This window comes from Calypte anna, chromosome 9 (genome assembly GCF_003957555.1).
Source record: "Calypte anna isolate BGI_N300 chromosome 9, bCalAnn1_v1.p, whole genome shotgun sequence".
Lineage (NCBI taxonomy): Eukaryota > Metazoa > Chordata > Aves > Apodiformes > Trochilidae > Calypte > Calypte anna.
This window is the reverse complement of record NC_044255.1, coordinates 16,964,125-17,107,375: the sequence shown is the minus strand read 5'-3', so window position 1 is coordinate 17,107,375 and position 143,251 is coordinate 16,964,125. Positions and strand designations below refer to the sequence as shown.

The 143,251-nt window shown below is 40.1% G+C and overlaps 5 protein-coding genes across 8 annotated transcripts; 1 reads left to right on the top strand and 4 right to left on the bottom strand.

The window, feature by feature from the left end:
* Positions 1 to 8,963: 8,963 nt before the first annotated feature.
* Positions 8,964 to 23,576, bottom strand: KNG1 (kininogen 1). The gene is made up of 11 exons (XM_030456149.1): positions 23,230 to 23,576; positions 20,273 to 20,383; positions 19,441 to 19,525; positions 17,196 to 17,368; positions 16,244 to 16,351; positions 14,602 to 14,683; positions 13,213 to 13,379; positions 11,654 to 11,761; positions 10,635 to 10,724; positions 10,028 to 10,181; positions 8,964 to 9,669 (listed from the first exon to the last, which is right to left on the bottom strand). Exons 1-11 carry the CDS (start codon positions 23,422 to 23,424, stop codon positions 9,485 to 9,487), a joined length of 1,458 nt encoding a protein of 485 aa, XP_030312009.1. The 5' UTR covers positions 23,425 to 23,576; the 3' UTR covers positions 8,964 to 9,484.
* Positions 23,577 to 24,398: 822 nt separating this feature from the next.
* On the bottom strand, positions 24,399 to 34,563 carry HRG (histidine rich glycoprotein). Its single transcript, XM_008493436.2, has 7 exons — positions 34,290 to 34,563; positions 31,178 to 31,285; positions 30,270 to 30,357; positions 29,575 to 29,741; positions 27,779 to 27,895; positions 26,360 to 26,446; positions 24,399 to 25,801 (listed from the first exon to the last, which is right to left on the bottom strand). The coding sequence occupies exons 1-7, from the start codon at positions 34,485 to 34,487 to the stop codon at positions 24,863 to 24,865; spliced, it is 1,704 nt and encodes a 567-aa protein (XP_008491658.2). The 5' UTR covers positions 34,488 to 34,563; the 3' UTR covers positions 24,399 to 24,862.
* A 5,122-nt stretch (positions 34,564 to 39,685) lies between these two features.
* FETUB (fetuin B) lies at positions 39,686 to 48,247 on the bottom strand. Its single transcript, XM_008493435.2, has 7 exons — positions 47,960 to 48,247; positions 46,443 to 46,553; positions 44,959 to 45,046; positions 44,308 to 44,474; positions 43,356 to 43,469; positions 42,352 to 42,441; positions 39,686 to 41,685 (listed from the first exon to the last, which is right to left on the bottom strand). Exons 1-7 carry the CDS (start codon positions 48,158 to 48,160, stop codon positions 41,266 to 41,268), a joined length of 1,191 nt encoding a protein of 396 aa, XP_008491657.2. The 5' UTR covers positions 48,161 to 48,247; the 3' UTR covers positions 39,686 to 41,265.
* A 4,094-nt stretch (positions 48,248 to 52,341) lies between these two features.
* Positions 52,342 to 59,153, bottom strand: AHSG (alpha 2-HS glycoprotein). Its single transcript, XM_008493377.2, has 7 exons — positions 58,873 to 59,153; positions 57,305 to 57,415; positions 56,023 to 56,107; positions 54,982 to 55,145; positions 54,579 to 54,692; positions 53,791 to 53,871; positions 52,342 to 52,958 (listed from the first exon to the last, which is right to left on the bottom strand). The coding sequence occupies exons 1-7, from the start codon at positions 59,074 to 59,076 to the stop codon at positions 52,689 to 52,691; spliced, it is 1,029 nt and encodes a 342-aa protein (XP_008491599.2). The 5' UTR covers positions 59,077 to 59,153; the 3' UTR covers positions 52,342 to 52,688.
* Positions 59,154 to 70,855: 11,702 nt separating this feature from the next.
* SENP5 (SUMO specific peptidase 5) lies at positions 70,856 to 140,260 on the top strand. 4 transcript variants are annotated; one of them, XM_030456619.1, is made up of 12 exons: positions 70,856 to 70,940; positions 84,364 to 84,410; positions 111,717 to 111,845; positions 122,730 to 124,293; positions 127,541 to 127,646; positions 127,791 to 127,938; positions 128,570 to 128,617; positions 130,503 to 130,580; positions 133,215 to 133,352; positions 135,019 to 135,102; positions 136,277 to 136,327; positions 136,413 to 140,260. In XM_030456619.1, the coding sequence occupies exons 4-12, from the start codon at positions 123,339 to 123,341 to the stop codon at positions 136,521 to 136,523; spliced, it is 1,719 nt and encodes a 572-aa protein (XP_030312479.1). In that variant the 5' UTR covers positions 70,856 to 70,940; positions 84,364 to 84,410; positions 111,717 to 111,845; positions 122,730 to 123,338; the 3' UTR covers positions 136,524 to 140,260. The 4 variants fall into 4 exon arrangements, with proteins under 4 accessions (XP_030312479.1, XP_030312480.1, XP_030312478.1 ...); XM_030456620.1 differs by lacking the exon at positions 111,717 to 111,845; XM_030456618.1 differs by lacking the exons at positions 70,856 to 70,940; positions 84,364 to 84,410 and adding an exon at positions 96,596 to 96,692.
* Positions 140,261 to 143,251: the final 2,991 nt, after the last annotated feature.

Genomic DNA, 143,251 nt, shown 5'->3' with positions numbered 1-143,251 from the left:
TATATCTCTTCAAAGTAGTTTTATCTTGTGCTAGGTACTTTAATTAAAAACTTCTGGTAGTAATTTTTTCTGAGTTTTAAGGACTTGTTCATTTGCTATCATGTTCAACATTTATGTGTAGCTCATTCTTGTGATTAGTTTAAAAGTAGCAAAGTCAGGAAAATAAGAATTTCTAAGAAGACTGATATTATAGGCTTCAGTAACCACACAGATACTGGTATTTTTTCTCTTCTTGGCTTTTTTGTCCTCTGTAGCTTGTGTTACCATTTTTATATATATTCTGAGAAACACTCCCATGGGTTGTGAGAATGTAAGATGTTGTATGACATGATTCCTTTTATTTGAGCAGGAATTCAACAAACAAATGGCTGATTTAATTTGTTTATTAATAATGAGTAAGGTCTCAGTTAAACAATGGTAAGATAATTAGAGTTTCAAGACTTTATATGGGTGTGATTTTTTGTGCATCTTAAGCTCAGTTTTCTTTTATTCACATTTTTTCTCCAAGAAGGCTGAGTATCACAAAGATGATATGTATTACACAAAAGGATTCTTTGATTTCCTTTACTGTTATTCATTTGCATTACTAACATTCAGCTATTCTGGGAATACAACTTTGCACCCCTGGGAGCACATTCTTTTTCTAAAATCACATTGGAATTGTCTTTGTAAATTCTCATCACATCAGAATTGTCTCTGGTAATTCACTGGGCAAACAAACTGTATCTTTCTGCAGAAGGAAAGAAAGAAAACTGAGAACCATAGAGGACTGCTGCCTCAGAGCTGTTGCCATAGAGCTGCCAACGAGGAAAAAAAAAACTGCAGCATGGATTTCTTCTGCTGTTGAAGGTAAGATGAGGGCACAGCAAAGACTGTAGGAGGGGGAGGGGAGGCAGAGGGAGAAGAGGAAGATAGTCTGCGTCCTTGCTGTCTAAAAAAGGAAATTCAGTTTCAGTGTTCAAGAGCAGAACTGTTGATGCAGATGAACAAAGCTATCTCAGTTGTTTAGGGTAGCAAGAGTGATGAGCAAGCAAGCTCACTCCCATGCTTTCAGGAGGAAATACTGCAAAGAAAGAAGGCAGAAGAGTGGCTATTGTTTAGAAAATACTCACTGCTGCTTCAAGATAGCTGTTTTTTGATAGGACTTCAGCGCTAGTATTTTTCCCCTGGGTAAAGACAGCAGTGGGAAAAGTTAGTAGGTAGATAAGCAAGATGAAAAAGTGGTGCTAAAAAGCTCAACATTATCTTGAGCTGATTAATTCTGTCTGTATGTATTAAAATGTATCAAATATTACATTCAACTGTGCAGTGCTGTTATACCTTTCACAGTGCAGGTGAAATTATGGTTTTTTTGTGGTAAGATTGTGGCACTAAATTAATCTCATCAACCTTTTATCAGCAATCTTTCATGCTCTTTTGAATGAAAATATAATAACTGAAAGGTAAATATTAGATATTCAAGGATACTGACTATAGAACTGTTATCAGACATGCTTTCTGTGCAATCTCTTTATCAGGGTGAGCTTTGTAGTCGAAGATGCTTCATGGTCATTGAAGAATTATCTGCAAAGCACTCGTCTAAAAGTTATCACTGCTGTTTCTATATCTGCCTAGCAGGTTACATATTGCAGCTTTTTATTGTCCTTTATCTGCTCCTTGTCTTGGTCTTCTGGCTCTTTCTAGGAGGACTGAACCCAGATGCCCTGCATAGCAAACCCAGTGCACCTGCCATGTTTGCATAGTGTGGCCTTGCAGAGAATGAAACAACTTTCAGAGGCAGTGATAACACCATCTTAACTATGTTGATATTGCTTAACCATCTGATTGCTGTATTATTGAGTGTGCTTGAACAGCCTTTCATCACAATTTCTGGTTTTGTGCTCTATCACCATATATCAAGTGGAATTTGACTGTTTCTTATGTGGTCTCGAAGAAGTCTCTGAAGACTGGATCAGCTTGAATTTCTCCTATAGCAGCCTGTTACCTTGATAGAGAATTAGCAACTGGGCTGTAAAAAAATATACTAGGGATTCACAAGTATTTTAGCATTACAGTCTTCTTTGAGATTATAGTGCCTAACTCACACATGCCATTTCCCAAACATGAATGGGATCAGGGAAGGTATGGTGATTCCATACTGTGATCAGTTGCCATTTCAAAGCTGTCATGAGGAATTAGATGTGTAAGTGTACTTGTCTAGTCAGACTCACTTTGGGATTCAGGATAACTTGGTCAGACTTAGTAGCTGCCGACAGTTTTTCTGCAGTCTTAAGAACCATTGTTCTTATTTACTTATGTACTTATTTACTAATGCAGTCAGTGGTCAATGACATAATTTGAAGAATTTAACAGGTCCCTTGAGCCTGTACATAAAGATCAAGTCTTAATCCATGACTGAGGCAACCCCTGGAAATAGAATTGGTTATGTTAGTTCAATGTTAGCAAGGGTTTTAGTCATCTCCTTCTCTGAATATTTTTTAATATCTTGCTAGAGTGAATAATTGTGTTATGACTGAGTTCTACAGAATGATAGGTGTTGTATTTCAGATGAGTTCACTCAGCTGGTGGATCAAACCAGTTTGGTTTCTTCAGAGTAGTGATTATTTAAACAAGTATGATTGTATATAATAAACACCTCTGTGTAGAGTAACTTGTTCAAGAAGAAATGGGTGGTCCCTATGAAGACAAAAACTTAGTTGCCTTATGTATTTAGTGAAAGATTAGTTTTGCAGTCTTAGGTCAATTTAATGTAGTTCTTCATTGATTACAAACAGGTCGCCAGGAGCACAGTGTTGCTAATTGACAGGTTATTCTTGTAGGTTTGCAATAGTGTGTGTGTGTCCGTGGGTTCTCGTTGATGCTGGCTCATCTGTATTTACTGTGAAAAAGAACTACAATAATGTTAATACAGAAATGCCTTGGCTGATTAACTGTGTCCAGTGTGTGGAGTGCAGATGCATTATAAACTTTCTATCAGTGCTATTTCTAAGCTAACTGTCAGCTACAGTCAACAGATCTATCAACTTCAGTGAAAGTTTCAGATTTGTCTTGGTTGTCTTATGGTAGAAAGATAACTTAATCTGAAGCTTAACTAAGCAGAGGAGTTGTTTGTAAATTTACTAACCTGACCATAAGTTTGTACAGAACTCTGAAGAAAGAGGCCATCTAGTACTTTATACTTGTCTTTCCTGCTTCCATCTGGTTTATATTGTGGAAGTGGTCAAGAGAATAAGTCTGGCAAAACATGCCTAGAACACTCCAGTCTCTGAGCCTGTAAAAAAAAGCTATGAAGCTATGAAGGTGCTAGGGCTGCTGTGGTTAATGCTAGGGCCTGCACCAATTCCCAAAGCATCACAAAATGTAAGAGCTATTTTGAGGGTTATGCTGCTATGATTACCTTTTTCTGTTTGCAAGAACGTGTTGCACTGCTCAATGTCCATCTCGTCCTTTTCCAAGTAGTATCAATTTTCTTCACCATAGGTTTTGGCTGGGTGCTCGAGAAATGCTGAGTACCTGCAGTACTATTTAAAGTTAATGGGAGCACAGTTTTCTCAGCACAATTTAAAACCAGGCCTCTGGGCTCAAATAAAATATTTTAGTAGTCACAAGACTGTCTGAATTCTATTCACCTTCTGGAACTGATATTTTATTTATTTTACAAAGCATATCACCAATACTTGAATAATTCTTGGGAAGTTGAGGTGTGTCTTGTTATATCCCTTTATTTTTATTAATTTTGTTAGCATTACTACTCTTAGTTACTATACAGCTAGTAGAACAGGTGGCACATATGAATGAAGGGAATTCAGCTATAATAAATTTACTTCTCTGATGTTTTATGGCATTAATCTTTTTCTCTGTTGGATTGAATGGCAAGGATTTAACTTCTGCTGATGTGCTTAAGGGATAGAATAAGAAATAAAACAATGTTCCTTTATAGTTTAAGTTTCTTTAAAAACGTCTGGTGAATTTTTCAAGGCAACTTGAACTATAGTGTTTTAAGCATATTAGTCAAAGTCTTTCTTTAAACATTATGTAGCCCTCCATGTTCTGTTGATGAGCATTATGTTCCTCCCTTGAAATCAGTAATCCTCCATTCTTGTCTACTCCAACTGTTGGAGTTCTTGAAAGTAATCTAAGTTTGTTTAAAATACATCCACATGTATAAAAGGTGTATCCTCATTCATTCCCTCCCTTAATTAGTTTTGTTTGTTCACTCCCTTGGTTTTCACTCACATAATCAATTTTTTTTCAAGCCAAGAGGTCTTGTTAGGGCTCTTGTCATAAGTACATCCAGTGGAAGATGGCAAGTCATCTGCAGAATTAGTAGAGTGATTTCTCATAAAAAGATACTTGGGGTTCAGGATCTTCAGTTTTAAAACAAATTTACTTCTTTGGCATGACTCTTGATTCTGTGGGGAGTTCTGATTCTCCGTGACTCACTTAGCACTAAAGTAAAAAGGTAAGTAGCTTGCTGTGTGAAAACAGTAGTTTAAAGCCTGATCTTCAGCTCATAGAGTAGCACTATCAGTATTCATGGCATTGTTATCAGGTTTATAATCCCTGTTATCCCATACTGATAGGAGCTACTCCTTTGGAGTTTATGTTCAGGTTTTCACCAACAGCAGATTGAAATCAGTTCAGGAATGGCAGTAGTACTAGTATTCCCAGTAGCAGAATGCCTTACCCAATTAGGAAAACTTTCATGCTTTCCTCCTTAAAGTGGCCTTCCTCTTATTTTAGAATACAGTACAAACATTGTGTCATTAATTACACTTTAACAAATGAACTTCATTTAAAGCTTAATTAAAACTGTGGAGGCTAAATTATGCTAATGTAGCCTTGTAAACACAGAATTAGGATTTGCCTGTAAGTAACTGGATGCAGAGCTGAAAACATCAATCCCCACTGTTTTTTAAAGAATATTTGAGGAATTTGTACACCAGATTTGGTACAGCTCTGTGTATATGACAATGGCCATGAAGTGTTGTAATTTCTAATTCTGTAGCCACTTAGATCCATTTTATCCTCAGAGCTGATATTCCTAAATTGGGAGTATTTATCTTGCTGGCTGGGAGACCTGAGAAAAGAAGGAAAGAAATAGGTTCTTAAAACTTAACAAATAGTAGTGTGCATCATTTTTCCTCATTTTCTGTTGTCATGTGCCTGCACATCTCCCATGGCTAGTTACACTGTGTGATCATAGCATTAGAGGATGACTGGAATTGCTGACTGTGATTAAAAGATCATGTCTGAAGTAGAGAAAAAATCCAACAGGTTACCCATAGCAAAGCTGAGGAATTTTTCTTATTTCATAAAATACATTATTTGGCTTCAGTGTCACAGATGGAAGGAATGAGAAAGTACATTAAATCCAGGCAGCTGCAGAATGACTTTCAAGTGGCTCTGGATCTCAGCAGTATTGTGATCAGACATTTTCATACCTCAGACTCTTAGTTCTGATTATCAGTAAGGATGCAATTTTTCTGGTGCAGGTACTAGCTATTATTTTTTATGTCTATTAAATTACACTTAGAGCATTATATATACCTTGCTCACAAGGAACTGGCATTTTTTAATGCCCTATTGATAGAGCTTAATACTTAAAACAGATTGCACTAAAGTGGTGTTTTTATATACGATGTTACTAACCCAGAAGATACACCGAATGTTAGGTCTGCTAAACCGTTCCTGGCTATCTATCACAAAACCCAGATTTGATTCATCATAAAAACCCTGTGGCAAGAAGTCTGCCATCTGCAGGCCAACGAGAAAAGTACTTTTTAGCACTGCTGTACACTGGATGATCACTCCAGCATGATGGCAGCAGTGGGAGAAAGTTAGTTTTGCAGAGCTCTTCAGGAGCAGATCTGAAACAGACCTGGTCAGTAGTCTTCTAAGAGCATGTTTTTTCCATCAGAAAGTGCTGGGTTTTTTTAGTTAAAACTTTCTGTCAGAACATGCCAATGTTATAAAATATCAGAACATTCTGTTTCAAAATTTTTAGACTAAAACATTTTTATTTTTATTCCAGAATATTTTTTAAACTACTTTTTTATACATTATAAAAACAGGAAGTCAAAATTGAATGTTTCAGTTTTGTATTGACCATTAATGAAACCTCATGACACTGTAGCACTTGATAAACTCAAGGAGGTCGAGTCTTGTCTTTTATTACCCTACTCTGACTACTCAGTTTATTTGTCACTACTTGTGGCTGTGTTTGTGTTCTCTGTAGGGAGAACATGTTGAGGATGTGACTTTATCTTTTCATTCAGGTGAGGGAGGTGGGAGATAGAAAGACATTTTTGGTTTTCTTATCTTTCCATCTTTATGACTTCTATTGTATTTTTGGAATAATTACTTAACTTGCTAATGTAATATAAAGAAAAATCTTGAGCTTATACTTCTTTTAATAATAGAGCATACACAAAGAATTCCCAGTTATGGCCAAAACAACGCAAGTCAATATACAGAAAAAAGAAGGAAACAGCTACGGATAACTCTCTAGGCTTTCATTTGCCTAGCTTTGTAAATTTAGTGCTTGTTATGTACTGAAAAGAAAAGATAGACTTTACATTTTATCCTGCAAGGAGAAGAATGAATGAAAAAAAAAAATGTAGAATTTGATTAGTGATATATCCAGGAATTATTATTCATATATCTTTCCTTAAAATGGGGTTCCAGTTAAGTTATATGACTTCCTGAAGATTGGTAACTTTGTTTTCAGAAAGAAATGAAGTACAGTGGTACTGATAATATATCACCAGTCATGACAGATAATTATCTGTCTGTCTGTCTATGTATCTATCTATCATATACCTATCTGGCATCCAATTACACTGTGTTAAAAAAGATGCTTAGGTGTACACGACCAAGCTGAATTTATGCTCACGATAAAGTAAAAGAGTCCAGTTCTGTGATGTGTGGAATACTGTCCTGCCATAGTTGTAGAGATGTTCCTGCACAGGTCTTTTGCTTTTTGTTTTTGTTCTTACTCCCCCTCTCTAGTTCCCATCCTTTTTTGCTCCTTGACTGTGCTACCTCCACCGCATGACTTCTCCATCCCATTCTTTCTGTTTCTGTTTTTGTCAGTTATTGTTTTCTTTCATCCTTTTCACCTCATCCACATCATTCCATCTTGCCTGTGTCCTTTCCGCTCCTGTGTCTCCTGACCTTTCCCTGTAGATACCTGTTACTTTTTACAGGACTGAGTAGTGGATCAAACTGGTGAACTGATCTAGCATTGAACTAGTCAATTATTGCTGGGTGTTTTTTCAGCTCAGTCAGTTATTGCATCCATGCAGAGGCAAAACATTTTCATTTGTCTGAAATATTTGGTGCTTTTTAGCTAATATATATCACACAAAAACCTCAACTTTTGATAGATACCTAGAATAGCAAATTCACTCCAGTCTCTAAATTATGCATAGCCTAATGATGAAAGAAGATAGATAAATTTTAGGTAGCTTTAAGTCTTTGCAATTTTGTCATATCTATAGAATTTGTGCACCTCTGCCACACAAAAATCTTTCAGTTGTAGTGCCTGGATGGGCAAGGGATCAGACCCAGCCAGCACGGGTTTAGGAAGGGCAGGTCCTGCCTGACCAACCTGATCTCCTTTTATGATCAGGTGACCCGTTTGGTGGATGAGGGGAAGGCGGTGGATGTGGTCTACCTGAATTTCAGCAAAGCCTTTGACACCGTCCCCCATAGCATTCTCCTGAAAAAGCTGTCAGCCCACAGCTTGGACAGGAGCACCCTGTGCTGGGTTAGGAACTGGCTGGAGGGCCGGGCCCAAAGAGTGGTGGTGAACGGGGCTGCATCCAGTTGGCGGCCGGTCGCTAGTGGTGTCCCCCAGGGATCAGTATTGGGCCCAGTTCTGTTCAATATCTTTATCGACGACCTAGACGAAGGGATTGAGTCCATCATCAGCAAATTCGCAGATGACACCAAGCTGGGAGGAAGTGTGGACCAACTCGAAGGCAGGAGGGCTCTGCAGAGGGACCTGGACAGACTAGAGAGCTGGGCCGATTCCAACGGGATGAGGTTCAACACGGCCAAGTGCTGGGTCCTGCACTTTGGCCACAACAACCCCATGCAGCGCTACAGGCTGGGCACAGAGTGGCTGGAGAGCAGCCAGGCAGAAAGGGACCTGGGAGTCTGCATCAACAAGAAACTGAACATGAGCCAGCAGTGTGCCCAGGTGGCCAAGAAGGCCAATGGCATCCTGGCCTGTATCAAAAACAGCGTCACCAGCAGGTCCAGGGAGGTGATTCTTCCCCTGTACTCAGCGCTGGTTAGGCCACACCTTGAGTACTGTGTCCAGTTCTGGGCCCCTCAGTTTAAGAAGGATGTAGAGGTCCTGGAACAGGTCCAAAGGAGGGCAACCAGGCTGGTGAAGGGACTGGAGCACAGGCCCTATGAGGAGAGGCTGAGAGAGCTGGGGCTGTTCAGCCTGAAGAAGAGGAGGCTCAGGGGAGACCTCATTGCTGTCTACAACTACCTGAAAGGAGGCTGTAGCGAGGTGGGAACTGGACTCTTTTCACAGACGACCTTCAACAAGACAAGAGGACACAGTCTTAAGTTGTGCCAGGGGAGGTTTAGGTTAGATATTAGAAAGAATTTCTTCACGGAGAGGGTGATTAGGCTATGGAATGGACTGCCCAGTGAGGTGGTAGATTCTCCGTCCCTGGAGACATTTAAAAAAAGACTGGATGTGGCACTCAGTGCCATGGTCTAGCAACTGCTCCGGTGGGTCAAGGGTTGGACTAGATGATCTCTGAGGTCCCTTCCAACCCAGCTAATTCTATGATTCTATGATTCTCTACTCTGTAGTAACCATAATACTAATAGGGAATTATAAAGATGCTTTATTTAGGATTCTCTCAGTTCCACCTGTTATCTCATTCAACATAACAGAACAGCAGTGGTAATATAAATTTGTTTTTAAAAAATTGTCAGGTAAACCAGGTTCATTTATTTTATTTTCTTCTTTAAAGATTCGTTCCAGTAAATTAGAGAAATATTATTTCACATACTAAGAAAGGCAACCTTGCTATAGATTCTAGGCTTGCCTTTGTCTTACTCATATTTTGTTGAGATTCTTCATGTAATCTGTGAAATTTTTTGCCATTGTTTTTAATTTCATACAGTGAAATTTAATGCAGTGATTCACTTTGTGCTTATAGCAGCTTGAGAGCATCTGCTTCTAGCAGATGAGCTTCAATTTTAACTTTAACAGCAGAAGACAATTTGCCATTGCCTAATTTACATCTTTGCAAATATATGCAAAAGAGAGTATTGCTGTATGATCTCAGTTCCACAGCTGCACTGCTGTTACGCTAGAACTTTTTAGCTACTTAGAACATTTTAGCTAACAGAATAGGAACTTCTGCCTCTTCATATATTATGAATTTCAATAGGCAGTATTTTTTTTATTTTCCTATGTTTAACTTCTGAAAAGGATCCTACAAAATTTGAATTATAGTAAAGCATCTAGGAGATCAAAGTCTTTCTCTTCATTTTGGGGAGGAGCTGAGTTTTCCGTTGCAGAAGGTAAGAGATCCTCATTTGTGAATTCTCTGGAAAAGCTATGAGAAGCTGGAACATCCATAATTTGTTTCCATGGTTTTCCAGGACATCTCGGAGCAGGAGACTCTGGGTGATCTGGCAATTCATTAAATAAAGAAATACCAGGAAGTTTTAGTGGTTCTGCAGGTATAGTGGTTTCCTTTCTTGCAACCCCTGGATTAACTAGCTCTGGTGCTGTTTCAGCACTGGATGGGGGAGTTTTGTTTTGATTAAAAATTCTTTCATTGGATCCCTCAGAAGATCTGAGGTTTGGATGTTGAAATTTACCGTTTTTACTGTGTTTTTTATGTCCCCACCCATGGCCAGTTCCATGCCCACAATCAATTTTGTGCCTATGTCTTTTGTGAAATTCATGATTTATTTTTTTATCCATGTCTCTGTCCATGCCCATGCCTCTGCCTATGTTTATGCCCATGTTTATGCTCAGGTTCACCTTCTGGTTCCTGTCCACCATCTTTTCTTGTTTCTTCACCAGGTGTTTGACTTTCTTCTTCATTTTGGTCAGAGCATGAAATTTCATTTGTCTCCTCTTGAACAAGAGCCATTCGGAAAGGTGTGAATCCAGGAGGCCTTCTTAGCAATAAACTCTAAAAGACAATGCAATAATAGCCGTATTTGTTACATGAATAAGAAAAGTATCTTCAGATCTGGGAAATTCAAAAGTTGGGTCAGTACAGCAAATGCATCATTTAGCAAAAGAGTTACCAGATTTTTAATGTAAACTAAATAGTTATCTTTGCTATCTGTGATAAGAATGGAAACATAAACATTCTCCCAAATAACTCCAGAGTATTTTAGCGTTTATATGTTAAAAGAATGATTTACATATCACTGAAATTCTGACAGTTTAGCATGGGAATATTATAGAGAAGAAAAAGTTTACTGGTTTTAATTTATGAGCAATACAGTTGATTTCTAGGACTATGTGATCTTGTATTTTTGGTACAAAGGATGGGCTTATTTGGAATGGAGAAAGAATTTAATGACTGCCTTTGTTCTATGCTCTACTCATCCTGGCAGGTAATGAAGAAGCGTCGTACCGCTGAGCGCTCTATAGAGCAGTTAATCTCGGGAAAGATTTTATTCTCCCATGAGATCACATGAATTCTTGCTTCACATGGCAATGGTACCTGTTGACAAAACAAAAAAATCAATTCATGAATGTAACAAAACATCAGACACAAATAAGGAGAGTTATGTGTGAAAAAAAATCATGATTTTTTTTAACAGTACTTTTAAATACAGATATACTTGGAGCTTTACTTAAAAATCTCCATCGCAGTGGTGGAGACTTCTGTATTGGGACACACCACTGCTTAGCCTTTTGAGATTATAGTATGCTTATGTGAACACTAACTCAGCTTTGGATTGGAGACTGCATCTTGAAACATTGGGTTTTTCATCTTCAGCAATTTTGGAGCACTATTTAATCTTCATCGTATTCCTGACAAATACTGTTTGTTGATGGTATTTCTCCTATTAAAAATTGGGAATCTGAGATAGAGAAAAAGGCAATTTCTTTTCTATTCAGTGCCTGCTGCACTAAAGAGATTTTACAATCTCACAGGTAAGCACTGTTCTTATGGCAGAAAAAGAGAGGAGAAATGAAGCCTCTCCTGCCCAAGCAACTTCCTTGCCAGTGGTTTCTGGTTCTATCAGCATTACTTCCCAGTGTCTGGAACACATTTTCCTGGTATCAGCAGGATGCACTCCAGAAGCATTGTTTCTTTGCATACTGGTAACACTCCAGTCTCAGGTTTTCCTTAGCTACAAGAAAACAGTAAGGAGCATTGCAGCTATTTCATTTTGCAGCAGCTTCCTTTCTCTGATTATTATCAGAAGAAAGTTCCTTTTTCTTTACAGTGAGCACTGATCCTAGGGTTGGGTGACTCAGTTTAGTTGTCACTGGCTTGGGTTATGAACAGTGAAAGGTGTTCTTGTTGAAGTTCACTGAAAGATGTAACAGAGCTTAGCATGTGATTTTACTGTGCTTACAATTTCTGGTGCAAATGAATCTGTCTGTAGGAACACTGCAGATGACATCATCATCATTACTTACACTGTCTGCTGTGGCTTCACAGTCTTCATTTAGTTGTTCAAATTCTTCCTTTGAGCAGTTTGTCTTCTGGATTGAAAAAGTTAGATGGTACTTTTTTCCTGCAACGGCCTGAAAAATTAGCAAGAACACTTTCTGTGGTAAAGGCATTTTATTGAAAAGGTTTCAAAGGAAAGTTGTTTTTCCACAAGCTTGTACTACTTACATTCTACAAGTCCTGACCGCTGGGACAGTATGTTAAGAACAATATTAAAATACTTGGCACCAAATCTATCTGCTTCTAATCAACTTACTTATTTATTCCAGTTCCCAGTCTCAAAAATTCCAGCATTGAAATTGGAGGAAACAGAGAGGTCAGAGTAATATCAGGCCTAAAGATTTTGGCTTTGTTTTATTGGGTGCCTGCAGTAATTTCATTAATAACAAATGAAATCATTAAAGACATTGCTGAAGAGAGCCAAATATGATGTAAGAAAACTGGAATGTGAGTAAAATGAAGCGTGTGAAGAACAGGCTTAGTTGAAAATGAATGTATTTGCCAAATGCATTAAGGAGAGAAAATGTGCAAGTTCAAGAATGTGCCTGGTACATGTTCTCTTAGTATTTTTCACAGAGCCCAAGATAATATATCCTTTTTTCAACGTAACAGGCAAACCATGAAATTCTGTCTTTTTAAAGTCTGTTTGTAAAATACAGACATGTTAATGTATCAACCACAGTATGAAAAGTGAGAAAGAAGAAAAAAGTGTAAAGGAAGAAAGAAGGATTAAAAGAAGAAAAACCATAGATATTATTAATAAGGTAACATGAGTTATTCAGAAAAACTCTAATGTGCTTTTAGTGCCTTCTCCAGTGGCACCTGTCATACCCAGGAGCAGCTGTTGGCAAAGAATCTTCTGAACTATTCCTCTGTCTTATTTTGAGTTCTGTCCTAACCCTCTTTTTTGCTATGATGGGACAGTAAACAAGCCAAACACAAATGGTGACCAGTATTATAATCTTGAGTCCTTTTTCATTATTGTACTTATCTGTATCTGAACTTGGTGTTTTCTTCTGAATCTAGGTGCAATATTATTAGCTGCAGAATAAGTATATAAATTAATAGATTTCAAAGTGAAACTGGGAAGCTGTGTTTCTTGGAGCTTACAGCTACTGTAGGGTGGACAGTGCTTAAAATAAATTAGAAAGTATAGGTGGGGTGAATCAAGTGGCTGCTTCCTACTTTTCTACTTTAAAAGTCTAAGGTATGTTACAAAGGCTGGTAAAAAGTGGGATAGATATACAGAAATCAGATACCCTAAGTGAGCCTTTTACCTGTGGTTTTAAAACCATGTTATTTTAAGAAAAATAAAATCAAGAGGGGGTAGATTTTAAAATAACCCCTGGATGCAAGCCAAGATGGATAAAATTTTGCAAGAAAAATTGCATGAATATTTCAGTTATCACATGGATCAGTACTTAGAGAAAAACATTACTCAAATCTAAATACAAACTGTAGTTAACATTTAGATTATGACCACGATAGTGCCATGTTTTCCTTAATTTCTATGGTATATCCCAACCTGAACTGTAGCTTTTGTTATTTCTCCACCTTTATAATAGAAATCATCGTTGCTCTCCCAGTTATATTTCTCCATAGAAACCTTCAGTAGTTCCTTCAGTTCTGGACTGTCTTTTGGGATATTCTTTGGACAGCCAACGAGTCTCACAGGAACGACTGTCTCTTCAACTGAAAGAAAGCAACAGAATTCAGATCTAAGAGCAAAAGATTCAACTTAGATATAGTCTGGGGAAAGTAGTCAGTTATAAGCCTTTGCCTTCTGAAACACCTCCTGAATTTGGGTCTGTCAAACAAAACAAAAATATCTTTGAGTTTTATATGATCCTTGCTTGCCTAATGGAGCACTGTATCAGCACCTATTGTCACACAATAGGGCACCTACACCACAGTTGTCTAATAGGAACATGAATTGTGTGTATCAATTTCAGGTATGCAGCAAATAAAGGGGGGGAATATCTACATTTAGGGAAGGACCTGAATCAGGTGAAATGAGAGGTGCATGTTATTAGCAATAAATGCATGTATTGAAAAGTATAATTATAATTTCTTGAAGAAAACCAAGTCTGAATGGGTGGGAATGCTGCATTTCTTGCATGGAATAGATTGAACTCACTTTAGAACTCACTGTTCTAAAGCTCTGGAGCTGTGGTAATCTGTGTCCAAATAGATGGCTGAAGAAAAAATTAACAATAAGAAAACCATTTGGGAGTTTGACTATAATGAATTTATAAATTCTCAGTAATTGATTTACTAGGGAAAATAAAAGCCTCTAACATAATAGTTTTAATTGTAGCTATGCAATATGAAAAAAGAGGATCAACAGGCATACTACCAGTTTTGGACAAAATCTCCACAGTCCTGAGCTCCTTTGCCTTTCAAAAGAATACATTTAAGCTCTTTGGAAAGTTAGATGTTACTCATTTAAACAACATGATAATAACTCTTCTGTCATTGTAGTGGAAAAGGAATTAATTTTTTTTGGACAGTTATACTCTGAGTTTGTATCTGTTAATCTCAAATGAGAGTTGGCAACCAACTCCATATCATAGAAATAGGGCAGTGTACAAGTGATAAAATGCAACTTTCATCTGCATATAAAATACTTGTAGGAAGTGAAAAAGCTCGTGGTAGTATTTCATTAGGAGGCAGTGCATTTTTGGTTCCAGAAGAATTACTTTCTCTTGTTATTTTCTATTTTAATCTCACATTTTTATTTTGTCTTATTGTAGAATTGTAAAAAAAACCAACAACAAAACAAACAAACAAACAAACAAAAATCAGGAACACAACAACAACAAACCAACAACCAACAAACCAACCAGCCAAATAAACAAAAAACCCCACACTGAGAACTGCACAACTTTAAAAACTGATAGTGCCTAGGACATACCTGGAAACTTGCATTCGTGTGCCATATCTATGAGCTCTCCCTGAAGATTTTCATATGCTTTGGCATCACATTTACCTACACGCTGGAGTAAAAAACCCAGTTATTTACAAACTATGAACAAGTTAACTTCCTAATATTAACATTCCTGCTAACACAAGAAGCCAAGCATACTACTAATAATTCTTTCCTTCCTGAAATAAGCGAGGAGCAAGAAGCCTAACAGTTTGCAGAGCTAGTAAATGATCAGGGCTCACAACTATTTGTTATATGCTCATTCCACAAGAAAATAGGGATATTTACAAGCCAGAATCCTTTTTTAGGGAGAACTCACTGAAATTTCTGTCTTAAACTGGAATGACCAAAAAGAAGATGACGCAATTAACTAATCAAACATTTTTGAATTTCGTGTATTTACTCAGGTGTTTTAAAGGAACTGTGGTAGATGGCTTGCTTAAAATTGGCTTGATATCTTAGGCTGGAAGAATGCAGATGTTGATTCTGTTCTGCTTTGAAAAGCCATAAAACATGTCTGTGGCATTCAAGAGACTAGAAATGGTAATAAGGAAAGATCTAGGGGGAATGAATACATAAAGGATCAGAGTTTTTGTTGTAAACAGAAATAATATTTTGTGGATTTATCAAAGTTCTTCAAAAACATCAACAAAAACAGGTAGAGAGACCTGGTGATAAACTATGTATAGATTTTCAAAAAGGTTTCTGTGAAGCCCCTTATCAAAGACTAAAGGAAACTATTGGTGTGATCAAAGCAAAATGTGAATGAGCTTAAAATTTGAGCATGGGTAATGGAGAAATTTGCTTCAGCTAATTTTATTCTCACTCTCCTACTATTTACCACAGTGTTCCAGTCTTTTTTTGCTTCTGAATACTTCTGAAACACTTTTGAAGCATCCAACAAATAATTTTCAAAGAGGAGAAGCTCTTGAATGTCGCACTCAACAGTGCGCTTCCACAACAACTGAGCCAGATGAGTCAGGACTTGTGTGCTTCCTCCCTCCCCATTTACTGCCACTGTTCATTAGGACTCCAGGTTCCTGCCCTCTACCTTGGGTTTGCAGAAGCATTTGTCTGACCCCAGGTGAGGTAGTTCAGGGAGGTTGTTTGGGAGACCAAGCCTCTAGTTTTGGAACAGTTCATTCTGTTCCACATCAGAGAAGCAAAGGAAGTACCTGTTTTTGCAGCACTGTTCTGCTAGACTGTGTATGTTTGTTAATAAATTTCTTTTGAAGCTCTCTTTTCTGGACTGTGGCAGAGGCCAATAGTTCAGCTACTGACTTTTCTTAGAAAATGTCTTAAGCTGGAAAAATGGTGCTAATTTTAATTATTGTTTTTTGGGTTGTCCATGACTAATTCCTTGAATATCTAGTTAAGAATTTCTCAATGGATTTATTATTTGGATGAGACTGTTTAAATTCTATAGAGCAATGTAAAAACATATTGATCATTGTCTTAGTCACTGATTCAGAAGACAATGTTTTAATTGCATAAATATCCAGTCATCTATGATGCTGGATTTCAGCTTCACTCATGAAGTAAAGCAAGACTGTCAATATTTTCTTGATTCTGATATCATTATTTTTTATCGTGATATTTGTTTGATAAATAGATTTTAAAGATTACTTACAGCTGTAGAAGTGGTTTTGCACTCTGGAGCTAAATCTTGAAATTGGTCTTTGGAGCAATTAGTCTCCTTGATTTCATATTTAATTTTGTAATTCCATCCAGCTACTACCTGGAACAGTTATTTAGGAGATACATTACATAAACCAACAGAAACTTAGAAGTTAAACTCTTAACTGTGATTAGCAAAAAAAGCAAATGTTTTAGGCTAAGTAAATACACAAACATTAAAAGAAAGTGGTCCATATTTATGTTGGGCTATATACTAGATAAAAATCAAGTAAGAAACTTTACTTTCTAGCAACATCATGCCAATTCATGGGAGAACCTTTCACAGGGAAATAACTGTTGCATGGAATACAAGATGACATGGAATTTCTGTGACCTGAGCAGATATTTCTTGCAAAGGAGAAATCTACCCATCCTGTAACATACAGCAGTTGCTGACATATGGATCCTATTGCATTGGAAAAACAAAGATGCCTACTGCTGTTTGAGAGACTATAGAGTATATGACATCTGTGCAGACTGGCAGTTTTGGCACAGAACCTAGAAGAGATCTGCTCCTGCTGGAACTTGAGGGAGAGGCCAAGTGGAATAGCCAAGAGCATCTGAGATGACTCAAGATGCTTGTGTCAGCACCAAATGAAAATAAACTGGTGCTAGACACTGGTTAGATGCAACTGCACATGAAGGAAAAACATGTTTACTAACTGCAAGGTTGACTGCTTTGAAAATCTAGTAGTTAACCACTTATGATTTCTTAAAAACAAAGTGAACTGTTTACAGAGTCTATGCATACTATGCACTTTTATGCTTTTATTATGCAACATGAGTCACCTTAAAAATCAGAAACATGTTCGTAAAACAACAAAGGATACCTGGTTTGAGGTTTTTTTAGTGTTAGAGAAAAGGCTAAACTTTGGATAAAATTTAGAGAAAAAAATCTCACAAACCTGTCTCTGAGCTTCTTTTACTTCCACAAGCTTAAAAAGGACAGATTCATCACTGTGCTTGTTAAATTTCTGAATGGCTTGTTTCAGAATTTCTGAGACTTGTGAATCATCACTTGATATAGGTTGGAAGCATCCGAGACATAGAGCCTTAGTAAACATCACCTTTGGTGCAGCTGGAAGATAAACAAACAAGAAAGTACAGGGCTTCATGTAAAACAGTCTTGGGTTTTGATTTTTTCCTCTTTGATAATGAACAAAAAGTTTCAACGAGGAAGGACTTTTCCTGCTTTAAATGGAGTGATCAGTAAAATCCACATTTCAGTTTCAGGGCCTGCAAAGACATTTATTGTCTTTAGAAACATGCTTTGGTTTGTGGTGGTAGAGGCCATCCATGATGTGAGGATCCAGGAATGATTTCAGCAGTGAACCTCATTCAGAGGAGTGAGCAAGTTTCAGGAGTCAGTGAATCTCTGGAAAACCTTGCATGTGGCTTTGACACCATTAAGGAAGGGTCACCCCTCATTCAGTCAGGGAAGAACCAGTAGAGGCTATAACTAAGGAGATGCTCTTCAGATTCTTCGAAGCTCTCCCACTGTGTGCAGCTGTCCTCACCATGTTTCAGGAAGGGGGACTTTGGCAGGAGTGTTTTGGCTCACCTGTGTGAACTGCTCTGACTCTGAGCTCCTTAGGGATTGATTGTAGCTGAGCTATTCCACTGCTGTGTTGTTTGAACTCCCCCTGCTCGTCATTGAGGCTGCCAGTTACCACTTGGTGTTACCTTCAGACTTAACCAACTGGATTTGCTGTGCATAGACAAGCTTGACAGGGATGCTCAAACTTCTGTTTCCTACTACTAATCCTATTAACTCTCTTTCTAGTAATCATGGATTGGATTTTCATAAATTAATTTTATACTTGAGTACATAAATTAATTTCATGATTCAGTGGGCTTGAGAATGCAAGTGGGACAATATGTGGTCTCTGTGGAATTGAAGTAAAACTTGTGTGCCTGATCCTCAGCTGGCATAAACTGGCTGTAAGGGAGTTATGCCAACCTGCACTGGCCAGGGAACCAGTCCAGGGTCAGTATGATCAACATGTTCCACCCAGAAGCCGGAACAATATGGTATATAACATGGTGGGAAAATCCCTCATCTGTTAGGGTCTATTGTTTCACTCCTTCTGTTTGAATCCTTTGTATCTGTTTTGGTTCCTCTGTACATTTGGAATATCTTAGGGTAAGCAATACTATTTAGTCTTAACTGTCCGAGGGGTACTTGAACAAAGTTTGACCCTCTGTGTTTCCAGCAGTACACACTTGCCTCAGTAATGACAAATAGATACAACTAAATGTGGTCTCAGCACTTTCATAACTGCTGAACAAAACGTGTGTTCTTTTTTCAAAGTTGCTATAAATTGGTAAGAGAGGAGTTTCTTAGGCTCGGTACATGATTCATTTAACTGGGTATGTTTTTTAGCTTTCTAAGCAAAGATTCAAATGTGTATTTCCCATGCATTCTCTGTGGGATTCACATGCCTTTTGCCGGCAACTAGATGTCACCATTGTCCTACAAATGCATCCAGCCCAAGCCTTGTTGATTCAGCAGCAGAACGTAGGAGTTTGCATGTACTGCAGTTCCTAGGACACTGGCTGTCAGTATAACCATGTAAGCTTTAAGCAAGATAACTAGGAACAAAACCAAAGATAAGCTGCCAAAAATCTCAGAAATCATGGTAAATATTTCTGTAGTTAATATCCACTTAGCTCCCTGTTCCTGGTTCGATTAATATTTTAAAACAAGCTTGGCTATGTAGTACATGAACTATAGGCATAGGCACATCGACATCTTGGCTGTAAAGCTTCAAAACAATGTGATCTCTTTCTAATAAATAAAATCACTATGCAAACATAATAGTAATATATGAATGTCTTATAGGCAAGAAATATAGCACTACTTATTAAGATCTAAAAAGATATTACAAAGTCTTTTAGATGATTGCATCACTGCTAGATTTTTCTGTAAATGAAATTTAAAAAAAAAAATTCTTTGGTTGGGTGTAAATATTGCTTTTGGTGACCCTTAACGGAAATAATTCAGTAATTTTTACTTTGGAGAAAAATTAAGGTACTTTGTCTTTTAAAAATCTTGTTACCTTTAAAATTACCTCATAGTCTCAGTTTTATATTTTTCCCATTCTTATTTGTCAGCATACTTGCTGAATGCTGCCCCAAACAGTTACACACCTGGAAATATCTTGCAGTCTTGTGAAACATTACTTGTTTTTTCAATATTATTCATGTGAACTCGAGCTGTGCATTCTCCTGTTTTCTGCAAAAACATATAACAACATTTGTCTTAATCTTTCTGAAGAAAAATACAATGCTATATATTCTTCTATCTGTTGAACAAAGTTGACAGCTGCATATTGAGTTTGGGGAACAAGTACATTTGGAGCAATGTCTAATTTGTTGTTTTGGAACAAAGGAAAAGGAACAATTCTTTTAATTGTGAGGAGAGTAGGGGATGAACTCCACAGATAATTTGAAAGATTGCTTTGTATGATGATTGATGCATATTAATTAATTAAAGATTTACAGTCAGAATAATGGAAATTAACATGTCCTCGTAAATGAAGTCTGTATAAATTGAGTGTTTGCCTAATTTCCTCTCTGCTAGTACAAGTTATGCAGCAATGGCCACGGTATTTCACGTTTATTCAAGCGACTTTATTACCATCATCCCTTTGTTTGAATTATGTAGTGTGTGAAATAACAGTGACTTCCATTGGAAATGCTCAGTGTTCCTGCAAGCTGTGTGTGCCCCAACTGTACCTCCTCTAGGCATTTTCTAGTAGCATGTCTGGCTCAGAAGAGCTGAAATGTTCCCTTCTGCACAGTTTCAGGATTATACTGGTAAACTCACCATGATGCTGGTTAATTTTAGAGCTGTAAACTTTTCTCAGAACTCTTCTCAAAAGAGCAGGACAGCTTAAAAAGTTAAATTCTTTACTGCAGTCAAGGTCATAATGTTGATGTTTCTGTACACAGAGCTTTTAAAGAGGCCAGAGATACTTACAGTCTCTGCACCTGCTTTGTAATCACAATCTTGCCAGAGTTTGTCTTCGTCAGTGGCACAAGTGGTTTCTCGTATTCGGTATTTCACGTAGAATTGTGAGTCAGGACCTGCCTGAATATAAAAGGTGCATGTCATCATTTGCATAGTGACAAATGAAGTGAAAAGATAAGAGCTTCAAAAGGTAAATACTGGCCATTGATTGCCTTCTATGTTACAGTATGGTTTCAAATTAGCTTCTGGTTTCCAAACAAAGTCTCTCAACTCTTGGTAGTTGAATAATTAACTTATCTAACTACTGAGCCCTTACCTACAAATCCAATAAAATGTGCTCAACTACCTTAGTTTAACTTGTAGTACCAAGGGTTTTAAAACTAGAAATAAGTGGTTAGGTTTTATACTTATAATCAAATGTACTCCTAATAAGCAAATTCAGGTTGCTGCTTGGATAGTTAGCATAATTACCAGCTTGGACTGTGCTCCTGTGTGACTCTCTCACTCTCACCCTTGGCCTCCTCCCAGATCTGTCTGCTTTCCTTCTGTACAACTCTACGGGCAGCCCAGAAACAGCAGCCAGCAACCCTCAGGCAGGCTGGCAGTGCCCAACCTGCCTTTACTCATGGTAACAGGGTACTTAAGCTGTCCTGCCTACTCAGCAGAAGGGCTGAGGAGGGCATATGCTCCAGAGAGAGTCTTTGGCAGTGCCTGCAGCTTTCCTACAGGCATTAAAGGCTGAGCTGCTCATGAGGGTAACCTCAGGAACCCCGTAAAGTTAAACACAGACAAAGTATTTAGCAAAATCTGGCCTGGCCAGTAGATGTGTTGCTGATGTTGGGGGCATTTTCTTCTTGACATAAACTGAGCAGTGAGCCTGTGCCTACAGGTAACATTAACAAACTGCACAGTTTATGTTTCATCGTTACAGGAGATATAAAGCCAAAAGTTACTGATCTTTTACAGCCCCTAAAATGCTCTGCCAATGTGCCTTTTCGAACACAGGCAGTTGCTGTACTTCAACACTGGTTACCCTCAAATGATACTGCTGAGAGAATTAAATGATATTTCTTGCCTTACAGTTACCGAGTGAAGCTGGGCTGACCTGGATGGAATATACTGGCTTTACACTGTGTAGACACAGAATTATATTCTGTGTTCTCTCAGTTTCTGCTGAGTATTGCTATAGCTACTAAGAGGTGTAGAGGTATCTGACTTAATGCTTGCAGGTTGTAAAACAGGATGAGAGAGTCCCTAAAAATGTAATGGACTTAATCCTCAACTGGTAAAAATTGATGTTTACAGACCTGCACGTGATGATACTATCTGAGATGTGGACATAAAAAGACCAAATTCTGTTTTCTCTAACAGTGTTCTAAATCTGCAATAAATCATCTCTGTGAGTAAACAAAATAGGTGAGAAAAATAATTGTTTCTGTATGTTGTTGTTGGTTTATTTCATCATTATTATGAATAACTGTGCCTATAACTGGGGCAGGTTCAGTATTTCACCCGTCAGCTTTTATCTTTTCTTACTTTATCAATAATAAATGTACATTAATATGTAATAACCAGCTATTTAATTAATGCATTCAACATTGTGAGACTAGCAGTGGGTAAAATCTATACTCTTTTTAGAAAAAGAAAATCGAATATGAGGAAATCTCTACTGCAGATTCCTTTCCTCTGTTTTTTTAATTATCATAGTCAGATCAGTGATGCAAATTAAGAATTGATTTCCACTTCAGATCTTTTAAGAAAATGAAAGATGGATCTCTAAAGAAGGAAAGATGAATAATGATTACAATAAATATGCATTCTTAAAAACAGAACACTGTTTAAAATAAAATACTGAAACTAATATCTGTCCTATCTGTCTGGGAACAGCAGCAAAAGGAAGGTGGTGTTACAGTCCTGATAGAATGCAGCATTTGGCTGTTGTGAAGGATTTGTGTAGTTCAGTGAAGACAGTGGAATTATTGGTTTGTTTAATATTAATTGTATAAAGTTTTTGCCAGGTTTTAGTCTTTGTCAGTACATGCTAAAATCTTCACAGTTTAAAAACAGGAAAACCAGAGGGTAGTGCCATGGGATGTGGGTATTTTAAGGCATTTAGGAATTCATTACTCCTTTTTGGGGTCAGTTTTTATCTGGGTAAAAGTGTCTTGTGATTTTGAAGTGCCAAATATTCTCTCTGACAATGGCTTTCTTGTGTTTTACATCTGAAAATCCAATCCAGTAGGAAAAAATGCTAATGATGTTTTCAAGTAAAGTAATGCTTGTCATTATTATGGTAATATCATCTTTGTATGCTTCTTGGAGGTAAATACTCTTTTGTTAGATTAAGGCTATACAGAAGGATTCCAGGCAAAGGATCATGTTTCATCCTTTTTTTCTTCTGTAATTTTAGCTGTCACCCTATTTGACTAAAATACCAGCTAGTGCTTTTCGATAGATATGTGACTTGGGATTAGCATAAATCAAATAACATTCACAAACAATTTATTCAGAGTATTGCCAAATTTTATCAGGTCATTCTTTTTTATATGTGATACCAGTTCTTCACAAGTCAAGATAATGTTCAGGTTTTTTAGAATGTGTGGTTTTGCCATTGATCTGAAAACCTTACTGATGACGTAAAAGGGTAGAATTCTTAACAGAGAGAAGAGACAAAAGAGTGGACTACTAAAACAAATTGTATTAGTGATAGAAAATTTCTGTTCTTTAGAGCTTGCATTAATAAGCAATTCACTAGCACACATATTTCAGTTGATAGGGAATATAATATACATCCCTGCTTGTCATGGTAATGAGTATCTTGCTGTGCAAGTCATTCCTTTGATTTTTTAAAAAGTTTTTGAAGACACTTTGCTGTCATGCTTGCTCTCTTATGAATGAGATGGAGATAATCTGATTCAGACTGCATAAAGAATTCCAAAATATCTTTTTTTCCAAAGTCTACTTACAGTTCTCTTGGCTTCCATCACCATGTATAGAGCAAATTGATTACCAGTTGCTCCGTCTCCATTGTATTTCTTCAGTGCTGTGTCGACAGCTTTAAAGACATCAGGGTCATCACAGTCCGAAAACTCAAATGGAATAGGGTTGGCTCTGATAGAGAAAAAACTACAACAGAGTGCTAGTACAATGAAAGGTTTCATAATTAGCTAAAAAAGGGTCCCTAAATTAGAAGGCTCTTTAAAAACCAAGTGGAAATGCCTGGCAGGGTTTTAGTTACATCTCTCTTTTTTCAGGAGCAATAACTGAGTAAACAGAATAAGTGGGTTGCTGGGGTTGGTTGGTTCTCATCATACACTGTTTATACTGCAAATAAACTTCTGAGTTTATCTAAATAAAGTTTGTGTGGTCACCAGAATGACACTGAGGTTATCCACCTGCCATCAAGATAACAGGCTAAATGTCTGTAGCTGGGGACATGTTTATACTAACCAGCATGGCCCTTAAGCAAATGAGAAAGCATAACGTTTGCTGCTTTCTGACTTCTTTTCTTAGCATCTAGGCTGCTGCTGAGAATGAATTTTAGAAGGCTTAAATAAAACACTCATGAAGGTCACGGTGACAATGAAGTTCTGGTTCTGGACAACAATCTTGTTGATTTTATAGATCTGTTTAGTGTTCAGACTGCAATAGTTCTGAGAAATCAGAAAAATGTCTTTGGACCGATGTGTATCACTGAATGTCACATAACTCTTCAGTAACACTTGATAAACCTTGTCCTTCATGCTACTATTGGAAGTTTCCATCTTTGCTGTCATGTGGAGACTGCCTCTGTACCATGGATTAGTCAGTCTTCATAATGCTTTGTTATCATTACAGATAGGGAAAGTGACATCCAAGAGTAAGGGATTAAGTAATGTTGCCTGTATCTGGCAGAGCCAGAATTAGAGCTGGCTGGGAACATCTGGTGCTTCCAGCAACTGTAGCAATGGAAGTAGGGATGCAAGCCACCCTGCAGTGTTATACTGCAAGTCATTAACTATTCTCAGACCTTTTCTAGATAAGGGTGGTAACCAAACCACTATTGGCTAATTTGTGCTAGAATATGTCTCTTGAGCCTTTACTGTGCAGCTAAAGATCCATAGTAACAAAAAAAGACAAAACTTTGGCAACCATCCCAAGAAAAATTATTATTTTTATTTTGTTAGATTCTCTATATAACATGAATGTAGTGCCATGGATCATTTTTTATGGAAGGCAATCAAATTTCCTCAAGGTCAGATTTCCTCAGAGAAGTACATGAGAATTATGAATTATGAGAAAATGAAAGAGTTTAGATGGTAGTTTTCACTATTAAGGCTTTTTTTCCTTTTGTTAGAATTAAAGGAGCATTGTTTGGTGAGAAGATTCATACTCATTCACAACACTTGAGTGACTCAGAATTTTGACCTTTTCAGTTACACTGGAGTCTGAGACAGCTAGGTTAGGTGCAGGTTAGAATACTTGGCTTAATCATTATTTTCAGTGCTTTTCCTCCCTAGAAATTGTATACTTTTTCCCCTTCTCCATGTTCTGTTTTCATATATTGTTCAACTGTCACTGTCACTGCAGCCCTCAAACCAGAAACATCTTTCTTTGAGGTCATGTAGGAGAATTTTGTGCCATGGAGCTATGTGGAAATAAAGGCAAAATTTTTGGAAGAACAAGTTTGGGTTTTCCTGGGCATGACTTTGATTGTGTAGGGGAATCTGAAAAATCCACAGCTTCTAGCATCTCCTTTAGACTTGAGCCAGTGAAGGGAATACCTTCATCATTGCTGGAGAAATGAGAGTTGCTTTGGGATATCTCAGGAAAGTTTGCAGTGGGAGGTGTGAGAGAATCCTGCTGATTTAGAACTGGGATGTGATAGATAGCTCCTGTTATTTGGAATGGAAAGTACTTTCCTGACATGCTTGTCTTGTTGCAGTGATGTCTGTAATGGTGATGATAGAGATGAGGAGGGTGTCCCGGGGCAGGAGGGTGGTGTGGTCTGTGACGGAGAGGATGATGGTGGTGATTTGGTCTATGTTGATGGGGACGACAATGGTGATGATGTGGTCCATGATGGGGACCAAGAGGAGGATTATGTGATTCATCAGGGGGCATAGGAGGAGAAGGGATATTATAGAATTTCTCTTGGAAAGGAGGAGTAGGATGTGGTGCATCATGAGGAGGAGGAGCAGAAGGGGGATGTTGTGGTTGTTCTTGGGGAGAAGGATGTGGTCCGTCATGGGGAGGAGGTGGAGGACAATGATGTGGAGGGTGAAAGTGGTGATGTGGTCCACCATGGGAGGAAGGAGAAGGAGCAGTTCCTTCATGGCTGTCTTGATGTTCTTCATTAAAACTATGGTTATGCCCAGGGTTTTCTGGTCTGAATTGAGAAGTGTTTCGATGTCCATGCCGCTGATGATGTCTGTGATGAAGTTTGTGACGATGCCCATGATGATGTCTGTGACCAAAATGATGATGGGGATGGGGATGGGGATGTCTGTGTTGTTTTCCCAGCGCAGAATATTTGCATCTGTGCCCATGGTCGTGATGCTGTTTATAAAACACCAGAGAAGGAAATACAAAGCGAGATGTTAATAGGACAGAGAGAAGCAACAAGAAAGAGAGGTGGGAATTAGTACCTGTGCATACACAGTTCTGGTGATGTGTAAGGAAAAAAAATCATCTGGAAATACTACACCATATCAAAATTAAATGTTATAACCAACTGAGCAAAGTTTGCAGTGGATCAAAACAAGATTCACACTGGAGTAGCTGCTTTAATATAACCTGGAATGCCAAATATGATAAAGTTTCTCTCCCCTACTTTTTCTAAAATTCCTTTGAAGTCCTTTGCCAGTCTCTGCTCACTTCAACTAAGGATTGTAACAGGACTGAGAGAAGACACTGTTGGAGGTAGTAGTAGAAACAGCTCAATTCTAATTCATCCTATGATTGACCTAGTGGTCAAAAACCACTGTGTCCTGACAGACTGCATCACAGCCAGGCATAAAGGGATGTAAACATCTGTCACAATTACCTGTCAGTCTGGACTAAGTGATGTTTCTGAAGCCTGAACAAGGCTATAGCCAGAGACATTTCAGTACATACCCAGGGTTGGTAGACTTCACAGCTTACATCTCTTCCGTCTGGTTTATCTGGATCATTTAGAACTCTTGCCTTGCAGAATCCTACATGCTAAGCAAAAGAAAATAAAAGCAAACAATACACATCTGAGTTCCCGTGGCTGGAGTTAATAGAAACTACTGAAAGTTCAACATTTTAAAGGTTTAGGCCAGTTCCTTTAATACCTAAGTATGTTTACATAACTTAGCTAGATCCTGAGCTTTCTGACCAGATAGTTGCCAGTAATTAATAATTATTAAAATATATGTCAATTTTGAGTGTTCTTGCCTGTGATGACCACTTTACCATATATAACTAGAGAACTACTACTCTCCATTTTACTTCCCTGATGTCTATAAGAAATTGGGCACCTACTGATGTCCTCAAAATGAGTAGCCTGTGGATGGCTGATTTTATTCCTTTTTTCTCCCTCTTTGCTTGTGAAACGTGTTCAGAATGTGCTATTTTGAAATTCTGCTTGAAGTCCACAAAAGCAGATCCTGTGTAGATATGCTGTTTCAGACAAAGCTCAAGGTAGAGCTTTCTTCCACACTTCTTTTTTGAAAAGTAATTTGTTGTAATCTTTTAGCATTACTTCCCTTAGCATCCTATTTGCTGTGACTTTCAACTGCTGTCCAGTCATTTTGTGTGGAATTTCTCATGGGAAAGAGCAAGAATTCAAAACCTCTAGCTTGTGCTTCTAGTGAACTTTTGGCAGTGCCAGTTAATTCACAGCCTATTCCAGTCTTGTGGAGTATAAAGAACCAGAGAAGAAAATGGTTGTGGATAGAACAAAAGTTCTACATGTTTCATTTTTATTTCACTCACAGAATCATATAATTATTCCTTCCACTTTATTTCTGCAGAACAATTTATTCTAAAATTTTGATCTTGCCTTGATAGTTACTTCTTTGGTGTAGATTATTATTGTTATGGGAAGGTGGGGTGTAGAATGCTTTGACAATGATCTACAAACAAGACTGAATTGTTCTACTCTCCATCCCTTTGCTACAAAGAGGAAAAAAGTAACCCTGAACTCACAGGGATTTCATAATAAATTTTTTTTTCATGATTAATGACTCATGTTAGTGTAATTGTTTTTATGAAAATGGCATAAATTAAATATTAGGGAATGACCACAATTTGAATCTGAAAGCCAGATTTAAACTGAATAGCTTATTTCTTGCTCTGTAGTATGCCAGACCCCTTTTTACATTTAGATTTGATAGTTAAGATTGGCTCCTTATGGAATAAAAAGTACCAGCTATAAAAGTAAGTTCTAGGCTTGAACATGCTGGATTTAAAATTTTGAGTTTAGGTACACACTTACCTAATTGTGGGATTGTGGGAAGTGTTCCCTGGTGCCACACATTGTGTCACTTATCATTCTAAGACTTTACTTACAGCATGAGAGTCATCCAGAAAATCACATTCCAGTGCCTGATCTGCATGTTGTGCGGATTTGGAACAGTTGGTTTCTTTTATAGAAAAACCCAAAATGTAACCTTCATGGGAGCCAGTCTGAAAAGTCAAACAAGAAGTGGTAACTAAATTTAAAGTCCTGTAATTTAAAAAGCAACCACACTTGATATTGTCAAAATCCTGTCTACCTCATGCTTTCATTACCTGTGCTGTTCAAATGGTCGCACATACATGTATATTCAGTAAGGAAAAGAGGATAAATAATTTATACCTTACTTGCCTCACACCCTTACAAATTCCAGGAATGGTTGATTTACTTCTTTGTCTAGTATGTGTATGTTATAAACCTGTTTGTTTAACAGCCTGTGTTTTTAACAGGTAGCATTCTTAGAATCCTCTCCCTAAACTGAACTGTCTTCTGTAAAAATACAGGGATTTATGAGATGGCAGTCACCCCTTTCCAGTAATGGAAGGGTATTGTACTACAGTGCTGATGTTAATTTGGAATGAAATTCCTCCACTTAATGTGAGATTATTGCTTTCTCTGTTGTCAATGGCGTTATTCATAGTGAAGGCACTGTTCCATGGGAACATGGGAGAAGGCCTTTGTGATCCTATTAAAATCCACAGAGGTGTTTCATTTTAATTTCCAGCTGTGGTTTATTTCAAGTCTGTGTTGAAGGTGTCCACAGCATGTCTGTGCACACAAGTTTCATTAATTTAACTAAACTGGTTAACAAGTAGGTGCACAAACTTTATGATATATTCTAATTTAATTTATAGTTTCTAACTGTTATGCGGTCTGTTGAAACCTGATGGTACAATCTAAATTGTCACTAGCTAAAGACAGCAAAGTGTGAAGACAAGGTATTTAGGGTGAAACACATTAATCCAGGCAAACCAAAAGCAGCCACTTGCTAAATGGGACTAGGGATACATCCTACATGGGACTACAGTGTAGAACATTGTTAGGTTTCTAAGCAATATAAAAAGCCACAGGGAGTTGGGGTTGGCCATGCTATAATTTAGGCAATTTCCAGGCTCAATGTGTGTTACAGTAGGAGCCATCAGACCTCATTACAGAGATGTCCTGAACTGACACATGTTGGCAGAATGATCCTGTGCTGTGTAAGTGAAAGTTTACAGTATCTATGAGCAAGAAATTGTGGTGATATGAGAGCTACACTTCAAATCACCCACAGGATAAGTCTTCATGTTGGCATCACTCAAAGGTGGAGAAATTATTTACCAGACCCAGTAGTCCTTCAAGAGCTGCAACACAGATGCAAATTTACTTCTTGTCCTTCAGAGCTCTCAGAGTTCTGTTTTGCTCCACAACAAAGTCAAAATTAAGCTGAGTATGTTCCACTTTCTGTTATACCTATATGCTATGTACTCTAAGAGTAAAAAATTATCTGACTTCAGCTGACAGAATGTATGACTGTGATAATACACATAACTATACATCTTGAACTCTGGTCAGTAGTTAATAAGCTTGTATAAAAACATGTACATAAAGTAGGCTCTGACATTTTGGATGCCATCACATTGCCTTAGTTTTTAGCAGACGAGAAACTATTTTGCTTTCACATGCCAAAATTGAAGCTGGTAACATCTTTGCTGAAGAAGGACCTTCAATTTTAAGCAGATTGTTTATGCTGATACATCACAAGCAATAGTTCTGGTTCCAGAAAGATTAGAGTTCTGGTGGCATGGTTTTCAAGCTACTCGCAAAATTTTGGTTTTTTTGAGTAATTCTAGGACAAAGTACCACTTACCATCTTTAAAATCTTTTCAACTTTGTCCACATCGAAGTAGTTTGTGTGGTTACTCTCACTGTTGAATTTCTTCAGGGCCTTTGTAGCAATATTTTTATGTTGCTCAGTAACTTCTAATGCTTCAACTTTCACTAGACAATCTTTGCACTCTAATAAATCAGGAGGAACTGTGAAAACAAAATTTACTAATGTTGAAATGGATATTAGTACTCAAGGGAGTGTGCATGTGCCTTTAATGTGAACTCATTAGCAGAAACTGAATATGCAACCATTTCCTTGGAAGTGAAATACCTATCCCTCAGGCCACAAATAAGGGTTTGTTCTGTAACATCAAAAAAAAACCAACCAAAAACAAAACCCAAAAACCAAACAACAAACTGAGAAAATTAATTCTTATGAATCTTACCACCCCAAATGGGGATTCTTTCCAAGTTTACTTTTTTTCTGATATTCATTATCATATTTTGGTGGACTGGAATAGTGATACCATCTGACATTAATAAAGTCTTCTTTAGAAGAGTCGGGTAACCTTAATTCTATTACTCATTCTTAAGATTCCATTTGAACTATCTAAAACATGAATTGCAAGCAGATGAATATGTTACAGTTACCATACACTAGTAGTGCATAGGCTTGTAATTTGGTACTAGGGCTGGTTTGAGGTATGCATTGGCTTACAAAAGTGGTTATTTTACCTGGACTTAATGTACAGTTAAATCCATATAGCTGAGGTTTCTTGAGAAGCTGACTTCTATATGTGATAATCTTACATTGCCCAAAGTCCTGATAGGAAAAGAGAATACATAGTTATGTTGTTATTTTCACTGGATTATTGGATGTAGGTGTTCTCAGAAATATGAATCCTTTTAATGTACGGTTCTTCTAAGCATAGCAGATGGGGTCATTAATTGAATGTTTGATCTGGTACCACTCAAAATTGGCATTCAGATAAAACAAGAGCTCCCTCTACAAGAGCCTACATTTTAATTCTCAGTTTGAACAACTGAGTAAAGAACAGAAAACTACACCAGCCATCTCAGTTTTAGTATTTATTTACAGCAAGATAATACTATCTAGGATGGGAAATTAGGATGCCAGAGATACTCAAGGTTACATAAATCTTTATCAAAAAGTGGATGGACCTTTTCTTCACTTCCTTTTCCCCATCTTAATAAAAAGAGTAAATGCCTTCTCTCCTCATGGCCTTCCTGCTTTGTCCTGTGTGGTAGTATCACCACTCTCCTATTTGAATAAAGTTTGGGACTCATAGTTCTCATCACAGACTGCATCACTGGACTGCAGCAATAAAGGACAAGTATTGCTACATAACATATGTATACTGACACTGCCAACATTTCATGCATACCACAAACACTATGATGGAAAGATGACAAAGTATACTACTGTCATTTCAGGCTAATATACTAGGAAAATCCTTTTAAAAATAATTTCTAGTGTCCTTTACTTTTCAGTAAATTATTCTTAAAACATCAGTACTGATGCCAGCAGTGAGATGCAGAGTATAGCTTTGAGACAATTGGCTAAATAAAGCTGCACTTATTTAAGGGGTCAATCCTTTTCCAAACCTTTATCCATTACTTGCCATGAAATAGGTGTCACCATATTCACAAGACTCCCAATGTCTTCTGGATAATACAGAGCATTCAGTTTCTAGTACATCCAAAGTTAAGTAGAGGACTGTTGAATTTCCCTGGAAGAGAAATGTGGGTAAAAAGCAATTTGTACACAAAAAGTTTGGTCCAAAAGAAACTTTTTTTGAAGTAGATGTGTTTAATCTTTAATGTAGCTTCCTCAGTTCCCTATTAAGGTTTTTCTGAGCTGACAAGTGGAGAAAGAGTTTAGGCTGGAAAGAGGTTTTAGAGGTCATCTTGTCCAGCCACTTTCTCAAGGCAAAGCTAACTTCAAAGTTAGACCCATCTGACTTCTATATATCACCAAGACAGATGTTCCATAACCTCTCTTAGCAGTTCCAGCACTTAAGCACTTTCTCCATGATTAATTTTTTGGCCTTACATCTGGTCAGTATTTTGCTTCCTGTAACTTAGAACTGTTGCCTCTTATCCTTTTGTGGAGAGCCTGTGAAAAGAGTCTGTTGTTAACCTGGCATCCATCAAGTAGCAAAAATGCCAATGTTAAAAAGTTACTGCTCTCTCTTTCTGATTTTCACATAGAACACATTGGTCTGTTAGGAGCTCAGTTGTCTAAGCAGCCAATTATGTAGCTATATCCATTTCAAATTACCCCAGTGACCAGATGCTCTTTCAGAACTTTGTTTCCTGCTCAGTTTATTCAGGGAGTGATGCAAAGAATCTGTAATAATCACTACAAAGTCAGGAGCCTTAGCCCTGAAATTTATCTAGCCTGTTCTGTCTCCTTCGCAAATAGGATGGAGAATCAGAATTTTAATTTGGCTGCCAGTGTAATGGGACATGGTGTTAAGAATTATCTGTGCCCACAGAAACAGTTTCATATTTTTCTGCAGGAAAATTAATCTCAGTTCATATTTGGAATGCATTATTTAAATTTCATGCAACCTGTGTATGGACATTTAGAATGAACAGAATGAACGTATTTTATTTTGTCATTTAAATAACATGATGCAAAGCCCTTCATTTTATGAAATTTCAGCCATTCACATTCCTTTTTCAGAGTTTTTCTTTATGCACAAGACCTTGAGAAAGAATTACTGCAGTCTGGTGTAATATTTTTATCAGTGAGAGTCCAGCATGTCATTTTAAGCACTGTTTTTGCAGTATGTGGATGTCTTAGCATTGTCTCTATTTTTAAAATAGAACCTAAAACCTAGGTGATTTACACAAAGACACGTGGTATTCAATCACAGAATAAAGAAAATAATATAGTTGTTCTGGACACCCTTTCTGCCCACTAACCACATAATTCTTCTCTGCTTTGGAGTAGTTAGTATTTCTATTTTATTGCATAATTCCCAATAATTTCAAGCTCCTAGTCTACATATTAGTAAAATGCAGACAGAGAAGAGAACAGAGGCAGTAAGACAGACTATTTTTTTCCAATCTGTATTTATGGAATAGAACTGAATGGAAAGGTAAGATAGGTAAGAGTCTTTTGTAAATTGTGCTATTCACTAGGAGCCCTCTAAATTGATAATGACTAAATACACTGTGAACTACTAAAGGAACCAGTTCTCCCTTGGCAAAGAACTCTTTTCTCCAGCAGGATTCTTTTAGTTTGAATAAAGCCTAAAGCAGAGCTTGGGTGAAATTAAGTGTCTACATCTAAATATTTAGTAGAAAAATTTCTCTGTTCACCCAATGGATAGCTCTTGGGGAGAAAAAAAAAAAGTTATGGTGCCTTTTAGGCTGTTTTAATAGCATCTTGGACACCGAAGCTCTGCACTGTACAAGCCCAGAACTGTTCTAGTGGGAATACTTGAGTATCTTATGCTTCTAACTCCCCTGTAAGCCCAGTTGAGGCTGGCTGCTAGGAATTGCTCTACTTAAACTTCTAAGGGGGTTGATGTGATAGACCTGCTTCAGATTACTGCAAGGAGACAATAAAAATCATGTCCTGGTCTTTTTTTTTTATGTATTAGTTTTTCAGTGTTATCTTGGCAGTAGAGCCAGCATAACTTCTTGCACAATAGTGTACATAACCAGTATGCAGGAGACCACATCTGGTGGCTTTGGGTCTGAAAAGGTACAGAGACCTTACAGGGAGGATTTCTTAGCAGGAAGTTAGAGACAAGAGCCTTTTCTATTCTTGTAGACTCTGACAGCTGAAGCTGTGGCTCTTTCCACATCCTGGTCTTGAAAAAGCAAAATGATCCTACAGTTTTTTTGGAAGTATATCTTAAGACCTATGGGAATCTGGGCTTTGGGTCATTTTTTCATGCTTAAACAGGCAACCTTAAACAGCTCCATCAAAAACTAGTCTCTTTTTTCAGTTGCCGTGCTGAGATGTGTAATAAGCTTCTTAAGGAGTGCATTTGTGGCTGGATTCTAGTTTCACAGCCAAGAAGCTAAAAGGTAGTCAGTTGCATTGGTAAATCTCCATATTCTTGGTGTCCTTTATCTTCTAGTTAAAGCAGTTTTGTATTCTTTTGCTTTTTGTGCTATTGATTTGCTTTGGCATTTAGACAATCTTTGAGAAAGTCTTATGCAGACTCTTTGGGAAACAGAAATAGAAATAGGAAGGAAATAGGAAATGACTGATATGGATTATCTACCCAGCCTTTCCCTTGTTTTGCAGAGTGGTGTTTTCATCTTCTCTGGCTTCCTCTGCCTTTTTGTTATCCAGCACTCTTCAAAATTAAGATAACAAAATACTGATCTTGCAGGATACATTGATCTAATTAATGTTAGACATTTCCAGATTAAAGAAACGTTCTGAATATAAATTTTGAACATAACATCTGAGCCCTGACAACAGACAGTACAAATTAATTTCCGGTGTTGTATAAAGCTGTTCAGAGCATCTCTTATGCTAACATCCTGTCAGCCAAGAGAACAGAGCACACTCAGCATCATTCGGAACCAAGCTTATGTACAATAAATCATGCACAAATGAATACTGAGATAGTGTAAATTAGAGCTGATTCATTGTATTACATCTATGTTGCTGTGTTTAAAGCAACAAACATAAGCTTTTAATGATCTGCCTAGTTATTTTAAAATCTTAGTCTTTTGTGAAGTAGCCTTTAAATTGATACTTACTATATGTAGTTCGTGTGCATCAGCAACACGGAATAAACCAAAAACATAGCCATCTCTGCGATGTCTGTTGACCAAATCCAGGGCCACGCCTGCATCTGTTTCAATGGTATTACAGTCTGCAGCTGTAGGAATTGTTTTACTTTGGGCATTAGAACACTGCAGTAGTGTTAGAAAAAAAGCTGAAGCTAAAAGCAGCATTTTGTTTGCAGTGTTAGGGCACTTCTGCCCATGCTCTGATAAAGCCAGCAGTCTGCTTTTAAATCAGACTAGCCCACCAAGGTTATAAATTAATACTAAAAGGGCATGGTTTTGTATAAATTTAAGTATTGTGTCACAGGGCCATTACCTTGACCCTGGATTAATATTTGCAAGCAGCAAGTAAATGATTATATGGTGACTGAGTAGATTTTGAGGAAAGTAGGCCTTCTCATACTCTCTGGACTACCCATCAAAGGGACTATGTTTGTAATTCTTCCAGAGGCATTGTGCAATAGTGTTTTACTATGAAAAATACTGATCTTCTAACAACATTAGGAAGGTCCAGTGTTTGCATGCAGATATTATGCAATCTCAGTTTTCTGTTTACTGTAAAGAGAGTTGACTGAAAATATGCTGAAATATTTGTGGTCAAATGATGGCTGTATGCACATCCCTGTTTTTACAGAACCTTACATATCAGAGAACTAGTGAAAGGGAAACAAGGAGCTCACCTAGGTTTGGAAAACTGATGTAGGTCAAGGAGTACGTCCTGGTGGTCCACAGCTTCTGTGTGAGTTTTTGCTACTCTTCCATCTTGAGAAAATTTAAAATAGACTTCTGTCAGCTTTACATCATATGCATATTAATGACAATATCACCCAGGTATGGCATGAGGTGACAATGCCTTTGCATTCCCAGTCTGAGCAGTTTTGTGTGCTCTTTGCCTGTAGTAGCCTTCATAGAGTTCTTTAGAGAACTGCTGGTAAATTTTTTGTATTTACTAAAATAATTCAGTACATACTAAGATTCATACTTTTCTCAGGATATGCCAATGTCCTGTGTTAAGTAGAAAGGAGAAGATGTTGTCTCATCATATTCAAACCCTTTTCTTCAGTATAGTTTCAGGCATTCTTTAAAGGCCTTAATTGTGCAAGGGCATGACTGAAGTTTGAATACAAAATACAAGCTCTGAATAAGAAAATACAAAAATTTAATGTCAGTCTGAAATTACAAAGTCAGATTCAGATGAGAAATTTTCCTGACCCTGGCTGGCGTGAAGGGTTTGAACAGCTTCTCATAGAAAAATGTGCTAGCTATATAATTGACTTGGGCTTATATGTTTGACTTCACAGTTTTTTTTTGACTTTTATGAGAAACATTGAGAAATATAATGGGTAATCATCCTTGACCCTTGCCTCATTTCATTAATCCTTATTGAAAAAAAATCCATCTTTCAGCATGTCTATTGTCTAAGAAATGACATTTTAAAATGCAGAGAGCTGAAGAAGTGGCTTTCTTTTATAGTTAGCTCAGAGCACACTTAACAGGTTTCCTAACCATAATTGTCTTTTCCCACAGTGAGAGGTGGATACCCAGGTGGATAAATCACTGTTCTGATGCAGTAGGGCATTTCTTTTGTTTATGTTTCTATAATGTTTCCATAATGTTTCATTATAATAATTCAGAATTTCTTTTGGAAGATTAAAAAAAAGTCATGAAATAAATGTTGTGTCAATAATAAATGACACTTGAAATACATCTCCTGTGTAGAAAGCAATATTCACATCGTTGAGGTGTTACAAATTGCACCCCCTTTCATTGCTTAAAATACTGTTTAATTTTCAGATGGGCAGTCATATTGAAGAAAAGAATAAGATTAGGCAATTCATAACATAATTCCCTTAGTCATCTATTGTTTGCAGATTATTTGTTCTTTTTTTTCTCCTTTCATTTTGTGCTGTTCATTGTGACACCCATCCATTTCTTGACAGCAGCTTATGTATTTTTTTTATGTAGGAAATAGAAACACTCTGAGTAAACAGTAGAAAATGTACAATTTCTTCAAAAATTGACTGCAGGAGTAAAAGTAAAATTCTGTTTCCACAGTAGAGGGTTCTGTACTCTGTTTCTTCGGAAAAGAAAGATTGCATTCTGTTACTAAATTCAGCATGGGCAAGTACTCAAGGCACAGTCAGGGTAGCTAATTAAATATTGGTTGTACTTGAGTCAGTATAATGGCTTCTTATAACTTCCCATACAATACTTATTTAATATATATATATTTATTGTTTTTAAGTTATTTGTGTTGTTTTAATGGAACCATTCCTATAAAAAGATTGCTTGCAGGAATAGGAATATTTATCCTGACATGATATTTTTCTTGAATAGCTTATCAAAAGCTTGTTTATGACTTCTACCAAGACTTGACTTGCAACAGTAGGAGTTGATCCACATTCAGACTTTAACATCCTAAACCTTTTCCCAGGAACCTGTGAGAACACACCAAAAAGTGGCTCATATTCCCTACCAGAAAAACAGGGTATTACATGCTTAATAAATAGAACTTTATTCTAGGGGGGAAGAAACAGAAAACTTACAAATAAAGGAGATAATATTCAATAATCACTACAGCTTTCCTAGAATATAGCCTTAGCAGTTTGCAGATATCTCTGCTTTCTTGGGAGGACAAGAGCTTTGTTAGCTGACTGTTCTCTGCCATCTGCAGTGGTGCTTCACCCAGAGGCTGGGTTATCAAATCGCACAGTTCAGTCAATTATGCAGACAGCAAGACCTTCCTCTTGCAGCCTGTGCTGCTCTGCAGCTGCTGTTGTTTCTGCTCCTAAGCAAGAGTACAGATAACAAAGACACATGGGGCCCCAGTTGCCTGTAGGAGAATTCTTGGCTAGCTTCTCTTAACTTTTTTTAGTATGTGATGCCTCATAGCTTCAGAGCAGCGTGGCCTGATTTTATGTTTTGATGCAAAAAAAAAAAAAAAAAAAAAAAAGGTTTTGCAGCTTTTGTGGTAGCTTTGCATTTAACAGAAATGCCCCCAAATTTGGAGGAAAAATATGTAAGTGCATGATGTCTTCATTTATGTCTCATTTTTATCTGCTGCATGTAAGCAGGGTGCCCCTGCACAAAAACACAATGAAAACAGCAGCTGCAGCTTTATTTTCCCTCCCTGCCTCCACTGATTTTTCTTTCCCAGTCACCACTTTTCTATCAAACTTTTAGAAGCTTCATCACCTTGTCTATCAAACTGACCTCAAACAGACATGAAGTTCAAAAGCTATTTGGAGGAGACCAACTGTCAAGTGAGCAGGTTGACAATGTAGTTACAAAATTCTCATTGCTTAGAAGGCTTCAAGAACCAATAGAAAAGGTGTCAGTGTCTGGGCCTTGTCTGTGTTCCTTGTCTGGGCCTCAGTTTTGATGGCTGCAAATTGTTTTCTAGGAAAAAACCACCCTAGTTTAAAGTTCATGACCTTAAGGATATGTTGCAAGACATGTATGATGAGGAGCTTGAGAAACTGGGGAAAAAGGTGAGGTTAAGAATTTGATGTCAGTAAAAGGGTCAGAGGAAGTTCCAAGGGATTCAGCTTTCTCAGGGTTTGTGGCATTATTCTGTTTTTAAAGTCTAAGCTTTAACTCATGCTTATAAGTTGTTGTAAGTTAACATAGGGGAAGTATTGGCAACTTTTGTGATTGTATAGGGTTTATTCTTATAGCTAGTAGGAGGTCTTTAAAATGTATCTTTGAAATCAAAATAATATATGTATATTGTGAATACAGAGGCTTAACAAGTATAATCTCAGTGATGCAGAGAAAATGTTTAACCATGAAGTGTATACAATGGGAAAGTTCTGAAGTTAGACAAATGGAATTTATATTTAACTCATTTGATGAAAAACCTAATTTTCAAACCCACCTTTAGAATTTTGATGTCTGGGACTTGCTTTTTAAAATATGTTTGATTGGCCAAGGATGAGTGTAGGGTAAGGGTAGCTGAAAAACCTAGACAAGTGCATAGGCAGTGTACACATAAACAAGGTAGCATATATCCTGTGCCCTTTGAATATAACTGTTCTGGTTTTTTGTCTTTTTTTTTTTTTTTTTTTTTTTTCATTCATGATACCCCTCCTATATTCAGAGTTAAAGCTGATAATATCTTGCCTGAGCTGATAATATCTAAAGTGCTGAGGTCACTGACCAGTCACTCTCTATGCCTGAATATGAATTTTGTCCATCTGAAACTGGAATGTTTGCTCAAGTCAACATCAGACCAGAGATCACTTGGGGTGTGACTGAAGGTACATAGAGTGTGTTACTGCCAGATGTTCTGCTCAGTTTAGCTAGGAGCTGAGAGACCAGGCCAGAATTTACAATTTACTATTATAAGGAGCTTAGTTCAGAAATAGAAGTAACAGAAACAGGGTGTTGCAGGCTGTGGCTAGCTGTTAGTGAAGCTGATTTCTTCCCCAGTACTCTTTTTGGGATAGAATCCAGTTATATTGGTATAAAACTCAGGAGTGTCAACAAACTGATGGAGCCATAGTGAGATTAGAACATGCAATTTATAAAATAGGCCATGTTATAGGATACCAGAAGTGAAAAATATGGCAATTAATGGAAAAAAGGGGAAAAATGTATTTTGAAAATCACTGCAGTGATTTGCTGTTGCCCCGGAGCTCTTGTCCTCAGGCACACTGAAGCCAAGGATGGGTGCTCTGTGTGAGGGCAGGGAGTGACTCCTGCTGTCCACGGCTTTGGCATGTGGCAAATCAGCAGTGTCTGTGCAGGCAGGGAGAACACACTGCTCATGCTAAAGAAACCTGACCTGGGAAGCCTGACCTGAAGCTTCCCTAGGAAAAAACAGGAGGCTGCAGTTTGATGACCTGATAAAAGAGGAATGCTGATGTAGCCTAGAGGCCACACTGTGATAACAGTTGGATAGGATTTGAATTTTATCATTTTTTTTTTAAATGTACCCAATTTTGAATGGTTTTCTACACTGAAATGGATGAAACCCAAAATACGTTGAAATTTCTCATGATATGAACTTGAAATGGAATTATTTTTTACTGAGTTGATGTGTTTCACACATCACTTTTTTTTTTTGCTTATTTTGATGCACTTGAATTACATGTTTCTATAAAATTTATGTTTTTAAGAGTTCTGCAAACTGAAGAAGCAAACGTACTTGTTGTGAACATAACTCTACACAGTACTTCAATATTATTTTGTGTCCAGTCAAAATAAAATATCACTTCTATTTATATTTTATTTATAATAATAAAATAATACATTTTAATCAATTGCATATTGCCATCGTACTTCAACAAACCCATAATTTTTTATTGAAAGGCTCTTTGAATTAAGAAATTACCCAGCATCCCTAGGGATGATTCAGCAGCATAAAAGGTTCAGAAACAATAATATTTTATTGATTTTGTTCTGAGCAAATGATTTTACAGATTTAGTGGCAACTAGGGAAAGGTTCTGTGGTCTCATACAAGCCCATAATTATTGCAAGTATCAGTGTACTCCTGCCACAACTGTCATTTCTTTCCCATGTTTGCTATTTTTCTTCTTGTTGTCTTCTCATTTATTTATATTTGTTGTTGTCAGAACAGTTGCTGTCTCTAGCATTATTGAAATTGATTTTTCTTCACTATAGGCTGTAGAACATCCCTGTGGCTTTTATTATATGGGAGTTAATATGACTTATCTCAAGAAAGAATTAGGCTGATTTTTTAAATCATCATTTACTCACAGCAGGCTGAGTAAAGCATAAGAATCTGAATAGCCTGGGCTTGATTCTTCACCAGCCAAAATTAGGTGCAGAGGTTTCACACCTCTGAGTAGCCTTTTCAAATTTATTTGAATGAGGGTGTAAAGCATTAAGGAAAATTTAATCTTTCTTGAGATTTTAAAAATTAGGCCAAACTCATCATATTCTATTTAAGAAGTTAACCTGTAAATAAAACCCCACTAGTTAATCATGCTAAACCAACCATGTTGAAGTCCTCTTCCCCATTTATACACTGCTACATCAGGTGTGACTTGGTAAAGGTCCTCAGAGCATCCTTAGCTGGGCACCAGCTGCCTGCCAAAGCTGCTCCATCCCTCCTCTCCTCTGCTGGACAGAGGAAGAAAAATACAATGAGAGGCTGGTGGGTCAATATAAGGAGAGATCACTCAGCAGTTACCATCACAGGCAAAACAGACTTGATTTATTACTAATTAGATCAGCGTTAGATGGTGAGAAATAAAAACTTCATCTTGAAACACCTTCCCCTCACTCTTCTGTTCTTCCTGGGCTCAAATTACTTTGTTCCCAATTTCTCCGCCTCTCCCCCACCAGCAGTGCAGAGGAGTGGGAAATGGGGGTTGTAATCTGTTCATCACAGGTTGCCTCTGCCCCTCCTTCCTGCTCAAGGAGAGGTTCCTCTCACTTTCCCTGCTCCAGTGTGGGGTCCCTCTCATTGGATACAGTCCTCCACAAACTTCTCCATTGGGAGTCCTTCCCATGGGCTGCGGTTCTTCACAAACTGCTCCAATGTGTGTCACTTTCATGGGGTGCAATTCTTCAGGAACAGATTGCTCCAAGATGTGCCCCCCATGGGATCACATGTCCTGACACAAGCCAGTTTCAGTTTCAGCTCCTCTCTCCATGGGTCCAGAGGTCCTTCCAGGACAAATCATCCCACACTCTGTCCTGACAGACTTTTGCTACTGATGTTATTTTTTTACCCTCCACAGTTACCTTTATTTCATGCTCTTACTGATAGAAGGAGTATGGGAATTAACAGCAAATTATTTTATTAAATATAGTCCTACTTAAATTTCTTTTTGAATCTACATAACTGGTGGTTTCTTAAAATTGAGAACTCCAAAGACAAATACTAATAAGCAATTTATTTACTTAAAGATGTTACACAAATTGAAAGGCCAGGCCATTATTCTGTTGCAGATCATTGAGGTGAGTGGGTGCTGGCTATATTTTGGTAGGCTTTTTAGGCAGTAGAGGCTGGAGGATGGAACTGCTCTCCTTTACTTCTCCCGGACATGAGTCTGATAAAGAAAATTCTTCAGGAAAAGGGAGAATAACTGGTCTACTAAATGGTTCAGTCAGGTCTGGTTTGTCTACTTGAGTCTTTTCTTCATCAAAACTGGGCACAGATTCTGCAGCCTCAGGTGGAACAGGCTTTCCAACTTTATGTTCATTTTGACCTTCTGGTTGGCTTTGGAAAGAGATGTCCTCAGTTGAAGGGGGTAGAATTGCAACCCAGCCCACTGCTTTTCCTAGGTGTGGGGAGAAATGACTGGTTTCTGAAGAGAAAGCTGCTTGATGATGCTGGCTGGATGCTTCCTGTTTCTGGTCAGCTTGTGCTGTCCCCTCTTCAGTGGCAGGATCCTAAAGAATGGTCAATAAGCGTTACCTATACTGAAGCTATTACTTATTCTTTCAGATATGGGGAAGGTCACCCTTCACACTAAGGATCTGCTGGAATTCCAGTCTGAAGAGCAGCTGCAGAACAGACACTCAAAGGACAGACAGATGGCACTCAGTGCCATGGTCTAGCAACTGCTCCGGTGGGTTAAGGGTTGGACTAGATGATCTCTGAGGTCTCTTCCAACCCGGCTAATTCTATGATTCTATGATTCTATGATACTACTTATGCCACTGGAGATGGGTGCATGAAACAACATCTAGTTGAGGATGTCCCTGCTTACCTCTAGAGATCCCTTCCAACCCAAATTATTCTATGATTCTACATTCTAACATGGGTAAGTACACAGTTTTTGCTCTTTGCATTCTCTTTGTTATTTACAATTTCTTTGTAGAGCAGTCTGAAGACATTCTGTATGGTTGGCTTCATAATTATCCTGTTGCCTTTTTATCCATCCAGCAACAGTCTCTTTTATTACAAGAGAGGTTTCTTATGTGGCCTTATCACTTTCTTAAAGCCCATATCTTTGTGAATAAGAAAACTTAAAAATGCCTGGGCTTTCAAGAGTTCAAGTCTTGGTTTCTAAAAGATTATTACTCTTGCATTAATAAGATTAGATTAAGAAATACCTGCGGACCGTAGATCTCACAGGATATTGTGACAAAGCGTTGATGTTCCAAGTGGCTGTTTCCTACAGAGCCTTTGCAGAAACCTATTTTCTGGAAGAAGAAAATGCAAGCATATTTTCACATTGTAGCACTGATACTTAGCTTCTGTCTTGTAAAATAAGCGATTATGAAAAGCTTCTACATGTATTTGTAGGGATAAGCAGCATGGGTAACCTTTTATTTTGGGATTGGCAAGCTTATAAAGGCAGGCAGCATTCTGAAGAAGGCTTTATATTTTGCAAAAGCAAAGGTTAGGTAACAAGACAGTAAAGGTAAGCTGCCCAGTTATGGCCCAGCTACAACAGCACACTTGAGTTCTGCTGCCTCAGAGTATCCACATGCGGGCAAGTTGCGTAGTAGGAAATAATGCCATTTTTCAGGCAAAAGCAATTGCAAAACACACTAGTGAAAGAAACTACGAAAAAATGTTTTTTCTAATAATTGTGTGTTTACTGGGCTGCAAGTAACATGGCTTGGATCTCAATTAAGATGGGAATAGAAATATTACCTTTTGGCAGCATGGCGGTTTAGTCTTTCAGTTTCTCTTATACTTTGTCTTCTAAATATTTTCCTTAGCTGACCTGATTGTAGTATGAATATACTATTTAATGTATTATTTGTGCTTTATTTTCTGTGTTTTTTTTATTTGGAAGAAATCCTTAAGGATGATTCAGTTTTGTCAGGTGATAACTACCCCACCTTTTTCTGGATGGTATTTTGTTTTGTTTTGTTTTCTTTGCTCATGGATTTCTTGGTAAGAATTCAGAACTTTTACTGAAATGTTTCCTGTATTCTAAAGCAGTCTGTACAGTTACAAGACAATTTAGAACTATAGCCCATAAAAGGATGCCTGTAGGCTTTGATTTTTGTCTGAAAAGAACCAAAGGGATAGGCTTAGTATTCACTAAGTAATCACAGTATCTGAAGAAAAAAAAGAAGGTGTATATACAAGGAAAAGTACTTACTGCTAGTTCAGGTGAAAGTGGCTTGCACTTGGAGATGTCAGCAATCTTGTCAGATTTGGAGCAGGATGTCTCCTGAATTAAAAATTCTACAAAATATGCAGGACCAATGACCCACTGTTAATGAGAGAACAGTGACAATTAGACCTTGTGCCTGTGTCAGGAAGAAGGAAGAATCCTACAGGCCTTGAAATAGATGTAAAACTGCTAAGTGTGGACAGAGCAGGTTATACTTGAGGCATTTAGTGCTAGTTGTATTACAGAAGAATGATTTTTTGCCAGTGGTGCTTTATTTCCTGGTGATTTTTTACCAAGATTGTGCATATATAAGAAGTAACTCATGAATTAGCTATAGTTGAAATTAGTTTGGGCCTATAGAGCTACATATTCGAAGACCCTCTTCATCACCTTGTGAATAATTTCTGTCTGCTTTAATGAACAGGATCACTTTTTCTATTTCTGAAAGGCAAATAACTTGAGAATGGAAAACGAGAGCAATTAAGTACTATATTGTAGTAATATCTAACAAAGAGCGAAAAACACCTTGTTATCTAAACATAATGAATTTTGGAGGGACCAGATATCACTGCGGTAAACAAAAAGGATTCATCCAGGACATCATTAACTCTCTGTTAGTCTAAATGAGTTTTAAACCATTTTTAAACACATACAGGTATGTGCTGGAAGTAATGACTGTACATTAAGTACTTTCTATCAGGGAGTCACTAATTCCAGGTGGTGGTAGAAGAAAGAGCTCACAGTTAAGTTTTTGTAAACTTTGGAATGCAGTCAATGAAGATTCTTATTTCCCAGGGGAATTCTGCATAGAAATATTCTCTGTACTACACAGAAAAAATTCTAAACAATCTGTAAGCCATAGCAAATCATAGAAAGTACAAAAAGGTGTATCCCTACTTCTTGAGTGCTAAAGCAAGTCAGATGAGCTATGGCTTACCTGCATTGAAGCTCTTGTGACATTGAGAACAGAGAAATAATGAGTTTGATCACTCTCTTCATTGAACTTGGCAAGGCTTTGAAGAGCAGCCTCCGTATATCTGGGATCATTTGGATTATCATCAAGTGGACAGTCAGGACATATTCTTGAAATATATCTGGGTGGAACTTTTTATTCAAACAAAACAATATCATTAGAGAAAGTGTAACCATAAGAGCATGCTGATAGCATAGGTCACAGTAAATGCATCTATGCCCCCAATCCTACTCATTTGTCCTCCAGTCCTCTGTAGTAACCAAATGAGGTTTTATTCACTCAATGATTTACAAATTTGAAGACCCATAAAAACGTTGCAGTAGAGGCAGAGACACTGCAGAAAAAAGCTCAACCTTCTAACAGTGGGCTCGCTGATTTTACTTGCCTTTCACAAACTTATAAAAATGCTTTTTGGATGAGTGGGTAATTGCTGCTCTGCTTTGATCTGCAGGACCACACTGATCTTTTGTTCACTGTCTTGAGAAAACTAAAGCAGCTGAAAGCTAATTAGGTGTGCTGGTGCCATAACTACAATTAAAATTTAAAGCAATGTTATATGGCAAGGAGTCTTTTTTCAGTCTTTTTTTAAAGTAAGTGTGTTAAGTAAAGACTTACCTGGTTGTAAAGTGCACTCATAACTATTGAGATGAGCAATGTTTCTTGCCTGATTAATGTAGATTATTGCTTTGCACTGACCATAAACCTAAAACAATATAAACATTTAGAAACAATTAATATTGTACCATTTGCACTGATTATCTAGTACCTGGACTGTGAGTGGTTAATTTTCTCCTTGCAGCCATTAAATTATTTTCAAGAAAAAAGTTGTGATAATACTGAAATGTCTATGAAACACATTTTCTTTAGAAATAAAAGTACGTCTTCTCCTGCTGTAATTCTGAGCTATTCAGACACAATGCTTGTCAGCAGGATGGTCCACAGAAGGCCACTCTTTTGACAGGTAGTAAGTGCCCAAGCATCACAGGGTTCTTTCCCTGGACAGATCCTGCAGCTGGAGCTGAGTCCATGTCTAGAACCCAGGCAGCTCAAACGTAGAGAGCTGCTCAGTGTCTGATCCAGTCACCTGTCTTCCACCTTCCCTCTTTTCCCTGTGTCCATCTTAAGGAAGGAGAGCAGCAGAAAAGACCCTAAATCAGTTTCATGGTGCAGAAAGGTCACCCTTGCACATAAAGTAACTACGACTTTATGGCAGGAAAAAATACTGTCATATTAATAACAGTTGTCCCTTCATGTTAAAAACTTGACTGTATATTCTCTGTATGCTTCTTAAATATTGCCATGTGTATGATCAAGGCCTCTAGAACATACATGTCTTGACTTCACAGCAGCCATATGGGCCATATGTGCTCTGCTCTCTTTTCCTGCTGAAAATGTAGGCAGACATTAGAAGAATTCTTTTTACTTTTTCCAGTTTTTCATTTTAAAATGAAAACTGATTAACATAAGAAGCGGCCCAGGACAATTTAATCATAACTTCTTTTTTTGTTGGTTTTTTTTTTTTTTAATTCCACATAAAGCTTCTTTCTTGTCATTCCTCATTTTAAAAGGTTTTTTTTCACTTTTTCAGAATCATTTTGGTCACCTGTAGCAGCAGTCTTAGATCACTTTCTGTCTTTGCAGTTTATCTTGCTAAGCTTTCTTTTTTCTTTTCAGTGCAATTTTTGCAAAGTTATCGGAACAAAAGTGGAATTAAAGTAAACAAAAAAATGCATGTTATATTGAAGTGAGTTTCTTTTATTCCCTTCTTGACAACCTGTCTATCAAATAAACTCTTACAAGGTTGCTATGAAAATTAGACCATTTACTCTAAATAGTGTCCTAGCATGACTATTTAATTATGCCTTCTTATTAGCTCTGGTCAAAAACTTACCTTTAATTTCCATTTTAAAAAATGAATCTTAGCAGTCTATAAACTGATTAGAAAGTACTGAGGGAAACTGTGAGCCTTAAAAAACAGGTTCTTGTTTCTCATATGCTCAGCTCTCTAGAAAAAATACATGTGTAGGGATTTTGCTGTCATCAGTAGTACCCAAATAACTCTTCATACCTGAGATTAAATGAGAAAATAAAATCCTTACAGTTGTATGTGCAGGTCTGGCCATACAGTTTTTCCACAACATTTTGCTGAGTACATGGCATTCAGAATCTATTACATCCAAGATGAGGTAGAAAACAGAACCACTGGTCTCCTGAAAACAAAAAACGTGAATCATACCCCAGTTTCAAATAGAAAAGTAAGAGAAAGTAGAAAAGTAATAGAAATAGAAAAGAAGAGAATAGAAAAGTATAGAATAGAATAGAAAAGTAATAGAAAGTAGAGATACGTAAAAGGAAGACATGAAGAATCACAAAACACCGGTGAAACACACAGATACCCTGAAAACTGAATATTCGATGCAACAAATTCTCTGTGGTGTCAAATCAGGTGATACTGAGTTCTGAATCAAGCCTCAAGAACAGGCTTTGTCTTGTGTCCAGAAAGTTTCAATTAAAGAGCAGTCCTTTAAAGTCAGTTTTATCCTTTTGGTCCTGGCACCAACCAGAATCCAAGAATGTAGACTAAACTTGTTGATGCTTTTCATCATCAGCTGCATTTTATTATTGGATATGAAAGGTAAGTAATTTTGCCTTAGATAAGAATGAAATGATGAATATCACAAATAATAAAAGCTGCTAACATGGAACATTCCCACTAGGCATTACAAACATGCTCCATAGTACAGCTCCATGTATCTAATGATCACATCATTTGGTACAGAAAGATGAGATGTTGCATGTCCTTGTGAGAGCAGCAGGAAGTTGTGTCTTATCCTTCTCACTGCAGATCTGTAAACATCTGGCAGTAAGCCTCATTTTCTTTAAGGATTCAGAACTCAGCCTTTCAGGTAGGATTATGGGAAATGAGCAAGCATGGCAGGCAGTGTTAGCAGCAAGCCTCCACAGTGCTTTGTGTGCTGTGGGCCCTCTGCTCTCCTTTGGGTTGTCCTTGGCTGGTGGCAGTAGATTTGGCTATTGTAACACGAAATAGTAACAAATCAAGCACACATAGAGAAATAAGATACTTGAGGGTATGAGAGTGATATTCCATAGGTATTTCCAGTGTAATTTTGGTAATTGAACTGGTTTCAGATTTCTTCTGGACAATGAGTAACCATTTAGAGGTCTGTGAAGAAATTCCCTGGTCCCAAGCTGGATGTGTTTACACCTGTAAGCGCTTACATCTTTTGTGCAGGGCTCACAATGACTTAATAGGCTTTGCACTCCAAGTGCTCAAGGCAGCGGGAGGAAGGTGTAAAAAGAAATTAAATCAGAGTAGTGGTGTCTCATAGCAAATTTGAACCGATGCCTGGAGCTATTCCAGGGGCAGGCAGCAGAAAATCGTGACTGAGATTTGCTCTCTAATTGCCCACTGTGGTGATGAAACTGTCTCTAGTCATCTGTGTGTAAAGTTGACATGGCCTCTGGAGTCCCGTGAATGTAACTTTACATTTGCTTTTTGAAATATTTCTTAGTTCAAATAGATACTACTAGAGAACAGTGATAGACACAGAGCTCTTCATGTGGGAAGCAGATACAGAACTAGCAGGTAACTTACCTGAGGATGTTCTCGGGCACTGAAAATTCGGTTGAGTTTGAATATGTAGCCCTCTTTTCGGTCAGCATTGATCTGGCGCAGAGCCAGATCTGCAGCGTCCTCTACTGCAGTGTCATCACAGGCAGGGGAAAGCAAAGGAGGAGGGGCAGCCCAGGAGCAAAGCGCCTGTATGCCAAAGAGCACTGAAACAAACAGAAACATTCTGCTTAGAAAACCAGTGCATCAGAGCAGAACAGTAAGTCAGTATGGAGGGGCTGATGTGCATGAAATAGCAGACTTCTGTGATAAAGCCATGTCTCTTTATAAACTTGTGTCCCCTTTTTATTACGTACTCAACGTGACCTTTAAACCTACAGTTGCAACAGTGAACACTAAATCAATAATTACAAGGTATTACGAAAGAGTTGTCACTCCCTCTGAGACCAGAGAGCATTTTCTCCTTCTGGCTTTACATCTCCAATTCAAACTTCATTGGGCAGATCATATAACTTTGACCTCATTGCAAGAGACAGGAATATACACAGAAAACTGCTTTCAGCAGCTGCAGCAAAATGCAGTTCACATCCAGACAAGAAGCCTGTGGATAAATGGCATACTCAAGCTGCTCAACACACTGAGATAAGATGGTAATAAGGCAATGAAAGAACTAATGGCTTCATCATGGTGTCTGCTTTTAAGCAGAAATTTCCATTGTGCTTATTTGGGGCTTAACATTCACTGTAATTGAATATGGTAGCATAGATGTGGTAAGTTTATTCTCATCCCAAAGACTGCACTCCTGTTGGTGTGATGGTGCAAAATGAGCTGCTGTAAGAGGTTGGAGGCAACAGACTCCAACCCAGACTCCAACAGAAGCAACAGGAGCAAACCTGGGGTATCAAAATGATCTTAGGCTACTGAAGGTTCCAAATGAGAATTTGTTCCCTCTCAGTCCACTGACTCCAGACCACTCTTCTTTTGTTGCTCTTTGTCTTCTCTAATCACGGCCCAGTTTAGGTTGTAGAAAACCACGGGAGAATCATAAAGAAAGTGGTCCAGAGATGTCACTATTTTAATTATTTTAGCACTACTCAGTGCTTGCCTTTCATTCCCTTTGAGCAACAATAGACAATGTGATCCTGAAGGTCAGCTGAGGGTGACCCTGTGGGGTGGGGATGTTCCCTGACTCAGCTGTGCTCCCCATAGTACCACATATTAAGCTATGCAGGTTTTGTACCTTTGACTTATCCCCACATTGCAGAATTTGGAGGTTGATTTGTGAGCTGAGAGACTGCACTGTGGTCACTATTGATTCTTAAGTGATTTGCTGAGTACAGATGAAGAAGGGTCATGGAAAACTGAAGAACTGAAGAACTGAAGAACTGAAGAAATGACAGCAGTGGGCTGGTGACTAACCTGTCAGGAACTCTGGGCTGGAGACAAGGGGGAATGGCTGTACAAATAGCTGTTATCTTGAATATCTGGAGAATTGACAATCACTATTAGTTGGGGAAGATCCCAGTGAATGTCACTGGCTTTCTACTAACAAACAATTTTGCAGCCATTCACCTTGAGGGATTCCAGAAGGTAACTGTTTCCCTAGTCCTCATTTTCTGTTATGGGAGTCACTCTGATCACAGCTTTCTACTGGATGACACCAAGTCCCTTTAAGTTTGAAGATTGTCCCTGTATTGAATGAGGAAGGAAAAATGCAAGTACAGGACATAATTGTCTCTATTTAATACTGACAAGAAGTTTCAGGGTTTAAAACATTTATATATTGTCAGGTTTTTTTTTATTGGTGGTATAAGTTATCTCAGCTTCTTAGCCAGCAGTGCTCTAAGCATGTTCCTCTGGGAGACAACAGAACCTGTCCCAAGGACTGTCTGTACAAAACTGGGTAGGATTACATATATAACCATGAAGGTCTGCAACAGCACTGGGGCTGAAATGCTTCTTAGAAGACTGGTTGGTAGCAGAGGTGGAAAACTCAGATAGCAGGACAGAAGGGGCACATGGCTGTTAGACTGAGCCCCCTCATGTGTTGGCAATTGCTTTGCAAACTCAGGGTAGGGGATAATGTACGGAGTGTATCCTGGAGGGAAGGGATACAAGGAATGAATGTTGAGAAACAGTTCTGTAGCCATAGTACAGGAACAGCAGAAACAGCAATGCAGACTCACTCACATTGTTCCTTGTGCCTGGGAATGCTTCCCCTGTGGCTAAAGGATAATAACTCATTTCTTTATCCTTACAGTGCATGGCATTTCTATGGAGATGGGTGCCAGTTAGTACTGGCTGTGTCGGTGCCTCTTATAATGGGGAATTGTTATATCCCTGACTCTGTTCTTTGTACTCTTCCTCCCACTGGAAGGGAAAAAATTTCTCTGTTGAAGTAGCTGACCTCAAAACATGGACACAGCTGGGAAATCTGAGCATCTCCAGCCAAAGTAGCACACGAAATGAATATGCTTTAGCAAAACATGGTTTGAAAAAGATGAAAAATGTCAGCCAGTGATGCAGACCTGACCAAACTATTCATGTTGCATTTCAGAGAAAGAAGCATTTGTGTTTTATGTATTGCCATTTCTTAACACTCATTGCCCAGAGCACCTATGACTAAGTATGGAATCCATTATTAAGGTCCAGGTGCATGAATATGGGGCCATACATTTGGGAGACAGGGAAAATGTAGCCTTAAAAGGGCAAAATGTGTCCTTAGGAGGGCAAGTGTTAAGGAGAAAGAAGATGAGGATCAGCTACTAACAGGAATGCACAGAGCAATTCTGCTTTTTTTTTCCCCCCCTTCCTGTTTTGAGAAACAATGGAGTAGTTACACCAGATGTAGTTTAACATCTGTAAAGTATGGAGACTGCAGATGTTCTAGTACATATCCTTGATTTGTGTGGTTGGAAAAGGCAACAAGATGATGCAGCATTTCTCAAATTCTGGGATCCCCATGGGCAGGGATACCTTTTATAGACATACTTTCTCTGCCATCAGAGAATTTTCTAAGCCTGGAAAACACTGTCTCTTTTGCAACATAGTGCTCACTTGATTATATACAAGTCAATTTGTATGGTTTAGTTAAAGTGATTCCTAGTTTTAAAGATACAAAAGCTAGGAAAACTAATTGCTCCAGGTGAGTTAAAAACTTAGACCCAAGTATCTGATACTATAGTCGTGCAGAGCACAGTAAAAGCCATTTCATTAAATCCTGTCCTGTGTCTCATGCAGGGATGGGAGGACCAGCTACCTCACCACTTCAAAAAATTTCTGTAGCTTAGTATTAGTATTAGTATTATTTTGAATTAACGGCTGCATGCAGAATATAGTGGAGTTGCTGCTTTACAGAGAAGCAGAAAAATCACTGAGCAATGGATTGGCAGCAGCTTCTGCAATTGCCTGCCACACACTTCCTTCAAGAACTCAGCATATTCTTGAAATATTCCCCTCCACGTGCCCAGCTGAAGCACTGGTCCAAGCACCTGCAGCTTTTCCTCTCCTCACTGATACAGCAGAACCCTTCTGTGTAGCAACCTGTTGAACCATCACCAAGAACAAATGTTAGTTGTGTTGCTTACTGAAAACTGGAAGGTTGTAAGTAGGAGAGCAGGACAGGTTATTTGAAACAGTTCAGAAATGAGATGTGTTCTGCAGCTTTTGCTTTCTGCATGGTAATTACCTTGTAGCAAGTGCTGTTCCTGGTTAAAGATTCATGACTGTCTTTGAGACTGCTCCCCAGGGCCTGCAGAATTCCAGCCTGGCTGGCAATAAAAATCCTTCTGGCCTCTGTCCCTTATTACTTCTCTACCTAGAGTAGATTTTGCCTCTAACATGTCAGAAATTCGAGGAAGATTTCACTGCTGGGACAATGGTAAATTATCATCACTGCTTGGGTGCTATTACATGAGGTACATGTCTGTAGTGTATTTTTATTCCCTTGAACAGATATTCTTCATATGCACACAGGCTGTACGGCACAGTTGTGATCATCTCACACCTGTGTGTCTGCTGGCAGCCAGGGAATACACATGTGTTTGTCTGGAAGGATTGATGCATTCAGCCTGAACAGCAATGAGTGTGTCCTGATTCTTTGTTCTTTTCATAGACATGGATGATCTTAATGCCATGTCCAAAAGTATTGAAGCTGTACATGCTCGGATGGGATGGTGGCAGGCAAAAATACATTTTTTTCCCTGCCACTGCTGTAATATGATTTGTGTGTGATGAGAAGAAAGGACTGACCTGCTTTTCTGCAGTGCTCAGCACCCACACATCCCAGTGAAACTGATGAGAAGAGCAGGAGCTTACTGATTTTGGAATCAAGCCCAGAATATGACTCATAATGCTGTGAAGGAGATACTCGTCAACTGAATGAAAATATATACAGATAGAAGGTACCAAAGCATTTCTGTTGAACATTTTATTGTGGAGTAACCTTTTGGATGGTGTTTCTATCACAAAGCTGCAACTGTTGTATAGCTCTTACAGCAGTTTCATTGAAACAATATTATCTGTATTTTAACTAGAGCATCCCTATATGCAAAGGAAACAACTACTATACGTTGTAATTACCTATATTTTGAAGCAGGCCTTCTCAAGATCCTGGATACAGCTCATCTCTCTGGAGGGTGAAACTCATTTGGGCTCAGAATCAAGTATTCTCACCTATTTACACTTGATGTTGTGGTCTCTGTGTTGCTGCTGCTGCACACTGTTAGCTGTATTGCCCTGTCTGTAACACAGCCTAAATCTTGAAATGGCGAATCTTCCCAGGGCATGGAGGAAGAAGAGGCACAAAGCCAACTGGGTGAATTCCTTTGTCATGCTGAGCAACTTCTGCAACTGCTCTCTTTGCTACAGATCTAGCTACAGTAGGAAATTCTGCAGAGCTGGATTCAGATGCAACAGGGTTATTGTGGGAAAGCTTGAGATTATGATTTGGGAAGCCTTGTACAACACTGGGATTAATTCCTGCTGTTGCATCTTGACCTGGGTGAGGGTAGGTAACTCCAGGCTGTAAAAGAAAAACAGTTTGAGTTTGTGTTCAGTGCCTTGGGGCTTATAGTATACACGTCATTGCTATTTTACTAGGTACCATGCTCCTAACTAGATATAGGCTTTCAGCCCAGGTACAAAATGTTCCTGACTATCACAGAAATTTGATTTGCATTTGAAGAAATACACAGGAGCCCAGGAACATGTTTTTAACATGCAGTGGATCATTAGCACCAAACTCTGTGCTATGTGAAATTTCAGGGCCACCTGTGCAGATGGCAAAACATTCAAGACCAGCTGCCTTATTCTTTGCTCATGTATCTCCTAGACTGCTAATTACTATTTTGTTACCAAGAGCTCTGGTCATAGGAAGTATTCAATCACCACCTAGAACTGGAAAGCACTCAGATCCAGTGTTTCCAGTATGTTTTCCTCCTCTTGCTGTAGCTGTGCAGGTCAGGCTCCTTGAATTCAGTCACATCTAAGTACCACTAGCAGAAAAACCCACCTGATTTCATCTACCACAGTGGCTTGGTTATGTTTTACAACTATCTGCCCCATACTCTTAGCTGAGCAGAGTTTGGTTCCTTTTTCCCTGCTAGATGACCAGTTGTTTAGAAGAGCAAGCTGTATCAAGCATGCACGGTAGAGATGACAGAATTCCTGTCTCAGAAATCCATAGGATAAGCAGGAGTTACCTTATCTGATTTTTAAATACAAAGTTAAGCTACAGTTGTTACAGATAGCCAAGGCAGTCTACAGTGAAAGAATTAAACTCAGGGTGATTGCTTCTTAACACTACCAGTAGGCTGGGATACTCTGGAGAGGAAGGGAACACCTGGAGCTGGTACCTGATGTCCGTAGAGCTGGCAGTCTACGCTGAGGTCCTCTGTGGGGCGTATCACCTTTGTTGCTGTGCAGAAACCAAAATTCTGGCAGAACAGAACATAGTCAAGAGAAAATAGTTGCAAAACAGAGGAGACCTGCATTGCAGTATTAATTTTTAAATGCATAAACAGAAAATAAGTGAAGCTCCTGTTTTCTTCTAGAGTAAATTCCTTGGTATATCTGTATATGAGGGAGAGAAAGAATATACAGGAATCTAGATAAAGGGATCCCACCCACTAAAATGGCCTAGGACTTAAGTTCTTCAGAACCAAAAGAAAAATTTTAGCATGATAAAGCATATAATATAACTCTCAAGAGCCTATGTATCAGAACAAAGCATGCTAAAAATACTTAAATTGTAGAATGGTGAAACAGTCTGTCCTTTTGTTAAGTGTTTGTGTACTGTCTGGTAAAAAGAGCCTGATTTTGTCAAGTACTAATGTTAAGAAGAGTAAAAAATAATATATATTCTATTGATTAAAAATATTTTGTGTAAAGGACACTTTGGTCCTCAAACCTTTTGAGAATACATTCAAGTACATCAGGATTCAGCCCATGTACCTCAGCGAGAAGAGAAAGGTGTGATATACCTCTAGAAAATCTATATTGAAAAGCATATTGTGGTGGTAGACTGCTCTTGCACTTTCATCCTCATAAAGGGCTATTCTTGCACAAGCATGAGAGCATCACAGCACGCTGCTTTTCTACCTCTGAGCTGGCAAGATCAGGACTGATGTGCTGTCATACTTACAGACTGATCATCAGGTAGCAATTGACAAGATTCCACATTAGCTTTAGCTTCTGCTGCTGAGCAGTTTGTGGCAGCCACAGCAAACTCAGCAGAGACAACATGCGCTGGGTGATACTGATAAAACAGAAAAATTGTTTAACTGACTTTGCACTGTGAAACTGTAGAGCTGCTGAAAAAAGATAAAAGGTAAATGTTGTGGTTTCTAGCTCTGCATCTCCCACTCAAGTGAAAGGGAATCCTGTGGCTAAAATGACACAAAATGGTTGGGAAATCAGATAGAATTCAGTAGGGCAAATTAGAGCAAGCTAAGTCTGCTTGCAAACATAACTGGTTAGCACTGCACAAATACCTCAGAAAAAATATCCTGCTTATATTGAAGGCTATACAGACTTCTAGCAATTACCTGTATTCTGGCTCTTCCAATCTCAAGGAGTTTGAGGTAAGCATCAGTAGTTTTGCTGTTGTGGTCATTGAGAGCAGCTGTAACAGCTGCCAATACCTCAGTGTCATTCAGCCTTGCCAGCAGTGGACAGCCAGGGCAGATTTGGATTATATCTTCGGTTGAGTCTGCAGAAAGAACCAAACAGATTATGCTTTCATCAGAGTGTAGGTTGTTTTGGAAGGCATTATGGACCTCTTCAGTCATACAAATCACTTGTTTTGTGATCTGTCCTAAATTACAGTGAAAGGAATTTTTGCAGTACAGCTATAGATGGCAGCATTTCACTCGGCTTACGCCGTTCAAGTCTCTGCAAGCAGAAGTGCTGTGGGCTTCAACAGCACATTTTCAATGTTCTTCCTCAGGTTTTAATCAATTCTCCTTCTGGAAAACTATCCATGATACCACTAAAAAGATGTCTCGGCTCATACAAGGAATGTTGGAAAAATTATGATGTTTTACTTTATTGGAATTGTGTTTGCATGTGTGTGTTGTTTCACTCACTGGCTTTGATAGTAGCACTGAAGACATCTCACACAGAGCAAAGGGATCTCATACAGAACATACAGAATAGAGATTCAGCTTTCCCATGGAAATATTGTACATGCTGGGTTTAGTAAATAAGCTGCATCAGACAAAGGGGCTCTGAAGATTAACAATCTCTAGTAACATTCAGACCAAGAAGGAATCATATCCTTGAGGCTAAACTTCCATAGTGAAAAGCCTCTGTACCAGCAATCTCTAGGTCAAATTTGTGAATTGCTCCCCAGATAGTACCATTGCATCTCAACTGTCATGCAGAGAGGGGTAGATTTGTAGGTGAATGAAAACAGAAAAAGGGAAAAAATACTCTCAAAACAGCTGGATTTAGGAAACCCATTCACTGTCATCCTTTATGCCCTACTTATAAACAGTGCTTCAGAATCAGAAAATCTAGTGAACTGTAACCATTTCCATAATAATACTCCAGCCTCTAGATTCAAACCTAAAGAACAAAGTCTTTACCTGCATGTGAGTGGCATTTACTGGCAAGTACAGATAACTGTCCATTCAACTTTTGCAGTTTGACATCACAGTCACCTTCAACTGCCTAGAGAGAGACAAAAACTAAAGGGTTACATCATTCAGATAAATAGGAATTTCTGAAAAGGGCAACTATTACGAAATTCAAAAGAACAGATCCTGACTGAGTGTTCCTGGCAAAATCAGACTGATCGCAAAGGCACTGCCAGGCGTGCCCTGGTGTCTGTGATTTTGTAAAAAGCAAAATTTGGATCCAAATCTGGATCTCAAAAGTATCAGAAGTGCCAGGGTAGCCAGGTTTTGGACATTTGGTTCAGGTTCCTCTCTCATAAAAAGCAAAGGATATGAATCTCTTTGAATTAAGACCTTCTGCAGAGCTGTTTGATAACATTCTCACTAATCTCAGCTGGTCAGTGGCCATGGTAACAGCAGAGTGTGCTGCCTTGCTGAGCTGGCTCACATGCAACATGATCCAGCAGGGAAGGAAATGTCAGTGGGAAATCTGGAGTCACTGGGCAGGGGAAAGAGTTAGAGTTACCACCCCCAAGATGGAAAATGGGATCTGAGCCCTGATGCATCCAGGGGTGGATGATGATTCAAATTTAGTCATGAGCTTTGTGAACTGGGTCCCATTCTAGAAACAGCAGGTTTAAATTGCCAGTTGCTTGCTCTGTTTTCTGATGAGAAACCAGAGCTGCCTGTACTCTGACAACACTTCCACTGCTTTGGTTAGGGGGAGCTTTTCACAGTTGGATCACACTTGCATAATAACAAAATATTTGAGGCCAGTAAATTCCAACTGAGCATTACAGAACCCTGTCTGAAGGGAGTAGCTCTTCTGCACCCTTGACTAGATCCCTTGATGGAATTTCACTAGGTAGCACCCCACATGTAGCTGAGAGAAGGCTGTGTTTGCAGGTTTGCATTCACAACTTGCCCTATCTGCAGTTTGCAATGAGGCAGTGATGTCTAGGCTGACCATGGAGGACAGAATCTGGAGCTCCTAAACAAGGCTCTGTGGCATTCGTGGACTGTATGTAAGATGTTTGCTAACAGTGACCTCTCCTCTTCCCATAACAGGACATGAAAGAAATCCAGGAGTGAAATCCTTCATTCCATGAAGGTAGATAAATCAACAAGGTTAAAAGTGATTGGGTGGTTATGTGCTATTACAGCTAGATAACATTTGCTTAGAAATCTAACTGATGATAGCCTGGCTCCAGCATCACCTTTGGATTGAGCCAGTAGCATTTTAGATACTCACATGGTCTGTGAAGCTCCTTACTGTGCAATTTGCAAGAGGTGTAGGGCTAAGAATGGGGCACGTGGTCTCTAGTAAGTCAACCTCAAGAAATATAATGTCATTATTTGGCCCCTAGAATATAAAAAACAAACAAACAAGCAAACAAAACCACAAACAAACACAAAAAGTTAATCGGGAATTGTAGTAATGGCAACACAAAACATCACCATATTTCTTCTATAGGGCTGTGCTGCAGTCTCTCTTGCTGACTGTCATTGGGTAGCTTGAGTTATACAGTAGAGTAACTGAATAGGTCCTTACTGTTTAACTTCATGAAAAACAGGACTCAGTGTTTTAACTGTAGTAAGCCAAGATGGTCACGCTGATTTTTCCAGCAAAAGAACTAGTACATAAGTTTTGGAAAGTCCAGCCTGTATGTAGTGTGTCAGTTCTCTTAAGTTAACAGGATTTTATTTTGTTGTGTAGTTTTAAAAAAAAAAATCAACAGGTGTCTTTTTTGATGGAAAAACTTAATGTTTCTATAAGCAGGTACAAAATAAACAATGGTGCACATTGGCCTGTTCCATTTATTACATTGGAATGACACTTAACTGCAACTGCTAAGTTCCAGCTCTAATAATCATGTTGTTTATGGGCTGCAGGATCTTCTTTGGTTGTTGCTGAACCTTTGCTTATATTACATAAAACATGTGAGTGGAAGGAAAGAAGTGATGAGGTTCCCTTAAACTCTGAGATTGACTCTGAGGTTTGAGTCATGAGTGATTCCATTTGAACTAATGAAGCTATTTTACTTTAAAAGTATTAAATATGAGCAAAGCTGTGTCACCAGTACTTTCATATGGGTAACTGTGGGCATGCTTCTAACCTCATTAGTGTCTGATATAGTCTCTTTTAAATAAATTCAATATTCTCTCATAACAAGTAGAAATCAGCCATGGAATTTGATTCCTCTTAGTATCTGGGAGTTCTTTCTATGTTTTCAGGGGATCAAAGGTTCTGAATGGGTGCATACATTGTATTCATGGCCATTTCTACAGCCTTTCTAGATGTCTACAATGATGACAATAAATCTTAGAGGATAAGAGACTACAAGCCATTGTTATTTCCTTTCAGCTTCCTTGTCAGCTCAGTGGGATAGTAGGTAAAATTAATGCCTACTACAAAATGTCTAATAACATGGAGTTATGATAGGTGAGCATTTAGCCAATAAATAATTACCTGTATCATGAAGTTTATCCTCACAGTTTTCTCCAGATTAGATACTGGGTTTATGAATCAGCACTTTGAATGATCTGCCCTTGCAAGCCTGCTGTGTTTGTAAATGGAGCTCTTTCTAGCATTGTACAAAGACACAGGAACATTTCTCTCTCCCCCTCTATTTTGCTCTTTCAGAGGTACATTCCAGTGACCTGGATTCACAACTGCTACCAGGTGGCATCACCCCATTTAAATCAACAGAGCCCTGCTGATTTACCCCGGGTGAGGATAGAGCCCTTGGCAGGGCTTGCTGGTCATTTCCAAGCATCTCCAGGTTAGCACAGTGCTCTGCAATTAGGCTCCTCACTTACCTGGGGTAGCACGCGGATATTCTCAATTCTGTTTAAGGCAAACTTGTACCCGTGACGACTGTGGCCATTAATGTAACTCACAGCTACTTCAGCTGCTGCTTCTGATTCTGGGTCATCGCAGCCCAAGGGAGCAGGGGGAGCTGCTGGTACAGCTTTGTGAATTGGAAGCTGAACAAGCAATATTAAAGCTACTAGTGCCTTCATGGCACCTGAGAAAAAATGATCTCTTTCAGGTATAAAGATCTAAGAATACTCTTCAGATGGTAGCTAGGTAGATTGAACTGGAGTCTCATTTATATAGTACATACCACAGACTTGACATGAGCGCATGTCTGATATTTGTCCCAGTTCCAAGAGGCATTGCAAACAACAACAGAGAAAAGTAAATGTTAGGACATCAAGCTGACTGATTAATATTGGCCAAAGTAAATTTTATCAGGTAGGATATTGCAAAGTCTGCTAAAGCAGCTAAAGAATCAACTGTCAGCAAAAACCATAACATTATTTTTAGACACTATTTTACCAAGCAAATACAGTACATGCAAGAGGAATATGATCCCCCTGTTCAATGTGCAGAGATGTTAGTGTTAATTAAGTGTTCTTGTAAACAGGATACATTATGTTAGGGCCCAAATCCCACCAGACACTAGTCTAAATTGTGAGATCAATAACATGGTAAATTAGAAAATGGAATTTGAATCAGTTCTTAGGATCACATTCAACAGTAAATGAAAGTATATAGCAACTTTTGCTACTACATTTGGAATAGGAAATGAGGCACTTTCTAGATCTTTTGCATCAGCTCTTTGTTCTGTGTAATCTGAATACTTCCAGTAGTTTCTGGCATTTTAGTTTGCAATATTTTGTCTTATATGTATTTTGTACATATGTTGTACTGATATGTTGTACTAATTTTAGGATTTGGTGTAACCATTTGGTGTAGGATTTGGTCCTAAAGGGCATGTAAGTGCTTTACGGAGAATGTAGCTGCTCAGGAGTACAGGACCTTAGCTTATATTTACATTCACAGTGCATGTGTTTACAAAACAGTAAGGGGAAAACCAAAAATGCTCTAAGGAGCAGAATATAGTTTCTGTGATTTGTCCAGCATTTAAGGTCTTTTACTTAAGCTAAGATGACTTTAACTAGATAGGGATGAACAGTAGAAAAGTTTTTCCTGCAGGGGTTTCAGAGTAGGTTTCTGTGTTCCATTTTATGGTGGTGAACAGGCTGCAGATTAGTAAAGGTCCCTGCTGGCTGGAAAACATCTGAATCTCTCCTGTAATTTTCAAAGAGTCCAGGAATTAACTGCAGATTTGAGATAAGTAAGACTTCAGCATGTGTAGAAATTTTCACTTTAGGTAACTATTTCTCTTCTTGCAAGAGAGGGTGACTGGGCTAAAAAAATTGTGAAAAAAACCAGTCTTGAGTCATGCCTCTTTTCTGGAATCTGGAAATATAAAACCGAGCATAAACAGTGAAGAGACTAAAAAGATGGAATGGTTTCCTTAAGCTATGTAGGATGAGGTGAATTTTGGATACTAGGATTTGCACACTGAAGAGATTCCTGAGGAAAAGAAAAGCTTTTCCTCTGTCTTGCAGATGCCTGACCACGATTTGTGTCTTGCCCTTGAAGCAGATGTTGTTCAGCATTTGTTCTGTTGTGTGGATGATCATTTGTCTTTTTGACTTTAGCCTGGAACATTTAAAGGATAAAGGTTTGGTGTACAAGATAACACACCCTGAGTGTTCCTTGTGGAACACTATTTTGAGTCATGGCAAATTTATTTAGAAATATTCGTTTTTACTCTACAATTCTAACACAGTTTGGTTTCTAACCCATGACTATTTTAATTACCTTTTTCCTTTTCTGTTATGAAACATTGGGGTAAACTTCCAGCAGGTGCACACTGAAATTTGTTTTCACATAAGTGACATATAAGTACTCCAGTGAAGAAGTTAGACCAATATTTGCAAGTTTGCATGGTCAGTACTCAGTTTCTGAAGTTACATCATCTCTAGTTCAGAGTTGCAAATACTGCAGAATGTATAAAATTTCTGCAGTCAAGCTCTAGGTATTCCTAAATATAATTCAGATCAATCAGCTCCAGGTTCCATTTTCAAAGAACAGCTTTAAGAATTCAGATAGCAAACAGGATTTATTATCTTCTTTCTTACCTCTCCATTGTCACTCACACTCTGTATTGTATTTACCTAACAGGACAAAAAGGAAGTACTTCAAAGTCCATTGTGCCCTGCCTCAGTTATTCTATAGGTTTACTCAAGACCTTCCCCTCTTGTTGTCTGTATGAACTTTCTGTGCTGGCATACAAGGCATCAGAAATGTGTCCATGTGATTATTAATGCTCAGTGCAATGCAGAATATTTGCAGCTAGCACTTCTTGGGTGACTTGTGATATGTGTGAGAAAATTGTTTTTTTATGTTTGGGAATGAAATGTAAAAGTGCAATCAGGTAGTTTGGCCACAGGTAATATGACAAAGGAGCCTTTCACATTTTGGCTACAAACTGACTGGACCTTTTTTTGGCACACTCACTTAGGAGGCATTAATTGCAGAAATAACTTCTCACTGAACTCATTGCAGATCCTATTCTTTTTCTTTCATGTCTGGCCCATAGTAAAAAGTTGTCCTTTAGCAGTGGCTGCAAATAGCTCTTACAGCAGAAGAAGGTGAGCTGAATTTCATGGTCTCCAGGACAGAAGCTCACACCTCAACTCCACTGAAGTGAATGAGTCTTTCTCAGAATCACAGTATCACAGAATAGCTGATGCTGGAAGTCTGGAACTCATCTTACCAAACATCACTGCACAAGCAGGGCCACCTAGAGACAGACAACCTTGTCCAGATGGCTTTTGAGTATTTCCAGTGAGGAAGACTCTACAACCTCTCCAGGCAACCTATGCTCATATTTGGTCACCCACACAATAAAAAAAGCATTTCCTGATGTTCAGACAGAACTTCCTGTTTCATTTTGTGTGCTTTGGTTCTGATACTTGGCACCATTGAAAAGAACCTGCCTTCATCCTCTTTGCACCCTTCCTTCAGGTATTTATCTACATTAAGATTCCCCAAGCCTTTTCTCTATGCTAAGTATTCTCAGCTCCCTCAGCCCTTAATCATAGGAGAGATGCTCCAGTACCCTAATCATCTTTGTGGCCCTTTGCTGCACTGTATCCAGCATGTCCATGTGCCCAGAACTGGGGACAGCCCTCCAGGTGTGGCCTCACCAGTGCTGAATAATAGGGAAGGTTCACTTCCCTAAAGCTGCCGGCAATACTTTGCCTAATGCAGCCCAGGTTACTGTTAGCCCTCTTTAGGGCAAGAGCACATTGTTGGCTCATGTTCAACTCAGTGCCCACCAGAACCCTCAGGTCGTCTTCTGCCAAGCTGCTTTCCAGTGGGGTGGGTGCTACTATATATTTGTGCATGGGGTTGTTCCTCCCCAGATGCAGGATTTCAAATTTCTTGTTGAGCTTCATGAGGTTCCTGTCAGCTCATTTCTCCAGCCTGACATGGGCCCTCTGGATGGCAGCATGACCTTCTGGCTTATCAGCCACTCCTCCCAGTTTTGTGTCATCCACAAACTCACCGAATCTAATTCTGCCTCGTCATCCAGATCATTAATGAAGATGTTAGACAGGACTAGACCCCAGTATTGACCCCTGGGATATGCTGCTAGCTACAAGCCTCCAACTGTATTTTGTGCCACTGATCACCACCCTCCAGGTCCAGCCGTTCAGCCAGTTTTCAATCCACCTCAATCCCCCTTTCACATCAATAGTGTTAGACTTTGACCCTAGTGAATTAGGTTGCCTGAGAGACTTGAAAAGGTTTCACTGTGATGGAAGTAGAACAAGCTGGGTTTACTGCCCTTGTTATATAAAATATAGTATTGATTCTGAGTTGAAGAATTGAGGCTCCACTGAATCTCAGTTCTAAATAATTCATATAAAACATATTGGAAAGGTGAGTTGGTGGTCTTGGTCTTTTTTGTTTGTTTGTTTTGGTTGGATGCTGAGAACAACTAGTGATGATTAGAAACATTTGGAAAAAAGGCAAAGAATTGCTTCCACAAGTTGTCAAGTTGACACTCAGATTATGAACTACTAAACCATCATTTTTTGGTAAAGGAGTCAGAACTGTTCTAGTTCTCTGCACCACATCAAAAGACGCATTTCTGAGCAGTCAGGCATTGTACAATAGTGCAAAACTTAATCACCTTTTGGTTTCCACTTGATTAAGTACGTTACTTTTGGATTATAGAGTTCATATTGTCTTCTATATAGCCATCACCTACACAGAAACCTGCACGCTAAAGCAAGAAAATCCAAGAAAAATGTCACATATTTGAAGTGACCAGGCTTGTCAAGGCAGAATATTGCTTCTTGAAATGACAATATAATCAGCATTTTAAAATAAAGTATAGGAAAACCCACAGAAGTCTGAGGAAAACCTAAAGACAAATTAGACCAATTGATTTGCAAAAGCTTTTTGGGCCCGTTCCACTGCAGGGGAAGATCTTCAGCACATGTATGTTGGCTTGGATTCACTGCAGACCATGTTCCCCAGTGTCTCTCTACCAGGAATTTCAGACTGTAGAAAAACCTGTGAATTCTGAACAGTTGTACCAGACTATAATAGTAGAACATTATATATAAATCCTTTAAAAAAAATTTGTTTTAAAATATTAGAGTCTTTAAGGGAAGGAAGGCCATTCATGTGCCATAATTCTCTGTAATTTGCAGTTGAGAGATTTCTTACTGTGAGATATAATAAATGCAAATATGGCATCTAATTTAAGAGCCTCTAGTTTTGGGTGCCCAGCTAGAGATTCCTTTTCACTCAGTTCTGCTGATCTCAATCTGTTAATCTGTTTTCTATTTACTGCAAATGGAAAAAACTATTTTCCATCTTATTTCTGTGATCTGAAATAACTCACCGAATTTTGTAAAAAGTGTCAATAACTGAGTAGAAGGATCTAATCAAGACATTAGAGGAATCTAAGAGACAGGCAAATAATATGCCAGACAGTAAAAATGTAGGGATTACTGGACTTACTGGGGATGTAGAAGGACTGAGAGGGTTGGAGAGGGTTGACATTTCAGATTTAGTATTGATTATTTCAGAGAAATTTCATTTGCTGTATTCTTTTCAGTACAGAATTTTTACAATTGTTTTTGGTTTTTGTTTTTTTTTTTCTCTTGAATGAAAGACCCTGAAAATGTGTCCAGAATTCTGAAAATTTTACTGGAATAGAAATTCCAGTTTTTGACCAGCTCTGGCAGACATAGCCAACCATGTCTGTTTCTATTCTGTCCCCTCTTATTCTATTTTGCTCGTCTATTGTCTGTGCCGCTGAAATGTTTGAGCGCCTTCCAGAAGTACATCAAGTGACAGCACTAGCATTTGTTACATGAAAGTCTATTTTCCTTGTCTTCCCAGTGGGAAGATTATATAAGATGTTTTGTCTTAGGGAAGTTTTTGATTGATTTAAATTTTCCTCCCCATTTCCGCATTTTCTCTGCTGTGTGTTTCAATTTTTCAGTCGGTAACAAGAGAAGTTTCCTGAGCTGAGGGTTTTCAAGCCTTTGTATGACTAACCCTGTGTAATGCTGTCCTGGTATATAAGACCTCCCTTCCTAAATTTTTATACTTTTTACCCTTTTATCAAGGTCAAAGTTATTTATGTTGCTGTGCAGCTCCTAGCAGTGGGGTTTTTTTGCTTCAGCCCTGCAGGGATGTCATGGTTCTCTCAGTATCATGCCTGTGCAATTTGATGGGTGTGGGAAAGCTGTGTTGGAGATGGATAGGTGGCAACTGTGAAATCAGAGATTAGCAGCTACTGAAGTTTTTCTTTCCACTTTATGTCCTTATGGTACAGTTTGGGCTTCCAGTTTATATAGGTGCTCACCATTATAATTGCTTCATATCAGAACCTAGAACAAATAAAGCAAGATACCTGGGAAGCAGCTGCAGAGCTGAACAGCAGGAGCAAACAGTGGATCAGGCAACAGAAAACAGACTATTTCTCACTGAGTAAACAGGCACTCTGCAATCAGTCTGACCTCTCCTTGTCTCAGGGAATAGCATTTCAACCTAAGTGAATTTAAACTCCACTCACTATGAGAACCATTAACTGTCCTGGCATTACCAGGTTATCCACAGGCACATGGCTCCAGTTTAAAAAGGCAAATTGAAACATGCCACATTAATTCCTTCTACTTACAGGAATGTTTGAAGATGTAAATGCACAATTGGTCGGGATGCTGTCACATCCTGTGATGCTGTTAGTCTCCTTATTGGAGAACTCCACAGGATAGCTCCACATGTTATCTTCCCTTGCTGAGTTAAATCCTGAAATTTAGTAGCAAGTGTTAAGGAAACCTGCTGTGACGTCTGTATTCCCACATGCTCAGCTGCAATGACATGTTTTTGATGTGAGAAACCAAGTTCACTCTTGGCACTCTAAGTGCTTTTTCCACCAAATTTGGTAGAAAAAAGCTCTGCTTTCATTCTTTCTCTGTGGTAGTCTAAGAACATGAAGTTGTTACCTACTTATGCTGTGCTGCTGTTTTGAAAATGGTGCCTGTGTTTCCATGAGGAGGCTCATAGGCATGAGTGACAGGAGGGTCCATGCTGTTACAGGCAAGGCTAGGGAACAGCAGGTGGGAGGATGGAAAACTGATAAGCTTTCTCACCTTGGAGCACTCCTTCAGGGGCATGACAAACTCAATCAATATCCTGGTGAGATTTACAAAATTCTGACAAGCAAGAGAGTTTTTAAAAAATTAAAGGTATTTATTTTTAGTGAGGCAGATGATCAAGAAGGTTTTTTTACTGCTACATGTCCTAACTCATCCATTTATTCAACTCTTTCTGCTGCCTTCCAGCCACATAGCTAAAAAACTGTAACTAGGATAGGAAACATGAGAGGGGCATTTAAATTTGATAGCATGAAGGCAATACATTAATAACACATTTGCAATAGGGGAAGTGGGTCTTTCCAAGTGCGATTTGAAAGAAATTATATAGACATTCCTCCTTGAGGATATGAAGTTTTCCATGCTAGACATAAAGTATGGCCAACTTTTATGACAACAAAGTAGTTAACTTACAGCTTTCCTTGCTTAATTTATACAACATCAAATTCACAGCAGACAGGGATTCCAAGCTGTCAAGAGCAATAAACATGAAGTACTCAAAACAGGTACAAGTGCCCAGGTGACCTTCTTATTAGTGTCTAAAAGAAAGGAAGATGTGAATGTAAGGATAGTGGGCAACATCCAGTGACATATTTATATAGAGAGGTGCAGATAAACATCTTTTCCTGATGTGTTGGTGAATTTGTTAAGTTTTTTAAAGCCAAAGGAGGGAGAGCTGTATCTTGGTTTACATTCATCCCAGAAATTCTGAGCCTAAGAGTGACATTAAATTCTTCCACTAAGAAAGTAAATGTATGACTGGCTACTGCCAGCTAAAGAACAACAACAGATAAAGATAACCCATAGAATTGTTTTGGTGAGGCTACAAGATTTTGTAGTGGACATAGGTATATTTAAGGATGGAGGAAACCATCTCATAGTCCACCCATGAGTCTCAAAAATTAAACTCTTTTTGGGATAGCTGGAGGAAAGCCTTTCACTGACAAAATGAAATACTTACTATTTACTTGCTATAGAAGAGGAAGTTAGGCCTAGTATATACATTTTAAAACCTGTGAGTTGCTAACAGAAGTTTTTAATACTGCTGTCAAGCCTTGCTATTTATCTTGCTATATAACTCACCTGGAACTCCGCTGCAATTGTAAGTGTGTATTAAAACTGGAGCAAAAGGCTTGACTAGGATTAGGGTGTGGCAACTCCCAGGTGCTCTCTGAAAGGAAATAAGATCTTTTGCTAAGATTGCATCAGTAGGAATACAGTAGAAGCCATCTGCATTAACTTTCATGACATATAATTTACTCCATGCAATGAAGCTTCCATTATGCTGTGGTATGGTGATGCAAGTCAAGGATTCAGTTTTTGAGAGAACTGCTAGATGTTGGTTAGAAATCTTGCAATCCAAAAATCTCATTCAGTAGGTGTTTTTTTAAGTGCAGGTGAATTACTGTTAAAGATTATTGTGTAATGTTATGTGTATATCATAGGAACAGGTAGAGACAGTGAACTAAAAGGAGATTTCTTTGCTTGAAATTTCTAACTATTGTCAGCGTTCATCTCTTTCTTGGCTTTTTATATCTCCCTGCAAGTTCTTGAGTGTCAGGTACTTGGGGCAGGCTCATGGAAATGCCAGTACAGATGGACAGATGTGCTACATGTTCTTTGGAGAGCTAAAGAACTATTTAAAAGAACTGCTAGAGACTATTTGTACACAGAGAACCAAATAATTCATCTTCTCTGCTCTGTAATAAAAAGTCATTCTTGGCTGGGGAGATCCTTGCAACAACATTCTTGCCTCCCCTTGAGAGAAGGAAGCCAAAGATTATTCTGTTACCCTTCATTATCATTCAGTGTGGTATAAACTGGCCAGGACTTGAACTCTCAAGTGCCCAGAAGGGCCAGTACATGAATATACCTTGTGTCAGCAGAGGCCATTTCAAATAATACAGATGATGACAGATTGATGTTGGTAGCTCATTAGGCAAAGCACTGACCGAGACATCAAATTCCTTTCAGCAAGAATATGACTGGACTGTTCGCTGTTGAGCATTAATGGAGAGACACATTTTTCTTCTTTGATTTCTCTTGCTTCCTGCTTCCCATGTTTGCATCAGACAGTGCCGGCTATCAGATCTGTCATCATGTTTGGCTTTCCTAATGCAAACAGCTGTGCCAGAAGAATCAAGGTGTAAAGCTAAACCCAGTCTGTAGATATAATATATGTAGTACATTTCAACAAAAGACCTGTGTTCACAAGGCTCCTGTGGCATACAGATTTTAATATACAGCTTGGCTTCCAGCTTGTCCAGATTCATTAATGCAATCTTCCCACCCATGCCTGAAAAGATTGAGAAGAGGTTTCTGAAACAGTGTAAGGTGTATTTAAATTGCTGTCTCCTTTAAATTGCTAACTCCTGCTCTTGTGGACTATGCTTTCACACTTTTGGGGCATGCTTTAACCCATGTTGTTAACCTGGTAGCTTGTGGGCCAGAGCTGGCCATCTGCCTATTCCTGAAGAAGGTGGGGAGCAGTTTTCCAAGCAGCAGTTCTCTACCTACCTGTTGCAGTCCAACAGAGGAAGCCAAGTGACTTCTGCTGCCATCAGTTTCATCCCCAGTGACCTGTCTGTAGAGAAAGACAGGGCAACTGGCTGCAGAGAAGAAGAGGTCCAAGATTTTTTGTGGAAGGAATCCCCCAGGCCATATTCTGTCCATGTACCTAGCAAGGATAAAATACTGTGTAGTCTGGGAGCTAAGGAAGGGCAAATACGTCTGAGGCTTGTTGGCCACTGTGGCTACCCAAGAAGGGCTGGTGCTAATGCCAGGGACGAGGAGTCTGCAGCTGCTAAGAGGGACAACAGAGACAAGAGGGACTCCCAAAGGAAAAAATTAAAGCAAAGAAAGAACAAGGAGAGTACTCAGCAACTGAAAAGATTCCAGGATGAGGATGGGTACTAAAATAACGGGGACTCTGATGGCTGCCTGCTGCAAACAGCTCATCAGCCCTAAAGCATACCAGAGGGTTGATCCAGCCTCGTTGCACAGCATCATCTCTGGAGGTTTTTTGCAGCCATGCAGATCTGTGGCTTTGTGATTCAATGAGTAATCTTACAATTCACTGGGTACTTTATCCTCCCAGCTGATATTATACTCATCACTTTTCATATCCAAAATGGTTTTACAAACTATATGTGAAATCATCCTCAGAGGTATGAAGAGAAAAGCATTGCATTTATAAAAAAATGTAACCTTGCAATAAACATCACTGCCATTCTAGAATGGTAAATGTCACACATGGACCTGATTTTTATCATACCAAACTGATCTTTTAAAGTGAATATACATTTTTCCCTGTTTTACTGTAGCTGGCTCTGCTGGTAGTCTTTCAGAAGTGTTCTAACGTATACCCACAGAGTAAATTACAAGACCAGTGATGAACTGCTGTAAATAATTTCAGTGATAAATTCTGATACGGGGCAGGAGTAACCTGTCAGACATTTCCCATACCCCAGTGTTGTGCCAGACATCTTACATTAAAAGATTGGTGTTAGCATTACGTCTAACGTTACTAATCTGATGATTCATGTACCTTTTATCGACTTTGTTTGAATTGAGATTGTAACTGTTGGTATAGTCTTAATTTATATAACCAGTGGCCAAACGCACTGTTTTCTTAGTAATTCTTGCATTACAGAGAGCTAAATGCTACAACAGTAACTATGTCTGACAGTCTACCATCTGAGTATACACTAATAAAATAATCATCTGCCTAATTTTGGAAGTCACTGCAGATACATGGAGAAAAATGTATTGGGTTTGATCTGAAAATTGCAGGCAGCCCAGTAGAATAATAATGATACAAATAATTTCCCCTAAAATTCTGAAATGGTCTCTGGTGGGATTTGTTTTCAGATTTTGCCTATGTTAACTTTCCTTTCATATAAAAAGTAAATAGAGGGTGAATGATTGAATAATTTCTATTTAGTTTTGCTGAAAGTAAAACTTAAGTTAGTAAGAAATGAACAATTTCTGCTCTGTATTATGGCAGTAATGGAGAGGGGGAACCCATTTTTCTTGCATCACTAAATAATAAATTCTTAGGGCCTACAGATCTTGGTTACAATTAGATACCATTCTTAGGACCAGTATGTAGTTGTAAGGAAGACAGTTCATTCTCCAAGGAACATATGCTCTTTGGCTTCTCCTGCATCCTGAAATCAACTGTAACTCACTCATAGCTGCCCCCAAATAAATATAGAAAAAGTAGTAATTCCTTAAGAAGTATGTCCCTGTGAGAAGATGTGTGTGGCTAAAACACATTAGCACCATACTTTATTCAGAAGTAACTTCCCCTATTCCAGCCCAAAGGCCCTTTCTGCAACTGGAGCTGAAGACAAAACATTTTATTTTAGGGGATGGACTGCCCACACATTAGGTTATTTCTGAAACAACTCTTTCCATATTCTGATCCCACCTTGTATCCATCCAGTTTCTCTTATTAAAAGAGTGCAACAGTGCCTACGAAAAACCATTGAAGCAGTGAGCCAGACTGGTTGGTATCTTGGACAGAGCAGGGAGGGGAACTGGACATCTTCTGATATTTCTGATCTTGGACACAACATTCTGTTGCTTCCCAGAAACAGAAGCCTGTGAAAAGAACTGTGGGATCAAAGAAATGTGACCTGAAAAAAAGCAGAAAAGTGTCCGTGTTTTTGAAGAGAAGCTGTTAAGTCAGAAGAACCTTAGTCTACAAACAAAAAATGCTTCAGTAGCTATGAACTTGAGGAGGTACTGTGTACAGGTTAAACACATTTTACTTGCATCCAAATGCTCCTGCACTCATAATTTTTAGTGTTCAGAAAACTGTGGAAAATCTGTACTAGTGACATGCCCTAGAGAGGCATGCTGTAGATTCAGGGGTCTGTTCCTTCAATGAGGTGCTGAATATGCTGGGAGAAAATGATGTTGCTAATAGCAGGTATTAAGCTTGGGGACTGTCGCTGCCAAGTGTTTTGAAGCCACCTGCTCCACGCCTGCAGACTGAATGCCAGGATCCATGCCTAATGCTTCCCAACCACAGCAAACTCGGGGCAATCTGGCAGATGTCCATCAGAGGTACTCAACCACATCTGTGACACTGTGACAGGTCGGGGAAATGGAGCAGGCGTGGAGAGTGGAGCAGGTTCATTTCCCATGTCTGTCCCTAAGGCACGGGTTCATGTTACTGGTCGGCTGATGAAGCCACCAGCTGCCACGGAAAGGGGAGGTCCCATCCCTGTTCCTAGCCACAGACTCTCACCCTACTCTGGCATTCTTCATCGTTCATCTGACCATGCGGTGAGGTGATGCAGGGAGCTATGCCAGCAGAAAATGAATCATTCGTTATGGTAAGGTTGGCTCTTTGGCAAATTACCTCCATGAGCTGGGTTAACAGATCCTGTAAGCAGCTGTGCTGGCACAGGGGAAATGAAAGAAACCATGGGGAACCTGGATAATCTAACCACTCGAGTCACTGAATCATAAACATTCATTTGGAAGGGATCTCCGGACATCACTTGGGCAAACCGCTGATGCAAAGCAAGATGATCACTGGCATTACAATGATGGTTGGAAGCGCCAGCTTCAGGTTAAGCTTCAGTTCCTTTGTGGATTAAATAAGGGTGACCCCACTCTGCTGAAGATGAACAACTGTTTCATGAAGCATCTGGAGATCTGTAGGTGGCAAGTTACCACCTTGGCATTAAGGATTATAAGACCACATAATGCTGCTGAGTGCTAAGGACAGGAATTGTATTTTTCCTGGCCTTCGGATAAGGTTTGTGATATGGACTAATGTTTTAGATGCAAAGCTGCATTTGTTGAAGTATAAAGATTTCTAAGCACAGCCTATGGAAAAAACACAACTAACTATAAGTCATTGAAGAGGGGATCATACACAACCCTAAATATTCATCTGTTTCTCAGTAGGTTTAAAGCCAGTGATTGTCTGGAAGCTATTCACAATCTGATAATGGCTGTCATATCTGTTTACCTAAACACAATGATGTCAGAAAGAGAGACCTTCTTTGCTCCTTTCTAGTAGCTGTTTCAGACTGGATCAGTTGCAACCAGTTCCTTTAAAAAAATATATTTATTTTTCATCAGAAGTTTACATAACATGTTCTCCAAGGGAACAAATACTGTGTTTCAGCATAGTTTGGAACATGGGAGATGGAAACGAAGTTAATTAACAACATTTAAGTCAACATCAAAGCACTTTCTTTCTCTAGTAAACACCCAGCCCATCACATTATGATGCAATAAGGAGAAGTTCACGGTCAGTCTCTTTCAGCTCACTCTTTAGAACATTTTTGAGATCTCATGCAGAAATCTTGCACTGGCCTTGAAAGAGTTAACTGCAGCCAGTGAGTTTCAATGCATTTGTACAACTTAGGGTCAGCCTGATCTAATTAGAGAGGTCTGAGGGAAAATTATATTAAAATATTACAAATAAATAAATGAAAATGAGAGGAGAAAGCCTTAAAATCTTCCTCAGAGGAAGGAAGGGCCTAGCGACTGATACTGTGAGGTTCTTGAAAAAAAAGACTGCCAGGCTGGCACAAGAACAATGGGGCAGAGGACGTAAGGAATACCAGATGTGTAGTGACCTCAGCCCATGGCAGGGGGCTTGCCTGCAAGTCCTGTGCTGAGGAAGAAAGAGAGCTTGGTTTTCTTTCTGTGGATAAGTGTTTCCCCAAAACAAGCCCACAACATTTGGGTTCAGAAGTGGAGACTGCTTGCTGGTGTGAGGACACTTCAGTAGCTGAGCAGACCTGAGGCTAAAAACAAGTTAGCCAGTGGGCTGAGTCTTGAAAAGAGCTAGATCTTTGTAGACATGCAGGAAGAATTTCTGCTCTGTGCAAGGAACAATCTCAGCTCAGTTAAGCCTGGTGGGAACTATATATGAACATTTTGCTGCATCTTTTCATTATATCAGAATCTGCTGCCTTGCTCTGACTGCAACAGGAATTAGCAGCAAACTGCCTGTATTCCCATTCCCTAAAGAATACAAAAGTCATTGGCAAAGGTGGAGAAGAGAAATTACCACAGCAAAATCTGGAGTGCTCTGTGCACTTTAACAGCGCAGAGCTCTGGGGACAAGGAACTTTTTGTCCTAGAACTCTGACAGACTGGGCACATAAAGTTGTTTATCCCAGGCATATCTAACAAATGAGCAAATGGGACATCAGCTTGTGATTGGAGAACAGCAAGTAAAAAATTTCCTGTATTACCAGTAATAACAACAGAGTTGCTTGACTTGTAACAGTAGTATGTAAGGCTTCTGAGTAGGCTTTGGAGGGAAGAATAATACCAGAGGGAAGAGGAAAAGGGAATAAAATGTAACAAGCTTTTGCCAGTGTCAGGTCATGACACACTCTTATTTTTTAAATAATCAATTTTCATAGCCACAGAAAATGTAGTAGATCTCCTAGGCTTTAGTAAGTATCTAATAGCTGCCATAAAGAGAATTACTAAGATGTTACAGGTTACAATTCTGCTAGCTAAAGGGGAGAAAAAATTAGGTACTGTAAACAGGAAAAATGCCATCTTTGAGGAAAGCTGTTAGCACTGTTTTCCAGATCGATTAGTCTTAAAACTGGTGCTGCTTTAATACATTCATTAATGTCCTCAGCACACAGGTAGGGACACATTTATGCAAGTTGCTGATAGCATTTAGAGGGCACCATTAGTAAAGAAGGATGAGGATGTGCTACAGAAATGGTCAGGTGAGCTTGAGAAGTGGAGTAATGGAAGTGGAATGAAACTTAACAAAGGAAAGAAGAAAAAAGCCGAGCCTCGTGGATGGGAATGTAATGCTGTAAGCTCATCAGTAGCATAACTGGGGGGACAGGAAAAAGTGGGAATTTAGCCTCATTTCAGGATGATTGGACTGTTAGCATGAAGCATGTAAAAAAGAAATGCAGTCTGATGGTGTCCTGAGGAATAGAAGGCCAGGGAAGTGTGAATGTCATTGTCTAGGGGATTGGTATGACATCTGCAGTGCTGTGCCCCAATCTGGTCACCCTGCTCAGGATTGAGTTTCAGTAAAGGTAGGTGTAGGAAAAGGCTTCTAACATAGGTAAAGAGTCCCTTGTACAGGAGCAAACCGGGGAAAAGCAGGTAGGTTTTTTTTAAGAGTACAGCCTGAGAGGCATTAGCAGTCACTAAAACCTGGGCAGATTGAACGGTCTGTCTGAAGCAGAGCAATTCACTTGTGCTTCCCCAGCCTGCGTTTGCATTGTGCAGTGATTTGGAAGCCCTAGGCATTGGCCAGTCCCTGCAGGCCCAGCAATGGTCCTCGTTAGAGCAAAGACATCCCTAATCAGGCCCATCTTAAATAAAAAAGTGAGAAACTGCAGAGATGAGAAACAGCAATGTGGAGATAGTTCCATCTCCCCTGTGTGGGAGGCCGGTGTGCACTGACTGCAAAACTATTAGGTATTTGTCTGTGTATCCTTTAAAAAGGAGAGCTGGAGGATGCTGATAAAATAGCTGGACCTTGAGAGCCACTGCAAAGGCTTGTTCAAGATCTGCCAACTCAGATGGATAAAACAAATGGATGTAAAGTCATGTGGATGTATACTGTGTGCAGACCTTATGGTAGGGCAGTTTTATTTAAGTGTGCTAGTAATAAGGGCATGTACTTAAGTCAAATGACTTGGAATTGTTGGGGGGAGGAAGGCTGGATTGCAGTCTCCATTATGCAGACCTGAAACTGGAGTGACTGCCAGAGTCAGTGAGGTTACATCAGTTGGCTTTCAGCCCACTTTGCTTCACTGCACCAACTATCACTTCACCTTTGCTCGCAAACAGCAGCCGATAAAAGCTGGCCTTGCCTGTGCTCTTTTGGGTGACTTAATCCCCAGCACAGACTTACTTATCAGACCTCTGTACACAGGGCAGGGTTAATTGGCTCAGATCCACCCAAGCGGAGGTCCCTGGAGCTATGCTAATTTTTACCAGAAAGCATTCTGACCTAGCCACTTGATTTCCTTATGTAAAAGACGTATTTGGGTTTTTCAGTAACCTTACATTAGTGATAAAGGATAAGTATTTCTTCATTTCATGAGTTGGAAACATATTTATTGTGTGAATATTTGCTGGGGAGGTAAGAAAGTTGTTCCCAAGCCATCAGGATGTATTTGCTCCATCTCCCCTGCTCTCTAAGACCAGACTGTGTTTTGACTGCAGCAATGCATGTCTCCCTGTGGCTTCCTGCGTGTTGGTGTCGCAATCCCTGCCTAAATGGGCTCTGTTTTATTAATATTACCTTACAAGATAAATAAATAATCTCGAAAGATAAACAAGCAGAAGTGCAAGAAGCGTGGAGCCATACAAATGGCTTAAGGTGCAATACTACCTTACTAACAGTAGATGGTAGTAATGCATCTCCAGTTAACAACATCTTTCTGATGGGTTTGCAAGGCCAAAAGAGGCTTAGATCTGAATCCTCTAAAAATCATACAAGCCAAAGGCTGTGGAATATCATCTCCTCAACATCAGAGGGTGTTTAGCAGCCCAGTCACGGCCACGTGTCAGTCTGTTGAGCTTTACTGAGTTCTCAGCTGAAAAACGACCATATAGGAGAGTGGCAGGAAGCATAGCAGTTGTTATGAGAATTCGTGAATTTTAAATACATTTTCAGGAGTTCATAAAAAATTCTCTCTGGCCTACACTGGGGAAGTGCTCTGAAAAATTACCACAAAGATATGAAAAGCCAAGGTGGGAAACTTCTGAGATACAGCAGCATAGATTTTTACTCCTTATTTTAACCTTTTTTTTTCCTATCGATGTTTTTGTTCCACATCTCAATTATCTCTGAAGGAAATCCTACTCTTTCCTCCCTTTCCGCATAGGATCTTGCAAATGTCATTATGTCACATTGTTTCATTGCACCGGAGAGCCCAGGGAGAATTTCTATCATCCTTATGCATTTGATTAACACAGATTTTTGTATAGGGTAGCAGTTCACCTGGGCTGGTTTCCATGGTGCTGTTAAGCTGGAAGTGTGGGGTCTGGCACTCATTTGCTAAGAACTGATGAGGAGCTGAAAGGGATTTTCCCTTCGACCTCTTTGGTCCTTTGACCTCACTAGTGCTAATCAATTTCCTTATTGTATTTCCAGCATTCAGGTACTCCTACATACCCTCTGAAATTTGCCGTAGGACTGATTAAAGGGAAACAATCAGATTTACAGTATAACAATTTCTTTCAGCAACCACTGAAAGGTCAACCAAATACTTGATAGCCAGTAGGAACCACTAGACTCCTCAGTTTCTTTAGTGGTAAGCTGCTGTTTTGATTTGGAGGCTGCATTGCTACCAGCTAGTGAAAGTTCATGTACAATATAAATAGAAAGAGATGAAGATCTTAAAGGTTTGCGTTTGGCCAGGAATGCTTTGAGTGTAGCTCTTCCAGCCTTTGGTAGATGGGCTTATATCAGATTCTCTTTTCTGGCTTGTTTTATAAGTTTTATAGTAATCTTCAGTTATTCACTAAAATGTGTGAGACATCCAATATCTACTGCTCTTTATTGTGGCAGTGACAGGAACAGAAAGCATATTTTGTTTCTCTGCCTGCCACCATTTGCTAATGCACAGTTTTGCATGGTGAAAAGGAGTGCCATTTATGTGCAGGATAGTTGGCAAAGAAATGGTAAAATCAAGTGTAGCAATGCTATTGACTGATGTCCTGAGCATGTTTTTGTGTTGCCTTTGAAATTAAGACTGCTGAACACTTAGAGTTCCTGGTCATTACTTATATCCAGGTAGCTTCTGCTAAAAATACTAGTGGTTAAAATCAAAGATGAAAATCAATCCAGATCCCAATGAAACCACTTAAAGGTTCGTGTAGGCTGTGTGAGCAAACAGGTTGATATAGTCTGACCAAGGATGCTCATCCACCTCAGTGGATAACTGAGTCAGGGTCTGCTTTCTTTCTGGGCACACACACCCTCACCTTTACACCCGTATGCATGTGTGCACACAAAGAACTACACAAGACAGATCCCTGAAACCTGTTCAAAAACATTTTTGAGGTTAGGACTCATCTTCAAGGAGTTTTGTTTCATCCTATAACCATCAAAATTAATAAGCTTTTTGTCTAAGAACATACACCAGATTTCAGTTTAGAAGAATCTGTCAGAAACAAATGTACTACATTAAGAATTGAGGGGATTTTTTTCCCAGATAGCTATGAAATAAATAATGTAAATATTCTCACTTCCAGACAGGCAAAATGTATTTGAGAAATGGTTAAATATGCCCATGAGAGAGCTACCAATCAACACTTTTTTTACTAGTTTTGTTTTTGCATTCTTTTCTGACTAATATGTTCGTGACCAGCTGTTTTTAGAGCTAGTAAAAATTCTCTAGCTCACATTAGGAGGGTTTTCAGTTACATGATCTGTAGCTACAATTGTTAGAACTTTTGGCATGGCATTTAAAAATGAGAAAATTGTTTTAGTTGAGTAAATCACCAAAGCTCTGAAATAATATTTCACTGGACTTACAGAAAATGTTTTTGAACTTTGCTCTTAATAACCAAGTGATAGGCAATTTGGTAGGCAGGGAGTTTCCAAATGTGACTCAAAGTGATATCCATTTTATTTCTGCGTGAATATTAGACATTTCAGTGCACTTATATGGGAAGTATACCCAGTCAACCTTGACCATAATTTCTTTATCTGTACCAGCTCATCTCACCCAAACCTTTATATTGGTGGTGAAGTATACATGCAACAAAAATCTCCCTTGTTTTTGTTGGTCATCCTAAGTGGGTAAGCTAGCAAAGTTTAGTTAAATTCTAGCAATTTTTGCTTTTAACTGTGCACTGCCTAATAATGTTTCTTGTCTTCTGGACAGAAATTAGCTGTCTAGTGAACCATCAATCTCTGCCAGGCAGCTTGTACAAACCTCTGTTTCTATTACAGAAGCAAGCACAATAAGAAGTGTGCTTGGACTCCTGTGACAGAGAAACTGGGGCTTACAATGGTGCAGTGGCATGTTCCTCTCACAGATTACTCCAGACTCCACCAGGAAAATAGATGTTGAGAGTTAAAGGAATGTATGAAATTCAGAAAGCCTACAGAAAAAATTAGTCTGCCACACTCAGAGCAGCAAAACTAATGAAATAAGGACAGATGATTGGATCTATCATCAAGATTCATTGGGCAGGATCATTTCAGGATTCTGAAACAAGGTGGAGATCACAAATTCCAATATTGCCACAGGTGTCCACAGGTGTCCATGGGGGCAAGAAAATCTTGTGGGAGCACCTAGATGAGCTAGCCTGCTTTGTCCCGTCTATATGGATACTTTTGCAGAATGCAGGAAAAGCTCTGTGCTTCTGCCAGCCCCTACAACACGGCTTTGGGAAAAGGAAAACTTATGGCATGGCTTTGATCAGGTCAGGAAAGCAACTCAGACCCTGGCTCTGGCTCCTGCAGGGACCAAAGCATCTTGCAGTTAGCAGCAGCTGGAGCCAGCACTGCTCTTGGCCCCTCACTCACAGGACTTGATGCTTTTGCAGCACTCAGCACTTTTTCCAGCAGTCTCTGCCCTACACACTGCCCTTTTGGTGCACACTGCAAGGTACGAAGGTCCAGGAGGTGCTGGGAGCAGGTGGGGTCTGGAAAACAGGGGAAGGAGAAGGCAGTGTTGATCCTACCCAACTAAGGATGAGGATGTGCAGGGAAGGTCCCTTGCTCTGTGTGCACCCAGCCATTCCACCCTCCTTGCCTCATCAGCCCTAGACCTCAGTGCTGCTTAAAGCCTCTCTGGCATTGGGCCATCTTTACCCTTCAGTTACCCTCCAGACTTCTACCCAAATCGCTGGATGCTCCCTGAAGAGGTGGGACCAGCCCACAAATGCTTCTTGCTGATGCTACAAGCCCCAACTACCCTTCCTTAAAATCAGCAATCTGCTGGCAAGCTCTCAGGTGGTGCTTGTCCCTTTCTGGGCCGGCAAAGACTCCTTTGCAGTATAGCCAAGGGGCTGGGAAACACCCCCAGCATGGCAAGGGGCCAGTGCTGCAGAACCAGTGTTCCCTGGCAGAGAAGGGGAGCTCACTGGCCCATCCCAAATGCCCTGTGATTAATTCCCAGCCCTGCTATTTACTCTTTGAAAATAATTCCTAGAACTATGCTATAGTCACTGTTTCCCTATAAGAATTTAGAAGGTAAATCTACAAACCCAAAACAGATCAGCATAAGTAGTGTCAAAGTATCTGGTTGCTGGTTTTAATTTTAGGTTAGAAGTGGCCATTGCTTTGCATATGAATAGACAGAAGATGCAAAACCCATAGGGAAAACAAGCATTCAGCTTCACATCCAGACATCACTCTCTGTCTCCTCTTGACCAGTATCATGACTAGAAGGATGAAGGAAGTTAAATATCAGTGGGGCTGGTTGAGATTTTGTTGTGGTTGCATAATGAGAAATATGGCATAGTCCTGCTTTTTTTAACTGAGAGTCAGATGGAGTGTAACTAATATTTGTCATGGTGCCACTAGTCAAGTTAAATACACTGGAGTAGAACAGTGGGGTCACACACCCGTGACTTGCAAGCTGGAAGCAGGACAATATGGAGATGTGACAGTTCCCCAACAGTGACTTTTGTCCTGCCATAGACAGTTGTAACAATTACACTTAATTACTTCACTTAGGCTGGGGTAGGCTAAAGCACTCAGTAGGATAGGAGGTGTTAAGAAGCAGAATGCATTTTAAATTTAGAAAATCCCCTTGAGAAATATCCTTATTTCACACTTATTATTAGCAAAGCCAGCTTTGGAGAGAAAATCTTGGTTTCCATGGCTGACGCCAGTGTCTTCAGAAAAAAGCAGGCAGGTATAGAGAAATCTCTTGTATGGAGACATCGATGTTCCATCTGCTCTGAAAATCTGGTAGCTGCTGAGTCACCTCCTGTGCCATGTATATTTGACATAATTTTTAAAGGTTATCAATACTGGGGTAGTGCATGCTTAAAGGATGGGGTTTTTTTATCTTATTTCATTTTCCTGTGAGCCTGAAAGTAAATACCTGCCTGATCCTACTACTATTAAATTCAATAACTAGAGTCCTTGGTTGTTTCAGTGGTGGAGGATTTAATGTTGCAAACTTAAATTATTGAAATAAGTGACCCATAGTGATATGAGACACACATCCAACAGGAAGAAGGTCATTTTCTTCTTAAGCTGTTTATAGGTGTGAATTAAGATGCCCATGAAAAATGCTTCACTGCTTCTTCCAGATTGACCCATGTAGCAAAACAACATGCAGAGCAAGCAGAGTTTATAGGGGAAGGATTGGAGCAAAAAATTACAAATAATATATTGTGCAGCTCACAGTCTTGGCTAAAGCTGTCAGCACCCAGCTGTTGCTGTTGTGCTGCTTATGTGCTGAGATTTTTTGTATCCTGTGCTCATGGTGTACCTTGTGTGTTAGGTTCCTTTGAAAATTTGGGTACTTGTTTTCCTGCCTAATTGGAAGCAGAACTCATTTGAAAATGTATTCGCTTACCCTCCAGGGATGGTCCTATACCAAAATACAGTGTATGCTTTGGCTTAATTTAATAAGTCATAATCTCTTCTCATATTTTATTACATTTTAGTGTGAGGTGATTTTTTCCAGAGATGACTCAAAATAATACAAAAGAAACAAGCTTGTCCTGTGAACAAAACATGAATTATAGCTGATAAAATCAAGATAGTTTGAAGGCTTGCCAGCACAAAGAATGAACTCCCTCAGATTCCTAACTTACAGTGTAATGTTAGCAACCCCAAATTTCCCTAGTAATTTTGATGTTTAAAGGAACCTTAAGGACACTCTAAGGAAATCAATAGAAAGAAAAAATTTCCTGTTAATGCAGAAAAGAATCACTGCAAAATGAGGAAAAAGAATAAGGTGATTTCTGCTGCTTTGGTGAAGACCCACGACTTACAGTGCCCTTGGACACACTTAACCTGTGCCTTTTGGATGTGGATGTTGTTATGCTCACTGGGAACTGCCATCTCAACAACGCATGTAATGCTGTGAGTGGAATTGTCAGCATAAGCAGAATGAGGTGTTCACTTGGTTTTCTGAAATTCTTGTATCAGGGATATTGTGCTGAGGCTCTGTAGACTGCATTATCTCACAGCTCCTTGCCAGGTGCTGTTCAAGATGTGAGCTTTGGCTTTTAAAACCATTTATGAGTGGAATACAGCACACTATGCTGGCTCAGGATGCAAGCTTTCAGATGGAAATGTAAATTCAACATGCAGCTATAACTGAACATTCAAAGATTTACACTGAGAGTCTCACTATTTGGTACTCTGGTGGTGCTGTCATTTATTTTAATGCTGGAGGGCATCTTTCAGTCAGGTTTTTCTACAAAAGGAGGAGGAACTGATTTAAAGAATGAATGTATTCGTTTTTTCACTGTATTGAACTGGTGTTTAAGGATTCTAATAAATTCCTAAAAATTCATCCTATAAAAACCTGTAGAAGAGTCTGTCCTTGTCCTCCTGGGTTTCTCTGTATCAGAATGCAAGAAAGCAACTGGTGTCAGTGCAGACTGTACCTTGTGCACTGAAATCAGCCCCAGCTCAGTAAAAATATAAGAATATATGTAAGCACTTTACATTAAGGGCACGCTTAGAGGTTTTGCATGTTGGAAGAACTGTGCCTAGAGTAAAACTTGTGTTTTGATAAATGGGCTTAGGTGTTAAAAGGACAATTGCCTAAAGCATTTGAGTCTCTGTCTCAGTGAAGCACTTCAGGATGTTCTCATGAACTTTCTTGAACTGCAACATTTTTCACAGTGCACATGACATACAGCCTCAGTGTTCTTAGAAAGACAAACAGTTATCACCAGGCATCTCTACCTCATGCTTTAGCAATACGTTTTTCAATGTTCTTGATGAATTTTGGGCCTCTCCAAACTTGTGTTTTTCAGAAATTAGATGCCATAAGCCACTGGCAATATTTTAAAATGTATGACTATCATATTCCACATTTGCTTTGTAGACTTGGGCAAGTTGCTTAACCTCTCTGTAGCTTCGGTTTCATCACCTGAAAAGGCAGGAGAGTTTTATGCCTGCTGTGCAGCTTAATTCAGAAATGTGAGCAGGCGGTTCTCTGAACTCCTGGGATGCAGAATGCAATTAAGCTACAAAATATTATTAGTATTAGTATTAAGTAACAATACATATCTATTCTAAATGTACCATTCTCCTACTTTATGCAGTACTATTGAAAAAACCACTCACATTACAGAGAGTCATGCTCTGTGTACTTTAAGTGAAGTCTTAGCTTCATGAAAATTTTGCATTTGCTTATGTGGGGCCAAAATTTCACTTCATGGACAATCTTAAATCTGTGTAAATCATTGTAGGATCAAGGCTTCTATATTGTGAAAATGTGAGTAGTCCTTGATGCTTGTAAACCCTTCAGAGCCATTCAGGTATTAAGAACATTTAAAAGGAGAAAAAACGTATAACTATGAATTACAAACCAGTTAAATATTGCTGGCATTAAGTGTACTTTAATCTTACAAATAACTTGGAAATATTATTTCAGTGGAAAGATAATCAGGGTTCAGAAATATCTCAGAGTCAATGATACTCACTGCAGCTCCTGTCTGAAATCAGTATGTACTTTTCAAATTCTTGACTGGTCCTTACTCCAAATAATTCAAAGCTTAAGATGGGGGGAGAGAAACCCCTGAAAAAAAAATGGCCTCAGTGTTTTTCAGACACTGAGACTGGAAATGGTTGAGGTTGATGGCAGTCTACCAATGGCTCTCTTATCCTTTAGGATTTTGTTAAAAATGCAGACTGCAACACAAATGAGATTGAGAGTGTATAGAATCTGAGATGAGGAATCAGTTCCCCACTGCCACATTTTTAGCCCAAGAAGTACATAGCTACAATATGAGACAGACTTTTCAGTTCTCCTTTTATAAGTGTAATAGTGGTTATTTTAAATGCATGCATCACACTGAAAGGATGGTGGAATGGATGCTTTTTTGTTCAAGGTCTGCTGCTGAAAACATTTTCTGCTTGATTAGCTGCATGGATGCTGTGTTGTCTGCTAGTGCTTGGTCAGAGTACTCTTGGGTGCCAGGATGTGCAGGACTCAGGCCAGAACAGAATGTAAGATTAGGCTCTGAGAAGAGGACAAACTGCAGATGTGTCACAGGTAGCAAAGCTACACCAGTTGCTGCCTGTTATGACTTCCTGATGTCACTTGGAGTTTTCCCCTTCAGCCTGTTCCTGCAGCATATTGGACTCATAAATAACTGTTTAAAATCATATGCATTAACTGACTCTTCTGCCCAGATCATCTCACTGACAGCTGATGTTTTTTCCAATAAAGAGAGCCTCTCTTTCATGGAGAAACTCTTTATCAGCCTGGCAACTTCTGAACTCCCTGGCTTTGGATCTGATGCAGACCGTGCTCCTGATGAAATCGATAGCTGGATCAGCTGAGTAGCAGCCTGAGGGACTGGGCTCTGGACAGGCCTAACACAGCTGAGAGATGAAATCAGTGATTGAAAGGCTTTCAGTAGAGTTAGGAGCCATCCCTTAAGACAGGAGATTTTCTGCAAACAAGAGATTTTAAATGTCCTTGTATGACCTCTGATAGATACACAACTCACCCCTAAATCAATCTTTTCATCCTATAAACATGGCTTTCAAAGTTCTCACTGTGACTGAATACACAAGAAGGACATAGAGGTGATCCCTTTCATGCTTCCGCAGTTGTATTCTCCATTAGTTGAAACATGGGCATCCCACAGGATGGTGCAGCCTTCTGGCTCCTTTGACAGAGACTCCTTGGAGTGTGTAGGAACAGCAGGACCTCAGAACTATCTTGGGTTGTGCTACCAGAGCCATGACATCCCTTTGCTCTCCGGGCCATGAAGAAAGGCAGCTCTAATTGCTGCAGTGCTCCAAGTGTTTTCAGTGCCTGTGTGACACTTTCACCTTCTGGTCTTTCAAAAGTATTCCTGAAAATGAGCACTGACAACCCAGAAAAAACAATGTGTTAATCTCCATGGTCAAAACAAACTTGTTGCACCTTAGTAGTTGGACTTCATAACCTCTCTGCTTCATGCCACTGTGACAAACCTCTGGAGACCTCACAGATTCATTCCTCACCTTGGTTAAACAGTTTTATCTAGCAGCATGGCTGGGGTCAGTTACACTTCCTAAAATTCCTGAATTAGTATAAAGCTTCTCTGATCCCCTCAGCAGGACAACATCCTTTTTCAATACTGATAAAAGGCCTGATTCTATGTACTGCTAATCAACTTTCCACTGAGTTGTTCTTAACTAACACTAGTGTTGGGAAAACATAAAAAAATATTCCTAAAATGTTTAATGGGATATTACTTGGGGGTTTTTGGTGTTCTGTTTTGGTTTTGTTTTTTTTTTTAATTGTTACTAATTGATCAATGCTTTTTCTATGGTGCAGTGAAAATCAAAGCTATAACTGTGACTCCATCTGCTCATCAGTGCTGTTTTTGTAGTGGAAGAAAGTATAATTTGTTGTAAAATATATGATAACTACAGGATAACTAAAACTTTGTTTATATGAGAAAATACAGAGTATTAAACTGATGCATAAATTTAAGGTCGGTGAAAATTTATCTGAACGTTCTTCTTATGGTATATAAGAGGCTTATCTGAGTTTAGCTTAAAGTGAAGCTTCAAGAGGCATCATCTGCAGATATTTTTCTACCCTTCCAAAAATACTAACTTAATTAACTGTATTTTCTCTGTTAAAGGTGCCAAAATTTTGACCTGGTGTGTGGGCCACAGGAGACATTCTTAGGTAAGTGCTCAAAAAAGCTCTATTTCTTTCCAGGTGCTTCAGGTCAGCTAGTGTGATAAGGCAGGATCTGATATACATCTCTGAATCCAATTGTGCTTAAAAAAAGGGTTATTGTCTCCCAGGCTTTCTTCCTCTCCCAGTTATTTGTCACTGTCTCCCTGCCAGATGTTATCACATTCTCAGATTGTTTGCAAAGATGTTCAGAAGAGAGTCCTTAAGTTGCTTCTGACAAAATCCTCTGGGTTAGCAAAGAGCTCTTACTTAAGCCATCTTAAGTAAAGCTGTCTTGGTCTGATTGATAGGGATTGGGAATGCTTAAGAGATCAGTCCTTAAAGAGGCTGTGTCCTGCCTGCCTGCTGATTTAGTGGCAGGGCAGTGGCAGGTAGCTGGAGACAGAAACGATTCATGGATCTGCAGAGGGCACATCTGCCCTTCATCCCAATGACCTTCAGCCTCACTGTCCCCAGTGGTGGCAGCCTGGGACTCCTCAGTTCTGTTCCTGCTATAACTCCTGGCCCACCACATAGTGTTGAGCGCATTGACCATCAATGCCTCAGTTTCTGCATCAAGGCATAATCATCCTCACAGCGTGAGAACAGTGAGAGTTAATTCTGGAGTGATTTGATCCCCATGGTGCCGAGTTCCAGGCAACTGGTGCTACTTTTGCACTTCATAAGAATTAACTTTTTTTTTTTTTTTTTTTTCTTTATTTCTGGTATCCTCTGTAAATGAAAAGCCAAATTTGTGTTCACAATGGGAAATTGTACTTCACTTTGAAGAATATTGTTTATTCTGATGACTGCATATCAGGACTGCTGCTATGTTAAGTGGCCCAGCAAGGAATCTTCCTTCTCAGCCATCATGAGCACTAGTACACAGTTCCCAGGAAAAGTTCCTCAAACTTTTCAGCTGTCTGCATGGCGGGCTAAAATCTGATGTATGGGTGCCCCTGAAATTCAGTTTGGCTTTGGATTGCTGGGTAAGGTTAGCATGAGTGTATTCTTATAGTAATTCAATTAAAACTCACGCCAGCTTCACAGAGAGACCGGCAGGAGTAATACTGGAGTTACTTACCTGGAAATTACTCTACCTTTATTTTCGGCCACAGGGTGATGGTAGTTGTTACAATGAGGGAAAGGGGAAAAAAAAAAAAAAAAAAAAAAAAAAAAAAGTGGTTGTTACATTCTAGCTGAGTTGCTAAGACTCAAGCATGGGCAAGACAAATTGTTGATGCAAGACCCTGCCACTAAGAGCAGCAGAAAGGGTTTCTTTCCAAGATTAACATGTTAGGAACATCTTTTCTCCTCCTGAAGACAGTCACATAAAGCAGTGTTGTGTAATGTCATATGAAACTAAGGCCATAGCTCTTCAGGATAAAAACACTCATCAGCAATGCCAGCTTGAGGAGTTCCCATCCCCAGGTCCCTCCAGTGACAGGGCATGGTCCCTCAAGTGGTCATCTCTGCTGGCAGTGGAGAAGTGAAGAGCTGGGAATAAACAGTTGGGACTCATTTCAATCATGAAGAAAACAGAATATGCAGCTACACCTGAAAGTGTCCACTAAGGTGGTGCACCTTAAGGTGGGTTGCTTCCAAGCTTAGTTGTTGTGCCTCCTGAGGTAGTGAATATATGTTGATACATAAATAGTCTGTAGTAGGATTTGAGTAACTTTTTGACTAGAATAGCTGGGGTAGGGAAGTGTGGATGGAAACATCCAGACTTGAGCCCTTAAAATGAAAGTTAGTAACTATTCCTTGATGGAGGTTCGATGTGAAAAGTGGATGGGTTTGTAATGCTGCAATAGCCCAGGAGGTAAAAATCTATTTCCAAGCAAGTAGCTTTCCAGAAAATTCTCACTCTTCAAATTATTATAAGATGCTTTCAGCTCTCCCAAGATGTTTTGATGAATGGTGAGAAAAGCAAATTAAACATATTGAGTTTAAGCTGGTTTACTGCTTAACTATATCCTCTACTGGGTTTACTGTTTTTTATTTTAAGCTGCAAAAGTGTTATTACCATCCTAACGCTGAGAGCTCTGGTCTCCAAATCCCTATAACATCTTGCAGCAGTAAATGGGACAGTTAACTGACAGACACTGTCATAACTTACCCACTGGAAGCTCACACAAGCTTCTGACACTAAAATCCTGCCTCTGAAGGCACAGAACCAAATCTCACTGTCACCTGAGGCAAGTACAGTTTGACCACAGCAGCTTTGGGTAGAGATATGTCCACACCACCAGACACAGTTAAGGCCCATGCCTTCTCTGTATTCTATCTCTGAGGGCATCTTTCCTTCATGGTGTCTGAGCAGTCACAGTTCGACAGCCCCTCTCATGACTGAAATCTTTAAGAGAAGATGCAGAGATGATGGGGGAGGGAGGACTTATCAGAGAAAACCAACACAACTAATTGCCCCAAGGGTGAGTTGGGATTTGAAAAATATGGCCTGCCAGCCTCCTGCAAATGGAGACCATCCACCCCTGTCTTCAGAGGTCATCTCTCTCTTAATCCTCTACACCATGCCAGGGCTCCTTTGGAGCAGTATTGCCAGATATATGTTAGCTGCTGCTCCTGCTGATCACTTCTCTGCTTGCCAGGCAGTGAGCCCCAGGAGCAGCTCACACTGTCTCAAGTGACATTAGTTAGCTTCTCTTTCTTCTCTCCATGGCTGTCTCCATGGCCACTGTGATCTTTGCGTGGGTTTGATGTGGCACCAGGGTTCCTCCTTCCTCAGCAGAATGAAGGTATGTGACAGGACCTGGGGCAGAGACAAGAGTATAAGAAACCTTTGCCCCTGCTATTCTTGTTCCAGTGCACAGTTCAGGCTGCTCCTCTGGTTTTCTGACACATTTCTCCTTGCTCCCTGCAAAGACTCATTTTCTCAGTCCGATTTCAGAAGCAGTGGGAGATGCTGATGTGAAGCCAGTGTTGTAAAAGCACACTGAAACCTAGCTTAGACTTGGAGCCTGGCCTAGTCAGATCAGCAATAAAATTTTCAAAAGAAAAGAGGAAAAAAGCTATTTCCCATCACAGGAGCAGTGGGGTGTTTTCCATGGGAACAATGATGTTCTGGTTAAGTTCTAAGAACTTTTCTAATTATTAGGCCAAACCAATGTGAAAGCTGATGTCAGCAGGAAGAGCTGATGGGAGGAATTATAATTGTGTCTGGGGCCATATGAAAGCATTATACCATGTCTTGCTCCAGACTTTGCGTGAGTCATTTTCCTCCTGGTCAGGATTTTGTATTGAAGTGCAGACTGGCAGTTGTCTGGATCTTTCCTTGTGCCAAAACTGCTGTGAAGTTGGTTTTGTTTGGTTTTTTTCCAGTGCCACTGTGAGAAGTACCATCAATAGAATTTCTTTGCTGTGGAGGGAGCTTCAAGCAAGGCATCACACTGCATGGGGCAGTAATTGCAACACTTGCTGCTGATTTATTGTCAGCAAGTTCTCTTGTGGAAATAGTGCTTCCTCAGCTCCATCCATAAAACTCCAATGGTTTCAGGAGGAATTGTGGCTGCTTGCCACTTCTGAGTGTTTGCCTCTGAGTGCTTAGGTTTTCAGTTGTATGTAGATTTTCTGTAGATGCCTATTTGCTGCAGAGACCAACCTTTAGACACAACACTGCAGAATTCTTCCCAAACTATACTGTAGTTTCCATCTATAAAGCTGAGTTTAGAATTTTGCCCCTCCCTTGATTAGAAGGCATTGTTAAAAGCAGATCCACCAAGCGACCTTCTTTCCTCCCCTCTCACCTCATCCCAGCTCCTTGTGGCATCACTGGAGCAGTAGCCAGTTTTCAGAAAGACATGGATTGGATTCAGGATACTTTGAAGAGAGAGAGTCACCAATTTATCAATGTTGCCAACAGGCAAAATGCATTACAACACTGTGTAAATCTAGATTTTGTAGGAAGCAGCAAAGCAAGCAGTTATGTCACAGAAAATGGGCAAAGCTTGACAACAGTTGTGTCAAGCACTTCCTGCTACAGTCTTCACTGGTAGACCTCCCCTACCACAAACCTCTCCTGGGCTTCTTTAGGAGCTTCATTGGGAGAAGGCTGACTTTTTAGCCACTGCAGGTGCTATATGTGTGCTCAGAGCCTGTGCTCAGTCCTGGTACAAGGTCTCTATTCACACAATGCGCTTGCACAGAATGCACCAGGTTAGCACAGGGTTTGAAAGCAAAATTGCTTTTTACTCAATAGCACACAAAAAAAAACAAACCAAAAAACCCAAAACAAAAAACAAACCTGCAGAAAATTTATAATAAAAAAGCACCAACAAAATAACTCTATTACCTCCCTCTGTTTCTTTACCACCATGGGCACTAAAAAGAGTCCTGTAGGTTGGTCATTCTTTGCAGTTCATCTTAGGACTTTTGAGCCCTGGAATCTTTTTCACTACGTCATTTTTTTCGTTCACCTCAGCTAAACCAGAACATGCTTGCTGAAAAAGCATTTCCTTCTTCTGTCCTGTCTTCTGCTCCAGAGCTTGTGTATTTTGCTGCAAGTGTGCTTCTAGATCCCAAAGACTGATATATCCTGATTTATGTGTTTGTTTTTGATAATTTTCTCTTCTGCAAATGGTAGTCCTCTGCAGAGGGGTTGGAAGAAGTGACTTTTCCTGATCCAACTTACCTTCTTCTGACAGTAACTCCTGAAACAGATAAGCCTCCAGCCATCAGTCCTTCACTGTTTTCTGATGCAAATTCCTAAAACTGGATTTAAAATTCATCTTGCTGCAGTATGTGGTGGTTTCCCTCTTGACAGTTTTCTGTGTGAGAGCAGCAAGTGTGAAGGTGTTGAAAAGCAGCCTGCAGTGCTCCATGTCAGCTATAGCTCTCTAGCAGGAAACACTGCTGCAGTGAGATCAAAAACTGATATTAGCATGGTATCTGAGGCAGTGCTGCCAATTCGTTTTTGTGCTGTTAGAGACTCTGCTATTTTCTTGCTTTGTTGCTTCATCTGTAGCACAGTGGCAGTGGTGGCTGTCATTATTGCTAAGGGATAGTCTATCATGCTTATCAGTGGAAAATTAAATTCTTAATAAAGTAATTTTGCTTAAAGTTTTGTCTTAGGTGGTAAAAATTTCCCCTTTTTTTTAATAACAATTCAAAGAATGTATTCGTTGCCTGAAAGTGTTTCTTTAGTGCAATGTTGTTAATGTTTATGGGCATTGGGACAGATATGTTTATATTTTTTGTCTGTTTTCATGGCTCACTCTTATAGCACTGACTCTTGTCATTCTTCAGAATACTATTCAAGTTCCAGAAAATGAATGGAGGGCCAGTATCTGTTTCACAGTTTTACCAGGAGAAAGCCATAGTAAGACCCCTGAAAGCAAGGCAGTTTCCCTGTGTGTGTCAGTCAATCCACAGAGCTTCTTGACCGGTTGAGCACTTGGGGCAGAGCTCCCTAGTGGAGACATGGCTTATATTGGCAGACTAACAGTAACCTTTTGGCAATATACTTCAAACTGGCTTCCCATGCTGCATAAACTATGTCTGGAAGAAAACTGATACTGCTGTAGTCAGGAGAAGAAAACCATCCAGCCTCTGACCAAGACCATCACATGAGCAGGCACCTTCTGTGCAGACAAGGGCTCAGCTGCAGTATCTGCCCCTGACTGCCAGCTGGCAAGCCCTGCCAAGCCCTTTCTGCTCTTGGTGCCTTCTTTAGTAAAACCAAATAACACCACTTCCCACCCCCTGGATCCTTGGGTCAAAATTATAAAGGCACAGGCAAATCGGGTGGGTAAAGCAAGTCCCCCTACCAGTCTCTGCTTTTCCTGTGAATAACTAGGCTCATGGCCATGCCCTGCCAGCAGAATAATGGTCTGTCTGCTTGGTGATAAGCCACAAAACCCGGGAAGCACTCCTGGCACCTTCTGAAGTGCAATCTAAGGTGCATGTCAGCACTGATTAAATGGAAGCTTTATAGAAGGCGGTTTGGGCCTTGATTATTTCAGAAGCACCAGCAGTCAGGGAACTGGATCACTTGAGCTGTCAGCTGGGTGATTTAGTGCATCTCCTATAGGGAGTAATGAAGGTTGTGATAAACTGCAGTGTAAGAAGCCAGTAAATAACTTTTATGGTAGAACTGTATTTGAAACACTGAATAATGGCAACTGGTGTCACAGATCTTATGGAAAGGTGTTTTCCCGAGTTATATATTCAAATGGACATAGTGGATGTAAGCTGTTCTTTTGGAAACCAGTTGAAATCAATAGAATGACTTCAGGGTTGATTTAAGAAAAGAAAATGCTATCAATAACACTACATATTTATTGATAGCATGAAACAATTAACTCCCTTGGAAAAGAGGAGTAAATGTGTTTATGTTAATGCTGATTTATTACCTTATTACTTCTATAATACAAAACAAGACTTCCAAACCCTAGTATCCACTTTTTTTTCTTTTTTTCTTTTTTCCTTTTTTCTTTTTTTCTTTTTTTAATCTTGGCCTATTTATCAGTTCTTTTTATCATGAAACCCACACAAATGAGGAGAGACATTTATTATGTTCTTTTTATTTAACCATACATAATTCAAATCTGGAAATGCTTTCTTCTGAAAGAAATACACATTTATATTTAACACTTTTCTCTAATTTTATTTTCTCTAGGTTATTTTAAGAACTGGTCATATTTAGGTCTATATTTTTTATTGTTTTTAAATTCAGAAAAGCCTCTAAATTTATGTCCAGTGGAAAATTAAATCTCATGTTCTAGTTATAGACAGAACTACACCAATAGATTCTTACTAAAAAAATTATAGATGAGGGGTTTTTTTATGCTTTCATGAGCCCATCTTCTTTGCTACTCTATTCAGTTATTTTCAGAATAAATAACTGAAGTAACACTGAAATACTGTCTGCTTTTGGAGTGCTGCACCATGGCTGCTGTACACTGGACAGGTGCTTGTTCTGACTGAAATTAGAATTTGGTTTGACACAAGAATTGCCGAAACATGTGGAGATAACTTCTCTAAAAAATTTTTGCACAAGCCATGGGGCTCTTATCTCTGCCTCCCTGTATTTTGGGAACTCAGGGAATGTAGGAAGCTGACTTTTAACTCTGTTGGGGCCTGTGCTGGCTACAGTGCATGACTGTGACAGGCTGATGGATGATGTAGGGCCAGGTGGATGCTGAACCATCAGACCTGATCTTGTACCACTCACAGCCATCGCCCAAGTCTGCTCTGACTTCAGAGAGGAGGCTCCTGGGCTGTACTGCAGGCAGCAGGAGCTCTGGATGTTTCCACTGCCTGATCTCTGTGGCTTTCATTTTGCCCATTATTTATTCTAGTCCTCTGTGGGCTTTGTTTTTCCAAGTCTTGGTTACTTACTGGAGTGAACTTATCACCAGTGAAAGGTCTTGGTTTGACTGCCCCACATAGTGACATTATTCAGCCCACCATGCAGCTCTCAGATGCTTTGGTGTATACCATGAGGATGTCCAGAGATTTATATGGTGCTGGACCTTTGCATTTCCTGATGAATTTTTGCCTCCCCTTTCCACGTCTATGGCCAGGTAGAGCACATCAGGGTGTGCTCCCATACTAGAGGTGTTAAGAGAACCTGGGGCCTTCAAGAGCATAGTAGGATAATTTAGGACAGGTCAGACAGAAGCTGTATTAAGTATGACCATAATGGGAGAACACTGTGACACATGTCCACCTCTGCTCTCTCTTTCTCTGCCAACTGATTGCAAAGACCCAGCCTATATACTGCTTCAGGGGAGGAAAAAACCAAAAAACAAAAATAAAACCAAAACAAAACCAACAAAACAAAAAAAAACCCACAAAAACAACCCATAGCCAAGGAACCAACCAACAACAACAACAAAAAAACAACAAACCCAAACCAAAACAAACCAAAATAAAAAAAAACCAAACAAAACCAAACAGAAAACCCCAAACAGGTAAAGAAAACATGCAAAATGTCAAAGCAAACAAAGCCAGGTATCAATCCCTGGGAGTGATGGACTTCTTAAATATCTTGCTAACTGCCACAGTTCTAAGAAGGAATCAAAGGGTAAATGATATGACCATATGAAGAAATGGTTCTTGGAGCCTACAGAAGTGGCACACCCAGTATTACCTTAGCTCAGGAGTGGGGAGCTGGGAACAATCACAGGCTGTTAGCTTTCTGTCAAAGGGGATGTGTTTTTAATTAGGATAAACTTCTTAGCAAGACCTCTCAAATTTTAAATAATTTTACCACTGCAGAGGTAATGTGGGGCAAATGTTGTTTTTCTTAGGCTGCTAGGAATCTGCAATAAGTGTTGAAACTCCTTCTCAGAATCCCCTGAGAGATTTTAAGATCAGAATTATCAGAAAAGTGTCACAAAACTTGACTAGCAGTGGGGAGCTGTTATGCTTTGTGAAGTGGCATAAGGAGAATTTGAAGGATGCCAGGAGGGTGGAAAAACAGTGCAATGCTTGCTCTCTGCCTTTTGAATTTCTGGAAGACAGAAATGGTTTTGACTTACAAGTCCTAGGCAGCTTCTGACTAGAGCCAGTTGCTAGAAAATACATTCAGTAAATATAAACACATTCTTTTCTGCAAATGAGCAGTGTCACTAGATGATACTCTAGGAGAACTTTTCTTTAGAACCAATCAGGGATTCCTTGATGAGTTTTTTTTTTCTTTTGCTATTTTTCCCCTCAGAACTATCCCAGTTTTTGAAAATTGTAATTATTCACAAACCAGGATCCTTTTCTACTACTATTCTAAGTCAATCAAGGTATGGAACTGCTTCTTCAGAATATGCACGACAAGATATTTTGACATTTTTAACCTGAGATATTAATATTTTTATTTCAATTGAAGTCACTTTCTACTTTGAAGTAGAAAAAACTTAAATGAAAAAAAATTTAAAATAATGTCAACAAAATACCCTGAGTGACATAACCTGAATGTTTTGTTCAACTTTCTGTTTGCAAAATTTCCAGTTTTTCCTTCTTTGACTGCATAAGTGCATTGACAAGCCAGGATTCTTTGATTATTGCAGAGGTTCCTCCTGCCCTGCATCAAGGCTGTAAAATACTGACAGAGCAAAGTTATCCCTGAGGAACAGGGCTTTGGCTGGGGGCTAGGCTGTATTCCGACATTTCCAACAATTTTGTAAAGCAGCAAGTTTTTCCTGTCTCTCTGTTCCTGCCTCCCTTGAACTACTGGAAATAATTTCTTTGGATTAAATTAGCAAAAGGCTTTTCATAGATGCATGAATGGATTCAGGTAGTGACATCTATAATATATATAAGAATATAAGAGAATGAGAGCTGCTTAGAAGATTGGCAATTACAGTCCTACCATCCTTCATCCATTCATTTAGTTTAGTTGCTCCTTTCTAGGAACCATCTGTTTCTGGTCTCCTCTGCCTTGCCTTTCAGTAATGCTGCTGCTGCCTGTGGAGCCAGCCCCATCCCTGACTAGTTGTGAGTTCCTGAGATCCCTTCTAAACTAAGCCAGGGCACTGGCCCTCATTGGGCTAGGTGGCAGGTTTGGCTTCTGACCAGGTACAGAGCTGCAAAGCAGACCTACAACACCCTGGCAAAGAGAAATGCTGCTTAAACTGGTGTGGGTATACCCTAGAAAACCCACACATAGGTAAAGCAGTGCAGTTGCCCACTGCTCTGGCTTATGCTGTCATTCTGTATAAAGACAAATTAGTGTACTCGGAAGCAATCAGAAGTAATTACTCTTTAAGAAACAATAGGCGTCACTCTGTGGCTTCTATCTGACAGCTAAAGAACTTGGCTTCCTGTGAAAAAACCATACAGCTTAATCTTCTTGTGTCAGATTGTATTTCCTTGTCCTCTCTTGGTAAATGTTTACGTTGCTTCAGTAAAAGGGGCACTGCACAATCTTGGCTAACAGGGGACTTTGTGTTTAGAAATGGTAACAGGATCCAACATCTTTCAGCCATCAGTCCCGAGATGAACGCAAAGGTTTGTAGATACAGAGTGGCACCTCTGCAGGTCCTTCAGTGGTCCCATTCTCAGGAGTAAATACTGTTTCCATGAAGTCAGCTCCTACTGTTACATGAGCTGACACTGCAGCACAACAATGATAGGAAATGGAATGATAACAGGCATGGAAACCTGGCTGTTCTTTTGCTCTTCAGGTAAGGGATTCAATGACATTCCAACAGATTAATTTTAGGAGTATAAATAAATGCACGGAGCACTGCTTTTGCCACTCCTCTTGATGCATTTTCATTCCCATCACCCACTTGTCATTTTTTAGGTGTTTTCTTGTAGATCAAACACTTCTGAAAGGCTCCAAATTTCATCTTTGAAATCTTAAAGAAATCTAAAGACAGTGTCAGTCAGTCAGTGATTGTGTCTGACATTCTTCCAGGAGGAACTACAGGATCCATCTCAGTGAAGATGAAGCCAAAGAGTGGCAGATTGAGATCTTGGTGAGCTCCATTCTTGTAGTGACTATGAAGTGGGCCTTTTAGGTAGTAAAGTGGAGAGAATCTAAATTTCACATCCTGGCAAATGCTGTCATCACTGATGATGCCCTCAGAGGGTTGTTTCAAACTCTGTTAAGCAGTGCACAGGAAATCTGGATTCAGTTCATGGATTTGTTTTGGATGTTCTGTATTATTGAATACACAGTGTCCAAAATCTGGTGATTTTGAGGATATGTCCAGTGGTGAGAGATTGAAATATTCCATGTAATTGGGTTCTTGGAGGTAAGATAGATAAAAGCCAGCTAAATACTGTTTTATTATTGGGTTTTAATCTATCTCTGAGAATTGACAGTGAAACAAGACTTTTAGGCAGGGACATTTTTTTTGTAAGAGCAAACTAATGAAGTTGATCTTCATTAGTCTTTTAAAAGAGACTACAACTCTCAGTAAACTTTGCTGTGCTTGATCTCTTCATCAGGAGTCTGGTGTAGCACTGGAACAGGTCACTCAAAGTGGTTGTGAAATCTTTGCTTTTTTATATATTTAAGATGCTGTCAGGCCAAGCCACGGTTGTCTGGATCTGGTGTTGCCAATAGCTCTGAATGGGAGGTTAGGCTGGGGATCTCCATAGGGTGCCTCCAGCCAGCAGTGCTGTGATTCTATGGTTCTAATTAGCTTTCTTCTACATGGAAGTACCACAGTTATTTTAGGAAATATCTGTATCTTTTTACAATGGAAGCAAACAAGATGAGTGTTTATTATCCTTTATTACTAGTATTAAGTCGGTATTCTAACAAAAAGCAAACTCCTGAATAGCCTTGCTTTGTGGCTCTCAAAGCAAGATTAAGGGCTGATATTAGACTAGAGTAGATATATTATCCACTTTTCAAATGGATTTTTATATTGTATCCATTTGTTGTGAGCCTTACATAACAATTTATTTGATAGCACCATACTTATGTCAGTTCTGTATAATAATACTAAGACAAAAATTGCCAAGTATTAACTTTGCAAACATGCTGCAAAATACAGCTTTAGTGTGTCATTGTCTTATGAGGATACTTGAGGCTGAAATATCTTCCTCACCTACAGACTCGTCAGACTGATACTATACACTCTACAGAGTTAACAGCTGTGACTATTCCACTAATGGGAAGTATTTTCTCTTTCTTATGTTAAAGATAATTCATTATTCACTTCTTTCTGGCTTATGTTCAAGATCCAGACAGTCCTATCTCAGTAACAGAAACAATCAGAACTTAATTAGTCCTCTCAAAATTCAGAGTGACTTGTGTGTATGCTCCTTTGGCTATTAAAGCTGAAAACTCTCACATAAAGAACAAGAATTGTAGTGTAGTAATAACATGAGATTCTCATTTTATGTTTTTATGTTTACTGCTTCCTGCTATTTCACATATATGGACTGATATAAAAAGAGTGTGCATGCATATTTACAAAGATGCACATTGTATTGCATTCTGCATGGCTCTATTAACAGGCTTTTAAATTTTGGTTTTGTCTGTGGAGGAAAATTGTTGCATTTGCATCTGTCATTTTGTCCTGATGCATATATGAAAAAGATATGAAATACACACACCAGGAATTAGGAAAATGAAAGATACAGAAATTCAAGGCACTGAGTGAATGATTTTTACCATGGATGATATTATTATTATTATTATTATTATTATTATTATTATTATTATTATTATTATTATTATTATTATTTCTTTGTTAAAGGTGAGCTTAATAGACACTTTCAAGAAGTAAACAGCAGTGGAGGGAGCCATGTCTGCCAGAGGTGCCTGGACTGGCCCTGGAATGATACCTGAACATGGATACCCACATTCACTTTCAGGTCTGTAGAGGTCCTTGCACTGTGCTTTTTTTTGACATTATATCCACAGAGTATGGATTCAGGAACAGCTGCTTTATGTCATTCACTGTCTTGTTTTCTGCCCAGGCAGCTTGTTTCAGCAGGGAATCTCTCTCAAAATGTGTACTCTGCTCTGTGTTTATGTTGAAAAAGGGAAGATCAAAGCACGTGCTTGGAATTGTTAAAAATGAGGCTGTGCGATTAGGGACCCCATCTCATTCTCAGTCCCATATGTAGGTACTTCCATGTACCTGCCCCTGCCCTTCATCCCCGCTGGAACCCGGGGCAGGAGGCAGTTCTCTGAGTATCAGGCTGTTCCTTTAGATGGCCATCAGAGGTCAGGGCTGTCTTTGAAAGGAAGTGGACTTAACCTTATCTGTGACTAATTAGTTGTCTGCAATGAGGAGAGACCCAAGATCAGGTGATGGTAGTGGCTTTACTGAGTCAGAACTAAGACGTGTGCGATCTGGTGTCCTGTCTAAGAGGAGTGAAGTACTGGAAACATAAAAAAGATAACAGAAAAAGGGGCACCTAGACAAGAGTCCCCCTTCTGATGTGTCTTTCCAGCTTCTGGCTCTCTGAGGCACTTCTGAGCTTCAGGCTGTATCTGAATTGCTGTATGTAGTAACTGTCGGTGGATTCCCATGATTTTATCTAATTTTTTGAACCCAATTATTCCTTGGGATTCTGCATCAATCAGTGACCTCCATGTTCAACTACCACTGTGTAAAAAGTGTTTCCATTTTGTTATAAGGAACAAAGAGAAATTATTCCCTGTTTGCTCTCTCCATCCCACTCCATGCTAAGTACCTCAATCATATCCAAGTACAGCTGTCTGTTTGATAAGCAAATGAGTCCTTCCTATGAAGTCTTCAGTTATAGAAGCTATTTGTTACCTCTGATGTTCCTGCTTCACTCCACTATACTTTTATGAGATGGTGTGACCAGAATTGCATGCAATGCTCAAGACATGGACACACCAGGGACTGGCAAAATTGCAGAATGATATTTCCCATTTTGTTGTCTCTTCCTTTCCCATTTTTCCTTAGCATTGTGTGAGAGTTAACAAGCAGCTCTATTGTTAGAAGAGCCTAGAGGGAGAGAGCCTCGCAGGCTACTCCTGGAGGAAGGATACGGATAACAGGATATGATTTATCTGTTTAATTTATGTTGGACTGTTTGATTTTGCAAAATTAACTTCCTCCCCGAAGAAAGATGTCAGATGAAATTTTCAGCTGAAAAATGGAAGGGGAGAGTGAGAGATCAGTGTCTGTAGCAGTGCAAAGCTGTGCGCTTTGATCCTTCTGCTCTCTTGCTGCTCTGCCCCACTGTGTATCTTGCCTACAGGACAAAGTCTGGGGGCAGGACTGGGGAGACTGCCTTATCCAGAAACTGCCAACCAGATTGTTTCCCTTGGATCAGGCCCTATCTCAGCAGTTATGTCCTTGGCTTTTCACATGCAGAAGAAGCACTTTATTAAAAGAAACCAGATACTTCCCAGAGTCTAACAGCTTGCATTTTGAACTATCACCCCTAACAAGGGACCTCAAAACTGACCCCAAGATGTTAATTTAACCATTACAATTCCATTAGTCTAATTTGTCATGAAACATCTTAAACTAATTACCTGCATTTGTAAGTTAGTCCACATGTCATGAGATAAGAAGTCAAGCATAGTCACAGGTCACTGCTCTGGGCTGCCATCACATAAGACAGACCCTAGATGAAAGGGAATTCAGAGCTGATAGGAGGAATCTAAATGACAGCTACTCAGTCAGGACAAGGCAGCCGTGGCTGTAATGTAAAAATTGGACCATAGTTTAAGAAGTGGTGTTTTGGAAAAGATGGGGCATGCCCTCATTAGCAGAATAAGGTCTGGGCAGACTGATTATAACACATCCCCATAAGCATTTGTCTTGAAGGTGGTAATTTGATAAATACAGGTCCACCTTAAACCATTTGCTAAATTTGGCAGACAATATTATCTAACATTTATGACTGAATTTAAAACTGTCCCTTTTCAAAGAGACCTGATTATGTCCTGAATGTTACTTGAAAAAGATCATTTGGGAACTTCTGTTGGTTTCCTCAAATGACAAATGTTGAAAGAGAGGGAAAGACCAATTAGGAGTATGATTAAAGGTTGCTCAAGCCCTTCACTGAGTAGTATGTTTGGCTTCAGCTCCCTATTACTTGTTGAAAATCTGCCCATGTATTTATAGTGGGAGCTGCAACATGCTGTGTGCCACAAACACCTCTCTCCTTTAGATTTAGGCAACTGTAAACTTCCCTTCATTTCTCTTGTTGCAATGCCTGTGACATTCCCCTAGAGACTAGATGAGGAGAAGGATATGGTATGTGATTAATGCAGGATGAAGCATTCCCAAATTTCCTCTTTCTTGTTTCTGTTTCCTTCTTCACTGAGAAAGAAGGCGCAGAGGGAGGTGGCTGAGAGCAATTTCCCTCATCAATACACAGTGTCATTATCACACTCCTGTCTGCCTGTGCTGGGTGTGAGGGGTAATTAAATCCCTGCCTCCCCTCAGCCCTCTGTCCCTTAGCTGATCCATATGGACAGCAAATGCAATTGAATTCTTCACTTCCATCACTCATTTGATCAATACAAAGGGCCGGAGACAACATAGCTCTACTGGTCCAGCCAGCCCTACCTTTGTGCTCTCTGAGTATGTGCTCTGTCCAAGCCATAAATCACAGCTACTCTAAATTATAGAGGCTGCCAATACATCAGAGAGCTGGAGCAGAAGCTCCCTGTGATCACAGCAGGGAGGGGAGGATAAGGAAGACCCTGACCAAGCTGTCTTTTCTGTACGCAGAAGCTTTATTCAGACAGCAAGGAAAAGAGCAAGCCTGGGAGTTTTTGCTCCTCTTGCAGGCATAATCCTGCTGCAGTGGCTCAGCAGTACTCAGGTGTTGTCTGCTGTCCTCAGGGAAAATTGAAATCTTCTTTCTACAGGCCATAAGGCAGTTCCTGAGATTAGGAAAAGACTTCACTTGGTGGTGTATTACTGCAGTCTTTATATCTACAGTTATATTCTTTTTGGCATCCCAGTGGCAAAAAAGGAGGACTCCTTGGTTTGCATCTTCCCATTGCTGTCAGACAGCACTGGGGGTTCTCTGTCCTCTGTCAGGAGGACTAAAGGCATCACCAGGATGTCCCCAACTCCTCCCACACTGCAGCAACTGCACAGCTTGGTGGTGTGAACACCGTGGCACTTCTTTCTTTCCTCTGTGGAAGCTCACTTGCTATTTTCTACCAATATTCCTCCAAATCTTTAAAGGTCTCCATATCTTTGGCCTGTCTCTGATGGACATAAGGTATCTGCTGGTCTGCAATGAAAAATCGCAGACAATCCATCCTTTCAATCTCTTACTTTTTTCCTAAGCAGATAAGGGAGGCCCTCCCGTGCTTGTCAGCTTTGCATTCTTGGTATGTGCAGCATAGTTGAATATTGCAGATTAAAGGTAAACAGTTGAACAAGGGTAAAAAGAAGGAGCAAAGCAACTGTTTAATGAGATAGAGGGACTTTCCTCCTGAAAACTGTTTGTCCATATCCTGTATGTGGGTAATTGCAGAGTATTGTCTTTATGGAGCATGTTAGCACTGCTTTTCCAGTTTACTATATTTTACCCTTTTGCAGGATCATCTTTTCACCTTGGTAGCAGTAAATAATTCTTTATGAAATTGTAAATGCCCCACAAGATATTTTTTCAAGCTTATTTCTTCCCTGCACATCTTATGTCTTATACTTGCAACAAAGTTCAGGTGTGCTCAGGAGTCAAAACTTAGGTGGTCTCAGCCTGTATGTATGTTTGAGCCCATGCTATTCCAGGTTAGAACTCCTTTCCACCCAAGCCTGTCTTAAACTGTAACAGAATCTCTAAAGTTACAAATCCAGATATTGTTGAACTGATTTAAAGTATCAGGATATGTTATGCTGACAGTTAGAACCAAACCTTGAAAAGATTAGCTTATTCATAGCCATTTTATCTTAGTCATGTCACTGTCTGTCAGTCTTTCTGCTAGAGTTATTTTCATTTTTGCAAACTCCTTCCTGTGTCTTGGTCTGGTTTTTTGGGTAGGTTCTTCACCTCCTGGTGCCCCTAAGAGCCTCAGGTAGGACAGCTTCACCCCTGGACTCTGTGACTCTATCACTGGTGTCGTTTGCTGGGCTTCACCTCCAGAAGGAAACCTAAGAATCCATCATCATTACAAATTCTGCATAAGCTTGTAGGGACCAAAACAGCTAAGAAAGGTCACTGGAAAATGGGTGATGTATGTATGCAGTGACTGTACATATCACTGTCTTTGTTGGTCTCTGGAGAAGCACTGGAACAGTATAAGAGTTGCTGATGGAGAAACGTAAAAGAGGAAGGATGCATCTGTTAAGAAGAGATGCAGTCATGACTGGCTAGGTATGATAAATAGCATATGCTGCTCAAAGATCTGGTTGTGCACAGGCCATAGTCTCCTGATCTTTCCCCAGCTTGCTCCTGGAGGTCCTTCTGCTGTGGTTGATGTGAACATGGATGTGTTCTTTCTATTAGGTCCATGCAACTGGGATCTACTGGTTTGCAAATCAGTTTAGAAACTTCTGAAATGGCAGATTCTTGGGAACATAGTTTAGGGAAGATGGAAGCCCTGCCTTGGAGAGTGTTGTCACAGTCTAGAGCAGGAAACAATAGTGAGTTTGTGATGTGGGACAGAAGAGAGAGAATCTGTTTCAGAAGGGATTGATGGAATTTATTTTGGGGACTTGAAGGACTGAAGGAACTTATTTCAAAAGACTGTCACACCCCCATCCCGTGCACATGACTACATGCAAGTATTTTTTGCTGATGGAAATGTGATAGCTCTATTTTCTGCCCCACCTTCATCTCCTTTTCTTTTCACTTGTCCATACAGTATCATATACCCTGTGGCATCATATAATTAAAATAGATGATTATGCAGATGCAAATGGGTCCCTAAGGAAGCCTAGCATATGGACATAGCACCACAGGCAAGTTTAAACTGATTATGCAGTTATAAAGAAGTTTCTTCTTTTTAAAATTAAAAATATTTTAACTTTCTTTTCTTTTTTAATGCTATCATCTTAACATTTTCCTCTCTAGGTAAAATCTGAAATGGAAGAGAGGGAACACAGGCTTAACACAGAGTACCTCATGGAAGTGCAGGCTGTACTTTTCTGGGTCTAGAATCCTCCAAAGAGCACAGAACCTTTCCTTCCATTTGAAACACTCCTTCCCCTACATGCAGAGTGCAAACTCCCCATGCATTTGGCTTTTGGATCTGTGACTTCCACCCTTCTTATAATGTGTGAATTTTTTCCCTTCCAAAGCAGAGCTCTCCCCTCCTCCCCTTGTCCCCAAGGAGGCTTTTGCCCCACAAGCAAACTTGGCTTTTAAATAATATGTTTTATTCTGTGTCTGTACTGCTCCCTCCAGCTCATGATTTCTGCTTCTCTGTGGCCTCTGCTAATGCATAGTGTGGCCTGAATGGGCTGGGGTTCTCTGTAGTTCCAGTAAAACAGGCACAATTTACAAATGCTGGAGAGACTGTAGCCTTCTCACTAGCACTGTTTCTTGTTAGGAACTAGAGAAGTACCACATTTTGCCATCTCCATCATAAGCCTGTTTATATTATTATTACCAGCTGATGCCAATTACTGTTCATGTTTCCTTGTCCCAAGGCTTGATAGATACATTCAATGCCATGTTAACCCCTTTTCATTCTTAATAGTACCATTGTGATGGTACTGCCTTTCCAAGCCACAGATGATCTTGCAAGCCTTCACACTAGCTAATCCATCCTCTTTTGGCTTTTCCAAAAGGTGCTGACTTCTAAGGGGAGAACTCAGCAGGGGTATTTTCCCTTCATATCAGTAACCAGAATTCCTTATTTTCTTATGTACTGGCCTTCTCATTCCTCTCCATTGCTATCAGCAATGTGGGTCAGATACTACTAAAAGAATATAATAATAATTTTTAAGGTAAGCAAGAAAGAAAATAAGGAATCTAAGCAGAAGATATCTACATTTCCTTTCTGAAGGTAGAAACCAGATGGACCTGCCCTGACACTTGTGCTGCTGATTAAAATATGGCATGTTATGTAAAAAGAAATATATACTTTTCTCTAAGAGTGATCTTGCAGTAAAGCAAGAGATATCACATGTGTGGAGGAACCAAGGATTAGCTGTTGCCTGAAGCAGATACTGTATGGAGAGCATCACCAGCAGCATCCCTCAGGGCAGCATCAACAAGTCTGACAGACCATAGCAGAACTTTTCTACTTCATTATGTGCCGAAAAGCAACTGGTTTCTGCTCATTAGACACTAATCAAGGTCACCCCTTCATTACTGAATGCTCTGCATTCACTACACTGTTGGCAGGAGGGCTTGCTCTGCTCCTGTGAGTTCATAAAAAAAAAAACAAAACCTCAAACAAAATAAAATAAAAGGAGAAGAAATCCTTTGGCCAACCATCTGTTGGAGCACAGGCTGTGGACACAGTGCAGATACAAATGCCTGGATGCATTTTGCAGGTGTGCCCTGTGACCCATCTTTCCATGGAGGAATTCATTGCGAAAACAGATTGCACCAGACTGTTTCTGCAACTGCAGCTAATCTCACCTTTTCTATATTACTGCTAACGGATTAGCACAAACATTGCTCCTATTTTGAGGCTTATCAAAGGCAGCAGCACATCTCTCTAATCTCTTATTTCCCTGCTTTCTTGAAAGTGCTTAAATGAATGGAGCACTGATGAGCAGGGATGTGGTGCCAGCAGGGATGGTGTCATTTAATGCCTCGGTATTCATGCTATTTAATGCCTGTGTGGGTTTATGTGTCCTGGGTGACTTGCTAACCATCTGGCACCCTCCACCCTTTCATAGGACAGACGGAGGTGTAGACAGCATCTTCATTTGTCTCCAGTCCAGAGAGTGACCAGCAGCAATAAAACAGTACAGTTCTGATATGCCTGTCCCTATACAGCCTGCACCTGCTGTCACTGAAGGATGAATCTTGGAGGCCAGGGTTTGGTTACCCATGATATCAGGCAGTATGGATACTGCCTCTCAGGGAGCTATGGGCACATACCTATATTTCCATTGAACTGGTTGGCACACACAATCTGGATTTTAATTCAGGCTGTAAAAAGTGTAATGACATCTGATCTGCCCTGTTTGTACACAGTTAGCTTGTCAAAGTGTTTCAGACAAGCTGAAATCAGCAAAATTGTTTGTATCACATCCAGTCCTTGTCCTGAGTCCTGTAGCTGGATTTACTGTATCATTGAAGCACAGCCTAAATTTTTAGCTTTATTATTTTCACCAATCACGAAAACTTGGGTTGTTTCCTCCACTCTACTAGGAAGCAGGCTGAGATCCACCCTCCTTGCTTTCACAGCACTGTCACCTGGCATTAACTTTCAGTCATTTTTTCCTTTGAGGCCAGATTGAAATCAGTGACCTAGAAGTAAAATACTCTGTGTTTTGTTAGCAAGCAGTCCCTGGAGCTGTGCAGTCTAAATTGGGATGTTTTCTCAGTGAGCTGTAATTACCAACAATCCTCATTTTGGTAGCAGAACTTATTAATTGCTTTTCACTTTCTCCCATATATTTCTGCTCATGTCACAGTGAAATAAACACTTAAGGGGTCATGATACCCTACTATAAGGCATTAGTTTTCTATGACGACATTCTCAGAGATTATATTACAGATTCACTGATATTTCTGCAGGGAGGGCAGGCTGGAATATGAGTTTGACGCTTACTGTACTGTCTGCTAGTGATACAGCTGTGGGAACTGACCCTGAAAATGCACATGCCTGTGAGAGTATTTGCAGAAACAAGGTCTAGTCATGTGTAGAAGTATTTTTGCAATTAGCCTTCATGTTTATGGGATCACCTGTGGGCAGTACTGGCAGTCTGCTGGGAGGTGCTGACTGCCCTTTTGAGTGCTGTTGCTGAAGGTTCATTTTATTCAGCATTTTATGGGAGTGCCCAGCTCATGTTGTAACTTTAGTGCAGACTGGTAATATTAATAAGTAATATCTCCTTTGTTTTAGGGCTTTTTTGTGTTCAGGTTCAAGGTCAGATCCAGTTGGCCACTCTGTGGTAGTATCTAATGAATTGCCAGCATCCCAGAAAATACAATTTGAGATTAGAAGCACCACCACCTTATTACAGTGGTAGTCAATTGCAAGTGGAAGGGCAGGGGAAAAAAGGGCAAGGTAATGTAACTTGTGAGTGGAATAGCACTCAATTGGTGTATTATGAAATTGTCATTCTGTGCCACTGTTCAGCATAAATGGACTAATCTTCAGTTTGAAAATGAGGAGAGCTTGACTGTTAAAGAATAAGTCATTTGGCTTCTGGCAGCAGCAGAAGATGCTGTAATATTAGCTGTAAGAACTTGTGCATTCTTGGTAAGGAGATAAAAATGATTAAACTGCACTGCTTGCTTCTCTGTCTTCTAAAGTAATACATATTTGGACCCAGATTAGTCTAAGCATTTGCATAATTCCTCAGGCCATTCATATTCAGCCATGCATTTCAGCTTATGCTTAGACTTGAGCAAATGCTGAAGTTTTGTTCAATTCCAGGGCCTACAGCCTTGCTGAACAAGGTCTTGCCCATTAGCTTAAAATGCCCCAGTATCTTCTGAGATTGCTATGTAGCAAAAAGAAGTGTCCTGTACTTGTTGTACTACAGACTGAATATTCTTCAATGACTTAGAAAGGTAAGGGTGAAGATCTTGGGGCCTCAGAAAGGTTAATTTTCAATAGTCTTCTGTTGTAAATCTAAGAGCCAGAGAACAGGGGTCATGTCTCCCAAGAGTTTCATGGACTCTACAAAACTGGCGGTCACACTGACTGTCTCCTTTCCGCTGGGTTCTTCCTCAAAAGGAATGAGCGAAGCCAAGGGAGTAGTTTTGTTGGGCTCTTCAGGACACAGAGCTCTCCAGGCTGTTCTGGATTACACTTTATTATTCCACAGTAACTTCTTAACTTTGGTAAGGCTGTGCCAGGTGGTAGCCATTGTTGAAGTGAATTGTAATTTTAAAAATATCTTTGAAAAATGTTAGCATTGCCATATGTATTTCTGTCCAAACTTGGAAGCAGGTTATGGAGAAAAACCTTGATATGCTGCATTTTTTGTTTTGTGGAGATGGAAAGTTCAAACCATATTGCCTGGCATTTTCAAACTCTTGTGTGTCAGTTCAGTTCAGCATCAGAACATGTCAGCCAATACACTTCCACTGCTTCATGAAGACGTGTGTGGGAATTAGAAATTTTTAAAATGGGATTGACCCCAGTCTAAAATGAAATGTTTGGTTACAGCTTTTTAAAGAAAATACAATAAAACAATTGACTTTTTTTTTCCTTTGGAAAAAAAGGTTTTCCAACATTTTGTAGAAAATCCTCTAAAGGATAGATTTATGGCCTGAAGTCTTGTTCACAGTAAAACTGGTGGGAATTTTGCTGTTAACTTTCATGTAGCCAGAACTTCACTGAGGTTTCCTTTGCAGCAGAAGGGATTGTGTGACTCTTTATCTGGATGTATTAATGTAACTTCAAAGCCTTTTGTCCCACTTTAGAAATACAAAGTATTCTTATATATCTCATTTGATTCTTGGAGTTCTTGCACGGTTTTTGTCTCTCTCCCAAAGAGCCAAAAGGAGGTCAATCGATATTTCTTAAAATGAAGACCAGTAACATGTTCTAGTTCTTCACATTAGTAGTAGAAGAAAGTGCAAATGTCCAGATCAGTGCTCTGCTTCACTGAGCTGTCTGCAGATCATGGCTTCTGGATGTTTGTTTTGAGAAGGAGAATCAGTGATGGTTCCAGATGTAGGTGTTTACTGTGAGATCATACTCCTGATCTGGTATAGTGCCTGTCTCTGTTTGCCTAATCCCAGTGCATTAGATGATTCACCTGCTGCTGAATTTTCCTTTCTGTACAGCAGATTTTATTAACTGACAGAGACACCTATTTGGAAGCTGTTTTTCCATCCCAAATTGGAGTCCTGGTATTAACAGTTGTTAATATGAGCAAAGAGCAGTTCATTCCATTGCTGGGTGACTGGAGTCCTTTCTTACCTCTACTGTACCTGGGGTAAGGTACCAACAATAGTATGAGAGGGAAGACAAAGGACTGGAAGAATCAGAGGAGAGAGAAAATAAATGTTTCTAAGGAAAAAGGAGTGTTCAGTGAGCAATTTTCATGAGATGCATACATTTGGAAATTTGCTAAAAGGTATTTGCAGTGTTTTTTATAAGCAACATTAAATGAAAGTCATTAGTTCTGGACTTAACCTAGCCATTTGTCCTTGGATTTCGGGCTAGCTCAGAGCAATTTTCTAGTTTTGCACTTCAAGCCCATCTCCACCTGCTTTCAGGTAGAGTGCAGGTTCCACTGCAGTGAGGACAGTACTGGTAGACACAAAAAGAGCTGTACCTTCCATGAAGGAAGTGGTTCCTAGGAGGGGCCTGAGAGCAGAGTTTCAAAAACACCACGTTCCCAAAAAAAGGGCCAAGTTTTTCAGAAGGGCCGAACAACAAGCACTCCTACTGTGACAGATGGCTCAGTATTTCAAAAGATCTTCCCATTAAAGCTGGCTGGAAATTGTCTATTCTCTTGTTTTTGACAGAAACTTGTGTTTTCTGTTAAAAATAATAATAGTGCCGAATGGGCAGATTTCCTTTCAGCATTCTATTTTTATGTAAGAGTTTTAATTGTTTTGGTCAGGGGATCTCTCGCTCTCATAATACAATCCTTTACAACTCGCTGTGATGGAGAACTATGGAATAGATGCTTCTGTAAGTCTGATCACCTGCTCTGGTCCCCCAGTGAAACTTTTCTGAAGCTCTAGCTGAACACAAGCATGTTGCGTGTGATGTGGTTGACAGAGCACTTGAGTGCACTCCTTCCATTCAATGGATTTCTTGGATAAGTTTCCATTTAGGTTTTCTAGAGTGGCCTAAGCTTTGTGGTACTTATTTGGGACCCTGAGCACGTGATCATCAGGGGGAGAATGCCTTCACTTGTGGCTGTTCACATTTCAAGTGTTTATAGGTAGCTCAGCACTCAGAAAGTGAAACTTAAGGCTGTTTATCAGAATGTGTGCTTTGACATTTCCTTGGTTTAACTTACCCATCCATAAAGGGGAGGTAAATCTTCATACTCAGCAAAGGATTTGCAAAATTCAGTGTTTACGCACACAACTTCAGAGAAGCAGAAATTCAAGAACATCTTTCACTTCATCTGAATGTCTGAGAGATCTTTTAAACTGTTAATTGATTGAGCAATCATAATGATGTGTCTGTGGGGATGAAGGGGGAGGAATAATTTACAGGTGGGAGAAATGAGGCATGAATGACTTCCTAGCTTTACCTATGTGCCATGCTGTTAGTCTGTGTCAGATCCAGACAGATACCTTCTGTCCTGTCTCCTTTTGCATCCGTCATGGGTAGCTGGGAAAATCAGCTTCCTCCCCCCTTCGTCCTCTTCTTCCAAGGGGGACCGATTTTCTTAACATCAGGCTGCTGTTTCATGAAAGTACAATGAGTCCATATGTGGCCCATCTCTTTGAGGGAGCAAATTTAGATCTGGGACACCTTTTGTAACTCCCAAGTGCCACCCACTGAACAGGACATGTTGAGAGAGCCCTCTCCACTGCCAGGGAGAGACGGAGTCTGGGAGACTTCTGGGTGTTCTTAGGACAGCTGCACATTCTGCTCTGCCTTCCTCCTCCTGACCTTATGCACAGTCAGATTATGATGTGCTGTCCCCTGCACACCTTCCACACAAATTCAGGTTTGCTTCACTGAGCAGAGTGGCTCTGGAATATCTGACCTGGCTCTGAAATACCAGCTCACCTCCAAGGAGTAACATGGCCTCTCTTTGTCACCTCTCTTTCCTGTCTGAACCTCTGTATCTGGGGTCAGTAGATTTCTGTACAGAAAACACCGTGAATCTTCTGGCATATGTAGGATAAACGAGCACAACGTTAATTCAAATTGTTTGAAATTTGTGGGATGTGCAGGGTAAAAATACTGCTTAGGAAAAGGTCCAATGCACAATTTCATCTACAGTTTGGCTGAGAATCCTGTTTAAATTTAGTTCTTAAACACAGCTGTGAAACTCATGAAGATGTCACATCAGCTGCTCACCCAGCAACCTTTATAGCCTCCTGGGAAGTTAATAAAAACACCAATAGAGAGCAGTAATTCTAACAGGCTGCTTTGCTTCCTTCTTCTGGCTGCTCCTTGTTGAGCTCCTGCAAATCACACTTTTCTTCTAGCCAACCTGGTTCTGACTGCTTCTCCTTATCAGTTATTCATATCTGAAAAGGAAACGAAATATACTGTCACAATTCACTGGAAATTCCTGGAAAGCTTTTTTTTATTTTTTATTTAACTGACAGGGCTTATGGCTACCTTTAGCCATAGCTTTTTAAGTTGTTTTTATCTGGGTAGCAGTGATAAGCCCTCCAGGAAAAAGCAGTGGTAAGTGGTGGCTTGTGATAAATATTTATTACTACCTATAGTTGTGTCTTCTATTCTTTTTCAGTTTATGTATCCTGCAAAAATTTTCTGGTAAAGCTGCTGTATGGTGAATTTAAGCTCATTGGTTTCTAGCTTTCCTAATTGTGTTTTACAGACTCCCTACTGCATCTGGGACCAGGGCTAGAAATGCCTTGCTTAGTGACATGGATTGTGTTCCACAGGTCATTGACACTCAATATTCTGCTTTATCTAAATTACCCAGTCTTCAGTTTTCTCTTATCTAATCCCAAAAGTAAAAGGTGTGTGCTATGGGCAGATTTAATGCTTACACATCCATTCCTATTGAACATTTGTTGGAAAAGGAGATGAAAGCAAGTAGAGCTTGACCTGGCAGCTCAGTGGCCAGGCTGCCAGGACACAGTGCCTGCTAACAAGCTGCTTCTCTGCACCTCAGCAGGTGATGGGGTTCCCAGCAGCTCAGGAGCCCACTGCCAATGGTTAGCACATGCTGTTGTGAGGAGTCTCATCAGTCAGAACTGTCTCATAAATAATTTAAAGGAAAGCAATTAGCACACACAGCTGTAGCTGGCTGCAGAGTCACAGTTATACCTGCCAGGGCAATGTGGAAATGGAAATTTCAAAACCATTTTTTGAAGTCACCAGAATGAATGGTCTAGCTTGGAGCTAGGGTTGGTGGGTAGTTGTTGATGAGTAAGGAATAATTACACTTTCATGTCTTTTTATGTGTAATGAAATACAGGAGAGAATTCTAGTAATTTTTGCAGATTGGGAAAGGGATCAAAGGGATGCATGGTATGAAGAACTCCAGCAGCTAAGGCCTTATCCTTCCAAAGACTGCAACTCATTCCGCTTCAGAGAAAAGGGGACAATATTTAATAAAGACCTGAACTTGCATATTGAAGGCATCAGTTGGTTAAAGACTTCCCAGAAAGAATAGACAAGAGGAAAAGGAAGAAGGTATTGCTTCAAGTTCCTCCTCCAAATGTTTGCCTTGACAGATCAATGAGACTAAATTGTTTGAGAACTTCTAACTAATGATAAAAGGAAGAAGAACCTGGACTTTAAGAAACTCAATCAACTATCGGGGAAGTAGGGTTTGTTTGTGGAGGTGAGTCCTGAGAAGCAGATACCCATATTAAATCTAGAGTTGACACTACACTGGGGAAGGAACATGTAAATATATTTTAGGATAGGGTCAGAAATCAACTAACCTTGATCCTACCTTCAGACAAGGAGACAAAACAGATAACATTGCAAGGTCCTCTCCAGCTTGTTTCATAGCTGTGCATTCAGTCATGATAATTCTGGTAGCTTAGTGCCTAGAACATGTTCAGCTTCACAGGATCCCCCTTGGCTATGGAATTTTTATTCCAGTTTTAACAGCTGGGAACTAAATTGCAGCATGCTGCCAAATGAGGCTGTCCCAGTCCTAAACTCTGAGATTCCTTGCTTTTCCTACAAGGAAGTTTGGTATTGTATTGTGAAAAATGCATTCAAATGTTGTTTGTTCATATTATAACTACCATTCATGTGTTTTGCTCAGATGCTCAAGTCTTTCATGTACTGATTTCTTTCATTTATTTATTTTTATTAATCCTTAGTGGAAACTGGGAAAATGAAGTGTCTTATAGAACTGCAGATTAATTAGTGCTCAGTAGCCATAAGTTTACTAACTTTAAAAATTTTTCTTGAAGACATATTCAGCCTTTAGGTCGTGGGGGTGAATTTGCAGTAGTTTGGGTTTTGTTTCCTGTCAATTAATACAGCCTTCTTTCAATTTAACATGATAGCTATCCGTTGTTCTCTGCTTGGCTCTTCTTAAGGTCATCTTGACCAAATTAATGCATTTTGTAAGATTCTAGATTGCATTATCTTGTGAATCCCAAATAAGTGTTCAAGAAATGTAAAATAAAATAATAATCTAACATGCTTAAGTTAACATCTTTCTCTCCTATTCAGAGAAAATTGTAGTGCAGAATTTGGTTTACTATCCATAAAAGTCTCAAGGAAGGTTTAGTTATCCTTCTTGAAGCAAGCTGAACCCTTGATCTTTATAACAATATTGCAGGTTTGTATTGACAGTACTGCAGTGCAGAAATATGAGAAGCCATTAAAAATCTCAACTAGGTCAAATAAGATTGTGCCAGAATTTTATTCAAAACAATAGGCATAATGTTTTCAGAATGCAAGAAAATGCTCACAGTACAGGAGAGAGATGAATTTCTAATTTTAAAAAGCAGATTGTCTGGCTACAGAGGTTGGCTGGGCTCTGCCAGTGACTGTGTAGTGCATGAGGATAAATACCTGCCTTAGATGGTATCAGAGGTTACAATTTGCAGTCTCTGTTGGGATATTGAGATATTGGGATATCTCTCCATTGCCTTTCATTATTAGTTAGGGAAGAAACTGTTCTTCACTAAAGGTTCTTCTCCCTCAACTTTAACTTGTTGTAGACTCTGTCCATAATGAATGGAGAAGGAATGGCTTCTTCACCCAGAGAGTCCTCTTCTAATACAGATGGGATGGATTGCCACTGGAGGAACATGTGCTTTGCTGTTCATTTCAGAAGCCCCGGCAGCCAGGTCAGACTGGATTTCTCTGTTTTACATAGCCATTTTTGGTTAATACCACAGTAAACTTTACTACAGTAGGATCCCTAATGTTTCTTGGTGCTAGCTCAACTCCCATAACATTGTAGAGGTTTTGCTTTTGTTAAGTTTTCATAGGTTTTTTTCATATACTAAAAATGGAATCCTCTAATGAACCCTGTTTTCCCCTTTTTAGTCTCAGCCATCAGTGATGATCTAGGTGCTTAAATCTTCAACATTTGTCAGATTGAAGTGCTTACAGTGAATAGCCATGGGCCAGCCACACCTGGATAACTTTAAAATGCTAGCAAGAGATGTTTCCATCTAATGAGGTTGGTTATTCACCTAGGGCTCAGTCCTGCACAGGAATCTCTAATATGACTGTGAGAGTTTACATTTACATGGATTTTGAAGGAGTTTGGCAATTACAGTAATAGTGTCATTTGGGGAAGCTGATAATCAAATCTCTGCTGCAGGAGGTTTTTAACTTTTGTTCTTTAAAGTTTTCAGAATGGCAATGACAGATTTGTCTTGCTTCTTAATTATTTCTTATCCTATTTCACTCTTTTGTTTCTGATTAAATAACCCCTCACAATCCGACATGAATGAAAGGCAGCACACTTCCAAGAGAAAGTCCCACATCTGGCTGTCAAGCAAAAGACAAAATGTAGCAGTAGGATGCTGTGCATCAATAGTGCTCCCAGGAGGCAGCCTTCTTCCAGATCTTGCCCCATGCATGTCACTGAGAAAGAAGAAAACCAGCATGTTTTAATGAAGGATACTGGCAGCTGGCTGGAAGAGACCACATTTATCCTTTCTGTAGCACCATTTGGACTAAAATCATTTATGCATGTTTAAGAGTTGTTGTCATTACAAAAGCAGTGACAGGGAATTCTCAGATCATGGTTCCATGTATATTTTTGCTGGTATCTAATTGGATTCCTGCTTCACCTTCCAGCCTTGACTCCATCCCTGACTCCAGTGGTCCCTGTACAATTCCAGAGGAAAAAAACCTCTTGGCTATTTTTTTTTCCCTCCTTTTTCCCATGTGAATAAATTTAAGCATTCAGTCTCCAGGGAGCTTCACAGATAACAGTATTGGCACACCTCAAGGGACAGTAGGAGGGAACAGAGATACAAGAGTGAAAAATAGCAACTGGAGGCAAGAAACTTCCCCAGCTGTTTTTCCTGCCTAACTAAGCATGTGGAAACACACCTAGAACTAGTTTTAAATTACCTGGCTGAGTGGCAGCCCTGGTGAGCTACAGAGCACAACGGAGTGTTGTTACCTGCATATTTGCTCAGTTTCACAAGTGAGCTCTGCAGCCTGCACTGTCCTGGTGCCAGACAATACTGCCTGTGGTACCTGGAGTAACTAGTTTAAATATAGCCTGTGCATGGTCTCAGTGAACTCTGGTCTGTGCAGACATACAGAAATATGTAATTATGGACTATCCAAGTCCAAAGCTAAACACTACTTTAGGGGTGCCTTTCTTTCACTTCCACAGTCCCTTTCACAGTTACATCTGGGGCGTGTTGACTCCAATCTGCTTGTTTTCAAAACACGCCTGCAGGGCCGGGAAGCAGCCGAGTGGGTGTCCTATGGAGTGAGATCTGAGAAGCACTCAGTCTGTTTTGCAAGAAGCAAGAATCACTTGGGACTTTAGTGCTCCCACCCATGTGAGGGCAGTCATCAGTCCCGCAGCAGAGCTGTGCAGCTCTTCATCCTTCAGCACAATGCTGGGCATCTTCACTTAAACTGCTCATGAGGGTGGCCCAAGCTATTCTGACTTGCATACAAAGTGATCAAGGAACAAAAGTGTTCTCTGCCCTGCAGCCTGGGCTAGAGAGGTAGTAGCCTCCAGCTGGCAAGTGCTGGTGGCCACTGTGGGGTGAAGCTCTGTCCTGAAATGCCAGATACAGAGAAGTTAATTTCAGGAGTTTGCGATGGAGCATACTGCGGATGTTAACACACATGTAGTAGGGATGTTTCCTCTCAGAGGACTCCAGAGTATGTCTGTTGCATTACTGCTTCTTTCCCACCCCTTATATTGCTGTGATATAGAAGGATTAACGTCGTGGGGTTTCTTACATCCTAGAGAAACTTCAAACTTCCTGAAGCATGGGCCAAGGAGCAGCCATCCTCCATCGGCTATAATTGGGTTCAGGTTAGAGTTCACCTGCTCTGAATGTACCTTTTTTAAAGCTTTTTTACTTTGTTGCAATTTAACAACAGTCCTTTCAAAGTATTTATTGACAAGTGTGTGCTGAGATGTACAGATATTTCTGCCAGTATAGTCTTTACATCACAACTTGAAGCTATGTGAAGGAACGTGCAAGCAATCCTTAATTTTACTTCTATTCACAAGTGGAAAAATAGGCAGGGACAACAAAGAACAAATTTAATTTTCTTTCTTAAACCTTGCCAGTTTGAATAATCTTTTGCTGTGTTTCCTGATGTGGCTATTCACATTCTTTTGTGAATTCAGACTGGCTGTTAGCAGCCTCCAAATAAAACACGGTTATATGGAGATTTACCTTGGCCCTGTTCTTGCTTGGCGACATGAGACATAGAGCAGCCAACTGGTTCAGCTCATGCTACATGTTCTCTTCCAGCAACTGCTTCCTGTACAAGCCCAGTGCTGTCCAAATTAATGGGATTGTTGCTTTAGCTCAAGATGTAGGAGATTTAGTTCTGGTGTTTGTGTCAGCAATCAATGAAGTCAGGAAACTGCCTTTAAAGAGCATTCAAAAGCCCTTTTATTCTGAAAGAATCAAATCCAGGCTTCTGTTAAATGCAGTAAAGGCTGCCATCATTAAAACATTGAGGCTGCAAGTTTGGCCACAAAAATGTTGCAGTAATGTGGTTGGTATTCAGTCCTTTCTGTCAGTGTTGCCAAGTCTGGCCTTTATTTTTTTATTTATTAAATTTCACAAGTCTCCTGTCTTTCACACATTCCATAAAGCCTCAGTGTTTACAGGCATTTTACTCATCTGAGAATCTCAGCTTCCATTTTTTAAAGATCTGCTGCTAGCCCTTGTGGACAGAGAGGAAGCAAGAAGGTGTGATAAGGCTGATCCTCACAGGCAAAACCAGAAGGCTCATAAAACCCCACGTTCAAAAATTTAGATCATGATTTTTTAAGAGGATCTCATGGACCTGAGCTCCCATTTATGCGTCTCAAGCGCCTGCTGTAAACTGTACTAATGATTGCCCGGGTCAGGCCATGATTTGAGTGCAGAGGTGCTGTTACATAGAGAGCCAGAGAGCAGCACTCAGATGGGTTGGGGGAGGAATCTTCTTTCCATTTATTATACTCCCATTTTAACTTCATGGCCTGAGCATTGCCTTGTGCACCCTGTTTACTGCATGTTTCATAAAGGCCAGAGGACTCATCCTGTTGCTCTGAAACTGCTTAGCCCATCTTCGGATGGATTCACTGTGCAGGAAGAACAAATGGTTGCTTAGGAGAGCACTGTATTTAATGAGAGAGCTGGGATGGACGTTTTTCAAACAAACAAATAAAACCCAGCAACTCTCAGTTTAGCACTGACTTTGCTTTTTTGTTTGTTGCATCACCCCATTGCCTTCTCTACCCCTCTATTTTTTAAAGTTATTTATTTGTTATAGCATTTCACAAGCCATGGCCTGGTTACTGGAATTCCTGGAGGAATGCACAGCATAATGAATACTGCATGATCACCTCGTGCAAAGCTGTATCAAAACTGATGATGGCTGTTTCCCAATCTTCTGTACTTTGCTAACTTTTTAAATTATTATTATTAGGAGAACTTTCTTTAGCTTCTCTCAGCAGCTACCCTGAGAGAGGAAGCACAACCTATCTCCACCCAGCAACAAAAATGCAACAGTTTTGGAGTATTTCCCATCTGCATGATGTTTCTGTACAACACAAACAGGCTGGTATCTTCTTCCCCATGCTTTGGGCAGAGGAACTGGGGTACAGAGATGGTACACAAGCAGCAAAAGGCAGCACACAGCAGAAGGAACCCCGTGGGGTGGGACAGCCCTGCCTGCCACTCTGGTTGGAGGAGCAGTTTGTTCAGGCTGCTGAAGCCAAGGCAACAACAGTATTTTTTAGTTTGGGATTTTTATAGAAACACACCCACATACCAAACTATTAACTAATCACAGAATCAGATAATGGCTTGGATTGGAAGGGACCTTACAGATCATCTAGTTCTAATCCCTGCACATGGGCTGAACGCCTCCATCTAGATCAGGTGGTGATCAAAACCCCATCCAACCTGGCCTTTAACGCTTTCAGGGACAGAACATCACAGCTTTTCTGGGCAACCTCTTTCAGTGTCTCGCCACCCTCATAGTAAATAATTTCCCCCTAATACCTAATGTAAGCCTACCCTCCTTGAGTTTGAAATGTGTGTCCTATCCCTACACGCCTGCGTCAAAAGTCCCTTTCCAGAAGTCAGGCTGTTTTTTAAATTCCTCACGGCTGGTGTGCAGCTGGGGTAAAGGCGGCCCGCAGGCTCCCTCATGCTGGGAAGGGTGACCCTGAGCTGGGGCGGGGCGAAGCCGCTGCCCAGCAACCACGGCGCCAGAGGGACCCGTGCCGCCTTTCCGCCCTCCTGGCAAACCCACAGCGGACGCCTTGCCCCGGCCTCCCGGAAGAGAATGGCCGGAGGGCCGTGCAGAGCAGGCCCTGCCCCCGGTCGCCGCCAGCCCCGCTCCCCGGCCAAACGCAGGCGCAGTCCCGCTGCCCCCGCCCGGTCGCGGGGCTGACGCGGCTGCGCCGGCGCAGAACGATCGGGCCCGGCGTGCGGAGGGGGCGGAGCGCGGCCCTGGCGGCGGCCGGGGGGGAGTCGGGCGGCGCCGGTGGGCAGAGGTGAGGCGGGGAGCGGAGGGCCCGAGCAGCGGCGGGCGGAGGCCCTGGCCGGCCATGTGCTCTCCCCGCGGGTGTGGGGCAGCGCGGCCTGGCCAGCGGCCGCCGGGAGGCTGCGGCTGGGGTCCCCTCGTGCCGGCCGGGGGAGCAGGAGGCGGTGCCCGCCCGCAACTCCCTGCGGCAGCGCTCAGCCTTCACTCGCCCGGGTTCGTCCCGTCCCCGGTGGCGGGAGAGCGGCCGCCCGTCCTTGTCAGTGGTGTCAGCGCGGAGCCGCGGGCGGGCGGAGGCCGCGGGAGCCGCCGGTTGCAGTGCTGCCTCTCGGCCCTCCCTGCCCTCCGGCCTCCTGCCCACTCTGTGGGCGCTGGGGACCGGTGCTGGTGCTCGGTTCCCGTCCTTGGCACAAGGGTTCGACCGGGCTAGCGGGCATAGGAAGTCTGGGGAAAAACTGGAGCAGTGCGGAGGCTTCCAGTGCCAGCCCCTCCTTGGGACACGGGTAGATTCTCCATAATTACAGGTCTGGGAGAATTAAGGCCTTGACGGACCAGGACAGCTGTAGGAAGGGATTTTCAGTTGCAAGGCTGTTATAGGGCTCTTAACCACCCTTCTTTGCCTCCTGAGTCGTCTCTGCTGTGTAAGCAGAGGGCTTTATCTCCTCCAGTGCTGCTTCCTCCTCCCCCTCTCCCCCCACGTCCCAAACTCTTCCCAGCTGGTCTGGGCTGGTTGGGCAGAGGCTTGGAATTCAGCAGGGGCGGCTGTCACCCGTGAGGTGCCAAGCTGTGGGACAGGAACAGCAGAGCTGTGTTCCACAGCTGAGGACTGGATTGAACTAACACACTCTTCCTAAAACCATCTTCAGACTAAGGTTGTTCCAGCCCAGGTGGTTGCCTCACGTTTGCTTATCTGTGTGTGTATCACTAACACAAATAGGGAAATAATTTTTCAAAGCTGCAGGATTACATGTTTAATACTTGTGGAAGTAATGCTGTGTCTTAAGGAAAGCCTTTAAGAAACATCGGGGGGAACCCTTGGTCCCAGATGTGTGCAAAGACCTTCACTGAAATTTCAGTTTCTGTTCCCTTCACAGGGTTTGGACAGCAAAGTCTGATAGACTTTGCTTCAGCTACTTCCATGCTTCTGCCTTGCTGAGGTATTCAGCAAAGAAGGAACAAAGCTTGAGTGATACTTCATTAAAATCAATCTAAAGCCTGATGATTAGAAATTATTTATGTCCTTATACCTTACTTGTACAAAAGTAACCTTGGGCTCTTTAATCTAGGATTTTTTCTGTTTCAGCGCTGATTTGTGACAGCATTTTTTCTTAAATGCTATTTTATCTGCTATGCATATCTCCACTAATCTAGTTTAGCCTAAAGGAGGATGTAAATCATAATAGTGAGTAAATTATAATCACCTTGCCAGAAATAAATTTAGCAGGTGTGTAGCCAACTGGGTGAGACTGTGAGTTAGTTCCTGGAAGCTCTAGTCAGAAAAGGGAAGAGACTAAAGTAAGTTTAGACTTTGCTATGAGATAACTGAGGTCATCAGCCATGTGCCCTGCTCTGTTCCCATGAATTGGTCACTTTGGACTCTGACCATTTCTCTGTGGTCTTATACATTATGATGTGTTAAAAGTGCCTTTCTCCAGGGCTTGTTACACCTCTGGGACAAGATATTTGGTTACCAGTTCCCAGAACTGTGCTGGGTAGGTCAGAAAAATCAGCGAAGGGGAGATGGTTCCCGGTGCTGCGAACCTTCCTTCTGCATGTGCTAATTGAATCATTTCAGACTTCCTGACCTTATCAGCTTAGTTCTGGCCACGGGGTGGTTTGACGAGAGACACCCTTCCCCAGCTTCCTCTCTCGCTTTCCAATTTTGGATTGCAGCTGGGGGAGGGAGAGTATCTTGCACAGTGTATCTCGGCGAGCTAACCTCAGGCTTGTTTTCTCTTTCCGGCTTATCTTCTGTCCTTGAGAGGCTGGAGTCGCTGGGTGTGGCAAGAACCACTGCCTCCCATGGGGGCAGTGCTTGAATTACTCCTGGCCACAAAAGACCATCCATGCTCCCAAGGCTGTTTGCTTTATTTACATTACTGATTCTCTTCAAAACAAGCTGCTTTTATATTTTGAATAGCGCTATTAAAATATGGGCAGTCTGAAGGGAAAAAAAGAAAAGAAAAGAAACCTAGGAGTTGGCAAATGAGTTGTATTTGAATTCCTCACCAGCTGTGTGTGTCTCTGGATCTGCTGGCTGGTGGGTTGCAGCCATGGATAGCTTGTGCTGATCTAATTATGAGGTGGCTGTGCTGCTGCAGTGCTGTGGGTTTGTTCTGCATGTGCGTGGAGAGAAGGTTTCTGTGGTCTGATGCTTCAGGTGTCAACTGAAACCATTTGGCTAGAACCCTGTCAGCAGCGTTGGCTTGGACTGCCTTTCCCTTTTCTATGCTTTTCAGTTACAAAAAATTAATAGGACTGCCAAGTATTAATTAGTGGTTAGACTATAACAGGCTTAGAGTTGGTGAAAGATGTGAAAGTGTAGTTTCTTTTTCAGTACTTAATTTCACGGAAGGTAGCAGAAGCTGCAACCATGTAACTTGCAGATGGACCGAGCTGCTAATTGCTCTATGGAAAATGTAGCATTATCTGCACTGAATTTTTTGATCAGTAGAGGATCAAGGGCCTCACATTCCTCCATTCCTCTTGTGTAGGTGTTCAGTGAATTTCAGGCCAGCTTTATGTCAAGTTGACACAAAGTCATGCTTGCTTGTAACTTACCCCAGAGCTCTTGGGATAAGCCTTTATTCTCAAAACTGAGCGGCTTCCAAATATGTTTTTATAAGCTTAAGAGTCCAAAGAAAATGTATAACCTGAACCTGCCATCAGTGCAGAGCAGTTTGAGGTTGCCTCTGTTCAGTGCAAAAGAGATTGTGATTTTTAATATTTAATAAGATGGTATGTCAAGCACAGCTGAAGGGTGAGGACTAGTGACAGTAAATTTCTCTCACTTGTAGTCTTTGGGAGGTGTACATCTTGGACTTTCCTGGGTTTAAGAGTTTGTTGGTGTAGCCTTGGCAGCATCCCTGTGCAATGGAGGTGTGGCTTGTACCAGCCAAATGACTCTACCAGCCAAATGACTCTTTCTGGTGCAGGTTCTTCGACTTCAGAGGTTTTTAATCTGTGCCCATGTATGTGGCAAATACCTGACTTTCTCTCCAGGTTCTCAAACCTTGGGTGGTGCTTGCTTTATTTTTAGTCTTCCGTTGATCACTTTAGTTCATTTTCTAGAAGTGCACTTTTAACCTGTCCTTTTGCCTTGCTGATTTATGTTGCCAAGTAAAACCAGCAGTACTCTGGTGGAAAAAAAGAAAAAAGTTCTTCGAGAAGCACCTTTAATTAAATATTTGCGTATGGATTATCTTTTGTCACTCAAAGTAATACTGCTATTGGAAAAGTGAACTATTTCAGCTCTTAGGACTAGGATTAACTGCTCCTTGGAGGCCTTTGCTTCAAAGGAATCCAGACTCAAAATCGATGCTGTCTGAAAAGGGATAGGGGAGGGCAGAAAAGGTTTTCTCGGATTAAATGACTCATTCAGATTTTTTTTCCTGTTTTAAGGAGGAACTTACTGGAGCAGAAAAAAAAAAGTTCCAATGTGTGGAATTTGGTATCACAAACATTACCTGTTTTTTAATTCTGTAAGTTGCACTATGAAGCATTTTTTAATGACATAAGTTGAAAATGAAGCAGAAGAGGTAGGCAGAACAGCTTTCCCAAAACATTCCTTTGTTGTAGTTTAAGAAGCTGGATTTCATGACACTGGTGCACAAAGGACTGATTTCAGTTTCTGTTGCAATTGGTTGCATTGAAACTGTGGCACCACCCTTGTCTCTCAGTTCAGGTTTGCCGCAGGTTTTTTGTTGTTGTCAGGACTTATCTTTGCTAGAATCTAGTTCAGTGATTTTTCTCACTGTGATCAGTAGCTCAGTCTGCTCTGGGTGAAACAATGGCAGCTGTAGGCACTCCTGTTCCTGGGTAATTCCCCAGCATGGCAGGTCCTGCTGCCAGGGATGAACAGTGCCTCCAGAGGAGATGCTTCTGGACTTCTGTATGAGAGTGAGGAGAAAAGCAATGACTCCAAATTGTTCAGGAGAGCTTTCAGAAACCAAGAGGTACATTGCACAGTTACACTGGGGTGAATGCATGTATTCCCGGGACCCTCAGAAGCAGTGAAATCTTTGCTATGCTGTGCTCTTCCCAGGAACTGTGTTGGCAGAAGCCCCTTGTATATGTGACTCTTGAGAACGTGACTGTGATTTTTCTGGATTTGTTTTACCTGGGTGGAAGTTTGGCCTGGAATAAATTGTCCCAGCAAAACTGGTTTGGCTGATGTTTACTGGGGCCATTCAAGAAAAGTTTGTAGATAGTATACATAATAGACCAGATCTGTAGTCTGTAGTGTAAAAGCAGGCATAAACTGTATCTAGTGTAGAGGGGTAGGCAAGTGCTAGAAGAGTAAGGATGAGAAAACTGGCATGAGGAGATGTTATGTCCTGATTTTTATGATAACCAGGTTGAGTGGTGAAGTAACAGGGTTACAAAAGAGCTAGACCTTGTTGCAGTGGTTGTACTGTTCAGCTGTGCTGTCTTGCCATCTCTGTCACTGGAAGTATCCACGTTCCATTGCAGGCAGTAAACTCTGCTGTTTTCTGTATGGTAAGAATACCTTAGCTGAATGTTAAATTATGTTCTTCATTCATTCTTTATGCATTTCTACTCCCATCTTACCCCATCCACCAAAAAAAAAAAAAAAAAAAAATTCCAGAAGAGATTCATTAGTCTGCCATCAAATGCCTGTTTTTGCAAGTGTTACTTGTCTCTAAAGGCAAATTTTTAATCTATTGCCATTCTTTTGAGTCTTTTATTTTCAGCTAGATGCTGCTAACTCGTAATGCTTGGGACAGGTGTGGCTAAGAGAAAATTTCTTACAGCAGCCTGTAAGTCAGAATCAGTTGATTAAAGGAAGGCAAGAAAGTCCATTTCTGAACTTGAGAACAATACAAACTGTTGTGAAATACAGGGCACGATGTACTTGTTGAGACTGGGGCAATTTGTGTGAAACGTGTTGTGTGTGTGTCTGGTGTCTTCTCCTTGTGTTTCTGGATTCTTCTACCTTTGAATTATTTTTTTAGTTATGTAGTGATGATTAATAGATATTACTGTGCAGGCTTTAACACTTGTCTAGAGTGAGATATATCCTTTGAGATGCATTTTTTTTACTTGGTAAAGAGATTTTAAAGATGATTAACTGGTGTCCTGCATTCACACTGCTTTGTGAATGCAAAGATAAACACTGATAGTAGAAGCTGATGGTGGTGTTTATGTATGGAGTGAGTTGTTGCTGTAAATACAGAGGAACCACTTCACAGAGCAAGCTGTGTCATTCTTTATGTAGTCAGAGCATCAAAATTTCTGTGGCAGTATGCACATTGCTGTTCCTTTAAGGCAAAAATTTGTGTATGTGAATTGTCTTCAGAGTGCTTGCTAATCTTCAGAGTGCCTGCTAACTTCTATTGCACAAGAATAAGATGTGTACAATGCTGATGGAGTGAGATACCTGCACACACTTGTTGACTAACTTGGACTTCAAAGTTTTGTTTTTCAAAAGCCTTTTGAGGCAAGATAGTTAACCCTGTTTGCTCACAGGGGTATTGAGGGAGATTTAACCTCAGGCTAGAGAGTCAGAAATTGTATATTGGGAGTGTGGGCTGGGTGGGGATCAAATGCCTGTTTATTGCTTTACCTCAAGGGGAGATAAATGAGAAGAGCTTGGTCATGCACTGAGCCATTGTGACTATTGCTTCTTTTTGTTTTGGTGGAGGTGAGAATGTCCCAGGGAACATGGGATTGTGTTTGGAGGATGGGTGGAATTCTAGATAGGCATGTTGCCTGAGAAATGTGCCTTAGTGTTTTGCTATTATGTTGTAGTACAGATAACTCTGAATTAATTTCCCTTATTCTTTCAGCTGGTTTTCAAGATCATAATGCAGCAGGAAAATGAAAAACCATAGAAGACGTTTGCTTTGGAAAAGAAGTCGGTTGCTGGCCCAGTCTAAAAAATGGACCTCTGGATTTGGGGACCTTGGGAAATACTGCTTCCAAAAGCAATTTTTCCTAGCTAAGAAGAAAAGACAGAGTGCACAGCTAATTGTGAGCTTAAATCACAGCAAACTGTACAGAAGACTGCAGTGCAGAAGGAAGCCACTTGAGCTCCAAAGCAGGTGGGCTTCTGATGTGCCTCTAAATGCAGAAACTTATCAAAAACCTTCTGTTGAACAATACAACTTTCCTTACAAAGCTACAGAGAGCAAAAAGATTCTGTCCCTGTCACAAAGCTGAAAGTTCATCTGGGAAGCAGTAAGAAAACTCAACAATGAATCCTTTCAGAGTGGATGTCCCTTGAATGAAGAATTTGAAACTGTTACTGTTCTTAATAGCATCTCTGGCAATATCCATTATGTCTGATGTGGTTCTGTCTTACCTGTAAAGAAAAAGGGTTTTGTATATAGTGGGGAAAAGAGCAATAATAATGAGGGCAACACAGTCCTAGTAGTTTTAAACAACTATAAAAGGAAATGCTGTTGCAAAGGGTGTGGAATGGAACTTGTGGCCCCTTGACAACTATAAAGCGGTCCAAATTTAACCATCATACTGTAAAAAAGAGATCTTTATTTATGATGCATAAGAAACTTTCTATGGTTAGGTTTCGGTATAGAATTGTAAAATCCACAGAACTTCGATCAAGAGGCAAAACCTTCAAATTGGGAAAAATCAAGCGAAGGTGGGTGAAGAAAGTTACGAGGGACCATCAAGAGACTCTCCAAGATTTTGAAAGTGGATTGTGTAACTGGCTTTCCTACTGGAAATCTAAAAGTAACCGTCTTTTGAACCAGTGCAGCTTATCAGATATGAACAATAATACACCCAAATCTGTAGGTGAGGAGAATGAAATATGTGCATCTGAGATCTGCCATTCACGGGACACACTGCTGTGTGCTGAGACATCTTCTAAGGGGCCAGAATCCGGAGGGCAGGATGGCAGTGCAGATGCTGTCCCACCAGAACTACATGCCAGAGCTTCTCCAGAGGCAGAGGCGTTGCATGAGGTGGAGACCAACGGGGCTGTGGCAGAGGATCATTGCTCTGATATTGTTGTCTCCGTGACAGGAAAAGAAATTGATGTTTCGAGTCAAGATGATGCAGAATCTAATGAGGTTATGGGTGTAGATGGAATGGTACTGTTGCAATCCTCCTTGCAGGATTCTGATGTCAATGATAATTTTGCAAATGGACCTTTATCCGTGGAGCTGGCACAAAATGAGGACAGCTCTAGCCAAATGGAAGTGGAGGGCTCCTTAAACCTGGACGTTTTTAGTGCAAAGTTACTAGATCACCCTTATTGTAAAAGTCCTCTTGAGGAGCCTTCACCAGAAAGCACAGGACTAAAATCAGGAACTCGGAAGGGAGGCAAAAGGAACAGTCAGAAACCTTCCCGGGTGGCTGATGAGCAGTTGGCAACGTGGCTTTGTGGTATACCTTTTACATCTCTTAGGGCTTTCAGGGGTTCCTGAAAACTGCTGGATGTATCATGGAGTTTACATTTTGCATTAATTCCTTTATTAAAATGGTTTCTTACTAGGAATTGTAAAGGCTGCTTAGCATAACACTTGATGAAATGAGGCTGCCAAGTGGAGAGCTGCATGAAGTAAAGACAAATCAGTGTTCAGCTAACAAGCCATTTTGAGGGATAATTGAATGATGCCTCTGCTTCTATTTTAGAGAAAACAATGTTATTTAATTGGAATCTTACTGGAAAATTGTGGATAGACACTTTAAATGTCTTTTTAAAAATGTCTTTTACCATGTGGTTTCAGAGGATGGTATGGGGTTAAAACTTCCAATTTTTTAAATGGCTCACAGTTACTACTCTTAACTTGATTTTAGAAATCTTTAATGTTCTAATACTTCCTTGCAGTCATATCCTCTCTCCCCTTGCTCTTAGACTGAAACTGTCACTTAGTTTCATATTTTAATAGTCAAATTGTCTTCACTGACACTTGGTTTTCTCTAACTTTGTTCATAAAGTAGGCTTGATGAACCTTACTGTTTTTTAAAAATACAAGACTAGTCTTACCAAAGGTTCAGCAAAAAGGCTTTGGGTATTTTTTTTCACTCGGTGCTGCGCGTGCAGTATTTGATAGTCTCTCTAAAGAGAAAGATGATAAAAATAGTAATTGGTGTCTTATTTATGTATAGCAGCATACTGTACTCATAGTAGGGAGCAGCAAACTAGCACGTTGTGCCTCCTAGTACCAGAATGTAACATTCAGGTTTAGTGGTGTTCTGATAACTGAAGTCTTCCTTTGGAGAAATTTACTTCATAGATTCTTATAACCTGAAGCTGATGTCAACTGATGTTAAAGGGTTTTTTTTTTTTGAGGTTTGGCATGCTCTGATTTTTCTGCCCTCTGTTTTGTGCTTTGCATTTTGCTATAGGAAATCAATTGCAAAGCTGAAGGAGACACTGAACTCCAAAAAATTATTTAACTTTCCACATCTTTATTTGCAAGGTAGTGTGGGATGTGTTTCTTTATTGCTGGCTTTACATGATCCAGCAGGGACCAGGTACTATGAGAGAACTCAGGAGAGCACTGACCATTTAAACAGTGGAATTTTAGTTTATGGGAGGCCTGAAAAACGTTTTTTTAAAAAAAACAAAACATAAAATGTACTTTCCCCCATTTTTAAGAGAATACGTACCTAACTTTTGCATGACAGTTTCTGATTTTTTCAGAACTGAGGGTTCATGTCTGAGTTTTGAAGCAAAGTATACACTACATACACATTCATATGGATAATATAGCACTTATGACTTTTCTCAGCTAAAAAGCTGTTTAAAATAATTTTAATTTCAGTATAACTATGTACAGGAATAGTTGTCTGTGTAGGAGTATTGTTAATTAACTGTACGGTAAAAAATACTGCTAAGAGAAGGAGTTCCTGGGGTGGATACATGAAAAAGAGGTAAGTGTTAGGGATACTTTCTTGAATTTCTCTGCAGCAGCTGAACTGGGATGTTAGTAGGCTGTAGTATTTAGTGCATTCTGATGCCCTGTTAGGTATCAAGCAGAGCTCCATGATACATCCTGAATCATATGGGTGTGTAGTCTTGCACCAGGTCTGAGCTTTGTATTTTTCACCTTGAGGTCATAGTCGAGGTATAGGTGTCTTGGAGCTCTACTACTCTTAGTGTTAACTGCAGGAACAAACCTTCCCATGTGTATAAGAATAAACGGCTTTTAAAAATTGCATATATTAGAAAAAGGTACACTTGAGTCCCATGCATCATCTACCTACAATACTTACTAGCCAGAGTGAGAAATACTCTTCTTGTCACAGTCTACTAAGTTTTAAGAGATAAAAATTGTTAGGCAAGTGAGTGGCAGAGTTGTGAGGAAGGTTATCTTCCCATGAAGAATACTTTCTTGTCTGATCCCTCTCATCAATCCCTCTTCCTTCTGTTGCACATCCAGGTGTCCTTCTTGTTCTGTCTTCACTCCTTTTCTACTCTCTTCATGTTTTGTTCTTAGTCTCCTTTCTTTACTATTTTTCCTCTGTTCTTCTGGCACTTTTTTCTATCAGATATTTGTCTCATCTTGCTTCATCCTGTCCTGATCTTTAAGTGTTTCCAGGAAATATTGGCAAGGCTTTAGTAAGCAGAAAGCTAAGCATATACTGCACTGTCTAGCAATACTGTCTGCCTTCATTCCCAAGCTCGAGAAGAGTTGGGCAGTTTGGGTTATTGCAATTTCCCTACTCTCTGATCTTACATCCAGCTTTCTGTACACAGAACACATGTTTTCAGCTGCATTTGAAAATTGATTTTCAGGAAGCTGAACAACTTGGTCTTTTTCTCTTATTCACTAGCAAGTGTTGAAATCCTGTTTTCCATTCTCTTTCATTCTCAAAGTGGTTTTGGATGCTTGGGTGGGATTTATGTCTCCAGTGTTCCAATCTTGTGGAAAAAAGAAACCACTGCAAACCTGTTTCCTAGGTTTTTTTAATTCCTGCAGCATTCATCTCTTCATTATTTCCTAGCTAATATCTTTTGTTTGTGGTGTTACATTTGCTCAGTGCTTTCCCAGGCCATGGTAGACTGACGTGGCTGGCTGTGTCACATTAAATGCCATCCCTAGGGTACAAGGGTAAATTAGTTCAACTTGCTGAGTGCCTGTTTGGTGTCTTCCATTTCCTATGGTGGCAGCAGAGAAACTGAACAGTCTGCTAACGCTCTGCCAGCCAGGGATCCTTCTATTTGGGGCTAATAATTCTGCATACTGTAAGAACAAGATACAGTGGTTTCAGTGAAGATTGTTGCAGAATGTTGATGGCTTTCCATACTGCAGTAAAATTATTTAAGATTATTTAACTGAAAGAGTCAGGAGGCATATTCTCATAGCATTAGTGTAATTTGATGTTGATTGTATATAGATGTGGCAAGAATGGTGTCTGATCTTTCCCTCTAAAGCTGAGTTATCAGATTCTTGGTTGTTGTTTTGTTGTTGTTGTTTTGTTTGTCCTTTCTACCCCTGCTTTGGTTTAATGTTGCCAATTTGAGCTTAGTTTTGCTGTACACATATTTGCCAGGTGTGCTGTGTGTTAGGTGGGTGCGGAGTGATTGCTTCTTGTACTTGGAAGAAATTACTGCCTTATTGGACTAGTGAAATTGGAGGTTATTTTACATGTTTGCACTTTCATGTTTCTGGTGTATTTAAAGGATTCCTAGATGAAGTTATGAAGAAATATGGCAGTTTAGTGCCACTTTGTGAAAAAGATGTCATGGGAAGATTAAAAGAAGTCTTTAATGAAGATTTCTCACACAGGTGTGTAGCAGTATCAAATTCTAGACTTTCTGAAGGACAAATTCCTTGCATTGCTACTGCATGCTCCACATATAACACCTAACAGAAGTCCATTTGATATGACCTTGATTTTTTTTTCCCTCTACCTTTTCACTCCTCTTTTAGAAAACCTTTTATCACCAGGGAAATCATGAAGTATCGGGAAAAACATCCAAAAACCTCCACTTGCAATTTCCGGGTCTTCTATAATAAGCACATGCTAGATATGGATGATTTAGCTACGCTGGAAGGCCAGAACTGGCTGAATGACCAGGTCAGAAATGCTTGGTGTTTGTTCTACCTTACCCCTTTTTAGCTCCTTTATATTAGGATTTCAGTTGTTAACCTTCTGCTGTATTGGTGGATTATCCTTACTTTACAGTTGAGAACTTAAAGAAGTGGTGAGCAACTTTTACAATGGCAGGTGCAATAATAGTGGTTACAAGTCTGGAAATAGGAGGTGTCACAACTAAACTGTTCCCTTCTGAAGAAATGATGTTGCACTATTCTGAGAAAATAGTGGTTACCCGTACAGGTTTTAGTATCTTCCCCCATCCCCAAGCTTGAGCAGATTTCAAGAACAGCAGAGTGAAGAAGCAGACTGTGGCCCACAGCCAAAAAAGCAAGAAAGCTCTAATGCCCAGGGCATGCACCACTAGAGTTAAATTGAATTAAACTGCTTCTCAAATTGAGTCAGACTTTGAGCACACAGTTAGTCTCTATCTGGGCCGACCACTATTAGTTCTAGAGTGCTTGTCCTTCAGACTACAACAAAATTTTACTATTATTGCTCAGCTTCTTACTTCTGTTTTTAGTGTGAAGGGTCCTGTGTTTGATGCAAAGTTATGAATTTGGGTTTTGCAAAAGTATGTTGTTAATATTCAAATATTTACTTACTCTTACAGATAATTAACATGTATGGTGAACTTATAATGGATGCAGTCCCTGAAAAGGTGAGGGGTTTTGTTCTTACACAAATGTACCTAATGACAGATTGAAAGAGAAGAGTTAAACATTAAATATTTCAGATACAGAATTGAGATTTAGCTCAGTGATGTTCTAAGTGGTTCTCTTATAACATGTTGCTGTCTGCTGCCCAAATATTCTTCCTTTCCTGTGCTAAAATAGTTTTCAGTGCTATTGCTCTTGTTGCAGAACTTTTACTGGGTTAGCTCTGCAGGTTGTCCCTGTGGTAGCCTGATATAACTGATGTGCCTGTAGAAGAGAGGTGCCTTGTTTTCACCCATCCCACTCTCCTCTTCCCCCCCAAAGTGGTTTCTGTCTCCAGCTTATCTGCTTCTTAAGTGCTTTAGCCATACTCACCAAGTCTGGTGTCTCAGCTGAAATATCTGATGAAGATGGATTTCTGCTGACATGACACACCATGAATGGTAGCACCTGAACAATGCACTTGTGCTGCTTGCACTCGTCCATCTGCCCACCCTGCAGCTTTGGGGCTGTAACTCAGCTCAAACTGCATCCCCCCATGCCTGGGGATGTGAATCAATGCAGAGCTGCCTCAGCTCTGATTCCTCAGAGGTATTGACTCTGCAGGACCCTCTTTGGTTTGCTTTGCACCAACAGAATTCTTACTGTTTTTCAACCACACTAACTGCATGAAAAAAATAAAGGGAATATAAAAATAATCAAGAAACACTCCCCCTTCTGTGACTAAATTTGCAGCAGTGGCAATTATAAAAAGCCATCTGTTTACTAGTTGAGCCGAACAATTTTCAGGTGAAACCACAAAGGAAGAACCAAACAAAGCCATTTTCAGATGAGCTCTGCAGAACATAACTCTTAATCTTCAAGCACAGAAGAGCGAGCGGTGTTGCTTTGATTGGTGGTGATGGTGATTCTTCATTAGTATTCTCTGTACTTCCTGAGTGTGTGCTAGGGTTCTGGTATTGGAGATTGTATCTGTTTGCTTGTGTCTGCTTTTTCTTCATAGTGCATAATTGAAGTACTCATGGGAGATTTTGTGCTGGTATCTCAGAATGTGGTTTTGAAGTCTGTTGGCATAGCTAATGGATGTTAGACTGTGTTTTCAGATGCTGAGTTTTCTAACTTTTTTTTTTCAAGTAATAAGCCTTCTACCACCTCTACACTAGCACATTTATTAAAAACAGATGTTGCAGATTTCCACTTGTATTAATCTATTCCTGTAATTGCAAGAAGCTAAGCAGAAAGAATAACAGTGTTAACTTCGAGCTAAATATTTTTTTTTAACATAAGCTTACATTTTTTTGCCATAAATGTAGGTTTTTAACTGCAAAATGGATGTGATGTAACCTAAAAATGCTTTTAAATAGCAGATTATTTGGAGCTGGTCAGAGTTGTTGAATATAAATGACCATGTTGTTAGATCTTATAACTGTTTTGATCAATAGCTTGGGGTTTTTTTGAGTCTTGGAGTTTCCAGCAACTAAAACCAGAAGTCAGTCCCTTCTCCATCATCCCTACTTTGCCAGTCTAGTGCTCCCTTCTGTAATCCCTGAGAAAAACAGCAAAATCTGTAACTCCTTGCTTTTTCTTCCAAGGCTGTCCCCAAGAAAAAATTAATTGTGATATACCTAGAGATACAAAAGGGTAAATATAAATGCTGCAGTGGCTTACATAATGTATTATAAGGAAATAAGCCCTGCTTTATTTGCTTGCTGAAGAACAGCAATAGTTTAGGATTGGCAAAGCCTCTGTTTGTCCCTACTGGGTTTCTTTTTCTAAACCTGCATTAAATACTGCGTTATTACAAGTTGTTTTGTATAAATTATCCTGGGGGAAGGGAAGAGACTGTGTATGAAGATTTCTGTGCTCATTTCTCCTCTCTCTCTTTTCTAGGTTCATTTCTTTAACAGCTTTTTTCATAGACAGCTGGTAACCAAAGGATATAATGGGGTAAAACGATGGACTAAAAAGGTATCCTTTAACTGTCATCAGTGCTCTGGTTCCTTTGGGATGATTTGAATCACTAACTTAAAACTGGGTTACAATGTGCCTTCTGCAAAGGATGGGTTTTCAAAGGAGCTATACGAAGTGGCAAGTGGTTAATAAAACTAGGAGGGTGGCACTATTCAAGTTAATATGGTTATGTTGTGAAAATGTACTTGAATGGCTTCATTTTCAGTGGTAGTCTCTATCTTGTGTAAATGTTCATGCAAGCTGCTTATTTAGCTCCAAGAAATGTCTCTTTCTGCTCCTGGTAGTGCCGGGTATGCTAATCTACAGAAGAGCAGACTTAATTCTCCTTCTTCCTTTTATCTTAAATTGCTGGGGTTTGATAAAATCCTAAGTAACACATATAGATACTAGAAAACAGAAATTAGAGACCCATAGTAATAAGCCAAACTGTTATTTACACGATAAGAACAGGATTCATCTCTTCCCAGAACTTGTACCAGCTCATGGGCTGTAGTATTTTCTGAGGTAGCTAATACAAAGATCAGTGCTTTTTTTTTTTTTTTTTTTCCTGTGGACATTTTTCCTTTCTAATATGGGAGATGAGGCAAGACTAATCAAGGGCCATGTTTGAATGTATGATCTTTATGCAGAAGGACTTAAATAACCCACATCTGTGAAATGCTAGAGATGAGCTCATTATCCGAATACAAAATCTGTTCATATAATTTATTAAAATCTCTTTAAAGAGAGACTGAATATTGGTGCTTAATATTCCCAGATTTTTTTTAATGTTCTTTTTCTTCAGCAGTCCAAGTTTTGCAAAAACCCCAAAAGTGAATATAGATTCTGAAAGCAGAACCTCTTCCTGTTGCTGCTGAGGACGGACCAGATAAAGAGCAGGACAGTTGTTTAGACGTTTACACTGAAATTCTTAAAGAATCTCTAAAGCAAGGATGAGAACTAAGCAGTTTTTGTTGGAAGCACTCACTACATTGCTTCATCCTGCAATATGCAGTTAAGGGGAACTGGGAAACTTGTTTCTCCTTTTCAAACACACCAGAGTATTGTATCAGGTTTTATAAATGTGTTCTTCAGGGATACAGGAGGCCAGAGCCTAGAAGGACATGCTCTTCTGCATCTAGCTGCAGTGGTTCAAGTCTGTCCCTTCTGTCCTCAGCTCAGATTGGCATTCGTGCTCTGACCTGCTGTCGTGTCAGGCAGTTCACTCTTCACTGTCTTAGTGAAGCAAATCTAGGTTGCCAGCATTCTTCGTGTACATCAGATCTTAACTAAAGACCCTTCTAGGCTTTGGCTGCTGCTTTCCAGTCCTCTGCTTCAAGTTTGCATGCCTGCAGCAATCCCACAACTGGGGTCCCATGGGGACCCCTGAGTTTAGCCTGGCTCTGGTATGGCTGGACATTACAGAAAGTGTAGTTCATTTATCTTATTCCAGTTTTCCTTTGTGGGTTCAGCTAGCTGACATCTCTTTGCTTCTCTCCAAGAATGATGGATCGTTCGTTGTGTAGTGAGTGTGCTGTAATCTGGTCAGGAAGCAGTTTCTGTAGGTAGGAGCAGGGATCATCAATGCCTATGACAATCAAAGTACTGCTGTAAACAAGGCTTGGCTGATAACTGCTGTGAATGCTCAGACCTCTTTTTACCTTCAGCTTCCCACTGTTACTCACAAAATACACTTTTCTTTCCTATAAGCGACCTGCCTTTGCCAGTAGCACAGCAATTATGTACTGTACAAATTGCACAGTGCTTAAAAAAAAGCAGCATAGAAATCTTCCCACAGGATGAGTTCATTTAGTTCAGTATTCTATTTTTGCTTATTTTCTGGACTGTACCACCAGAACCCTAGCAATTAGACAGCCATTCCAAGAGGAGCTGGGAGAAGGAGGATCATGAAAGGCCCTGGCTTGACTCGCTTCCAAAAGCATGAGTGCTCATCTGCCACAGAGACACTGGGGGTGTTGTATCTGATCTACTTGTTCTGTACTTTAAAACCCGCTCCCTTGTTTGCTTGCCTGTGACCACAGTACATCTGCTACAAAGTAGAGTTCAAGAAAGGATGAATCTGTTCTGTCTTTACACCCGCTCTCTTCCTCTGCTCACCAAAGCATCGCGCTGTCCTTCCTTGTCTTCCTCTGACAGTCACAAAGTCTGTGCTACAGCAGAGGAAGTCAGTCTGCACCAGCTTGCTGGTTGTGTGGGGTGTTTGTAATCACAACTGCTTCATCTCTCACCTCTCTGTGACGCAGCTCTGATGGAAATCAGTGGTGTTCATGGTACAGGAGTGTCATTACTGAAGATATGTACCTAACCCAAATTGAAGCTTGATTGTATTATCATCATCATTTAAGAAATACTGATTTGATGAAGGTGTTAAATTGTAACACCACAAATACGGTGGTAGCCAGCTCTGGTGCTGTACATTGCTTCTTAGCTGCTTTCTGGAATGTTTCTGTGTTTTTATGCCTGCTAATAATGTGTGTATGAGATAAACATGAGAAACTTTTTGTAAGAGGGGAGAATGAAAAAGACTTCAGTTAAAGAGTGGTGGAGAAAAGGCTTAGATACAGTTAATCTCTTATTTTTCAATGTTGTGCCTGTGAAATTGTCTCTAATGCATATTGTTATTCTTGCCAGGTGGACTTGTTCAAAAAGACTCTCTTGTTGATTCCTATTCACCTGGAAGTCCACTGGTCCCTCATTACTGTGAACATCCCCAGTCGGATTATTTCATTTTATGATTCCCAAGGCATTCATTTTAAGTTTTGTGTAGAGGTAAGAGTGACAACTGTGTGTCTGCAGTTTGAGCTGTTTTCTTAAACAAACTACCACTTTTTTCTGTTCAGCCAAAAATGTTAAATGTCTATTGTTGTCCTGCTGTGTATGAAATGAGAATCAGCTTGTCCTGCTGAGGAGTCTGAAGTACAGACCTCGAGGGTCACACCAGAGCTTGGAGTTGAGGTCAGATTGCCTGTTGCCTAATTAGCTTGACCATGTAATCAGCACACCTTTGGTGGCTCTGTCTTGTGACTCCCACAGAAAGCAGGATGCAAAGGCAAGTGCCATAGGGAAGCAGACAAGCCAGAGGGAGAGTAAAGGCAGTTCCTTCAACAGCTAAGGAGTTGTGGTTAGGAAATGATAAACTGTGATTTTTTGGGGGCAGTTGCCTTTGTCAGAGAACAGACTGAAGATGCTGTAGTGCTGCCCAGTGGGTTTTGCATGTTACTGTGCTCTTAACACTACGTTGCCTTTTTCCTCTGCATTGGTCCAGGCAGTGTGTATCTCTGACTATAACCCAGCAACCTTTCAAAGCTATAACCTGAACTCTGGAGTTAAATTATTGGTTTTCATAGTAAAAAGCAGCCAGGAAATTTTTGCTGGGACTAGCAAATTGTAGTGACCCTCTTACATAAGCTAATTTTGTCAACTTAATTGCTTGCTTGATGCAGCAGGTCTCTACTTTTATCTGTGTGTAGTTGTTGGCTTATAGAAGAGTAGTAATTATTGTACCCAGGAGAGTTCTCAGCTAGGACTTCTGAATGAAGATGCTAGTTTCCTGCTGGCATTTGCTGAGGATGAAGCTAATGTTTGTTCTGGGAGTAAGAGACCTCATGCTCTTCAGCTTCTGAGCTCACAGCATTAACCAGGGTTCCCTCTCAGCTGCCCAACAGTCTGTCCTGCAGTCTTGCAATGCAGCCTGTCCCAATTGGCCAGACATTTCCACTTAAATGTCTCACAAACATGACAAACACTTATTCCCACCCTTTCCATGGGAAGGGGGACTGATACCCAAGGCTTCACTGTGATCCAGCCAGTGAGGTGAATATTAGTGTGCTGGAGTGTGTTTAAATTGTGCTATAAACCACCAGCCTGTTTACAGAGAAGTAGAAGGATTTGCTTAACCCAAGACCGTAGGCTCATTTATCTTGCTCCCTTCTCTTCGCTTGTGTCAGACTATTTTTTCCTGTATGTCACTAAAACTCTCCCTGGAGCTTTGTTGATTAGCTGCAGAACTCAAAGTGTTTCGTATTGAGATTCAAGCAGGAAAGTGCTTTTGTGTTGAATGTAAGGGCCTTGGTGTCAGCCTAGAAAGCCAGGAGAGAACACGTACCAGACTGCAGCATGTGGCTCTGCATGTCTGAGAGCACTCTTACTCTGTGCCCAAGTGCCACAGCTAATCTAATATTAAGAATACAAGTGTACAATGGGGCTGAATTGTTTTAAAGCCTCCCCATGGTAAACCAAAATGAGCCTTGATAGTAAAGCCCATCAGACATCATCTCTTCACATCCAGATCTGAGCTCAACTCCTAATGCTTAATGCTAACCTGAAATTTTCCCTCATTGGCAAAAGGTTACCAGCAAAGATACTGGTGTCTCTCTCCTGTTCTTTGACTGGTCAATAATATTGTTGTTTTTTTTTTTTCCTTTTCCCTTTAAAGAACATTCGAAAGTATTTGCTGACTGAAGCAAAAGAGAAGAATCACCCAGAGTTTCTTCAGGGTTGGCAGACTGCTGTGACAAAGGTAAATGGCAGTACTTCAAGGTGTGGAGTCTCAATTTCTGGGAGATTTTGCGAGGCTGCTTCTAAACCCATATATTTGTAGAAGTAGTAAAATGTTTCTTGCTGACCATGAGGAGAGTGGTATGAGTAACACAAGTGCCTACACGTGGGAACCTGTAGCTGGTGCCCATATTGGCAACAAGGTGAAGGACTGAATGAGCTGGAGACTTGGCTTCCTGACTTGTCCTAAAAGCACCGATGTTAACTAGGCCAAAAGGATGGGGTTTTGTGAGGGAGGGAACAGGCTGATATTGCTGCTGCCTGTATTTTTTTATTTGCTGTGGTTAGAGGTCTTTGGTCTTTAGGGCTGTTTGTGATACATTGTGTTTGATCACAAGTAAACAAAGTCTGGCAACAGTAAAAGGGAGTAACTTGTGTGTAGTGTAAATGAGAGAATATGTGATTTGCGTACCCATCCCATAATAGCTCCAAAGATACTAAACAGGACACTGCACACTAGGCACACTCCCAGCAGCTCCCTCCTTGCTAGATGTTGAGACAGTGATAAAGTTATTCCTCTTTGCACTCGTACACGTGCTGTGCAATGTTTGTCCTCCTGCATTCTGTGAGGTGGAGGACCTGGGAGCTGAGAAATAACAAAGAAACAACAAAGCTTGAAAAACACCACTTGAAGTTGTCACGCTCGGTCCTGTCACCCGACAGTGTACCACCCTGCATGTTCTTTGAGACCCTTTGATGTTTCTAGGGGAAGAAAGCCATGCCCGTAGCATGGGTGCAGAGAGTAATCTTCCTCTAGGCCTCTGTGACTGCTGATATAGTTTGTTCCTGCATGAAGCAGATAATGCTGTACAAACATTTATTTAAACTAATTGAGAAGCTGTTCTGTGTAGGTCACTAAAAGAAAATGAACTCTGAAGAAAGATTTGTTTTCTGTTCTACACTATATATTTTTCTAAATGTCAGGTGTTATTCTATCAAGGTGTTGAGTGTCACCTTGCAAAAGTGGGGTTCAGAATAGGTAATTACAGCTCCAGTTTCTGGTGCTGCAGAACAGCTGTCTCTGAAAACAAGATACCTGATGTTTTTGCCAATTCTTCTCCTGGACTTGAAGCAGGACTTAGAGAAAAGGATAAGTAAAGATCTAACATGTCTCTTCTTGTTTCTTTTCCCTTTAGTGCATTCCACAACAGAAAAATGACAGTGACTGTGGGGTTTTTGTGCTCCAGGTAAGAATACTTCTTTTTAAAAATCACTGGCCTGTATTGTCCATATAGGTTTTTTTTTTCAATCAAGCCTTTTCCTTTTCCTCAGTACTGCAAGTGCCTCGCCTTAGACCAGCCTTTTCAGTTCTCCCAGGAAGATATGCCCCGAGTGAGAAAAAGGATTTACAAGGAGCTGTGTGAGCGCCAGCTAATAGACTAATAAAATGCAACGAACCTAATTTCTCTGGCATTTCTGACAAGTTGAAGCTGGTGTTTGTGTACTTGAATTTCTGAAAACTTCCGTGAATTTTGAGTGATTCTCAGCTGAGTGGTGTGGCCACTGTTGTTACCTCAATTTTTTGACAAGCTCTTTAACAGGCAGAACATAGCAGAGCTGTCATAAAATATTCCTCATGTCAGTTTGGTTCTCTTCTGTTCTTTCCTGTATTTAATATTTATTATCTCAGCATGCATATAGGCAGAGCATGCAACTAAAACCGTAAAACTGTAGATTTGGTGCACCTTTGAGATGTAGCTAGAGATGACAAATACAGGTGATTTTTGTCTGGAAACATAAAGATGCATGATATGTTTTCTGACGCAATAATGCTTTGAATGTATCAAAAGAAAAATCAATGCCATAAAAAGAACAGCTAGAACCTATTGATAGTTCCATTGTCCCTGTTGTGGCTGTATGATACTGAATTACCACCTTTTAGAGTGGCTAACTCATTTACAAATTTAATTTGTGAAGAACCCTTTTTTAAATATCTCAAGTTGCTAATAAAGTTTGTTCTGTTAACATTAATCCAGCTGTCATTATCAGCCTGTCCCTTTAGATAAAAAGCAGCCTTTGCACAAATAAAGCTTCGGCACTTGTCTATATAATAGAAAGTACAAAGGTGTTCAGTCTGTCAGATTGATGGTATATTCCTATATGTTACAGAAGCCTCCATGATGTGTGTATTAAGGAGAATTGTAACGCTGGCCCTGAAGAGTCACAATTTAGATAGTAAGATAAGCTCCTCAGCTGTAACTGTTTAAATCTCAGATGGCTTTGAGTAATTTTTCAGTTTCACAATATGCAGTGAAATGTTCTGTTTCAGCATCTCTCCTTTCAGCTCTGTCTTCAAATGAATTTCCTTCAAGCTTGTTATGTTTAACCTCCCATTGGCTTTTGCCTTTGTTCAAATATAAATTAATTCATCTCTGCTGCATCTGCTCTTTGATTGTCTCAAATATCCCTAGTTTTGTTTGTGTTTAGTAGCACCGATGGGTCTGGTTGGGAGTAACAGCACTTGTAGTGAGTGCTGTACAAACACAAGAAGATTATGTAGTTCTGCTCCTGAGGCATGGGAAGCTGAGTCCAGCACTGAATTTGCTGGGTTGTTGCACTGGGCAGGGCTAAGACGAGAGACTTTTGGGTTTTTTACCTTGATCTGAAAACTATGATGTTCTCCTTGTTTTGTTTGAAGAAACTATTGTATATGGGATTGCTAAAGCAGAAAATCTTTGCTGTGTTTTTTCTACCAGATAAAGGAGTGAGCCCAGAGGAAAACTATTTTCAATGCTAAACATCATCTGTTGCACAGCTTCACTTTTTGTCTCTCCATAGCCTTGACTTCTGGTGGAGGAAAACCACTTTGAGTTCTCTGTATCACAAATTACTTCAGGCCTGAGCTAAACCAGGTGCAAATCCCTCCTAGATTACAAGAGAAAGTAGGGAGAACTGAAGAAGAGCCAAGCAGAGTCAGGCCAGGAGATGGAAGCTTGTCCATGCTGTTGTGCCAGAGAAGGAGATCCTGCAGTATCTTTGTGTGTTCCCACTTACCCTTGTTGGCAGATGACAAGGACTGGCTTAACATAGCAAGATAAGGGTCTTAAGCACTTGGTTAGATAATTGAATCAGGAAGAATAGTAAGACCTGGACTGACTAAACATGCATTTGGCCATTGTGGTGCAGAGCACCCCACAGCACATGGTTTCTTTGTGTTTCTGAAGTGTTACTGATACAAACAGCAGCACCTTCTTGGGGCCAGTGACTGTGAGCAGTGGAGGGTGACTTGCAAACAAATAAAAAACTTGGGATGTCATTTCTCTTATGCTAGGGGAAGAACATGCAAGCCAGTGCTGCTCTTCCTGCCTTCTCCCTGCTCTGATAGCACAGGGATGGCATAAATGCTTATGCAACCATGTGGTAGGAGCAGCTGAACCGATCTGGGTTAAGACTAACCCAGCCAAAAGGCTGCTTTAACCAAGAGGACAGAGGAGTTGTCACCTCAGTGGTAACTTGTCACCGGGTGCCTATGAACAAAGAGAATTGGGTGGCCAGGAAGAGGCATGAAAGCAGTGTGCCAGCTTTGGTTGCATGCAAGTGAAGCTGTATCTTCAAGCAAGGCTCCCTGCAGCAAGAGGAATACAGAAAGGGAGCTGCATAAGCAAGTTGACTGTATTTTCAGAACTCAAAGAGTTTGGTAGGGAAGCTTGCAGATGTGCTTCTTACAGTGCACCAGCCTGGGGGACTCGGTGCTCCCAAGGAAGATCCTTGTTTTTTCTAGAAGTTGTCTTGTTGATGGGTATTTTTGATTGGAGCACCATGCGACCGGCAGTCCTTTTCTGAAACTTGGTGTGTATTACTGATGTGTAGGAACCCATCTTCCTCTATATGAGAGGTTGTGAGGAGTCCTTAATCAGGATCCTTTTATCAGTGGCATCAGTATTTCTATGAACTATGCGTTTAGCAGGAACTTGGATGCTTTAAAGGAAGCTCATATGTGTACCAGATCGTTTGAGGGAAGGGGGAGCTTACATTTGAATCTGCTGCCTTGTGAATTGGGGAACAGGGTGGGGAAGGATGCTTGTTGGAAAGTACTTCTTATGTGCTTTCCTGTCATCTAGAGGTTTGCTGACAAGTGTTCCAGTTGGTTATGGGGCAGTACAGAGGAGCTGCACTTGAGTCTCCAGCTGTGAACACACCAGTGAGAGGCCTCAGAAAAAAAAAAAGGAGGGGAAATTGAAAACAGAGCTAATGTAAGCAAAGTATGTTGGTGCAGGGTTGAAATTAATCACAGGCAGTCAGAATCTCAGACTCTGTAATGATGTATCCTGTGAAACTGGACTAATTAACTCCTCCTTGAAGAATGTCTTTGATGCCTTCAAGGAGATGGACTCCATAATCTGTAGTCATTTTACCATTTCTTAAAACATTCAGAACTATGTGGAGTGTTTTTATTACGAGAGGCACATTTATGTGGATGTAGTTACGACTGTTAGCAATTCCATTAATGTGATCTTCAGAATTTCATAAATCACTCTGAGCTGGTTTGGCTGATGCATAAATTTCACAACTTGTTCCAAAGAGATTGTCTGATTTATACAAACAGTCCCAGAACTGGTGAAGCCTCCATCTCACGTGTGACAAAGCTGAGCTGTAGTAAACCTTAAACAGAATTGGAAATAAATTCAGTTTCCATTTTGTTTGCTTTAATCTGTAGCTTTAAATGACTGTGCAAATTGTATAAATCAAAAAATGCAAAATGTGGCCTTGATTCTGCAAGGTAGGTAGAAAAATGCCTGTTGCTGAGCTGCTAGGTACTTGCAGAATGGAGGCTGGACTTCTGTGCTTTCTGATGCGCTGTTGCTCTGTTCTTACCTGGCCCTCTTTGAGTGTGAAGTTGATACTTTAAATGCTTCATTTGCACTGAAAGCAGAGCCATGCTGGCTTGCAAAGTGTTGCTGGCTTGTGTGGAATCTTTAGCATAATGCTTAACCTTTCTTTACTTTCCTCGAGTTTTGATTGGCATTATTTACTGTAGCATTTATTCAGGTTGATGGGAAAATTTAGGCCTTTGGAAGTGATGTAGACTTAGCTCCACCGAGCAACAACTGTGTTTTGTGGGTGTGTTCTTGCATTGAATGAAGCCCATGTAATAAAATTGAGTTTTACCATAAACCCTATTTTCTTCCAGCAGTTTGGTTTCATTTTAATTTTAAAAGCAACTTGATGTGATGGTTGAGGGAATCTGTAACAGCTTGTTTTGGGATTTATGTTATTAGGAGAAGCCTCTCCAGTTGATTAGTTCAATAACTCTGAAGTGAACACTAATGATGCTCTCTGTTCCATAGCACTGCAGTGCTATGAAACTTACAGTGGTTTGAGCTGTGGCACCATAGAAGATTGGAGATGTCACATATTGCATAAATAAGAATGGAAATCTTGCATTAGACACTTTCTACTAAGGTGGCATTTAAAAAACATACATCTGTCAACAGAACAGGTAGGACTTAAATTGCTTTTCTAGATCAAACTAATTCCCTTCTTGTGTTGCTTGTTTTAGCTATGTAACTATAGAGTTAAATCTTGTCTTTGCTGAATTTTACAAAGCTATACAGTTTGTGAATTTGTGATAATGAGGGAATGAAGGCTTAGTGAATGTCTCTGAGTTATTAATCATGAGACTGGCAACATCATTGTCTTATTGCATTCATAATTTAAAAATCCTATCATGGAGGAGGAAACATGGATGCTTGTTAAATATATTTTTCAGTGAAAAGTGCTAAGAAATCAGATCGTTAAAGTACAGAATCATAAGAGACACAGAGCCTTGCCAGGAACAATAATTACTATTTATATGTAATAGGCATTGGGAGGGAAGGAGATGAGTCTGGTTTGCTTGTGCCTGAACTTAATGGATTTTATGAGTAACCAGCTAGAAGGATTGGGGGATTGAATTTCATTTTCAGAGCATGTAATCTTATAAACTATAGAGCTAAAAAGTGTTACAAACTGAGTAAAGTATCTAGAGAAATCAACAAGTTTGTTGTGTCTTAACACAACTAAGCAGAACATGTGCGAGGCAGCTCCTGCTCCTGCCTGAATTTCTGATGAGTTCTGATTCTTAATTATTGTGTTAGATTTCAGCTTTGCTGGTAACTCATCCCTCTTAACGTGGCACTTCCTTTATGCTGCAGACCTTGCCTAGTGCTTAGGTTACCTGGGGGTCAGAAGACACCTGTGTGTCTTTCGGAAGTGACAGAGGAGAAGGAATCAAAAATCCATTGGGGAATCTGTTTGCACTGCCTAGTGATAAATGTGTTGTGGGAGGAAGGGCAGGAGAGAAACTGAGCTTTAAGTAAGATATATTTAACTGGATAGTGTGGCTCAGGTCATGTTTATGGTACATGAGCATGATACAGACAAGGAGCCATCTTGTTTATGGAAACCTCTGGGATGAGTGGGAGAGAAATGTGGGGACGAGATGCCTACTGCAGGGAGGATTGCTGGGCTGCACAGGCAGCGCCGCTGCATCTTGCTTCAAGCCTCTGCATTTTAGATCAAGTTAATGCAGGCAGCAACTGCAGCAAAAGAAGAAACTCCCTCTGCAGCATTCAGCTGAACATCACGTTTGTTTAGGACAGAGGTGGCTTGACAATTTATCCTCAGCATCTCTGACAGCTCCAGCCTATTGAAAAGCAGGCAAGCGTGCTACTGCTCCACTGCAAACACCAGAGGCTCTTGCAGATTGATTCCAGCTCACCTTTCAGGTCCTGGCTTTTGGGGAGGGTTCAGGGTTGGGATTTTTTGGTTTTTTTTAAATAAGTCTGCAGTACAGAGAAGTTCTAATGAATACCTTCAATAAGTATATTGCCTTCTCACTCAGGAAACTTAGCTTTGGAGATCTGCTTTCAGTGTTGCATACTGAAATGCTTCTGCTTCTTACGCAATTAGAAAGCAGTCTTTAAATGCTGCTATTAATGGGCAGAGAAGAGGCTTCAGGGCTTAGTTCTTTGGCAGAGGTTTGAGTTTTGTCCTCTGGTGGATCACACTTCAGCTGAGTGTTTTATTCCTTTAGAACATAAATGTAGCTAAAAGATGCTGAAAAATGTGAGGCTGATGAAATGCAATGCCTTATATTTATGGCCATTTAGGATTCTTCTGTACACTTGACTGTCCCCAGACAGGGTGCCCAACCTTCAGAAGGGAGTGGGAGGTACTTTGGGAAGATAGGTGGTATTTAGAAAACAGGAAGCACACAGATTCAGTTCCTAAAATCTCAACTTGGTCATTTTGCCAGAGCATATGGTAGAAACTGAGCATTTGGGTCCTGGTGAAGTTCTTAGCATGGCTTTAGCTTGTGACCTTTTGTGTGGCTGTGGGGGTATCCTGGGTGCAGTGTCAGTCAGATGATTCTTCCCGGGGTCGTTTTTGACCACCAGATGTCACGCAAGAACCATCCAAGCAGCACGTGCTGAGGTCTGCTCCAGCTCCCAGCTCGTGGATTGACCACAACACGATGTCTTCTGGTTGCGTGTCGCTTGCCACGTAGGTTGTTGTCTTCTCACAGATCTCTCAGCAAAGTCTGCACTGCACTTGCAAAAAGAATGTGGATGTTAAACCAGCCCTTCCCCACCATGCCATCAAATCCACTGAAAATCCCTCTGTATCAAACATGTAAGTGTTTGGCTCCAGCATGATTACTCTGGAGTCCCATCAATTTTACAAATTGGCCGAAACATTTTTGGTAGAGAAGTCTTGCATACCAGAAGTCATTAGTCTGATCAAACTGGTGCCCTACTATAGATCATGACTGTTATTTTTATAACTCTGTATTACCATGGCAAATGGTGGTGGTAGGGGGGAGAAACCACATCAGTAGCAACTTCTGTCTGATTTGTGGTCATATGCTTATAACTTGACATGGTTTTGCAAATAACTAAACAAAACCAGGAATTCGCTTAGGAGGAAAAAAGAAAACTCAAAAAAACTGCTGCATCAAATATCTTGTGTGGAGAGTCTTATTTGCTCACAATTTGGATCTTTTAATGGAAAATGGTTCAGAGCAGGAATGGGAACCAGTTGCCTTCTCTTGGGCAGTCAGAGCTGTGGCTGTCAGACACAGATGAATACTGTGACAGCCTCTAGGCCATGAATTTTTTGGAATTTTTATT

Bases quoted from the DNA above. Each gene is read 5' to 3' on its own strand.
- FETUB (XM_008493435.2), bottom strand. From the start codon at position 48,160: ATGTTTCTGTTTGTTTCAGTGCTCTTTGGCATACAGGCGCTTTGCTCC. The intron at 44,475-44,958 runs GTAAGTCTTTAC...TTGAATAAAAAG, and splicing joins TGAGTGCACTTTACAACCAG to TTCCACCCAGATATATTTCA. The intron at 43,470-44,307 runs GTAAGCCATAGC...TCTCATTAACAG, and splicing joins TCACAAGAGCTTCAATGCAG to TGGGTCATTGGTCCTGCATA.
- SENP5 (XM_030456620.1), top strand. From the start codon at position 123,339: ATGCTGTTGCAAAGGGTGTGGAATGGAACTTGTGGCCCCTTGACAACT. The intron at 124,294-127,540 runs GTATACCTTTTA...GTGTATTTAAAG, and splicing joins GTTGGCAACGTGGCTTTGTG to GATTCCTAGATGAAGTTATG. The intron at 130,581-133,214 runs GTATCCTTTAAC...TATTCTTGCCAG, and splicing joins TAAAACGATGGACTAAAAAG to GTGGACTTGTTCAAAAAGAC.
- HRG (XM_008493436.2), bottom strand. From the start codon at position 34,487: ATGCTGCTTTTAGCTTCAGCTTTTTTTCTAACACTACTGCAGTGTTCT. The intron at 31,286-34,289 runs GTAAGTATCAAT...TTTCTCTTCCAG, and splicing joins ATGCACACGAACTACATATA to GGAAATTCAACAGTCCTCTA. The intron at 25,802-26,359 runs GTATGTACTGAA...TTTTATAAACAG, and splicing joins GTGAAGTCTACCAACCCTGG to CATCACGACCATGGGCACAG.
- AHSG (XM_008493377.2), bottom strand. From the start codon at position 59,076: ATGAAGGCACTAGTAGCTTTAATATTGCTTGTTCAGCTTCCAATTCAC. The intron at 57,416-58,872 runs GTAAGTGAGGAG...TTTATATTCTAG, and splicing joins ATATCCGCGTGCTACCCCAG to GGGCCAAATAATGACATTAT. The intron at 54,693-54,981 runs GTAATTGCTAGA...CTGTTTTATCAG, and splicing joins TTGGAAGAGCCAGAATACAG to TATCACCCAGCGCATGTTGT.
- KNG1 (XM_030456149.1), bottom strand. From the start codon at position 23,424: ATGAAACCTTTCATTGTACTAGCACTCTGTTGTAGTTTTTTCTCTATC. The intron at 19,526-20,272 runs GTAAGTATCTCT...ATGTTTTTGCAG, and splicing joins ACAAAGCAGGTGCAGAGACT to AAAACAGGAGAATGCACAGC. The intron at 14,684-16,243 runs GTAAGTAATCTT...TTTTTACTCCAG, and splicing joins GCAAAACCACTTCTACAGCT to CGTGTAGGTAAATGTGATGC.